Source organism: Bufo bufo, chromosome 9 (assembly GCF_905171765.1).
Source record: "Bufo bufo chromosome 9, aBufBuf1.1, whole genome shotgun sequence".
In the NCBI taxonomy this organism is placed as follows: Eukaryota; Metazoa; Chordata; class Amphibia; order Anura; family Bufonidae; genus Bufo; species Bufo bufo.
The window spans coordinates 18,363,204-18,479,669 of record NC_053397.1 but is presented as its reverse complement, the minus strand read 5'-3'; the positions used below and the strand labels follow the sequence as shown (position 1 = coordinate 18,479,669).

The 116,466-nt window shown below is 45.5% G+C and overlaps 3 protein-coding genes across 6 annotated transcripts; 2 read left to right on the top strand and 1 right to left on the bottom strand.

Moving 5' to 3' along the window:
* Positions 1–1,042: 1,042 nt before the first annotated feature.
* LOC120978813 lies at positions 1,043–12,521 on the bottom strand. Of its 2 annotated transcripts, none has more exons than XM_040407173.1 (6): positions 12,386–12,521; positions 7,249–7,572; positions 6,778–7,163; positions 4,174–4,334; positions 3,289–3,421; positions 1,043–2,020 (listed from the first exon to the last, which is right to left on the bottom strand). In XM_040407173.1, exons 2-6 carry the CDS (start codon positions 7,487–7,489, stop codon positions 1,841–1,843), a joined length of 1,101 nt encoding a protein of 366 aa, XP_040263107.1. In that variant the 5' UTR covers positions 7,490–7,572; positions 12,386–12,521; the 3' UTR covers positions 1,043–1,840. The 2 variants fall into 2 exon arrangements, with proteins under 2 accessions (XP_040263107.1, XP_040263106.1); XM_040407172.1 differs by having other exon boundaries at positions 12,402–12,515.
* Positions 12,522–26,450: 13,929 nt separating this feature from the next.
* LOC120979484 lies at positions 26,451–57,249 on the top strand. Of its 3 annotated transcripts, XM_040408267.1 has the most exons (5): positions 26,451–26,740; positions 41,400–41,483; positions 45,933–46,069; positions 49,837–49,951; positions 56,220–57,249. In XM_040408267.1, the coding sequence occupies exons 3-5, from the start codon at positions 46,016–46,018 to the stop codon at positions 56,792–56,794; spliced, it is 744 nt and encodes a 247-aa protein (XP_040264201.1). In that variant the 5' UTR covers positions 26,451–26,740; positions 41,400–41,483; positions 45,933–46,015; the 3' UTR covers positions 56,795–57,249. The 3 variants fall into 3 exon arrangements, with proteins under 3 accessions (XP_040264201.1, XP_040264199.1, XP_040264200.1); XM_040408265.1 differs by lacking the exon at positions 41,400–41,483 and having other exon boundaries at positions 26,453–26,740; XM_040408266.1 differs by lacking the exons at positions 26,451–26,740; positions 41,400–41,483 and adding an exon at positions 42,001–42,094.
* A 26,362-nt stretch (positions 57,250–83,611) lies between these two features.
* CCDC71 (coiled-coil domain containing 71) lies at positions 83,612–101,425 on the top strand. The gene is made up of 2 exons (XM_040407260.1): positions 83,612–83,753; positions 95,533–101,425. Exon 2 carries the CDS (start codon positions 95,564–95,566, stop codon positions 96,656–96,658), a length of 1,095 nt encoding a protein of 364 aa, XP_040263194.1. The 5' UTR covers positions 83,612–83,753; positions 95,533–95,563; the 3' UTR covers positions 96,659–101,425.
* The last annotated feature ends 15,041 nt before the right edge of the window (positions 101,426–116,466 follow it).

The window sequence follows — 116,466 nt, the reverse complement described above, 5'->3', positions numbered from 1 at the left end:
AAACAGAGGGGCAATGCGAGCTGTCTGTAAGAATGGGGAAGGCTCGGTCGCCTCCTGCGATAACATGTACGAAGATCCATGTACCCTGAGAAAATTGTATAAGTTCTAGTTTAATTTAAATATGTAACAGACTAAATCTATATATCTATACAGTCTGAGCCCTAGGAGAGAGTCCATTAAACCCGGGCATCTATATGACACCCGAATACAGATAAACCAGATGCCCCCAACCACTAAACCCCCCCAGTAAATGACAATTTTTTAAGTCAGGAAAACTATAGGTGAGGTATCCGGACTAAATAATCAAGTAAAAGTCAGACTTTCTGGCGTGTTGGAGGGGTAGCTTAGTGGTACACTTCCAAAATGAGATCTGCGTCTGTCACGAGACCTCTCTATTTATAGGTATTTGGGTACACCTGACCTTACAAATGACCCGTGCTGTGTGCCAATGCAGGCAAGTGAGCCCCGGACACACGTGGGTGCCTGTATTGACATATCAATTGGAAAAATTGGGGAATTATTAAAGGGGTTTTCAGAGTGTTTAATACTAATGACTTATAGGGTACTTTCACACTAGCGTTATTCTTTCCGGCATTGAGTTCCGTCCTAGGAGCTCTATACCGGAAAAAAACTAATCAGTTTTATCCTAATGGATTCTGAATGGAGAGCAATCCGTTCAGGATGCATCAGTTCAGTCCCTCTTAAGTTTTTTGGCCGGAGAAAATACCGCAGCATGCTGCAGTTTTCTCTCCGGCCAAAAATCCTGAACACTTCACGACCCGGCATTCATTTCCATTGAAATGTATTAGTGCCGGATCTGGCATTAAGTGTTCCGGTTTTCTGGTCTGCGTACGAGCAGACCTTTAAAAATGCAAAAAAAATAAATACTGGATCCGTTTTTCCAGATGACACCAGAGAGACGGATCCAGTATTTCAATGCATTTGTCAGACGGATCCGCATTCAGATCCGTCTGACAAATGCCATCCGTTTGCGTCCGGATTGCTGGATCCGGCAGGCAGTTTCGGCGACTGAACTGCCTGCCGGAATACTCTGCCTCAAGTGTGAAAGTACCCTTATCGTCAAGAGTCCAGGCACCCCACCAATCAGCTCCTCACAGCGCTGTCCTTTGGATAGTGGCTGTGCTTGGTATTGCAGCCTTCAAAGGGGCCGGGCTGCCATTAAACCATGTGACGTCACTGACGAGAAAGAGGCTGCAGCGCTCACCGATGTACCATGGTCTCTTCAAACTGCTGATCTGTGGCGGTCCCACCGACCTGATACTGATGACCCATCCCATGAATAGGACATCAGCATTAAAAGGGTTTTTCGAGACTTTTATACCGATGACCTATCCTATTGATAAGTCATCAATATCTGATTGGTGGGTGTTCGACACTGAGGACCCCCACCGATCAGATGTTTGAGAAGGCGCCGACGTTCGCAGCAGCCTCCTCTCAGCTCGCCAAGCACAGCGCCGTACATTGTACAGTGGATGTACTTGGTATCGCAGCTGAGCCCCATTCACTTTAATAGGACTGAGCTGTACCTAGGCCATGTGACCGATGAACGGGACATCACTGGTCTAGGGTAAGCTGTGAGAAGGGCGCGGAGCTACTGCAAGCTCTCAAATAACTGATCAGCGGGGGCCCCGAGTACTGGACCTCTAACAGATCAGATATTGATGACACATCAAGCTCATCAGTATAAAAATCTCGGAAGACTCCTTAAAAAACCCTGATAAACCCAATTTGGGTTGGTGCACCCCATCTCTTACCATCCACAGAAATCTGAAAATAAATAGCCGTACGGCGGCTGATGCTGTAGAAGTAAAACTTCGCTCTATTCCACCTGAAAGTCTCTGAGATATCGTTCATAGTTCTCCTCGCAGAGTCTGACACAGTCTAGAAAATAATCCTTCTCGGCGATGGCCCTGAGGAGATCCGTCTGCACCAAGCAGATGTCGTAAAGCCCCGAGGTGGGAGCCCTTCTGGCCTTCTTGCCCTTGTTCTCCAAAAGCACCTGGTGCAGACAAAAGACAGATATGGGGCATATCAGTGTGTAATAAGGACACGTCAGCGCTACTTCCAATCCTGTGATAACCCAGATGGATGTAACAGGAAGGATACATCACGTTCAGTACTAAGCGGGCTGCTCGGCTTTAAGAGTCACAGTGAAAAATGGAAATCAATATCAATACTCAGCCCCTCATCAGTCAATAGCCTTTCACGGTCTAAGGGGCCTTGCAGAAAAAACTCTTTGGAAGTGAACGCATATTAAGACGCTGTGCATTTAGATGCTGCAAGGAGCAGCCGATTGTTGGAGGCCTTCTTTCCCTACAATCAGCTGCTCATTAACTGGAGGGGAAGCTCTGCATTTACATGCAGCGATCGCCTCCACAGTATGAGGACGAGCGAAGGCTGCTGCGATCGCTCGCCCCCATACAAAAAGACAGCAAGATCTGCTGCCCTGGAAGAAGGATTGAGGGGTCTGCGATCAGTTCACCTGAAGAGTTTTACTCCTTTACTGATGATCTGTGGATAAACATCCGGCCATGTAAATCCAGCTTAAGGGCACTTTCACACTAGCGTTTTTGTTTTCCGGTATTGAGTTCCGTCCTAGCGGCTCTATACCGGAAAAGAACGGATCAGTTTTATCCTAATGCATTCTGAATGGAGAGCAGATTGCCGGATCCAAAAACGGATGCATTTGTGAGACGGATCCGGATCAGTCTCACAAATGCATTGGAATACCGGATCCGTCTTTCCGGTTGTCATCCGGAAAAACGGATCTGGTATTTTTTTTTTTTCACAGACTTAATGGTCCGTTTTGCTGGAACACTTGGGGCCGGATCCGGCATTAATGCATTTCAATGGGAATTAATGGCAGATCCGGCATTCCGGCAAGTGTTCAGGATTTTTGGCAGGAGAGAAAACTGCAGCATGCTGCGGTATTTTCTCCGGCCCAAAAACGTAAGAGGGACTGAACTGATGCATCCTGAACGGATTGCTCTCCATTCAGAATTTATTAGGATAAAACTGATCAGTTTTTTCCAGTATTGAGCCCCAAGGACTGAACTCAATACCGGAAAAGAAAAACGCTAGTGTGAAAGTACCCTTAAAGAGACCTTACATCGTTTTTTTTTAATCTTCGAGCATTCAGGGGCCTTCACTTCGAGCATTCACTCAACGACCCTTTTAACTAACTGTAGTGTGTGCGGATACAGCATCGCCCAGCATGCATTATCCTCCATCTTAAGAACACACACATGACACCTTCTAGAAACATACCCGATAATTAACAATTGTATTGCGTTCGCTTAGCCGGATGTTGTCATCTATGAAGATGTGCTGAGTATTACAGTCAGTCGGGTCGATCCAGAACGGCTTTCCTCCGGAGCCTGAAAAATTATTTCTTGCCCACCTAGAGAAGAATAGATTTAGTGAGGCGCCAATTAATGTTCACGTCATGGATGTAGTCATCAAAGCATCATAAGGGTCCCTCTCTGCTCCGATGAAATGGCTTAAAGGGGTTGTCCCCCATCTGGACATTAATGGCATATTCACAGGGTTCCGTGACCACGTGGAGAGGGGCTCACATGTGCACTACTCTCCCCATTCGCATACTCTTAGAACTCCCACAGTAGTGAATGGCAAGAGCTGCACATGCGCAGTCACCCCTCAGACTAAGGGTTCATGCACACAAACGTATTTTGTTATCATGTCCGTTCCTGTTTTTTTTTTTTGCGGCCCGTATGTGGAACCACTTCAATGGGTCTACAAAAAAAACTAACTTAAATTACTCTGTGGGCATTCTGTTTCTCTATGCGCATTCTGCAAAAAGGATAGAACATGTCCTATTCTTGTCAGCTTTGCAGACAAGGATAGGCATTGTGACAATGGATCCGCCCCAAAAAACGGATGCCAGGCGGACGTCACCAGTATTTTTTGCGGATCCATGTTTTGTGGACAGCAAAATACATAGGGTCGTGTGCATGAGCCCTAACCAAGTACAAGCAGGTAAGGAGAGATTCCCTCACCCTGCATCTCCTCCATGAATGGCTGGATTTACAGGGAGTAGAACCCACCTCTGCGGGATCTTACATTCAGAAATCCCATGTACTTTATACCGTCTGATCCTCTAATACCTCTGCCTTGCTTTTCGTCACCTCTTACCAATCAAAGTGGTCCTGAAAGCCTCCAACCCCAACCAGGCTGCTGAAATACTGGTAGATATTCCTCTCCTTTGTCCTGGTAGATATGCGATCAGACCCACGGGTCAGGACAACGTCTCTCTTGCTGCAGCGTATTCTTCCTGGAGTGAGATCTGTAGCGAGCTGTGAATAGAAGATTACCGTATAATATGGATAATACAGGCGCTCCAGTGGTGCAGGTACTGGAGATCATACCCCAACTGATCACACGTTTATAGCTCATGTATGTGAAATATCTGACCATGGGATCTCTGGACGTGTCAGTCAGACAGGTTAGCAGGTCACTGACTTAGGGTAGTACAGCGTTAGAAAAAGGGGTCTGATGATTTTTACAAGGGATTTTTTTTCTTTTTACTTTCTCATTTGCATCCCACCGTCCCTCCTTAAAGGGGTTGTCGGTGTTCAGAGCTGAACCCGGACATATCCTCATTTTCACCCCGGCAGCCCCCCTGACAGGAGCATTGGAGCAGTTCATGCTCCGATACTCTCCTTTGCCCTGCGCTAAATCGCGCAGGGCAAAGGCATTTTTTGGAGATCCGGTTACGTACCAGGGCTCTCCATGGGGCTGCCAGGAAGCCCGGTGACGTCACCGGCACTGATGGGCGGGATTTAGTGCTGCCCTAGCCAGTAAAACTGCTAGGGCAGCGCTAAAGGCCGCCCATCAGAGCCAGTGACGTCACTGAACACACTGCCGGGCGGAAGGGGTGTGCAGTGAGCTCCCCCTAGTAGTGAATAAATTGTTTCAAATTGGTAAATTAAAAAAAAAAAAAAAGATAAAAAATAGGAAAATAAAAAGTGTGTAATAAAAAGTAACACATTTTAGGCTGGCTATAATGTGCAAGCACGTCCACCGCGGCTGGACTGCGGGGTGGTCTTATACCCTGGAAACGAGCAGTGTATAATGTGATGGAAAAATTAATCCAGCCAGCAAAGGAGGCAATATGGACATTCACAATACATTAGTAAGTGCCTTGTGCTAACTCTGTCTACATGATAAATTACATTTGCTGAAGTGAGAGAACCCCAACCATATTTACAGAAGACATAAAATCACCAAGTACATTTAAAAAAGTCATTTTCAGGACAACTTTTAAAACCTAATGTGACTGTTAGGGCATGTTCAGATGATGAGATGCTGAAAAAACTAAGCTGAAATGTAAAAAATAAAACATTCGATGGGGCTAATCTGCGCGTGGCTACCCCCTGCAGCCTCACCCTGCGGCTACCCTCTGCAGTCTCGCCCTGCGGCTACCCTCTGCAGTCTCGCCCTGCGGCTACCCTCTGCAGTCTCGCCCTGCGGCTACCCTCTGCAGTCTCGCCCTGCGGCTACCCTCTGCAGTCTCGCCCTGCGGCTACCCCCTGCAGTCTCGCCCTGCGGCTACCCTCTGCAGTCTCGCCCTGCGGCTACCCTCTGCAGTCTCGCCCTGCGGCTACCCTCTGCAGTCTCGCCCTGCGGCTACCCTCTGCAGTCTCGCCCTGCGGCTACCCTCTGCAGTCTCGCCCTGCGGCTACCCTCTGCAGTCTCACCCTGCGGCTACCCTCTGCAGTCTCACCCTGCGGCTACCCTCTGCAGTCTCCCCCTGCGGCTACCCTCTGCAGTCTCACCCTGCGGCTACCCTCTGCAGTCTCACCCTGCGGCTACCCTCTGCAGTCTCACCCTGCGGCTACCCTCTGCAGTCTCACCCTGCGGCTACCCTCTGCAGTCTCACCCTGCGGCTACCCTCTGCAGTCTCACCCTGCGGCTACCCTCTGCAGTCTCACCCTGCGGCTACCCTCTGCAGTCTCACCCTGCGGCTACCCTCTGCAGTCTCACCCTGCGGCTACCCTCTGCAGTCTCACCCTGCGGCTACCCTCTGCAGTCTCACCCTGCGGCTACCCTCTGCAGTCTCACCCTGCGGCTACCCTCTGCAGTCTCACCCTGCGGCTACCCTCTGCAGTCTCACCCTGCGGCTACCCTCTGCAGTCTCACCCTGCGGCTACCCTCTGCAGTCTCACCCTGCGGCTACCCTCTGCAGTCTCACCCTGCGGCTACCCTCTGCAGTCTCACCCTGCGGCTACCCTCTGCAGTCTCACCCTGCGGCTACCCTCTGCAGTCTCACCCTGCGGCTACCCTCTGCAGTCTCACCCTGCGGCTACCCTCTGCAGTTTCATCCTGCGGCTACCCTCTGCAGTCTCACCCGGCGGCTACCCTCTGCAGTCTCACCCTGCGGCTACCCTCTGCAGTTTCATCCTGTGGCTACCCTCTGCAGCTTCTGCACACAAAACACACTGGGAAGAGACATGTCACTTTTTTTTGCAATTCAGATGTCAAATCCACAATTTGAAAAATCTGTCCCCGTGCAAACTGCTTAATGGAATTCCCACTGAAATCAATGGCAAGCAGATTGTAGGCACATATCACATGGATTTTGGCACCGAATGAGTGTGAGTTTTGCATCGTGTGAACATGTCCTTAGGGGGTTAATGACTGGGCCCCCATAAGCAAAGCCTCCATACTTCCAAAGCCATTCCAAATTACTACAAGCATCAGACTGGGGGAAAAAAAATATTATAATTCTTAAATTACCGGCACTTGCTGCAGATGAGGGAACTCTGGGTGTTTCCCCTGTAATGCTGCGTGGATGGACTGCAGCACCTGAGGAAGATCGCACCCGAATGTCCGCAGTATGACGCAGAACTCCCTCCCTTGTAGGTGCAGGCTCTCAAGCATGTGGAAGAAGGAGGGAAGGATCCAGTTATAGTCCTTCCCATCCTCACCTTGTTGTGTGAACCTCTCATCAGCTTCCCCCTGCCACTCCAGCAGCCTCAGGTGGTCACTGAAGACCCCTCGAAAGTGGTGTCCGATTTCACGGTCAATGAATTTCACATCGCGGCCAAAGTGGGTGCAGTAGTCGACTGCGTCTTCACATGGCGGTTTCACTGAAGGCTGATCACTGATCAACTGCCACTCACCTGAAATTAAAAACTGGATTAATAGCCCATAGACATTAGAGGCAGGAGATCCGGGGTGCCTCGTTTCACCATAGAAGGTACTCACCAGAGTCACTTAGACGGCCCCAGGCAACGGCGCACAGATGGGAATTTAGCGCAGCTCTGGGACCCTGACCTGTGGTTGCATCTGATACCAGGATGGTGTTATTCAAGTCCACGTGAAGGATTAACTTCCTTTTCTTTAGTAACAGAACTGGAAAACGTGGATGAAGACAGACGTCTCCTGCCCGCTCGTCATCGCCGTCTTCTCCTCCTTTAGTGACCATGTGACAATTCATATCATCCATGTTTATAATATAGTGTTTTGTTTTAAATCAATTTTCTAAAAAAGGTGTTGACCTAACTAATGACTAAAGTTTTATACGCGACCCTAAAATATGCAAAAGAAAATATTTAAATAAAATATATTAAAAAATATACTGTAAGTATTAGATAGAGGTCAAGAATTAGGCATACTATAAAAAAAATCTAAAATATCTATATCTCTTAAATTAAAATTGAAAAACATAAAAAAATTTAAAAAAATAAACAACATTCTAATAAATTAAAATAAAAAATTAAAAAATATTTAAACATTCAAATAAATTACATTAAAACTAAAAAAAATTAATAAAATGTAAATTAAAAAAATGATGAACCTCCTGTCAATAAAAAAAATTATATGAATTAAAGGGGATGTGCCACTAATATAAATGTATCCCAAACAGATATCGCTGTTATATCTCTTTCCTCAAATACCACCATTTATCAGAACGGCCTTATTCTAAAATTTTACGCCTACCGTTACAGCCTGCGGTAAATCTGATTTGATATTCAGTTGCTGTTGGTTACATCCTCCCTGTAATGTAGGAAGTGTCACTGGTAAGAACAAGGGGCGTGGTTAGCGTCACGTGACCAGATCTCACTGCCCTCAGTCACATGACAAACCAGGAAGCAGGTGTCAAGCACGGGGGATAAGAGAAAACTGCAGATGAGGTAAATTGGAAAAATAATAATAATAATAATCCAAGGAGGAAAAGGATCTAGAGCAGGGCTGGCCAACCTGCGACTCTCCAGCTGTTGTAAAACTACAATTCCCACCATGCATTGCTGTAGGCTAATAGCTGTAGGCAGTCTGGGCATGTTGGGAGTTGTAGTTTTGCAACAGCTGGAGAGCCGCAGGTTGGCCATGCCTGATCTAGAGGAATTGATGAAAACAAACTTTAGACTGAAAAATAGTTTAAGGCACAACCCTTTTAAGAGTAACAAAAAAGTGGACTTTCAATGAAAAGCGAATAAAATGAAATAAAAATGCAACATAAAATGTAGACATTAAAGTGAACATTTAAAGAAATAACTCCTAAATCCTAACATGAAGAACGCTTGGGCCCCTTTCACACGAGCGAGTTTTCCAGCGCGGGCGCAATGTGTGACGTGAAATACTCGCACCAAATCCGGACCTATTCATTTCAATGAGCGCTTTTTTTTTTTTTTTAACGCATCAGTTCTGCGTTGCGTGAAAAACACAGCATGTTCTATATTTAGCATTTTTCACGCAGCCCTGGCCCCATAGAAGTGAATGGGGCTTGAGTGAAAAAAAACGCATCACATCCGCAAGCAAGTGCGGATGCGATGCATTTTCACTGATGGTTGCTAAGAGATGTTGTTTGTAAACCTTCCGTTTTTTATCACGCGAGTGAGAAACGCATCAAAACGCATTGCACCCGCGCGAAAAAAAACTGAACAACTGAACGCAATCGCAGACAAAACTTGCTTGCAAAGTGGTGCGAGTTTCACTGAACGCATCTGGAGCCAATCCGTCACGCTCGTGTGAAAGAGTAAGGCCTCTTTCAGACGGGCGTTACGGGAACACCCGCGATTTTTCCGCGCGAGTGCAAAACATTGTAATGCGTTTTGCACTCGCGTGAGAAAAATCGCGCATGTTTGGTACCCAAACCCGAACTTCTTCACAGAAGTTCGGGCTTGGGATCGGTGTTGTGTAGATTGTATTAATTATTATTTTTTTTTTTTAACCCCTCTAATACTATGCATTCTGTATTCAGAATGCTATTATTTTCCCTTATAACCATGTTATAGGGGAAAATAATAGCATTCTGAATACAGAATGCATAGCGCTGAAGGGGTTAAAAAAAAATAATAATAATTTTACTCACCTTAATCCACTTGCTGGCGCTGCCGGCATCTTGTCTGTCTCCTTCTTTGCTGAACAGGACCTGTGGTGACGTCACTCCGGTCATCACATGATCCATCACATGACCCATCACCATGGTAAAAGATCATGTGATGGATCGTGCAATGACCGGAGTGACGTCACCACAGGTCCTGTTCAGCAAAGAAGGAGACGAGATGCCGGCAGCGCCAGCAAGTGGATTAAGGTGAGTTAAATTTTTATTTTTTTAACCCCTCCAGCGCTAGTTTACTATGCAGTCTGTATTCAGAATGCTATTATTTTCCCTTATAACCATGTTATAAGGGGAAATAATAATGATCGGGTCTCCATCCCGATCGTCTCCTAGCAACCGTGCGTGAAAATAGCACCGCATCCGCACTTGCTTGCGGATGCTTGTGATTTTCACGCAACCCCATTCACTTCTATGGGGCCTGCGTTGCGTGAAAAACGCAGAATATAGAGCATGCTGCGATTTTCACGCAACGCACAAGTGATGCGTGAAAATCACCGCTCGTGTGCAGAGCCCCATAGAAATGAATGGGTCGGTATTCAGTGCGGGTGCAATGCGTTCAACTCACGCATCGCATCCGCGTGGTATACTCGCCCGTGTGAAAGGGGCCTAAGGCTGAGTTCACACGACCGTGGCGGATCGGCTCCGGATGCGCTCAGTGAAATTCGCACCATTTTGCAAGCAAGTTCAGTCAGTTTTGTCTGTCAGGTTTGAGAAGGGGAAATCCTTCCAAAGCACGGATCTCCTGCAGAGGACATGATCCGGCCGAGCGTTCATTAGTGCGGTAGGGGATCTGGCCGCCAGCCACCGATACTATGACGACGCTGTGTTTGCTCTGCGCACCGCATGGGTGATTTTCTTCCTAATTCTCGGAGCCTTTGCTTTGGCCGGCGGCGTTCCTTGCTTACGCAAACACGCGGGGTGCGGATTAAACTGCTTAAAGGAACTTTATTTCCTCGTTCAGCGAGAGGCGATCGGAGCTCTGAGGTGACTTTTATTATTTCCTTGAAATGAGCTAAGAGTGGTAATAATCCAGTAACAAGGTATGCCCCATCTACTGGGGGTCTGGCTGTCCGCATCCGTTGCACCGTTCCGTGGCCCCGCCAAAAAAAATATAGCATGTCCTATTCTTGTCCGTTTTGCAGACAAGAATAGGCATTTCTACAATGGGCCGGCCATTCCGTTCCACAAATTGCGGAAGGCACACGGGCGGCTTCTGGTTTTTGCGGATCCGCGGTTTGCGGACCGCAAAAAACGGCACGGTCGTGTGCATGTAGCCTTAGGCTGGGTTCAGACGTCAGTGTTCGCTCAGTGATTTTGAAGCAAAACCAGATGCGGCTCTAAACACAGAACAGGTGCAGATCTTTCCCTTCTACCTTCTCCCTGGTTTTGGCTCACAATCACTGACCGAACACTGACGTGTGAATGAGGCCTTAGCCCTTATCCAGTACATAGGGGACAACTTGTCGTAATTGGACTTCAGGTCTAGAAAGGAAATCTTAGGGTCCATTCACACGTCCGCAAATGGGTTCGCATCCGTTCCGCAATAACGGAAGCAGGTGCGGACCCATTCATTCTCAATGGGGCAGGGATGGATGCGGAGAGCACACTATGTGCTCTCCCCATCCGCATTTCCGGAGCGCGGCCCCAAACTTCCGGGCTTCAGCCCCGAACTTCCGGGCCGCAGCTCCGCAAAAAAAATAGAACATGTCTTATTCTTGTCCGCAATTGCGGACAAGAATAGGCGGTTCTATGGGGGTGCCGGCCGGGTGTATTGCAGATCCGGACGTGTGAATGGACCCTTAAACGGGTTTTCCGAGTCTTTAGTATCGATGACTAGTATGGAAAAATTTGATTCGGCTGCTTCGCCAAATTCTACAAAAAAATTAGCTTTGTGACTAAGTGATTTCTCACGAAGCGCATTTCTTTGTAAATGGTAGTGGAATGATAAGGAGCGGCAACTGCGACGCCCCCCGTCATTGTCCCCCTCAGATGTCGCGTTCGTAGCTGATCGCGGCATCGGACAGCAATTTAGCAATAACACAGTGTCAAATAAAAAATTAAAAAATGTATAAATTCATACTTACCTCATCCGTTTGAGAGCAAACAGCCGGCCGCCGCCGCCATCTTGATTGAGGATCTAGTACGAAATCTTGCGTGACGTCATTGAGCGATTTCGCGCGAGATCTTCAATCAAGATGGCAGCGGCCGGCTGTTTGCTCTCAAACGGATGAGGTAGGTATGATTTATTTTTAATTTTTTTCCGCCATTCAGGAAAAATTGATTCGCTACCACAAAGCACGAAGAAATTAAGCTTTGCGGCAAATCGCATTTTCCCCGAAATTCTGATTGAATTCCACTTTGTGGCGTTCAATTCGCTCAACACTATTGATGACCTACGCTCAGGAAAGTTTATCAATATCTGATCGGGAGGGGGGGGGGGGTCTGACTCCCGGGACCCCCGCCAGTCAGCTGTTTAACGTGGCAGTGGCGCCGTGGTGAGCACTGCGCAGCGCCGCCCATTGTATAGTGGTTGTGCTTGGTATTGCAGCTCAACCCTCAGAAAACCCCTTTAACAAAATGAACTTCTTTTCCTAGCCCCCACACATCCAGTCATGTACATCCTATATACTGCTGCAGCCGACCACTGGCCTCAGAGGTCTCACGCTGTACACCACCGGTTATTGGCTGCAGCGTGCTAACACTACAACCCGGGGAGGAGGAGGACTGAACGGGGGCGGCTGGGAAGGCATCTATTAAACATTGCTAGAATAAAAAAATTAAAAATAAAGAACTTGTGAAAGCCCTTTAAGGTAGATTCCCATGTGGCAGCCTTGCTGTAAGGATGTGTGCGCCCTCCCACAGAGGAGCACTGCTCCCCAGAGATTGTAATTACAAGTGCGCAGGAAAGGTCTGAGCTTTAGGGGTACTGTCCCTTTAAGGGCTAATGACTATAAATAGAAGAAGAAAGCAGCTCTGGGCGGCAGTGAGAGGGTTAGTTACTTGGTTGCCTTGTTGCCTGCAGCCCTGTACACACACGACGCAGCGGCGGCCTCTGGTCTAGTCGCACAAGACGCGAGGTGGATCGACCCGACCCCCGAGTGACTGACAAGAGCCGGCTCCCCACTTCCGGTCTGTACTTCCACAAACTAGTGCGATGACAGGAAGTGCTGGGGCAAGGCTTGATATTTTTTTTTTCTCAACAAACTTTAATAAACCGTGACAGGAGAAAATTGAAAGACAGAGCCGGTATACCAATGGAATTTATGTGGCCGTGTGCCTCAGTCAGTGATGCTGATGGATTGTGATGTAGATTATGTCTTCTCCACTAAAAATGTGTACCATCAGCTAGAGTGCCATCAGTGCCAGCCATAGTGCCCCTATATCAGTGTCAGCCATAGTGCCCCCATATCAGTGTCAGCCATAGGGCCCTCCATATCAGTGCCAGACATAGTGCCCCCATATCAGTGTCAGCCATAGTGCCCCTATATCAGTGCCACCCATAGTGCCCCCATATCAGTGTCAGCTATAGTGCCCCATATCAGTGCCAGCCACAGTGCTCATATATCAGTGCCATCCAAAGGGCCCTCCATATCAGTGCCAGACATAGTGCCCCCATATAGTGCCAGCCATAGTGCCCCTATATCAGTGTCAGCCATAGTGCCCCTATATCAGTGTCAGCCATAGTGCCCCCATATCAGTGTCAGCCATAGTGCCCCCATATCAGTGTCAGCCATAGTGCCCCTATATCAGTGTCAGCCATAGTGCCCCCATATCAGTGTCAGCCATAGGGCCCTCCATATCAGTGCCAGACATAGTGCCCCCATATCAGTGTCAGCCATAGTGCCCCTATATCAGTGCCACCCATAGTGCCCCCATATCAGTGTCAGCTATAGTGCCCCATATCAGTGCCAGCCACAGTGCTCATATATCAGTGCCAGCCATAGGGCCCTCCATATCAGTGCCAGACATAGTGCCCCCATATAGTGCCCCTATATCAGTGTCAGCCATAGTGCCCTTATATCAGTGTCAGCCATAGTGCCCCTATATCAGTGTCAGCCATAGTGCCCCTATATCAGTGTCAGCCATAGTGCCCCCATATCAGTGTCAGCCATAGTGCCCCTATATCAGTGCCAGCCATAGTGCCCCTATATCCAGACATCCCAACCTACAAAAACTTATTTCAGGGAGGTTTTCTTTTTTTTTTTTCTTTCACAAACTCTTTATTACATTTTCAAGACATATGCAGTATCTGCACACTTTGCTCTATGGTGTGGAGGACGGGGCTCATCACCCTGCCCCAAATTATCATATTTATGTATATGATTAAAGGGATTCTGTCACCACCTATAAGCCCTGTGAGCTAAACATCTGCTCATGTCCAGGGCAGCATTCTGATTTCTAAGGTGGCCTTATAAAAGCTATTTGTGGTTTTATTCTGCGGAAAAACAGGTTTTACTAACCTGTCAATCATTGAATTAAGGTGCCCAAGCAGGGGAGGTCTGTGGATGCATGGTGCCCGGCCGCACGATCGCCGTTCGTGCCCAGCGCCGCCTTCTACTGCTCAGTGCCGCCTCTCCCTCTCCCTCTCTCCTCCCGCTTTGAGATCCCGCGCGTGCGCACAGGCTCAGCCTGATGCGCCGTTGCGGACTGCTGGCATCGGCTTCTTCTTGCACTGTGCGCACGCGCAGAGAAGGGGACACTGCTACAGGTTGCCGGAAAGGTTTACTGCGAGTAAACCTTTCCGGGATATATTGTTTCACATGCGGGCGTCAGGGAGCCGCTATCTAATAGCGGGAGACTCCCTGAACGTCCAGGAGACTTGAGATCCCTGCTATATCAGTGCCAGCCATAGTGCCCCTATATCAGTGTCAGCCATAGTGCCCCCATATCAGTGTCAGCTATAGTGCCCCCATATCAGTGTCAGCTATAGTGCCCCATATCAGTGCCAGCCACAGTGCCCCCATATCAGTGCCAGCCACAGTGCTCATATATCAGTACCAGCTATAGTGCCCCCATATCAGTGCCAGCCATAGTGCCTCCATATCAGTGCCAGACGTAGTGCCCCATATAGTGTCAGCCATAGTGCCCCATATCAGTGCCAGCTCTAGTGCCCCCATATCAGTGCCAGCTATAGTGCCCCATATCAGTGTCAGCCATAGTGCCCCTATATCAGTGCCACCCATAGTGCCCCATATCAGTGCCAGCTATAGTGCCCCCATATCAGTGCCAGTCACGGTGCCCCCATATCAGTGCCAGATATAGTGCTTATATATCAGTGCCAGCTATAGTGCTCATATATCAGTGCCAGCTATAGTGCTCATATATCAGTGCCAGTCAAGGTGCCTCCATGTCAATGCCAGACACAGTGCCGCCATATCAATGCCAGCCACGATGCCCCCATATCAGTGCCAGATATAGTGCTCATATATCAGTGCCAGACACAGTGTCTCCATATCAGTGCCATCTGCAGTGCCCAGTCCAGCCACCTATTACACGGTCATCCATACTGTATATATCAGCTGATCACTGGAATCAATATTCACAATCCGTAAACGATAGTTATGTCCATGGCGTTAAACTGGTTAGTGCCGACCAATGGAAATCTGTTACTGGACAGACCCCGTCATGACCAATAAACATTCAGAGCATTTCATCAGGATTAAAAATAACATAAAAGTAATCTATCCAGTAGTCGCCTCCTTGGTTATGTGCCCTCCCCTTTAAGGACCAGAGTCCCATGTGATCACCTACAGATTGCCATACCCCTTTAAGGTAATTGGCTCTACACTGTTGGGGTGCGGTCACACAGTCAGGTTTTCTGGTGCAGTTTTTGAAGCCAAAACCAGAAGTGGATTAAAAAAAAAGAGCAGATATCGTATCTGTCCTTTACACATTCTCTTCTTTTATGATCCACTCCTGATTTTGGCTTCAAAAACTGCATCAAAATACCTGACTGTGTGACCGGATCCTTACTTCCATCCTGTCCTTCCTGAGTCCCTAAAGAGCGGCTGGATTGGGATTGTCTGGACTTCCAATATTTAAAGTGGTGGTCCGGGAATTAAATATTGATGACTTATCCGTAGGATAGGTAATTAATATCTAACTGTGGGGGTCCTACACCTGGGACCCCCGCCGATCAGCTGTCCTATTCATGGTATACCAAGCTCAGCGCCATCCATTGTATAGTGGCTGTGCTTGGTATTGCAGCATTCACTTAAATAGAACTGAGCTGCAGAAAAGCCATGTGAGCAGAGGTATAATGATCGCTGTCGAGGGGTTGCTGTGCTCACATGTAACAGGACCCGGCACTGTCACTGTACTTCATGCTGGGCCCCATCAGAGTGCTCAACTCACCTGCATCATATGCGCTCCAGCATCAGGCCCCAGCGCTGCACTACTAGAATTAGTCACAAATTAAGCAGGTGGGCGGAGCTGGGCCCCGTTACAGGTGAGTAAAGACTGGGGGCAGTGGGGGACATTACTGAGGGCAGTGGGGGACACTACTTGGGACACTACTGGGGCAGTGGGGGACACGACTGGGGGCAGGGGGGACACCCCTGGGGACATTACTAGGGGGAGAGGGGGACACTACTGGGGGCAGTGGGGGCCATTACTAGGAGCAGCAGTGGGGACACTACTTGAGGCAATGGAGAACACTACTGGGGGCAGGGGGGACACCACTGGGGACATTTCTAAGGGCAGAGAGGGACACTACTGGGGTCAATGGGGAACACTACTGGGGGCAGGGGGGACACCACTGGGGACATTACTAAGGGCAGAGAGGGACACTACTGCGGGCAATGGGGGACACTACAGGGGACAATGGGGAACACTACTGGGGGCAGGGGGGACACCACTGGAGACATTACTAAGAGTAGGGAGGGACACTACTGGGGGCAATGGGGAACACTACTGGGGGCAGTGGGGGACACCACTGGGGACATTACTAGGGGTAGTGGGGGACACTACAGGGGGCAGTGGGGGGCACTACTGTGGGCACTACTGGGGACATTAGTGGGGGGCACTACTGGGGACATTACTAGGGCAGTGGGGGACACTACTGGGGACATTTCTAGGGCAGTGGGGGGACACTACCCCTTTAAATCTATGGAAAGGCTGATCCTAGCGAAGAATACATGTTATCATCATAAGCAAATATCATAAGTTGACTTGTATTTGGGTACACGGCTCCACACGCTTACCGGTGACGTCGGAGAGATTACTGCGAGCTGATAACCAGGAGATACCAGGAATAGCGGGTATGAAATCCAAGGCTTCCTTACATATATAGGTGAGAAGCCTTGTAAGAAACTAACCCATTCCCTGCTGGAAATACACATAATGGAGCAACTGAACTTGGATTCTAGTTATTCTGAAAGGGTTAATATAGTTACAGTCTACTGTTTATGGGGCTGGCAGACCCACCATAAGAATTATGAGTATAGCTCTGGAGTACAATACAGGATGTAACGCAGGATAAGTAATGTATGTACACAGTGACTCCACCAGCAGAATAGTGAGTGCAGCTCTGGAGTATAATACAGGATGTAACTCAGGATCAGTACAGGATAAGTAATGTAATGTATGTACACAATGACTGCACCAGCAGAATAGTGAGTGCAGCTCTGGAGTATAATACAGGATGTAACTCAGGATCAGTACAGGATAAGTAATGTATGTACACAGGGACTCCACCAGCAGAATAGTGAGTGCAGCTCTGGAGTATAATACAGGATGTAACTCGGGGTCAGTACAGGATAAGTAATGTAATGTGTGTACACTGTGACTGCACCAGCAGAATAGTGAGTGCAGCTCTGGAGTATAATACAGGATGTAACTCAGGATGAGTACAGGATAAGTAATGTAATGTATGTACACAGTGACTCCACCAGCAGAATAGTGAGTACAGCTCTGGAGTATAATACAGGATGTAACTCAGGATGAGTACAGGATAAGTAATGTAATGTATGTACACAGTGACTCCACCAGCAGAATAGTGAGTGCAGCTCTGGAGTATAATACAGGATGTAACTCAGGATGAGTACAGGATAAGTAATGTATGTACACAGTGACTCCACCAGCAGAATAGTGAGTGCAGCTCTGGAGTATAATACAGGATGTAACTCAGGATGAGTACAGGATAAGTAATGTAATGTATGTACAGAGTGACTCCACCAGCAGAATAGTGAGTGCAGCTCTGGAGTAAAATACAGGTGTAACTTGGGACAAGATTTACAATGTATCTACTCCTTGGAAATCATTAAATCCCTGTGCCATGCTTCCCTGTCTGGTCTTGCATTCGCCGCTGTACAGTATGTCTCTTTTGCTCAAAGTGTTCCTTTAATTCTATATATATATATGTATATACTGTAGAATGGTGTTTAGAGGTGGACCACTTTAAGGACTGATCACAGTTGGTTTACTTTACTTTTTGGATCGTACAGGATGTCCTGAAACATTTGCTAAACACATTGACATTGCTGTCCCCATGTGCTTGCAGTATCAGACTGACTGGTTTATTTTTGCCCTGGGAATGGACGGCGCGGAGAAGCTGGATACAGAAGTATTCGAGCAGGAAGCACAGCAACGCTTTGTGTAATCTACGGCAATAAGACGGATATATCCGTGCTTTATTGCATCAATAGGGAACTGAAAATCAAAGTCACAGCCACGACTATAGAACAGAGATAGTGGCAGGCAGTCACATATTACAAGTCCTTAAAGGGAATGTATGTTTAAAATATAAAAAAAATATATTTTTATGTCATTTTTAATTTTCCATGTCACTATTTATCTTTAAACAAAAACTATAAAATCCTGCAGTTTTCGCACTGGCCACTAAGCCTAATAATAGGCGCCACTTCTTGGTCTGTACAGATCACTTTACTGCAGTTATCTGCTTATCTGTCATTGTAATCCTGCCTGTCATGATATCACCTCTGCGTATAGATAAGACAGGATCCACCATTCACAATAGGCGATTGTCAGAGCTTATCTATTCTATCCTTGTACAGTGACCTCTGCGCAGGTCACAGAGCATGCCCACAAAACTCTCCCATGGAAGTCATGGAGGTCCCCTCCTGACCGTGTTGTGTCTATGGCCCATGGGGCGGCCGTAAAGCAATGTTTTAATGCTTTGTAAATGCTGGTAAGAACAGCTCAGGCAAGATGGCCGCCACCATAATCATGTTCAGGAAATGGAATAAAAAAAAATCTGCAATCTGAAAATAAAAACAGATTAGATAAAAAAGAGATGTGTCACTATCTTGCAGATAAAATGTTGGTGACACATTTCCTTTAGTTTCAAAAGTGTTTTATTTTTTCAAAGGAATAAAAAAATCATAGATATAAAGCGGCATGTACAGAGTACACAAACAGCAGACTTTATAAAAAGCAGTTTGTAGATTTGGCAGTGATATCACCATATTCAAAAGCAACAAAACAAAAAGAAAGAAGAAAAATGTACAAAGATATCTATCAAAAGGAGATCCCGTAGAGAAGACATGGTTGGCGATCTAGGTGTTTTCGGTGCTTCTCATGCACTAGACGAGGGCCCGTAGTTCCATGCATTTAAGTAAGGTCTCATAAGGTCCCTGGCGCCTACAATGTCATACAGAGATGAAGATTCACCGAGTAGGAGGAGGACATCCAAGGTTCCCAGAGCCTTTCAAAAGACTCATATGTGTCCTGGCGAATAGCCGTAAGTCTCTCATAGAGCAATATTTTGTTGATTCTATCAATCACTGCCTGAAAGCTAAGTTCTGCCGATCTCCACTTATAGGCAATATGGATCCTGGCAGCTAATAGCATGTGTTGAGATAATTTAAATTTAGAGAATGTTAGCCACGAAGGTTTGTCTCCAAGAAGACAGAGGGTAGGTGACAGCGGGTAGGCACAGTCCAGCACAGAGGAGATCAGATTACAAATTCTGCTCCAGAATTGATGTACCACTGGACATGACCACCAGATGTGATAGACCATACCGTCCACCCCACATCCCCTGAAGCATAAGGGAGAGACTTCTGGGTAAATACGATGTAATCTATAGGGTGCTAAGTATGCCCTGTGAAGAAGCTTAATTGAGGTCTCCGCCAAAGTAATTTGCCACGAGGTCTTAGTCAAGGTCTGGGAAAATTGATGCCATCTAGTTATAGAGAGGTCCTCTTGAATGTCCCCCTCCCACTCCGACATGTATGGCAGCTTGACCCCATCCGGTGTGGTGTTAAGTATCCCATAAATTCTGGACAGTAACCCCCGTTTATACAACGAAAAAGTAGAGAATCTCTCAAAGGGAGTAAAATCCAAGGTCAAATTACTAATCTTCGGGGAGTGGAGGCAAGAGAAGATTTGATTAGCGTTATAAGACTCATTATCCGGGAGGGTATATTTTTCTTTAAAGTCAGATAGTGATATAAGTTTGCCCCTGATCAGGAATCTATGAAGAGAAGTAAACTTGTTGGAGATCCACCAATGAAATGCCCCAGTGTGGAGTCCCGGTGTCACCGCCAGCTCTGTGAGGAGATCTGGCAGACGTTCTTCTCTACCTGTTGTATGATGTTCTTTGTTTTCACTTTCTCATGTCCTTTCCTTCTCCCAGCTGTCACCTATTTGCACTGATTGTCTCCCTTTATATTTCCTCCCATACTGCCTCACTTTGCAGTTTATACTTCTTCCTGGATTGTGTTCACTGCTGGATGCTGCTTCTCCTGATTCCTCAGATAAGTCTGTTTCCTTTATTTGTGTTTCTTGCTGGCTTGATTGTAGGTGACCCTGACTCCCTCCGTATTAAGTGCAGGGAGCCGGTGGTCGTGTCCCCTCACTATTATAGGGTTTTCAGGTGTCACATAGTATAAGGTACGAGGACATGCAATCGTCTACAACAAAGACCTTTGCATGGGCATAGCAGTCCGGGAGAGCTCTAGGGGTTTTATAGGGCTCACCCATATGCTCCTTAGTTTGGGATCAAGCCAGTCGGATGTTTATTTATAAGTTCCAGCTTTCTGCAACACCATCCGTGACACCCGGTGGAAAAGCCGGGTTGCCAAACAGGTGGAAAAGCGGTGTATGTTTAGATTGAAGACCTGCTTTGAACCTAACAGACCGCCACAGTAACAATGAGTGATGAGACAATGGTGAATTGGAGCGAATGGCCAGTGGCAGGGGAATGGAATTCCAAAGCAAGGCTCTCCAAGTCCAGGGCGCAAAGAGGGATTGTTCCAGAGACACCCACAAGGGGTGAGCCTCTGGTTTCAAGTGGGTCAAAAATAATTGAGCCAAGCTTGCCGCCTTATAGTACTTAAAGGGAATCTGTCACTAGCAATTTACCCAATTTTTTTTTTCATGAATCCATGTTTAACAGAGTACCTTTTTTCCATCTGTCTTGTTCTTCTGATTGTGAGTCTTGTCATTTCTTCAAAAAATCGATTCTTATGATATGTAAATGACGCTTTAAGGAGCCCAGAGGGGCATTCTTCTTTCTCCACGGTGCCCAGGAACGCCCCTCTGAAGTGCCGTGCCCGCCTAAATTTGAAAACTAATAACGCCTCCAAGTTCATCTAAATCGCCTCCCAGAGGCGCGGCTAAGTGCTCAACACCCCCCCCCCCTCCTCAGCGCCGCGCTCTGCGGCAAACACCCCGATCCTCCTCTCGCCGGCATCCCAAATCCCGCGCAGGCACAGTGCCGTCACTCATCTCATCATAGCGCAGGCAATCGCCGGCACTGCGCCTGCGCGGGATTTGGGATGCCGGCGCTGAGGAGGAGGGGGGTGTTGAGCACTAAGCCGCGCCTCTGGGAGGCGATTTAGATTAACTTGGAGGCGTTATTAGTTTTCAAATTTAGGCGGGCACGGCACTTCAGAGGGCGTTCCTGGGCACCGTGGAGAAAGAATAACGCCCCTCTGGGCTCCTTACAGCGTCATTTACATATCATAAGAATCGATTTTTTGAAGAAATGACAAGACTGACAATCAAAAGAACAAGACAGATGGAAAAAAGGTACTCTGTTAAACATGGATTCATGAAAATAATTTTTGGGGAAAATTGCTAGTGACAGATTCCCTTTAATAAAATCAGGAACTGAAAGGCCTCCCTGAGTTTTGTGTCTGCACATCGTGGATTTGGAGATTCTAGCACGTTTACCACCCCAGATAAATTTCATCGTGTCAGCTTGTAGGCTTCGGAGATCACTGCTAGGAATGTGAACCGGAAGGGTTCGGAATAAATACAGTAGTCGAGGTAAAACTACCATTCTAACTATATGTATTCGCCCAATCCATGATACCGGCAGAGAACTTCAGGTTCTATAATCCTCTCTAATTCTGCGATATAGTGGGAGGTAATTAAGTTTGTATGTCATATTCCGTTTGGAGGGTATTAGAGTACCTAGGTACTGGATATGTGTGGATAATTGAGAGGAAGGAAAGTTTTGTGAGAGGAGAGATTGGAGTGAGGGAGGGGTGTTACATAATAGAAGTTCAGACTTCTTTTGGTTAATTTTGATCCCAGATGCTGCGGGGAAGGTTTTCAGCAGTTTCAGCATATTTGGGATCGAGATAAGAAGATTGGAAATGAATAGTAGGAGGTCGTCAGCAAATAAGCTAAGCTTATATTCAGTGCTTCCCACCCTAAGGCCCGTGATATTAGGATCATTCCTGATGGAGATAGCAAGGGGTTCCATGGCCAGGGCAAATATAGCAGGGGAGAGGGGGCATCCCTGACGAGTACCTCTGAGAATTTGGATAGGAGTGGGATGTGTTGACGGGAGTTTAAGATAAGCAACAGGAGCTGAATATATAGCATAAAAAAGGGCCATTGATACCCATATTAAGCAAAACTTTATACAAGTAATCCCAGTTAATTGTATCAAAGGCCTTTTCTATATCCAGGGCTAGAATGGCTAGAGGAGTGTTCCTTTTGTTAGCCACCTGAATTACATTAAAAACTTTTCTGATGTTGTCTGGGGCTTCTCTGTTGGGAATGAATCCCACCTGGTCTCTATGTATGAGGCCAGGAAGAACATTATTAAGGCGCCTTGCCAGAATTGACGTAAAAATGTTGGTGTCCAAATTTAATAAGGATATCGGTCTATAGTTTGTAGGTGACAAGGGGTCCTTTTTAGGCTTGGGGAGCACTGTAATATTAGCGAAAAGGAAGTCAGGGTTAGGAGTGTTGCCGTTCAGCAAGTGATTGATATGCGGAATCAGTAAAGAAGCAAATTTTTTGTAATACAAGGCTGATAGGCCGTCTGGCCCAGGTGATTTTCCTAGCTTTAAAGAATTGATCGAGAAGACTACCTCCTCAGAGCTAATGGGTTTGCCTAGCTCATGCAGCGCATCAGAAGTCACCTGAGGGAGAGAAATTGAAGACAGGAAGCTGTCCTTGGCTAACTCCTGTCCAGTTCCCGAACTTGCGTAAAGCTGTTGATAAAAAGCGTGAAATGTATCATAAATGGTGTTCGGATTAGAAGATATGTGGCCGGAGCGTGAGCGGATTTGAAACACTTGGTTGATTTTTTTGTTTAGCTTTCAGTTGACGTGCTAACATTTTGTCAGGTTTGTTCACGTACTTATAATAATAATACGAAGCTGTCCACCGTAGGGCTTTTTCCGTATCATTTGACATAATCAAATTTATTTGCATTTTAGTGTCTTTGACTGCTTTAAGCAAATATAGGGAGGGTGACCTCTGATGCGCCTGCACTAACCTGCCAAGCTTAGATTCCAAAGCTAGAAGAGTTGCCTGCCTTTCTTTCTTTAGATGGGACGCCTCTCTGATCAGCCTGCCCCGCATAAAAGCCTTATGTGTAAGCCATATTATTAAAGGGTCCACATCTGGGTTTACGTTCTCCGCAAAAAAAGCTCTTCATGTCCTCCTGAAGCCGATCACGGATGGCTGGCCGTGTCAGAAGTGATTCATTAAGTCTCCATGTAAAAAGTCGACTTGTGGGTGCGGTTGGTGCAACATCTATCATGACCATGTCGTGGTCGGACCAGGAGGACACGATATGTCTGCTATAGGACAAAGAGGGGAGAAGAGAGGCGGAAAGCAAGATGAGGTCAATACGTGTATATAAATGATGTGCCGGAGAATAATAGGTATAGCCCCTCTGTGAGCCATTGTGCTCCCTCCAAGAGTCTGCTACAGAGAGAGACTCCATAACCTTCTTAAAGGGAGTCTGTCACCAGCATTTCACTTTTTTAACCCTTACCATAGCTCCCTAGCATGCTTACAGTTAATAAAAACGTTACCTCTGGCATCAATCCTGGACTTATAGAACCCTCAAAAACGATCTTTATAAGATATGCAAATGAGGGCTCGCAAGTGCCCAGGGGCGGCGTTACTCTCTTAGGTGCCCTGCTTGCTCAGCCTTCTCATTGCGTCCCCCCGCCCCTTCCTACCCTCTGCCCGCCCATCCCTTCCCTCTGACCGCCTTTGTACTAACTTGTTATTCTGCCGATATCCCGCGCCTGCGCACTCATTCCTTTGGCCGGCGCATGCGCACTGCGATGCCCATTCCTTGTACGGCATCACAGTAACTATTGTGCATGCGCCGGCTAACAACGCGAAAACACAACAAAGGAGGTGGTCCATCGGCGTCGTTAGCCGGCCTTCTGCAGTGCCTCGATCCCCTCTGCCGGGGTGCGGATTGTGTGGGCACGAGTATTCAGCTGGAAGGAGAGGGCCAAAGGGAACCCCCAGCGGTATTTCACTTGAGCTTGCTGTAGAGCTTGGGTCACAGGCCTCATCTCCCTGCGTTTCCGTAGCGTGGACGGCGCCAGGTCTGCATATAGATGTACTGAAGAAGGGAGACCAGGCAAGCTGGGTAGGTTCCGTGCTGCAGCCAGAATCTTATCCCTCATTTCTGGGTGGTGGAATCTGAGCACGACGTCCCTTGGTATATCCGGGACTCTCGGTTTCCCCAGGGATCTGTGGACTCTGTCCATCTTTAATTGGTCGGGTTGTGCGTCCGGCAGCAATTCCGCAAACAAAGAGCCCATCGTTGCGGGAAGATCCAGAAAAAACTCGGGTACGCCCCGAACTCTGAGGTTGCCTCTTCTAGACCTATTTTCCAGGTCTTCGATTTTGAGCTCAAGCTCCTGTAGTTGGGCTGTTTGAGAATCAATGTCCGCCCTGTCGGCCCCAAGGGCGTCTGCGAGCTCATCAGCTCTGGTTTCCAGGTCAGAGACTCTATTGCCCAAGTCGTGGATTTGCCGAGAAAATTCCGCAACCGCCTGTGAGAGTTCGGTGCGAAAGAGGGCTGCAATATTATTGTAGAGATCTGTCTGACCTGTGGAAACCTCTTCAGGAGCTGGCCGGTGACCACTATCAGTGGAGGAAGTTGGGCTCGTCGGAGATGCGGCCTGGTCCGCCATGATGGATTGGCGCGTGCTCCTGAAAATCTCCGGTATTGTCTGAGATGGTGTGGGCGTAGCGGGTGTTTTAGATTTCCCCTTGCCACGGAGCGTTTTCTGTGTCCTCTGCATGTGTGCACGAGGTTAGTGGAGCCGAGATAGGGGCGCTTATAGCGGGAATAGGTCAGCGGTCGGTTCGGAGCTCACACAGGCATGTTCTCCCTGTAAGCCGCGCGCATGCGCCCCCCGACACATTTCCTTTAAAGGGGACCTCCACTTTAAAGGTTCATGCATTGCTGTGTGCACAAACCTTGTATGGTGGCACGTGGAGTTCCTGTGGGTCCAAGTCTGTGCCGCCAATAGGGGGTACAGAGCGTTCAAAATCAGTAGAGTATGCCATGGAAAATGCTAGTTTATTTTTCTAGATTCGACCTGCCCCCATGGGAAGTAGATGGGGGAACCATGTGGGCCCTCATCAGGCTCTGTAAAAACGTCGGATTTGGTGCGAGAGTTTCTGATGCTTTTTTGTGCATCCGAATTGGGCTTGCAGAAATCCATGTGCTCACCCCAAAATAGCCCCATTCTCTGAAATCTGCCACGTGTGAATATTCTGTTAAAGGCAGGGAATTGTATTTTGAGCAATTTCCAACCCTCTATTGCCCCTATTGCTCCCTCTATAGAAAGGATGGAGTGGAGCCGTAGCACAGTAATTCTCCTCAGACTGTCAGCAGATTACATACCCTAATAAGTGCCAATCCGTCAGTTAAATTCTCTGGACACCTTCAAGGCAATTTTTTATGATTGCATTTTACTCATTTTGGGCAAAAAATATATTTTTTCTATTGGTCTTCATTAAAAGTTTTCAGCCGTTTGGGAGATACAGGGGTTCAAAATCAGTCTGTTTGCAAAGTTTTACTTCTCAGTCCCATCATTATAGCTAAAATCCTATTAAACTGATAAGAATATGGCTTAAATTAGTGATTTATGAGGTCAGGAAATCGGAGATAAAGCTTTACATAAGCAGTCAGCTGACGGGACTAAGAAGAGGTCCTCTACAAACAGACAGATTTTTAACCCCTGTACTCAAAACCAGCTAAACAGTTTTAATAAAGAACAATTGAAAAAAAAAATGATTTTAGCAAACAATGAGTCAAATGCAATGATAAAAAATATTGGCCCTGGCGGTGACCATAATCTTTAGGGTAGTTTTTAGGTTCAACCTATCTTGCTAATTCATTTTCTTAATATACCTTTGTAGCGTTTTTCTAATGCAGAGCTCCAGATCCCCTGTGCAGGCTATGATAATATTGTGTCTACCTGCAGCCACCACTAGAGGGAGCTCAATGCATGCAAAAAAAAAAAAAAAAAAACACAGTTTGCAGTGAGCTCCCTCTAGTGGTCGCTGCAGGCAGACAGAACATTACCATGTAAGGATAGTCTGTGCAGGGGATTTGGAGCTCTGTATCAGAAAAACGGAGCTCTGACTGCTATAAAGATGTATTAATAATTTATTCTGCACGGAATTTGGTACTTGAAAAAAATCACATTCACCTTTACTCCGTTATTTTATTCTGCCGGAAGCTCAGCAAAGACAGATATAGCGTTACTACATTCCTTCCTCCTTGTAAGGCGAGCTGCACAATATCTTGTATTCACCTGTGTATTCCGAGGCATGCAGAGCAGCGCTCTTTGTGCCGGGAACGCCTCTGTTTGCATAGTTTATCCTCGTCTTCTGCTCTGTTTGCACAAAAGTTACTCTACAAATTGTAAAGCAGCAGGTTGGACGCACTTAAGGGCGATGACTTTGCCTTAGTAGGACCCCTCCCCTGGTTGGAGATACAGTCGCTGTGTTGTTTTCTCCTTCGATCCGGAAACAAAAGGCTCCGTCGGCGGTGGACGTCCATCCCCGGAGGCTGGAAACAGAGGAGAGCTGGAAGGTGACGGCGCAAGGAAAGCTGGAAGACTGCAGAATGCTGGAGGTGTATGAGGAAGAAGGTCACTGAAGGTGGGTGCTGAGGACTAACCAGGGTCTGGGTGCTTCCTTACATATGCAGAGTCAAGGAACAACTTTCTATTAAAGGGGTATTCTGGTTACAACAACCTTTAGTGTGACCGGTCATGAGAACGGGGGTCCCGTGTCCCTTGTTTGAATGAAGTGATATTGGAGCATGCGCACCATTCATCTCTATGGGACTTCGGACATAGACAAACACTGTACTCTCCAGCAATCCCATGGAGATTAACAGTGTGCATGCTCGACCAGTTTATGGGGGCATAGGAGCCTCATTCTTGATTGGTGGAGGTCCCAGCCTTCAAAACCCCCTCTGATCCTGTACATATGGGATAACTTATTCTAACCAGAGTGCCCCTTTAAGATAGAAACAGAAACCCAGACTGTCTTCCTTACCCCATCTTCTGATTATGATGTATCTCCCCCCCCCCCCCCCCCCCCACCAAATAATTTAGGTGGTACCACTGAATCTGGCTCTTGTGTAGGCATCTGGATCTGACCCTGATACTGGTTCTGGGTTCTAACTTTAGACCTGAAGAACTTCGCTTGTACGCGATGCAAAGAGTCGTCTATCAGTCCTGTAGAGGTCTGACTCTCTGGACCAGGGCAGGGCTCATTGTCCAGGAGTCACACTCATGACTGGGTTGGGTTTTAATTCCTCCTAGACCCTCAGCAGATTACAAGTATGACCTACAGGTACCAAGGGAAAGTCTTCGGGCCATATGGATGAATGGGGCAATTACAGTACTGCTATCAGCCACGCTTATATATACTGTATATACTTATCAGCTTCCTGATAGGGACAATGTACATCAGGTATAACCTGTATATAATTATATATGTACAGCTGGTATAAGTTATACATCTTCTTGTATATAGTGATATGGAGCATGCTGGTATAACCTGGGCATCTCCTGTATATAATTATATATGTACAGCTGGTATAAGTTATACATCTTCTTGTATATAGTGATATGGACCATGCTGGTATAACCTGGGCATCTCCTGTATATAATTATATATGTACAGCTGGTATAACCTGGGTATCTCCTGTATATAATTATATATGTACAGCTGGGATAAGTTATACATCTTCTTGTATATAGTGATATGGACCATGCTGGTATAACCTGGGCATCTCCTGTATATAATTATATACGTACAGCCGGTATAAGTTATACATCTTCTTGTATATAGTGATATGGACCATGCTGGTATAACCTGGGCATCTCCTGTATATAATTATATACGTACAGCCGGTATAAGTTATACATCTTCTTGTATATAGTGATATGGACCATGCTGGTATAACCTGGGCATCTCCTGTATATAATTATATATGAACAGCCGGTATAAATTATACATCTTCTTGTATATAGTGATATGGAGCATGCTGGTATAACCTGGGCATCTCCTGTATATAATTATATATGTACAGCTGGTATAACCTGGGCATCTCCTGTATATACAGGGAGTGCAGAATTATTAGGCAAGTTGTATTTTTGAGGATTAATTTTTAATTTTGAACAACAACCATGTTCTCAATGAACCCAAAAAATTCATTAATATCAAAGCTGAATATTTTTGGAAGTAGTTTTTAGTTTGTTTTTAGTTTTAGCTATTTTAGGGGGATATCTGTGTGTGCAGGTGACTATTACTGTGCATAATTATTAGGCAACTTAACAAAAAACAAATATATACCCATTTCAATTATTTATTTTTACCAGTGAAACCAATATAACATATCAACATTCACAAATATACATTTCTGACATTCAAAAACAAAACAAAAACAAATCAGTGACCAATATAGCCACCTTTCTTTGCAAGGACACTCAAAAGCCTGCCATCCATGAATTCTGTCAGTGTTTTGATCTGTTCACCATCAACATTGCGTGCAGCAGCAACCACAGCCTCCCAGACACTGTTCAGAGAGGTGTACTGTTTTCCCTCCTTGTAAATCTCACATTTGATGATGGACCACAGGTTCTCAATGGGGTTCAGATCAGGTGAACAAGGAGGCCATGTCATTAGATTTTCTTCTTTTATACCCTTTCTTGCCAGCCACGCTGTGGAGTACTTGGACGCGTGTGATGGAGCATTGTCCTGCATAAAAATCATGTTTTTCTTGAAGGATGCAGACTTCTTCCTGTACCACTGCTTGAAGAAGGTGTCTTCCAGAAACTGGCAGTAGGACTGGGAGTTGAGCTTGACTCCATCCTTAACCCGAAAAGGCCCCACAAGCTCATCTTTGATGATACCAGCCCAAACCAGTACTCCACCTCCACCTTGCTGGCGTCTGAGTCGGACTGGAGCTCTCTGCCCTTTACCAATCCAGCCACGGGCCCATCCATCTAGCCCATCAAGACTCACTCTCATTTCATCAGTCCATAAAACCTTAGAAAAATCAGTCTTGAGATATTTCTTGGCCCAGTCTTGACGTTTCAGCTTGTGTGTCTTGTTCAGTGGTGGTCGTCTTTCAGCCTTTCTTACCTTGGCCATGTCTCTGAGTATTGCACACCTTGTGCTTTTGGGCACTCCAGTGATGTTGCAGCTCTGAAATATGGCCAAACTGGTGGCAAGTGGCATCTTGGCAGCTGCACGCTTGACTTTTCTCAGTTCATGGGCAGTTATTTTGCGCCTTGGTTTTTCCACACGCTTCTTGCGACCCTGTTGACTATTTTGAATGAAACGCTTGATTGTTCGATGATCACGCTTCAGAAGCTTTGCAATTTTAAGAGTGCTGCATCCCTCTGCAAGATATCTCACTATTTTTGACTTTTCTGAGCATGTCAAGTCCTTCTTTTGACCCATTTTGCCAAAGGAAAGGAAGTTGCCTAATAATTATGCACACCTAATATAGTGTGTTGATGTCATTAGACCACACCCCTTCTCATTACAGAGATGCACATCACCTAATATGCTTAATTGGTAGTAGGCTTTCGAGCCTATACAGCTTGGAGTAAGACAACATGCATAAAGAGCATGATGTGGTCAAAATACTCATTTGCCTAATAATTCTGCACGCAGTGTAATTATATATGTACAGCTGGTATAAGTTATACATCTTCTTGTATATAGAGATATGGACCATGCTGGTATAACCTGGGCATCTCCTGTATATAATTATATATGTACAGCTGGTATAACCTGGGCATCTCCTGTATATAATTATATATGTACAGCTGGTATAAGTTATACATCTTCCTGTATATAGTGATATGGATCATGCTGGTATAACTTGGGTATCTCCTGTATATAATTATATATGTACAGCCGGTATAAGTTATACATCTTATTGTATATAGTGATATGGACCATGCTGGTATAACCTGGGCAATGTATTGAAAACATTATATATGTTTTGCTGAAATGAATTGACCATCTTCAATAATCTGGGAATATATTACTAGAATACATGGCCGTCTACCTCTGAGTTGCTCTGATGTCGCTGCCACTGAATTCAGTGTCACTGTAATACATACTGTATGTATACAGACTTTCTTATATACTGTGATTAGGGCACTGTTGGTATAACAGTTCAGTTGCCAATAGTCTTTCTTGTGGTATATGGCAATACATACTGTTCGTACTCATAGTTATAGCTATATGTAACCAGGTGCAAGAATACTATAGTATTTAGCTATTATTCCTGCCAAAGCAACAGGTGATCGTCAAGGTCACTGGCGTAACCTTATAATCTAACCTTATCTTAATTTAAAGTGATTCTCCGCCTTTTATTATGGTGTCATTTCTAAGTGCAAATTTCTGTGCTGATTAATTTCTTACTATATCTTGATAGCGGTGGAAGCTCCAGTTTTCTGATATACAGCTCCAAATCCCCTGAATAGCCATAGAGTTAAATGATAGAATTCTGACTGCCTGGAGCCACCACTAGAGGGAGCTGAATGCACACAGAGCGGGGATGAGCGAATTGATCCTAACAAATTGATTTGTCTCATTAGCTAGAGTTATTCACCAGTGAGGGTCTGTCTCCAAAGGTGAAGAAGTGCCCGCCTGGCTGTTGATTGACAGATCCGGACATCTCATCCGCCCTGACAATTTGGGCCCTGCTCCACTGCTCTGAGTCGCAGCGTAGACGCCGAAGCTCAAGTTCACTGCACATGCACGGCTATCCGGAAAATGAGATGTCCGGCCCTGTCAATCAACAAGCGGGTGGGCGCGTCTTCTCCTGTGGGGCTCCTTAAAGGTGAAGAACTCTTACTAATGAGAGGAATCGATTCAATAGAAGGAGAATGGAGATATTATTGAGTTCTTTGTAGAAACAGTGTCACGGTGGACAGGATACAAGATACACAGAATACCACCATACAAGTGTCTAGTCAAGAAGCTGGGGATAAAGGTCACCTCCTGACAAATCCCTACCAGCTCTCTCTAGACTTCTATGCCCACGTTCAGACCCTGAAGGTGGGAATAAACGTGTCCCCGTGCCTGGGCTGAATATTCCCTAAAATCCCTAAGATGGTGAAAGGGGGAAAGAGGCAGCCTGCTCCCTCAGGACCTGGAGGGGGCAGGCGTCTCTCAAACAGCCTAGACAGACAACCACAAGAAAGCAAAACCAACTTATCTTGTTACTGAGCAGGAACAGAAAATCCTTCCTCTGAGCTAGACAGAAGCTATAACCCGCACAGGACACTGGGAGTGGGCGTAATTTAAACTCAAACCAACGACCCCACCCAGTGCACCTGAAGGGAGGCGGATACAGCTCAACTCAAAACAAAAACAAAAGGCTACACACGTGCTGCTAACCTGGCAGACTTCCGCACATAACCTGAGCAGGGCATGACAGTATTCCCCCCCCCCCTTCTAGGGGTGACCTCCGGATACCCCGGCCCAACTTTATCCGGGTGAGATCTGTGAAAGCCCTCACCAGTCGGCTGGCACTAACATCCACAGCCGGAACCCACATCCTCTCCTCAGGGCCGTATCCCCTCCAGTGTACCAGGTACTGAAGGGAACCCCGAAGAACTCTTCCGTTGAGAACCCTAGAGATCTCGAACTCTAAATTTCCATCAACCAGAACAGGGGGAGGAGGCAATGGTTCCACCGGTTTCACCTATTTCTTCAGTAAAGACCTGTGGAACACATCATGGATCCTCCAAGTCTGCGGAAGATCCAGACGAAACGCTACTGGATTGACCACCGCAGATATTTTGTAAGGTCCAATAAATCTTGGACCCAGTTTCCAAGATGGTACTCTCAGTTTAATATTTTTAGTAGATAACCACACCAGATCACCCACACACAGGTCCGGACCAGTCATACGTCTCTTGTCAGCCATTCGCTTATACCTCTCACCCATCTCCTCCAAATTCACTTGGATCCTCCGCCAGATAGAAGACAAGGCAGAAGAAAATCTCTCCTCCTCTGGCATCCCAGAGGAACTAGTCCCAGAAAAGGTACCAAACTGAGGATGAAAACCGTATGCGTCAAAAAATGGCGACTTACCCGTGGACTCCTGCCTACGGTTATTCAAAGCAAATTTTTCTAGGGATAAGAATGAGGACCAGTCCTCCTGATTCTCAGCCACAAAGCACCTCAAGTAGATCTCCAGGTTCTGATTAGTACGCTCTGTCTGCCCATTCGACTGCGGATGAAAAGCCGAAGAGAACGAAAGTTGAATGCCAAGCCGAGAGCAGAACGCCCTCCAAAACCTGGAGACAAACTGCGTGCCCCTATCAGAAACCACATCCGAGGGAATGCCATGTAATTTCACAATATTATCAACAAAAATCTGAGCAAGAGTCTTGGCATAGGGCAGACTAGTCAACGATATAAAGTGAGCCATTTTACTAAAATGGTCAACAACCACCAAAATTACTGTTTTCCCGGAGGAACTCGGCAGATCCGTAATAAAGTCCATAGACAAGTGTGTCCAAGGACGAGATGGAATAGACAAAGGAAGAAGTGAACCAGAAGGTCGAGTGTGAGCAACCTTTGACCGTGAACAGGTTTCACAAGCTGCTACGTAATCCTCAACACTCTTACGTAACCCGGGCCACCAGAACCTCCGAGACAAGATAAAAGGTGGATTTACCACCAGGATGTCCAGCAAGGACAGTATCGTGATGTTCCTTGAATACCTTGTATCGCAGTCTATCAGGAACAAACAAACTCACTGGGGGACAAGAACCAGGAGCCCCCTCCTGGGCTCCCAACACCTCCATCTCCAATTCGGGGTACAGAGCGGAGACCACCACCCCATCAGCCAAAATCGGAGCAGGATCCTCTGAATCTCATCCCCCAGGAAAACTGCGAGACAACGCATCTGCCTTGATGTTTTTAACCCCCTGGCGAAAAGTAACAACAAAACTGAACCTGGTAAAGAACAGTAACCATCTAGCCTGTCTAGGATTCAGACGCTTGGCAGATTGCAGGTAAGCCAAATTCTTATGATCAGTATATACCGTAACGGGATGAGACGCCCCCTCCAACCAGTGACGCCATTCCTCAAAGGCCAATTTGATGGCCAGCAATTTTCTATCTCCTACATCATAATTCCTCTCGGCGACCGAGAGCTTCTTGGGAAAAAAAGCACACGGAACCCATTTGCCAGGAGATGAACCCTGCGACAGAACTGCTCCAACCCCCACTTCTGATGCATCAACCTCCACCACGAATGGCTGAGACACGTCTGGCTGCACCAGAATGGGAGCAGACGCGAAACATTCCTTAATAGTCGAAAAGGCCTGCAATGCCTCATCCGACCAGACAGAGACGTCGGCGCCCTTTTTAGTCATATCGGTCAGAGGTTTAACAATGGTAGAGTAGTTCAAGATAAATTTTCTATAATAATTAGTAAACCCCAAAAACCGCATCAAAGCTTTCTGATTCTCCGGTCGGTCCCATTCCAGAACCGCCCGGACCTTTTCGGGGTCCATACGAAAACCAGAGAAAGCAGATATCCCAGAAACGGAAGCTCCTGCACAGAAAACACACATTTCTCCAATTTGGCATATAATTTATTTTCCCGAAGGATCGACAAAACCTGTCTCACGTGATCCTGATGGGTCTTCAGATCAGGAGAGTAAATTAGAATGTCATCCAAGTAAACTACCACGAACCTCCCCACAAAATGATGGAAAATGCAATTGACGAATCGCTGAAATACCGCTGGCACGTTAGATGACCCAAAAGGCATAACCAGATTCTCGAAATGACCCTTGTGTGTGTTGAAGGCCGTTTTCCACTCATCCCCTTCCTTGATTCTGATCAGATTGTAGGCCCCTCTTAAATCCAACTTGGAGAACACCTTGGCTCCAACAATTTGATCAAAAAGATCGGAGATCAAAGGAAGGGGATATGGATCACGGACCGTAATATGGTTCAATTCCCGGAAATCCAAAGAAGGTCTCTCTCAGCGATCCATCCTTTTTCTTTACAAAGAATAAACCAACTGCCACTGGCGACTTAGATGGCCTAATATGACCTTTTGCCAAACTCTCGGCAATATACTTCCGCATGACCTCTCTTTCAGGTTGAGAAAGATTGTAAAGCCGAGACTTTGGCAACTTAGCCCCTGGGATGAGATTAACTGGACAATCATAGTCACGATGAGGAGGCAATTCCTGAGCTCCACCCTCCGAAAAGACATCCGCAAAATCTGAGAGATACTGAGGTAAAGCCGTAGTAGACACACCACAGATAGATGCACCAAGACAATTGTCCGACCAAAATTCATTCCAACCAATGATCTGTCTTGCTTGCCAATCTATAAGTGGGTTATGTTTTGTCAACCACGGTAAACCTGACTATAGGAGCGGGCAAGTCCTTCATGACAAAACAAGACATGATCTCAACATGTGAATCACCCACCCTTAACTGAATACGATGATCAATATGAGTGAGACTCCTTTGAGAAAGAGGGGAAGAATCAATTGCAAAAAACGGAATCTCTCTTTCTAAAGTGCAAGTACTTAGGCCCAGATTTTGAAGAAAAAGAAAATCAATAAGGTTTACCCCAGCACCACAGTCAATGAATACTTCAACAAAAAATGTTCTCGAGTCTAGCGCCACCATAGCTGGAAGGAGAAAACGAGTATTACAGGGAGCTTGCATACTTGCTTGCTCCACCACTGCATTCACACTACCAAGAGTCAGGGATGTTTTTTTTTTTTCTTTAAGTAAACCTCTTCGTGATTCTTTCTCATCAACATGCGGTTTAACAAAAGGACAAGCAAAAATAAAATGACCACTTTTTCCACAGTAATAACATAGTTTATGCAACCTCCTAAAGTTCCTACTACCAGAACGGATAGATACCTGACCCAGCTGCATGGGTTCCTCCCCTACCTCAGAGTTACATGTCATATCACCCTGGGGAGCAGGTGAGACGAAACCACTAACAGAAGGGATCCCTTGCGCGGAGGGAACCTTACACCTCTCTCTAATACGTCTATCTAACCGTACTGCCAAAGACATAGCATTCACCAATGTATCCGGGTACTCATGAAAAGCAAGGGCATCTTTCAATCTCTCAGATAACCCCTGACAAAACTGACTACATAACGCCGGGTCATTCCACTCTGACTCAGTAGCCCATCTCCTAAACTCAACGCAGTAAGCCTCTGCAGTATGTTCACCTTGCAATAAATTACGCAATTTTGATTCCGCCATCGAGACCCGATCTGGATCATCATAAATTAATCCCAAGGCTTTGAAAAAATTCTTCCACCAACCGGAGGGCCAGAGAACCGGGCGGCAGAGAAAAGGCCCAGGATTGTGCGTCCCCTTTAAGCAGGGATATGATTATCCCTACCCTCTGACTCTCATCACCAGACGAAGATGGACGCAGCCGAAAATACAGTTTGCATGACTCTTTAAAGCGGATAAAGTCATCCACACCCCCTGCAAATCTATCAGGGAGAGCGACTTTAGGCTCTCCATAAATTTGACTTCCTCCTATTGCACCTGATGCCAGAGCATTCTGACACCGTGCGACAGAATTACGCAGATCAGCAACCTCTGGGGATAATCCCTGCATGCGATCAACTAGCACCTCAATTGACTCCATCTCAAAACAGCTGAGAAATGGCAGTCAAAGTATTGGCGGGTTATAATGTCACGGTGGACAGGATACAAGATACACAGAATACCACCATACAAGTGTCTAGGCAAGAAGCTGGGGATAAAGGTCACCTCCTGACAAATCCCTACCAGCTCTCCCTAGACTTCTATGCCCACTTTCAGACCCTGAAGGTGGGAATAAACGTGTCCCCGTGCCTGGGCTGAATATTCCCTAAAATCCCTAAGATGGTGAAAGGGGGAAAGAGGCAGCCTGCTCCCTCAGGACCTGGAGGGGGCAGGCGTCTCTCAAACAGCCTAGACAGACAACCACAAGAAAGCAAAACCAACTTATCTTGTTACTGAGCAGGAACAGCAAATCCTTCCTCTGAGCCAGACAGAAGCTATAACCTGCACAAAACACTGGGAGTGGGCGTAATTTAAACTCAAACCAACGACGCCACCCAGTGCACCTGAAGGGAGGCGGATACAGCTCAACTCAAAACAAAAACAAAAGGCTACACACGTGCTGCTAACCTGGCAGACCTCCGCACATAACCTGAGCATGGCATGACAAACAATCTGCACCAAGCTCCTGAGCGCCCTCTAGTGGTGACTGCAGGCATGTTTTATAGGTAGTTTAGAGCACTTTCTTCTCTCTGCATTTTGCAGATGATATCAAGTAGCCTTTGGGCATCTGTCAAGCTCTGCCCTTCCACCTTTTGGCACGGATGAAAATAAATATGTTGCACAATGAAAAAGCTGCTGTTTCCCGATTCCTTTCCTCTTGCCTTGGCACAAACGTTTATACATTGGCAAGGTGTCAAAGGTTTCTTTCACCTGCCGGTTACCTTCATACCTGTTCTGTATTTCATCCTGGTATGTAGACCTGGTGGATCCTAGAATATATACAGAAAGGTTTCCTATGACTAAGGGCTCATTCACACGTCCGTGCCCATATAGCGGGCCGCTATTTACACCGGCCGTGTGAATCCCATATCACGGATGCAGACCCATTGACTTGAATGGGTCCACAATCCGCAAGATACGATGTGATGTGGAGCGGAGGCACAGAGCAGAAACGCTTCCGTGGACTTTTTGGTCCGTGCCTCCACACCGCAAAAGATAGGACATGTCCTGTCTTTTGCCATATATTGTGGACCCATTCAAGTCAGTGGGTCTGCGCCGCAATACAGGTTTCAACCGGTGCCCATACAATGCGATCGCAATTTGCGGTCCGCAGAACAGGCACGGACAGCTTACGTTTGTGTGAATGGACCCTTAAAGAGTAACTAAACGATTGTTACAATTTTTAATATGTTGTCCCTAATGCCCTAATAAGGGTGCTTTCACACTAGCGTTGCTGGATTCCGGCAATCTGTATGCAAACGGATACCATTTGTAGACGGTTGCGGATCCGTCTCACAAATGTATTGCAATACCGAATCCGTCTCTCCGGTTGTCATCCAGAAAAACGGTTACGGTATTCATCTTTTTCACATTTTTAAAGGTCTGCGCACGCGCAGACCGCAAAACCGGATCAGTTTTTCCAGAACACTTAGGGCCGGATCCGGCATTAATGCATTTCAATGTAAAATAATGCCGGATTCAGCATTCCGGCAAGTGTTCCGGAATTTTGGACAGAGAAAATACAGCAGCATGCTGCAGTATTTTTTCCGTCCAGAAATCGTACAGTGACTGAACTAAAGACATCCTGATGCATCCTGAACGGATTGCTAGAATGCATTAGGATAAAACTGATCAGTTTTTATCCGGTATTGGGCCCCTAGGACGGAACTCAATACCGGAAAAGAAAAACGCAGGTGTACTGATGTACTTTATTAATCGATTTTCTATTTTTATGACACTTTTACTTCTCTAAAGCACACCATTCCCTGGGGGGCTCCTGCTTCGGCCTGCTCCGCTAAGCTAAGTGCTGACATGCAGTTCTCTCGCTTAGCGGAGCAGGCAGAAGCAGGAGCCCCCTCCGCTCAGCTAATCTGGGCATAGTACATGGGTACAGGGTACCCATGTGCTATGCCAGGAGTTAGCAATCCTCCAGGGAGCACGAGCAGGAGCAGCAATATACGCTCCTGCCCGTACTCACAGCGCTGCTGCAGCCCCATTAATAAAATGTGTACTCCGTTGTCACGGACGTTCCCGTGACAGGTGGCAGGAGATCTGTGAGACTGGCAACACGTGGTTTGATCTGACAGGTTTTCCTTGTAGATCAATAGGTGTCTGTGTTGTTTCTGGTAATGGCCACAACCCATTGCCTCAGGTGTTGCTAATGTGGTCATTTAACCTTCCTTATTTATTGTTTCTTCTCCCACAATGCTGTGCGGTTTATAGCTTCAGTTTCAGTTGTGGAAAGCTGGTGTGTGGATCTCGGCGGAGTTGCTGGTGCTTCCATTGCTCCTTTGAAGTTAAGTCTTTCCTTTCCCTTTGTGTATTTTGTTTGGGTTCTGTGTGTTGCATTTCCCTATTGTTTGTATTAGGCCTGAAGGAGACTCCTGTTCGTCCTTCCTTTTGGAGGAACAGGTAGTCGTGTCCCTGCCATTAGTACCAGGGTCCTATAGGGCTAGATAGGACTAAGTACTCCTGTGTATGAACTCACCTACCTCTGGGGTCTGTTCATACTGGTAGTCAGTCAGGATTTTGGTTAGGGTTTTACTAGGAGTTGTCCATCTTTCTTCCCTAGTTGTTCTCAGGCCTGATTCCCTGTTCCCCCCTTCCTTCTTATGCTCGGTGTGGTGTTTCCCTCCCACACTGAAGTGTGACATCCGTACGCTGATGAGTTGTCACCGGTGTACAGAGAACTGAGTTTTAAGTGCACAGGGAATGGTGCACTTTAGGGAAGTAAAAGTGTCATAAAAATAGAAAATTGATTAATAAAGTATATTACAAATAGTTTTATTAGTGCATTAGGGACAACATATAAAAAATTGTAACAAACGTTTTAGTTATTCTTTAAAGGGTTTCTGTCACCCCACAAAACTCTTTTTTTTTTTTTTGGATAGTTAGATTCCTTATAGCGCGATATAGGAGAATATAATAGTCTTACTTACTTTCATGCGGCCGATTCTTTAGAAAACGAACTTTTATAATATGTAAATGAGGGCTCTACCAGCAAGTAGGGCGTCTACTTGCTGGTAGCTGCTGCAGAAATCCGCCCCCTCGCCGTGTTGATTGACAGGGCCAGCCGTGATCTCCTCCTCCGGCCGGCCCTGTCAGTATTTCAAAAATCGTGCGCCTCTGTTCATTCGGCGCAGGCGCTCTGAGATGAGGAGGCTCGTCTCCTCAGCACTCCCTCAGTGCGCCTGCGCCGATGACATCACCGAAAGAGAAGATGTCATCGGCGTAGGCGCACTGAGGGAGTGCTGAGGAGACGAGCCTCCTCATCTCAGAGCGCCTGCGCCGAATGACCAGAGACGCGCGATTTTTGAAATACTGACAGGGCCGGCCGGAGGAGGAGATCACGGCTGGCCCTGTCAATCAACACGGCGAGGGGGCGGTTTTCTGCAGCAGCTACCAGCAAGTAGACGCCCTACTTGCTGGTAGAGCCCTGATTTACATATTATAAAACTTCGTTTTCTAAAGAATCGGCCGCATGAAAGTAAGTAAGACTATTATATTCTCCTATATCGCCCTATAAGGAATCTAACTATCCAAAAAAAAAAAAAAAAGAGTTTTGTGGGGTGACAGAAACCCTTTAAGCAGTACATGTGTGCGATTTTGGAGCCCATACAGTCACCCTGTAGTGTCCCTAAACAGGTTACCTCTCTAGAGTCATAAAATATGAAAGCAGTGAACTGTGTGCACCCAGGGCGTCTCCTGTTCCCTGTAAATAGTCGCTCCAGGAAAATATGTCATCATAAAATGAAAAGTTCTGCAATGTCTATTAAATCTTTTTATGATGATCCCTGCTTGTTGTCAGTGAACAGGAACATTCTTGCTTATATCCAGAGCCTGAAAAACTTGTACACAATGAAAATTCTCAAAGTTGAGGGTTTGCTACAATTGTATCCATCCAGTCTACACAATCCTCACCTCACTCTCCAGGCTGATACAATGTATCAATGAGGATAAAATGTAACAGTCTATCAGGTCACATAATACATGTGTGACAGTAAGGCCTCATGCACACGGCAGTGATTTGGCTTCAGTGGTCCGTGTCCGATTTTGCTTCAGTTGTGTTTCCTTGTGTCTTCCTTTTTTTTTGTCTGACAGGGGGAAAAAAAGGTTAATGAAAAGTGTAATTTTATTGCACCAAGGTCTTATAGAAAAAAACGGACGCAGACGTGGGTGACATACCAGTTTTGCATCTGCTTTTTTTGACGGACCCATTGACTTGAATGGGTCCGTCCTCCGTTTTCCACTGACAAGAATAGGACAGGTTATATTTTTTTGACGGACTGGAATCACGGATCACGGACGCGGAGAAAAAATGGAGGACTATCAGTTTTTTTTTCACAGTTCCATAGAAATGAATGGGACCTCCGCTAAACGGTAACAAATGACAAAACGGACGCAGATGCACACAACGGTCGTGTGCATGAGGACTTAGGGTGAGTTCACACAGGCGTTAGGGATTCCGTTATGGCTTTCCGTCATAACATGGTTAGGCTCCATTCACACGTCCGCAATTCTGTTCCGCATTCTGCGGACCCATTAATTTCTATGTGCGGCCCGGATCCAGAAATGCGGACCTGCACTTCCGGGTCTGCAATTCCGATCCCCAAAAAATTGCGATTGCGGACAAGAATAGGCATTTTCTATTAAGTGCTGGCGATGTGCGGTCCGCAAAATGCGGAACACACATTGCCGGTGTCCGTGTTTTGCGGATCTGTGGATCCACAAAAACACACACGGATGTGTGAATGGACCTTTATAACGGAATGCTCAGACAGAATGCAAAACGGAAGCCTTTAAAAGGCATTCCGTTTGCTTTCCGTCCTAATAGAAGTCTACGGGAAAGCATAACGGATCCGTCTGGTTTCCTCTCAACAGGACTTTGTTTTCCGTCTTGCATAACGGGACCCAGACGGATCCGTTTTGATTCCCATAGACTTCTATTAGGACGGAGAACAAACGGAATGCCTTTTTAAAGGTTTCCGTTTTGCATTCTGTCATAATACAAGCCTATGGGCAGAAGAACAGATCCGTCCTTCCGTCTTATGGATTGCGCTATTTTCCGTTATAACCATGCTATAACGGAAAGCCATAACGGAATCCCTAACGCTAGTGTGAACCCACCCTAATGGATTATCTAGACCGGGGAGAAGTATTAGGGCTAGACAGGTTTTCAGCCCCTAAATATAGATGGGTGCAGAGATATTGAAAATAGTACAGAAATGAAATTTTGTGATGTTCCATTTTTCACGTTTTTTATTTTTATTTTTCTGAGCGTCTTGCTCCGTGTTTGGACTGTGTCCTTTGCCTCATGGTGGACCGCCGGTAGCTGCAGCGTTGGAAAGTGGGGTCTTTTAAAAGGTGGGGGTTTTATTTTGTTTTTTTAACACTCTGCTGCCTGCCCCTGTAATTTGAATAAAAAAAAAATCCATTTGCTGCAAATTCCATGACGAATCCAAGGTAAAATCTGCATATTTTCACATGGATTTTGTTGTAGATTTGCCGACGTATTGCAAAGGGGGAAATCAGCACAAAGAATTGACTTCCTACAGATTTCCTACAGTGTAATTTTTTTTAAAAGGTGGGTGATTTTTTTATTTATTAATTTTTTTCTAACACACTGACTGCTGCCCCTGGAATTTCAATGATCCCAGACAACCCCTACATTCGCTGCAAATTCCATGGCAAATCCGAGGTAAAACCTGCATGTGTCACTTCCAGTTTTTGGGGCTGATTTGATGCAGTTTTGCCGCAGATCTCCGCCTTGCATTGAAAACAATTGACATGCTGCGGATTTTGAAAATCTGCAAGGTAGGTCCATTTCTGCACGGAATGAAAAAGCAAAGTGTACGTGAGATTTGTGCAGGTACTGGATTACGCGGCGTGTTTGCCGCACGAGAATGCGCGCAGAACAAAATGTGCGTAATCCGTATTGAGCGGAGGTGGCCTAATAGCTTTTGAGACTCGGTGCTCTGGTTTAGCTGGTGGCGGCACAGAAGCTCGACAGTCTAGGAGCTGACTATAGCTATGCAAATTTTTTGGCAGTGGATCAGATGCAGGGCATAGAACTTTAGACATTGTACACCGCCTCAGTTCCTTAGGTGAGCTACTCAAGACCAGGAATGATCATTGTCCTCTCTGGGAGGTACGAGGCATGAGATCCCTGAGAAGTCCATTAACCGCTCCATAAAGGTAAGCCAACAGTACAGAGCGGAGACTGACGTCTAAATAACCCAGGTCCTGGGAAATGACTGCTCATCTTTTATTATGTGCCTCCTGTTATTATAAGCTACTGCGGAGAAGTCACCTGCCAGCGATCTGCTGCCCACGTCTCCAATGTCGTCCTCCAGCGGGAACACTGCAGCCATTGTGCCTCGGCCTAACTGTGTTGATCTAGTAGGTGTAGACAACGGTTGGGACTCGTCTCAAAGGACTCAATACAGAGCAGACGAGGTTCCTCTCATCCAGCCTTAGGGCTCATGCACACAAACGTATTTTCTTTCTGTGTCCGCTCTGTTTTTTTTTTAGGACCGTATGTGGAATCATTCATTTCAATGGGTCCGCAAAAAAAACGGAAGTTACTCCATGTGCATTCTGTTTCCGTATGTCCGTATTTACGTTCCACAAAAAAATAGAACATGTCCTATTATTGTCCGCATTACGGACAAGGATAGGACTGTTCTATTAGGGGCCGGCTGTTCCGTTCCGCAAAATACAGAATGCACGCGGACGTCATCCGTATTTTTTGCGGATCCGTTTTATGCGGACCGCAAAATACATACGGTTGTGTACATGAGGCCTTAAAGGGGGTGTCCATAATTGGAGAAACATGGCTGCTTTCATGCAGCCACACCTGCCTATGGGTTGTGTGTGGCATTGCAGCTTATGGCCTCCTGCACACGAACTTGTGCGCCCCGTGGTCGTGCTGCGGTCCGCAAAATGCGGGCCGCAATGCATGATCACCGTCCATGGGGCAGCCGCAGCGGATCGCGGACCCATTTACTTTAATGGGTCCGCGATCCGGCCGTTCCGCAAAAAGATAGGACATGTTCTATCTTTTTGCGGAACGGAAGTACGGGACGAAACCCCACGGAAGCACTCCGTAGTGCTTCCATAGGATCCCGCTCCGTGCTTCCGTTCCGCACCATTCCGCGTCTCCGGATTTGCGGACCGATTGAAGTGAATGGGTCCGCATCCGTGATGCGAAATGCCCACGGAACGGCACTCGTGTATTGCGGATCCGCAAATGCGGTCCGCAATACAGCAACGGGGTGCACATGTTCGTGTGCAAGAGGCCTAACTCTACTGAGGTCAGTGGGTGTGAACTGCAATACCACATACAACCTGTGGATGGGTGGGGCAATGTTTTTTGGGAGAATTCAGCCATATTTTTCTCAGTATTCTTGTTTCAATCAAAAAGTTTTGGTCTTTTGAAACTCTGGTTCTGTGCAGGAATAGTTATGGATTAGAAGATTTTCTGGACTATTGGATTCCAGAGGTTATCTCATCATGACAGAGTTTTATCTATTGAGGTCGGCCTGGTGAAACCTCATGATAACGGCTCAGGTTGGTTATGGGTGGATTACATGGCAGCCATTCAAATAAATGGTGGTCTGTGTGATGAGGGTGGTCTCTGTTCTGGCTAGTAGAGTATGTCTCCAGCAAGAGGACCCCTCTTTATAACCTCCATGTGCCCTAACAGGACTCTGGTCTGGGGTCTGTATAGATAGGGGTCTGGTCTGTGGACTGTAAATATGGGGGATCTAGTCTAGTGTCTATATAGATGGAGGATCTGGTCTGGGGTGTGGTCTGAGATCTGTATGAATAGGGGTCTAGTCTGGGGTCTTTATAGATGAAGGGTCTGGTCTGAGGTCTCTGTTGATAGAGGTCTAGTCTGGGGTCTGTATAGAAAGGGGTCTGGTCTGAGGTCTGTATGAATGGGGGGTCTGTTCTGGGGTCTTTATAGATGGAGGGTCTGGTCTGAGGTCTTTGTTGTTAGGGGTCTAGTCTGAGGTCTTTATTGATAGGGGTCTAGTCTGAAGTCTGTAAAGATAGGGGTGCAGACTGTAGGCTGTATACATATAGGGCTCTGGTCTGCGTTCTATACAGAGACGGGGATCTGGTCTGGGGTCTGTATACATTGGGGACTGGTTTGAGGTCTGTATGAATGGGGGTCTGGAGTCTGTGTAGATGGAGTCCAGGTCTGAGATCTCTATTGATAGGGGTCTGGTCTGAGGTCTGTATGAATGGGGGGTCTGGTCTGGGGTCTTTATAGATTGAGGGTCTGGTCTGAGGTTTTTAGTGATAGGGGTCTAGTGTGGGGTCTGTATAGACAGGGGTCTGGTCTGAGGTCTGTATGAATGGTGGGTCTGGTCTGGGGTCTTTATAGATGGAGTCCTGGTCTGAGATCTCTATTGATAGGAGTCTGGTCTGGGGTCTGGTCTGGGGTCTTTATAGATAGAGGGTCTGGTCTGAGGTCTCTGTTGATAGGGGTCTAGTTTGTGTGGTCTGTATAGACAGGGGTCTGGTCTGAGGTCTGTATGAATGGGGGCTCTGGTCTGGGGTCTTTATAGATGGAGGGTCTGGTCTGAGGTTTTTAGTGATAGGGGTCTAGTCTGAGGTCTGTGAAGATAGGGGTCTGGTCTGTAGGCTGTATACATGGAGGGCTCTGGTCTGAGATCTCTATTGCTAGGAGTCTGGTCTGGGGTCTGTATAGATGGGGGGTCTTTATAGATGGAGGGTCTGGTCTGGGGTCTCTGTTGATAGGGGTCTAGTTTGTGTGGTCTGTATAGACAGGGCTCTGGTCTGAGGTCTGTATGAATGAGGGCTCTGGTCTGGGGTCTTTATAGATGGAAGGTCTGGTCTGAGGTTTTTAGTGATAGGGGTCTAGTCTGAGGTCTGTGAAGATAGGGGTCTGGTCTGTAGGCTGTATACATGGAGGGCTCTGGTCTGAGATCTCTATTGCTAGGGGTCTGGTCTGGAGTCTGTATAGATGGGGGGTCTTTATAGATGGAGGGTCTGGTCTGAGTCTCTGTTGATAGGGGTCTAGTGTGGGATCTGTATAGACGGGGGTCTGGTCTGAGGTCTGTATGAATGGGGGCTCTCTGCTCTGGGGTCTTTATAGATGGAAGGTCTGGTCTGAGGTTTTTAGTGATAGGGGTCTAGTCTGAGGTCTGTAAAGATAGGGGTCTGGTCTGTAGGCTGTATACATGGAGGGCTCTGGTCTGAGATCTCTATTGCTAGGGGTCTGGTCTGGGGTCTTGATAAATGAGTCTAGTCTGAGGTCTATATACATGAGGGGTCTGGTATGAGGTGTGAATAGGTTTTTATAGATGGGGGGTCTCATTTGAGGTCTGTATAAATGGAGTTGGTATAGATGGGGGGGTCTGAGATCGCTATTGATAGGGGTCTGGTCTGGGCTCTGTATAAATGAGGGTCTAATCTGAGGTCTATATAGATGAAAGGTCTGATTTGTGGTCTGTTTAGACTGGGGTCTGGTCTGATTTTAAACCAATAGGATCTATCAAATCTTTCATGGATCCTGTAAGTATTAAACTGATGATACCAGTGTGAACAGAGCCGTATAGCAGCTGTACATACTGTATATCATTATATACCCAGGCTATATCAGCTCCATTGGTCCTGATCAGTAACCAAAGATCTCTAGCCAACAAGCTGCCGGGAGGGATGTCCAGATGGGAATCTGTGTACCCCGAGGAGTATAGGATATACCTGCCGTCTGATCCATCACAATGGTGCATCATTTGTACTTTGTCCTCTCTCCCTTTTGTACACCGCAGAGCAGAATGAGACGTAGCGCACCCAGGGGACCTGACAGGGTTACAGCATCATGTGTGTACAGAGCAACACGTGACAAGGCCACTGTAAACACAACTACTCTCATCATACAAAACAGCAAGAACCCTGAAAGTGTCATTGTCCTCTGCTCCGCCATACAGTCCAGGCAACGGGCGGAATAAAGCCCGACATGTGTCATGCGTCTACATAGAGTGCTTTGTGCTTCCTGCAGGTGTTCCCGGGAGCTCGTAGACAGAGAGGACAAGAGAGCGTTCCCACCAGTAAGGTCTCCGCAGATTGACAGACCCCAGCAAGATGGAGGCCCCAGATGAGAAGACGGACACTTTGGATGATGAGAGTAATCTAGAGGTGAGTGGAGCCATGACGGTAGCGGTAATGACCAATGATGGCTCTGTTCACACTAGCCTCACAGCGTTTTATGCGGTTATCGCCTCACCTCATTGGGTTTTAGCCTCTAAATGTAAACAAGAATGTGTTCAGCAAACAGAGATCTTGAATATGGTGAGAGATTGAAGAGGCCATCGATAATTGACAAAAATTGCCTAAGGGTTCATTCACACGAACGTGTGCTGCCCGTTGCCATATTGCGGATTCCATTTGCGGATCCGCAATACACGGGCACCGTTCCATGTGCATTCCGCCTCACGGATGCGGGCCCATTCACTTTAGTGGGTCCGCAAATCCGGAGGTGCGGAATGGAACACTACAGAGTGCTTTCTGGGGTTCCGTTCCGTGCCTCCGCACCGCAAAAAGATAGATCAAGTTCTATCTTTTTGCGGAACGGACGGATCGCGGACCCATTCAAGTGAATGGGTCTGCGATCTCCACGCGGCTGCCCCACGGACCGTCCCCGTGCATTGCGGACCGCAATTTGCGGTCCACAGCATGGGCTTCACACGGTATTGTAAACAATCCCTAAGGCTGACCATCTAATGTGTATGGGGGGGGGGGAATTCTTGATCCTCCTCATCCGGGAAAAGAAGGATGGGACATGTGGGTTTTCAACATGTTTGATCCTTTTGTTCTCATTGAGATACACTCCCAGCAGAGCGGTGTTTGGCACCGGCTTTCTTCTCTCTCTCCCATACACAACATATCTATGCTTGGCTGAGCTGAGCATGCACGTCTACGGAAGGATCGGGAGAGACAGCTGTGTATGGCCGGCCTGAGGCTCTGTTCACACTGGCATCATAGCTAGTGTGAGGGATACAGTTTGGGGTTCATAGGGGATCTAGTTTTTAGCCTCTAGATGTGAACAAGAATGATGCCATTTACTGACATCAAGCAGAGATCTTGAACATGGGGAGGAATTAAAACACGTCAGCTTGACCAAAGGCTATGTTTATAAGGGCTCATACGCACAAACATATTTTTTGTCCTTTACGTTTTTTTTGTGCAGCCTGTATGCGGAAATGTTCACTTCAATGGGGCTGCAAAAAAACGGAAATGACTCTGTGTGCATTCTGTGTCCTTATGTCCGCATGTCCGTTCCGCAAACAATTAGAACATGTCCTATTATTGTCCGCATTACGGACAAGGATAGGACTGTTCTATTAGGGGCTGGCTGTTTCATTCCGCAAAATGCGGACGGCACATGGCTGGTATCCGTGTTGTGTGGATCCGCAATTTGCGGACCATAAAACAACAACGGTCGTGTGCATGAGCACTAAAGGAAACCATGATTGGCTCTGAATGTGATTTCTGTCAAAATCCTAGTCATTTTGATGGCAAAAATATATCTGTCACCCTCATGGTGGCTTCATCCCCAAAACATTCCTCAGAAGTGCCTTCTATGGAGCAAAATCCGGAAGACTATAGACACACCCAATGTCAGTAAATGCTCTTAGCTGGTCAAGTGAGAAGCACCAGTATTCACATGAACGCACTTCCTAATTTTTTAATAATGTCAGAATCTAGGGGTGTCGGCACTTCTGATTGATAAGGTGGCTATGACATAGAAGGACAATTCTGCCTGCAGCCTCCATTAGGGGGAGCTAAGGACCTTACTGCATACAGATATATATAGCCACCACTAGGGGGAGCTCAGGCGCTTACTACATACAGATATATACAACCACCACGAGAAGGAGCTACGGCACCTACTGCATACAGATATATACAGCCACCACTAGAGGGAGCTCAGGCGCTTACTACATACAGATATATACAGCCACCACTAGGGGGAGCTCAGGTGCTTACTACATACAGATATATACAGCCACCACTAGAGGGAGCTCAGGCGCTTACTACATACAGATATATACAGCCACCACTAGAGGGAGCTCAGGCGCTTACTACATACAGATATATACAGCCACCACTAGGGGGAGCTCAGGCGCTTACTACATACAGATATATACAGCCACCACCAGAGGGAGCTCAGGCACCTACTGCATACAGATATATACAACCACCACTAAGAGTAGCTCAGGCACTTACTACATACAGATATATACAGCCACCACAAGAGGGAGCTCAGGAGATTACTTCATACCGATATACAGTACAGACCAAAAGTTTGGACACACCTTCTCATTCAAAGAGTTTTCTTTATTTTCATGACTATGAAGGCATCAAAACTATGAATTAACACATGTGGAATTATATACATAACAAACAAGTGTGAAACAACTGAAAATATGTCATATTCTAGGTTCTTCAAAGTAGCCACCTTTTGCTTTGATTACTGCTTTGCACACTCTTGGCATTCTCTTGATGAGCTTCAAGAGGTAGTCCCCTGAAATGGTCTTCCAAAAGTCTTGAAGGAGTTCCCAGAGATGCTTAGCACTTGTTGGCCCTTTTGCCTTCACTCTGTGGTCCAGCTCACCCCAAACCATCTCGATTGGGTTCAGGTCCGGTGACTGTGGAGACCAGGTCATCTGGCGCAGCACCCCATCACTCTCCTTCATGGTCAAATAGCCCTTACTTTCAAAGTTTTCCCAATTTTTCGGCTGACTGACTGACCTTCATTTCTTAAAGTAATGATGGCCACTCGTTTTTCTTTACTTAGCTGCTTTTTTCTTGCCATAATACAAATTCTAACAGTCTATTCAGTAGGACTATCAGCTGTGTATCCACCTGACTTCTCCTCAACGCAACTGATGGTCCCAACCCCATTTATAAGGCAAGAAATCCCACTTATTAAACCTGACAGGGCACACCTGTGAAGTGAAAACCATTTCAGGGGACTACCTCTTGAAGCTCATCAAGAGAATGCCAAGAGTGTGCAAAGCAGTAATCAAAGCAAAAGGTGGCTACTTCGAAGAACCTAGAATATGACATATTTTCAGTTGTTTCACACTTGTTTGTTATGTATATAATTCCACATGTGTTAATTCATAGTTTTGATGCCTTCATAGTCATGAAAATAAAGAAAACTCTTTGAATGAGAAGGTGTGTCCAAACTTTTGGTTTGTACTGTATATACAGCCACCACTAGAGGGAGATCAGGAGCTTACTGCGCCCATCTCTAGTCCAATGTATAATCTGCATGCAGTCCGCTCCTGAGTTCAGGATTTCGGCCATACTCTACATGTTTTCAACCACAGAACACAGAATTTTCCTGCATTTACATTTTCTATGTTATTTTTGTGCCTGGCAGTAATTTGACTGCCTCATTTACCTAGGATGAGTCTATAAATAGGGAGTCATTTTAGACAAGGGATATTAGGCAGTGGAGATTCTTACACGCAAAGAGACACAATGAAGAAAACAAGTGGGAAGTCAAAAATACCCAATACAATACTCCCAAATCACTTGTATTGTGGGGTTAACCCTTTCACCCCAATGGCTGACTTACAAAGCAGATTTGCCATTCAGGGCTCTTAGAAAGCAGGTGACAACCTCTCTGGTCACGTAAGGTTTCACCCAACTTTACCAGAAACAGATAGAAATAAGAGTTGAATAGAACTCCTACAGGGCACCAGTTTGAGAATTCCTGTGTCACGCTCCGCCCCCTCAGGCCCCGCACTATGTATTGCATAATATCAGTTTTGAGCTTTTAAGTCTTTCTTTTCTGTGAAGTTGTCAGTAATTCTATTCAGTTGATTCTTGTTTTTCTGTTTCTGGGAAAGCTGGGTGATTACAGTTAGTCCAATAAAGTTCTGATCTTTTAGGGTGAAGATTTCTTCAGTCGGCTCACAGATGAAGAGAAGGAGTGTCTGCAATATCTGCTGGAGACCATTGATTCATTAGACCAGGACGAGGACGAAAACGCAAATAACGACCCAGGTAATAGATAGGTAACAACCATTAGGCCACCCCCCGAATTGTACGGATACAGCAATCGGGTTATTGCTCCAGGCCTGCCATCTTAGTGCTCCCATTACACCCTGGCAGAGACAGGGTGTAATAGGATGACATCACATGTATAACACACGGTACAGAAGTACTGCATTGTATTGTGCAAGTGATCTCAGGTTCAAGTCTCCTAGGGGGACAATAAACAGTTTTTAAAAATATTTTAAAAAAAACAACACAAAATTTTAAACACGGTTTTCCCAAATTCTAACAGTATAATCCATGGGTGGCATGTGACCCAGTGAGTATTTATCCCTTAGGGCCCTTGCACACGACCATATGCCCTCCGAGACATACGGTAGGTGAGCGGGCCATATGTCCCGGAGCGGCATTGATCGTGCGCACGGGAGCGCACAGCATCATAGATTACAGTACGTCGGCCGTCCGCAGGGCTATATAAGATCATATGAGTGCGGGACAATAGCCCCGCGGACGGCCCGACGTGAACAGCATCATTGTAATCTATGATGCTGTGCGCTCCCGTGCGCACGATCAATGCCGCTCCGGGACATATGGCCCGCTCTCAAACCGTATGTCTCGGAGGGCATACGGTCGTGTGCAAGGGCCCTTATGGTGAATGGCATGAAGAAAAAAAACCCTAATGGCTGAATTGCTGACTTTTCCAAAAGAGAATTGCATAAAAAGTGATGAAAAACTCATACACCCTCCAAAATGTTATTAATAAAAACTATAGATCCTCCCCTCAAAAAAATGATCCCTCACACAGCTCGGCTGACATAAACCTAAATAAAAGTTCTGGATGTGAAAATATTTGTCAAAAGTATTAAAACATAAGAAAAACTATAAAAAAGGTGGTATCTCTGTAATCGTACTGACCCACAGTTTTACGGCATAGGGAACGCAATAAAAATGGAAGACATAAAATAATGGCGGGATTGCATTTTTTTTTCCAATTCCACCCTATTTAGATTTTTTCTTACAGCTTACCACTGCATCATATGGAATATTAAATGGTGCTATTACAAAGTACAATTCATCCAGCAAAAAAAAACTAAAAAAACTAAAAAAACAAGCCCTGATATGGGAACGGAAAAAAAAAAACAAAAAAAAACTGAAAGTGGCTGTGTCAGGAAGAGGTTAAAAAATACAACTTGGCCTACCAAAAACAAGCCCTCATACCAGTTTGTAAAAAAAAAAAAGAGACCGGGAGGAAAAAAAAATGAATACAAAAATAACAACTGGCTATGTTAGGAAGGGGTTGATGAAAAGACCCTGAGGCCGGGTTCACATGTAGCGGTAGCCAAACTGCACGTGTGTCACCACGAACTGCAAAAGCTGTGGCAATTAACGGTATAACATGGGCGGTTTTGCAGCATAGCCATTGGCCACGAGACATACTACCACCACATGTGAATGCAGCCTTAAATCAACACCCTAGGGGCAATTTTTTTTTAACGGTTGCATTTTACTCATTTTGGGCTAAACATCATCTTTATTAAAAATGTTCAGCCATTTCTGAGATACAAGAGTTAAAAATCAGTTTGTTTGCAGGCTGTCACGGTGTGTTTCATTGAATACATGGGTTAAAAATCAGTCTGTAAGCTGTCATAGTCTGTTTTCTTTAAAATCCTGTCATCTGATGGCTCATGTGTAGCTCTTACCTCTGATCTTCTGACCTCGAAAACCTTCATTATAGCTCAGTTCTCATCAAACTGATAAAAATAAGGCTTAAATGAAGTGTTTATGGTGTCAATCGATCAGAGATAATAGCTACACATGAGCCATCAAATGACAGGATTTTAAAGAAAACAGACTATGACAGCTTACAGACTGATTTTTAACCCATGTATCTCAGAAACAGATGAACATTTTTAATAAAGACCATTTGAAAAAAATTATTTTTAGCCCAAAATGAGTAAAAAAATTGCCTTGAAGCCTCTAACGCATGCAAACAACCATTTTATTGGCAAAACTGTGCGGTCATTGACAATCTGAAGCTACGTTTGCCCCGCCAGTCGCAGCAATGAAAGTCACAACATTTAGAGCGTATGTCCGACAAAAGATGAGATCTGCCATTGTGCTTGGAGACATTGACAAGTCCCAGGCATTGTTCACATTCACGGCACCAGCTCTTCCGCCAGCCTCCATTGTCCAGGCCTCCATTAGCCTCCGATCCTGTGTATGTATTTTTTTTTTCCAGCCGCCGCTCAGGTTTTTTCTCCAGGTAACACGAGCATCTCCAGGCAGCAGATGTTACGGGTATTATCTGACAATTTGAATGCTTCTGTGGAATATTTTTAGGGCGGGGGCTAATTAACCCTACACTCTCAATGCTTTCGTGTTTTCATCTTTTCTATTTGAGAGGCAGCTGTGTAACGTATGCTGCATATACACATCCGCTGCCCCGGCCATGACCGAGGAGCGATGTAATCTCCTAAATGTATAAAGATCGTCAGTCACATAAGTAAAACGGATTGTAATCTAGAGATAACACATATTCTATATCACTGATGGCGAACCTTTTAGAGACCGAGTGCCAAAACTACAACCCAAAACCCACTTATTTATCGCAAAGTGCCAACACGGCAAGTTTAACCTGAATACCAGTATAGTCTATCTTCCATGTACTTTATCATTTAGCTATAATAGCCTGCCTGCATTCAGTGCGCTGCCTGTGCTGTTCATAGTGCGCCCTGCGCTGATGAATGGCAGGAAAAGTCTAAGGCCCCTTTCACACGGGCGAGTATTCCGCGCGGATGCGATGCGTGAGGTGAACGCATTGCACCCGCACTGAATCCGGACCCATTCATTTTTATGGGGCTGTGCACATGACCGGTGATTTTCATGCATCACTTGTGCGTTGCGTGGAAATCGCAGCATGCTCTATATTGTGCGTTTTTCACGCAACGCAGGATCCATAGAAGTGAATGGGGCTGCGTGAAAATCGCAAGCATCCACAAGCAAGTGCGGATGCGGTGCGATTTTCACGCATGGTTGCTAGGTGACGATCGGGATGGGGACCCGATCTTTATTATTTCCCCTTATAACATGGTTATAAGGGAAAATAATAGCATTCTGAATACAGAATGCTAAGTAAATTAGAGATGGAGGGGTTAAAAAATAAAAAATAAATAAACTCACCTCATCCACTTGTTCGCGCTGCACGGCCCGTCTTCTTTCTTCTTCTTTGATGACCTGGGAGGAAAAGGACCTTTGGTGACGTCACTGCGCTCATCACATGCGCTAAACCTGCATATCCCCTGAGGACGCCGAAGTTCGGCGAAACATGTAGGGAAGCGGGAGTTGTTACATTTTAGTATCAGATTGAGCAAGTGAGAGGCTCTACATTTGAGACATACAGGCAACAAAATACAGGTTGCTGAGAAAAATTTAGGGATCTAGGTAAGCCCTGAGAGCCTTATCAGGAGCTAATTCACCTAGCGGGATATACCGAGAACAGGTATATTAACCTATGTATAATCTCACTGCTCACTCTGAGGACTTTTAATCCAGAATTAGAGTGTTTATGTTTTAAATAAAAATAATAAAGATAGAAGTTTTATATTAAAATACAATTCAGTCAGTAGGTGATTCAAGTCACGCTTCGGTCGCATGACCCTTGAAAATTCCCATCACATGGTCCATCACATGGTCTGTCGCATGGTCCATCACCATGGTGATGGACCATGTGATGAGCGCAGTGATGTCACCAAAGGTCCTTTTCCTCCCAGGTCATCAAAGAAGAAGAAAGAAGACGAGCCGTGCAGCGCGAACAAGTGGATGAGGTGAGTTAAATTTTATTTTATTTTTTTTAACCCCTCAATCCCTAATTTACTGTATTAAGAATGCTGCTATTTTCCCTTATAACCATGTCATAAAGGAAAATAATAAAACCTACATAACACCGATCCCAAACCCAAACTTCTGTGAAGAAGTCCGGGTTCGGGTCTGGGTACCAAACATGCCGATTTTTCTCACGCTCGTGCAAAACGCATTAAAACGCTTTGCACTCCCGCAACGCTTTGCACTTCCCACGACGCACCTGCATCCTATCCAGCCCTCACATGCGACGCCCGTGTGAAAGAGGCCTAAGACATATTGGTACACCATAGTCTTTTTCCAGGGTGCGGGTGCCCATAGAGAGGGCTCTGAGTGCCACCTCTGCCATAGGTTCGTCACCACTGTTCTATATCATCAGTGGTTCATATATTCTGTAGGTTTTTGTTGAGATTTTGCTGCCACCAGTGGTGAAAAGCAGTACTGCATGTGACAGACGTGAACATTTGGAGCTTTCTTCTGTTTTTTTTTTGGTTTTTTTTTTTACTCCCTGTGTCCTCTGTCTTTTCTTCCCTTCCTTAACTTGTAGCTCTTGGGCCACAATGCAAAATCATCAACAGAGCCCCCACCTACCATTTATAATACTGGTGTCTTCTTATGTGCCACAGGGGCCTTGGGGCCCCCTAAAGCACTAGAGTCTGGTGTGACTGCTGTCTTTGCACCCACTATCATTACACCCTTTCCTTTTATCCACTGCCTTCCCTTCTTCTCCTGTGCATTTCTTTACACCCCCCACTAAATACCCCTTACGGTTCCAACTGTACCAAGTTTTCAGGACTTTCACCTAAAGCAGACCCCAAAAGTGAAGGGATCTAAGCAGAGTTGCCTTGAAAAAGAGGCATTTTATGGGGGTGGGATAGGTGGGACTGCAATTAGGTGCTGATGAGAGGGTATGCTAAACGACAGGGTGCTAATTGACAGGGATGCTAATCGTCAGGGTTGCTGATGAATGGGGGGTGCTGTTTAACAAGGGTGCTAATTGGTGGGGCGCTAATCAGCAGGGTTGCTAATCAGAGGGTAAGCTGATCGTCAGGGTGCTGATTGATAGGGATGCTAATCAGTGGGTGTGCTGATCAACAGGGGGCGCTAATTGGCAGGGATGCTGATCGGCGATGGTGCTGATAGGCGGGGATGATGATTGACACCGTTGCTGATAGGCGTGGGTGCTGATGTTAATCGGCATTGATGACCAATCCTAAGGAGAGGCCATAAATAATACATTCCTGAAACTCCCTTTAAGACTGGCTCATCTGACCTGCCGTGCCCTTTAGTTGCTCCCCTTGTGTACCCAGCAGTACACAGTATACACGATCATGTAAGTTCAACATCACACTACAAATATAGAACTTAAAATACATTACGATTACTTTATGTTTACTACTCTGCAATTTTCAGACAGATTCACGCGCCCCCGCCCCCACCCCGACCCCCACCCCTTAGTAGCAGAACCTGCCCTTTAATCTCGTGCTAAGAGGAATTGCACGTAGAATACAATAAAAGCTTTTAAAGCCAGGTTACAGCTGTATTTACCTGCAACGATTTCCGTCATTACTGTATGGGTGTTGACGTAGTGTCCTCACCCTGAACCGGGTGACAGGCTGAAAATAGAACCAGCCTGAAAGTTATAGGGTGTCGAAAATGCATCCAAGGTGTGCCAGGAGTTTATGGAGCTGGTTCAGACTCTGAACCGGCAACCGGTATGACTGTTCGAGCATATACACCAAACATATCCGTAGGGGTCCATTCACCCAATGGCAGCCAAAATATTCAGGGTCATTGAAAATCTGACTATAAAGACCACAAGTCTCAATGTCTAGCCTTATTCTCCATACTATCTAATTAGAGTCCACCTTTCATAATGCAGTTTGCCCCAAATATCTTGCAGTAAGGTGTATTCCCATAGTCACCTTCGGGTGCAATCGGTGAATGCTTCAATGGTTTTCATCCATACAGTATTACTGGGCAACCAAGGCCAACCATGATGCCCAATTTTCATACTATTGAAATTCACAGATTTTATTGGGTCTGTCCAGGCAGCAGATGTTACGGGTATTATCTGACAATTTGAATGCTCCTGTGGAATATTTTTAGGGCGGAGGCTAATTAACCCTACATTCTCGATGCTTTCGTGTTTTCATCTTTTCATTTTGAGAGACAGATGACTGCTGGTGTCGGTCTTATAGATCTATGCTTAAAGTCATCTTCTGGTCACCAAATGTTTCCTAGGGGTACACAACATTCGAAGCCAAGGAGCCTTTTGCCATGTTGACGTGACTTTAATCATCAAAATTTGGTGGCCATTGCGACCTTGGTCAAGCCATGATAAAACCGGCTTAATGTCTTATATCTGACCTCGAAATCTGATCCTAAAATCTAATCATTGATCTTAATTTCTCCTCAGATGAGCAGTTGAGGGATTCAACAGGACTTCAAGATGTCGATAGAAGTCGGAAAGGTTTGACAGAAGGTGTAAAGCAATTGGACAAAAAGGAGCATGAACCAAAGTTGTCTAAGATGAAGATTGTCAAATCCTTCTCCGAGGACGGTCCAGGGTTATCCATCACCGTCACTCCGGACACAGGACAGAAGACCACCGGCTCTCATCCAAGCCATCTGAGGAAGTTTGACACCATCATGAGGTCAGGTGTCAATGTCCAGCAGCTAAGAGCTCGATTCATTCATCAACAAAGCAACTGTTCTTCCGAAGATGCTTCCAAGGGAACAGAACTTTCTTTGGCTTCTAAACAACTTCCCCAGGTCACACATAACCAGATGTCTCCTAGACAAGAAGCTTTACAAAAATTGGGTTTGCTGAAAATTAATCAAAGCGACACAAACACCCCTGAAGAGCTTCATGGTATGGATCAGGGCACAGCTGTAAAGAACTATGAGATAAACCACTCAAGAGTAGGGTCCAACGAACCTCTGTCTTTTGAAAGGAAACCAGGGGCTTTTGAAAAAGTTTGGCCGCCCTAGTCCTTGTTGGTATCTACTTTTTTAATGAAGACTTGCCATAGGTTGTACAGTATATTCACCAGTATGGAGATTACAGATGAATTTTATATCAGTTTTAATGATGTTTTGGAAGAAATACTGGTACAGAAATGTTGGTTACCTGGAGTCACCTTCACTTTTGCATGACCATTACAGTCTAGGTTGTGGCAGCCGCATAATGACAGTTAATTTGCATTTGGGCTAGCAGAGCACTCCCAATGACCCACAAGCACTTATGGGGTCATTTATTAAGACTGGGTTTTAGATGCCAGTCTTAATACCCTTTTATCTGGCGATGAATGGAGAGCACTCCGCACATGCACGATGTGCTCTCCTTCACTTTTTTGGGCCCCGTTCTGGAGATAGGAGCAGATCCCAGGGGTGAGACCAATGCCACCAACAGATAGGAGCAGATCCCAGGGGTGAGACCAATGCCACCAACAGATAGGAGCAGATCCCAGGGGTGAGACCAATGCCACCAACAGATAGGAGCAGATCCCAGGGGTGAGACCAATGCCACCAACATGTGAGATAAGCCAACCCGCTTTAGCCCTTCACCACTTGCAGGCGCTCTAAGTGCTGGATTATTGTTACAGAATAGATTTCTGACAACCTTTCCATAATGATTAATTATTTGCAATACAAATCAGGCCAATGAAGAAACGAATGAAGTGATCTGATGACACATGAATGATAATGATTATAATTGAATCATTAATAAAAACAATGTAAACAATGATTTATTTTCAATCATTTTTGCTTTTTTTTTATGTTTAGTTTTTGATGACCTTTGGTTGGTTGGGATTAAAGAGAGAAAATAAAAAAATGAGTGACGCACCCATAACACAATGTCAATAAAAGTGGCATATCATAAAAAGTAAAGGCTGGGTTAAAGATCAGCCACTGAGTGCTGTTAATCGGGAGGAGATCACCCGTTTAACCCCTTCAGTTGCCAGTGTGAGATCAGGAGCTTCCAAGCCTTGTGTTGATGAATGACTGGCCGTCTTGTAAGTCCAAGTAGAACTCAAGGGTGGACAATGTACTGTAGATTTTAGTAGTCATTTAGTTTAGACCACTACAGGAGCCAATTAGTTTTTTTAGGTTCCCAGACAATGATCACATCCATAAAGATCAATAGAAAACAACCCAAAAAGTTAGGCACATGTAAGAGTCATTTTTTAGTGTGTGATCCTTGCCCCTGGCATGGTACCCCACTTGAGGATGGCGCAGTAATGGAGGCAGACAGAAGTACAGTTCAACAGGACAGAACTCTTTCTGACTAGTGCAAAAGTATCATGGTTATAAACAGTGGCTTGGCGGTTCCAGTCACAACTGGGCACACAGCTTTGGTGGCTATAGTCTCTAATGGACACACGACTTGGTGGTTATAGTCTGTAATGGACACACAACTTGGTGGTTATAGTCGCTAGTTGACACATGACTTGATGGTTATAGTCTCTAATGGACAAACAACTTGTTGGTTATAGGCTTTACTGGACAAACAACTTGTTGGTTATAGGTTTTACTGGACACACAACTTGGGGGTTATAGTCTCTAATAGACACACGACTTGGCGGTTATATTCTTTAATGGACACACGACTTGGTGGTTATATTCCATAATGGACACACGACTTGGGGGTTATAGTCTCTAATGGACACACGACTTGGCAGTTATATTCTCTAATGGACACACGACTTGGGGGTTATAGTCTCTAATGGACACACGACTTGGGGGTTATAGTCTCTAATGGACACACGACTTGGCGGTTATATTCTCTAATGGACACATGACTTGGTGGTTATAGTCTCTAATGGACACATGACTTGATGGTTATTAAACAAGGAAACGTATTGGGTTGCTCTACCGAGAGTATAGATGGATAGGTGCTACTGCTAAATACTCAACCAGTCTAAAATTATAAACAAACAAGTAGTAGCAGGCACACTTACATATGGAGTACGTATTTAATGTCTAAAATCAAACAACAATTACACTTGTGAATACATAAAATTAGGGTATAAGTGCAGGAATAAATGCTAGCAGCATATATGAACCAAGGTTGGTATCCACTGAGGTAATAAAATGTCCATATAACAGCAACAATAATAGTAGGTCTTCCGATTTCAAAAAAGATACTTTGAGCTCTAATTTAAGTTAATGTCCTGGAACAATTGTATGGATACAAAGTTGATGTAAAAATATATCAAAAATATATCCAAGTTCAGGGCAATCAATTGAAGTATGGTCGAAATAATAAAATAGAATGACTACCAGAATCAGCGCTTGTAAAATATAACAGATTCAATTCACCACATATTAAAGCCTCAGCAACAAATGGTTAATGAAGGACCTTCAAGCGAGGGTAAATAGGTTTCAGGCCGGTGTACCTCAGCGCGGCGTCCCGCGTGTTCTTCGATATCTACCCGGCGCTTACCTTTCCAGAAGTCTTCTTTCCCCCTCCGCAGTCTCGTAGGTTCCGTTTGTTGTATGTGTCTGTGTGCAGGCTTTTCGGCGTTCCACGTGGAGACTTGATGGTTATAGTCTCTAATGGACAAACGACTTGGTGGTTATAGGCTTTAATGGACACACGACTTGGTGGTTATAGTCTGTAATGGACACGCGACTTGGTGGTTAGTCTGTAATGGACACACGACTTGGTGATTATAGTCTCTAATGGACACACGACTTGGTGGTTATAGTCTGTAATGGACACACGACTTGGTGGTTATAGTCTGTAATGGACACACGACTTGGTGGTTATAGTCTGTAATGGACACAGGGCTTGGCAGTTATAGTCGTTAATGGACACAAGACTTGGTTGTTACAGTTTCTAAAGGGCACACAGCTTAACAGTTGCAGATATTGGCACATGGTGGTACATGCTCTTCTGAGCAGGCACAGGCACTGCTCCACTTACCCTCCTTCTCCAGTGGCCTGCACCCACTGGTTTTCCTCTGATTATTTGCAGCGGGCTCAGCCACCAAAGCCATCAACCAGTTCTTCCAGCAGGCTGCAGCCTGCCTATTGCCTGCAAAACCACCCTTGCCCGTCAGGGCATGTGCAAGCTCCCCCAGCACTTAATGGGCCAGCACACGCGCACACTAATTCACTGGGTACTTAAAGGGGTTTTCCCATCTCAGACAATGGGGGCATATCGCTAGGATATGCCCCCATTGTCTGATAGGTGCTGGGACCCGCACCTACAATGAGAACGGAGACGGGAAATGAACGGAGGGCGATATGCCCCCATTGTCTGTGATGGGAATAACCCTTTAAAGGGGTTGTCTAACTTTAGCAAATGACAGTTATCGTGTAGACAAAGTTAATACAAGGCACTTACTAATGTATTGTGATTGTCTATATTGCCTCCTTTGCTGGCTTGAGATTATACAATACTCATTTCCAGGGGTTACAATCACCCAGCAATCCAGCAGCGGTGGCCATGCTTGCACACTTTAGGAAAAAGCACAAACCTATGTGTGCTCCCGTGGTCCCGACCAACCCATCTGGCTGTACTAAAACATCCAAAAATACTTATGCATCATGGCACGTACACATATATAACAAGACCGCAACGTGAACCTGCAGAGACTGGCAAAACCTGACATTAATTGACATTTCAAAGGAAATAAAGGTGATAATTATGGCAGAGAAACAACTGGGAAAACAACAGCTTGGGATGGCCCAAAGCCAGGAAATTATACGACAGTCCCTGGCACTGCTTATTAGTAATTTCCTCTTCGAGCACCCCTGGGAACTCTCCAAGACGATTAACCCTCTTCTTTCAAGGTGAAAGAACTAACGCGCTTACAGATGTGCAATCATTTCTAGCCCAGGCGCAATCCTAACCACAGAATGTCAACATCCAGGGATTAAAGCGCGTACACGACCCTCGGCAGGCGGGTTTTGCCGATGGATCACTAGAGGACAAGTGAAGCCTGATTAAACAGTAAAAGCTATTTTTTGGCAGATATTCAGAGGAAGCATCTCACACAGCTCGGTCGCAGCCTTGGCCTCGTCTACGTGAACTGTTCTTACCGGTAGGAGGTCCCATTGGTGCTTCACTAGAGAACAAATCTTGATTTTGGTCGGTTACATTTTATTGTCGAAGTTGTCAGAAGGTGGATATGAATAAGAGCTATTATTCGTAATCGTCTGTTGCTTTCTTGGAAATGTTTGTGTTCCCTTCAATAGTGATCATGAATGGCTGATAGTGGTGTCATCCATAGGATTCATTCAGATGCCATCTGTCATTTGAAGCCTACTAAAGTGGCTCCTGAACATCCACCTGGTTATTGGTAACAAACCTCCCATTTGGTCATTTAGGTCTGAGAACTGGGCGATGTCTTAGTGATCATTACCAACTCTTTAGGGATGGCATGGAGACATGTGTGAAGGAGAAGAGGAAGCTAGGAACTACCAAGGATTTGGAATCTAGCATCATTATGGGTTCGGAAGCTAGAACCATCATTGATTGAGTAGCCACGACCACCATGGGTTTAAGAGCTAGGACCACCATAGGTTCAGGAGCTAGTACCACCATGGTCTCAGATGCAAGGACTGTCATGGCTTCAAGAGTCAGACCCATCATGGGTTTGGGAGCTAGGATCATTATGCATATTAGACCCAGGACCATCATGAGTTCAGGAGCTGAGACCACCATGGGTTTGGGAGCTAAGACCACCATGGGTTTGGGAGCTAAGACAACCATGGGTTTGGGAGCTAGAACCATCATGGGTTTGGGAGCTAGAACCATCATGGGTTCAGGAGCTAGGACCACCATGGTCAGCAGTAACCCTTCCTGACCAGTGGCCACTCACCTGGACAAGAGCACTCCCTTCATGACTGGCTATCCCCAAGGCACCTTAAAGAGGACCTGTAACCTTTCCCCATCATGTTTATTTTAGTAACTACATGCATTCCCCGTGTAATAACAATTCTAGAGCATCTATTCTTCTCACTGAATGTCGTACCATTCCTTTATATTTAAAGTTCAGCTGGGTGTTACCAGTTGGGGGGGCGTCCCTGGAAAGTCTGAAATTATGCAATCAGTGCTGCCAGTGTCTGACTGTGCAGGGTCACACCCCCAACTGGTAACACCCAGCTGGACCTTCATTGCAAACTCCCTACATTGTCATATATTGTATATGAATGGGGCTGAGCGAGCTGTAATACCTGACACAACCTGTAGACATGGGTGGCGCTGTTTGATCTCCAACTACCACTTGGTGGAGAATAGATTTTTGTAGCAGCGATGAGTGTGATTTATCCATCACCACCAGATTATGGTAATTATTTTCTATGCTAGAAGTCAGTGGGAGTCCAGCACGTGTCATGGTTATCTGTCATTCTCCTTTTCAGTCTGAATCTTTACGATCTGGCTGCTACAGCCATGTGTGCCATCCTTAGCTCTATCGATGGGTAGACGGTGGGCACATCACCAGGGCGATCACCACAATAGTCACATGTCTAGCTCCAGGCTCATTAGCATCCTGATTACAGCGTCTCTCCACGAGCAGCGTCACGCTCCCCGGAGATCCGTTTTACATGTTTGCCGTCTCCCAGTTTGCCGTTTAATACCTTCTGTCTTCCTGATTAAGACTTAAATCAATTGCTACGAACTACTAATCCAAGCTGTTATCAAGACGCGCAGAACGGCTCCGTCCGCAGGACGATGAGAGGCCAATTAATTACATACATCTACTGTATAATGACTGCGGGATCACTAAAAGACGCCGCCGGGACTCAAAGGTCGCCAGAAATGTTAACTATTGCCGTATCTTCTGGACAAGGCCTCGACTGTATCTTAGACCCACTTTGTACTTTTAAATATCCCCTGACATCTCGAGAGGCAAAAATGGTTTATTTCCAACCAATTTCTAGACCAAAGCGACCATAGCACTCGGTAGAATGTCCAAAAAACTAATAGAAGTCAATGGGGTTATTCAGATGGCTATTGAATAGCGGGTATCATAAAATAGGGCATGTCCTATTTTTGGAGGTTATAACGGCCCGACGGATCCCAATGTCCGTTTAGATAGGAGTGCACCCGTCTCACAGCCGCTAAAAACCGGTAAAAGTGACCTTCAGGCGTTAAAATAAAAAAAATAAAAAAATTACCTCATCCACTTGAACGCGAGGGGACTGCTTACTTTGCATTGGAGGGAGCAGGACCTGATGCTCCCAGCGTCGTGACATCACAAATCTGGGAGTGGCAGGTCCTGCTCCCTCCAGTGCGGGGTGTTTGCTCGCATTCAAGTGGATTTTTATTATTATTTTCGGCCCCAGGAAAATGGAGGGTAATATTTATACTGGAGGGTAGTATTGGGGGGCATTTTATATACAGGGGGCACTGTGGGGTTGTTTTTTATATACTGGGGCTACTATAGGGGCATTATAGACATTGGGTGCAATACAGGGGAGCTATTACAGATACTGGGGGAAATATGGTGACTATTATTTATACTGGAGGCACTGTAGGGGTGTATAATATATACTAAGGGCACTGCAGAGGTTGGGATGTTACCAAAAAAAACTATTACATTTCTCAGTTTTTCATCGCCATTTTTAAAGGCCATGAAAAACGGATGCAAACCGGCCATTAAAAATGGACAAATGGACAGAAAATGTACGCAGAATGGCCATGAAAATGTTGTGTGAATGTAGCCAAATTCAATGGGTTGTGTTCAACGTGCCAAGTTCCTTAAAGGGAACCTGACACCTGGATTTTGTGTATAGAGCTGAGGACATGGGTTGCTAGATGGCCGCTAGCACATCCGCAATACCCAATCCCCATAGCTCTGTGTGCTTTTATTGTGTAAAAAAAACAATTTGATACATATGCAAATTAAACTGAGATGAGTCCTGTCCCTGACTCATCTCACGTACAGGACTCATCTCAGGTTAATTTGCATATGTATCAAATAGTTTTTTTGACACAATAAAAGCACACAGAGCTATGGGGACTGGGTATTGCGGATGTGCTAGCGGCCATCTAGCAACCCATATCCTCAGCTCTATACACAAAATCCTGGTGACAGGTTCCCTTTAAGGATCCAATACTATAAACTGTCCCCCTATATGCCCGACCCCTCACAGGGAGTTTACTTACCCTGCTCCCCGCACCACTCCTGGTCCGCCACTGCAGCTTCTCCCTGTGCGCGGATGAAAACATCCGGTGTCAGGGAGGAGCAGCCAATGGCAGGCGGGGATGGGGACGAGCCTGCCTAGCGTCAACTTCGATGCTAGGGAAACTCGTCCCTGTCCCCGCCTGTCCTGTGTCAAAAATGGGTGGGGCTTAACCAAGCCCCACCCATACATGGCCGGTTCATCGTTTGTTTGGAAGCATTCCCAGGCAGGGCTTACATGCCGAGAATTTACCAGCAACAATGTGGGTAACTATGAAAATAATATGCATGGGGATACAGTCTGACAATCTAATCAGTGCTGCCAGTGTCAAACTGTGCAGAGACACCCCCTCGACTGGTAACACCCAGCTGGACCTTCATTGCAAACTGCTGGAAATTAATTCACAACTTCTAGAAGGAGTACTAGAGGAACGGCACGACATAGCGTTACAAGAAGATACACTCCAGGATTGTTATTACATGGGGAATGTCTGTAATTAATAAACAGACAAGTGGAGAGACGCAACTGCACGCTGGGCGGGTGGGATGCCAAAGTAACCACCCACTGCCCAGAAATATTTTAATTAATGGGACCTGTAAACGATACTCAATGGGTGTCGGACGGTTGATTTTTGTTACAGTGTATTAGGATAGGCCATCTTGTAGATATAGCTTCTCTCCCCTGTAATGGACTGTTATCTACACGGATATATTGTAATTTTTCAGCCTCTGGATATGCACAGCAAGCAGAGATACTGAAAACTGAAAGACAAAGTATGGGTCCATTCACACATCCGTGTGTGTTTTGCGGATCCACAGATCCGCAAAACATGGACAGCGGCAATGTGCGTTCCGCATTTTGCCGGCACTAATAGAATATGCCTATTCTTGTCTGCAATTGCGGACAAGAATAGGACATGTCCTATTTTTTTCGGGAACGGAATTGCTGCCCCATAGAAATTGATGGGTCCCCAATTTTGCGTGACGAAATTGCGGACGTGTGAATGGACCCTATATTAGAAATTTGCAGAACTTTTCATGACATATAAAGGCCTGGATGACCTGTTTAACCCCTTAGTGACCGCCAATAAGTCTTTTTACAGCAGTCACTAAGAGGGCCTTAGGCTAGGCCGCTACCTTTTTACTGTGGCAGAAGCGCCAGTCCTGGGCGCTTAACCCCTTAGATGCAGTGATTCATAGCAAACGCTACATCTAAGTGGTTTCACAGGGAGAAGGCTCCTTCTGTCAGCCATTGGCACTGTTGTGTATGAGATTCAAGGGTGCTAATGTCCTACATGGCAGATGGAGGTTCAATGAATGTCGTTTACTACTGACAGCATAGTACACTGTACTACATAAGTTGGACGGTGAATTATTACGTGAGTGATCAAAAGGATGGCATGTCAAATGTCAAGTGTAAAATAAACAATTAAACAAAGTTTTTTTTTTTAAATCTCCAAGTTAAAAAATAACACATCTCTTTTTCAAATGAAAACATGCTTTCAGTGGAAAACAAATTGAAAAAGAATAACCCCTTCACATATTTGGTATTGCTGCATATATAATAACTTAAAACTGTACAATTATCCAGTCATTTATCCCCCATGACAAATGGTGTAAAAAAAGCACTGCCAAAATTAGATTTTTTTTTGCTTATCCGCCACAAAAAAAAAGGAATTAAAAGTGATCAAAATGTTGTATGTACCCCAAAATGATACCAATGAAAACTACAAGCCATCCCGCACACAGAGCTGTAGAAAGAAAAATAAAGTTATGAGTCTTGGGATGCAGCGCTGCAAAAACATTTTTTTTCTGTTTAAAAAAGGGGGTTTTATTCTACAAAGGTATTAAAACTTTAAAAAACTATATATGTATTTGGTGCCGCTGTAGTCGTACTGACCCAGAGAATAAAGTCATCATGTTAATTACGCCACAACACAAAGAGAACAAAAGCGAACATTCAAAAATTTACACCGTAAAAAGACAGAATTGACTATATTGCTGTTTTTTACCACTTCCCCCAGAAAGAGTTAATAAGGGGAAGTTCACATCAGCGTTTAGAAATTTGGCAGGCTGTCCCGCCAGAGGAACAGCTTGCCAGAGGTCACGGTATCCGGCATAGGCGGATAATGCGGGGAACCGCTGGATCCCTCTTGACTAGAATGGTATCCGACGGGGATCCGGCCGCTTTCCTGCAGCGCCAGATCCCAGTCAGATCCCATTCTAGTCCGGTATTTTCCAGCTATTCCAGATCCGGTGAACTTCCAGCAGATTGTTCCTCTGGATTTTAAAACACTGATGTGAACGTAGCATAAAAGTTAATCAATGAGTTACGTGTACCCCAACATGGTGGCATTAAAAACAAGCTGACATCGTCGAAAAAAAAAAATATATATATATAAAAAAAAAAAACTTGGTCACTAAGGGGTTAAAGGAGCTCAAACTAACGATGGCAATGGTATCGCATTACATTGGAGTTACACATTGAGATCAAATTGGGGGGGAAAGGTGTTGCCGAAATTGCAGGAAATGCGGCAGTTTTTTGCAAAAATGTGCACGTTTTCCATGACTCATAACTATGGCAGTTAAACATGCATTGAAGGCAACATAAGGGCTTATTCATACGTCAGCGATTCATGTCCTTGTTCTCCATGGACGGCACGCGGATTCATTGATTTTAATGCTCCGCGGACCGTGGGTCAGGGGAATAAAAACAGAAGCATGCACTACTTGGGTGCATGTAGTGGGCCAAACAGACCAAGTCAAGTCTATGGGGCACATTTACTAAGGGACTTGCGACACTTTTAGATGTAAAAAGTGTCGCAAGTCCCCTTTTCTGTCCGGCTGTGCGACACACGGTTTTGCGATGTGCACACCAATTGGGGGACCGTGCCGGGACTGGGACTCCAGCCACGGCAAATTTACTTACATTTGTTAGCTAAATACTACACCAGCCATGGGTTGGTGTCGTTTTTTTACTCCAGGCGCACACGGACTGCCACAGGTGCCCCTAATTTATGACGAGGCACACGTCCTCGTCATAATTTAGATGGATCTTACGGCAGCTCAGTGGGGAAAACTAAGACCGGAGTAAAAAGCCGGTCTATGTCAATATGCCCCTATAGGTCCTTCAAATCGAAGGACAGAACATGGACGGCATCTGTCCACGGATCATTGCTACGAGACACTCTGAAAATCCCGTCGAGGGAAAAAAAAAAAAAACGGACACACGGACCAAAAACTGATGCTGTCGCAGATGAAAAACTGATGAGAAACGGTTGTGTGAATAAGGCCTTAGAGCAGCAGCTAATATTTCAACCACACATATGGTCTGTGAACGTCCCCAGAACTGGAGAAAGTAGCGATCATGGGGGTCAGGGACATTCCTGGACTTGCTAATCGGTCATCCCACTAAAGTCGTCCCCTTTTCAGCCTGACATGACTGATAACAGAGAACAAAAGACTGCACAGCTAAAGAAGAAAGGGACAACGGTTTAGATATTGCATCTGTCTTTTTCTACGATTTTTATGAAAACTCCCTGCCACCATCCATGATGGCCCCTCCTGTCCCTGATCTGATTTATGGTGGTCACATCCCTTTAATAATCCACCACCTCCCTGCCTTGCTCCTTCATCCATTACCGAAATTGAATCAAGCTTTATTGCAAGGCCATGAGGCCTGGTCTAAGCACCGCTTTGTCTTGAGCTACTTATGGTAATCACCATGCACAATCTGAAATGAAGGGGGGCGGTAATAAACTGGGGGGCACTGTGGCACATGGGGGTATGGCGGTGCAATTGTTGACTTTTTGTACACCTATACTGCAGATGTTTTTCTAATCTGCCTCTCTACCAGCCACATCCAAAAAGGAAAAACCCTCTAGGTTCTTTGAAGATCCTGGAGGATGTTTTATTGTTCTTGCTGTTTTTGATATTTTTTGCTTTTTTTTCCCCCCTTCCCAAATGAAATGAAAGAGTGTGATGAAAGGAAAGATCCAACCACCAATCCACAGCACATAATGCAAAGCCTGCTCCAGGCGGTGGAGACACAGCTCACTGCGTGTGGGGGAGGAGGAGGAAAACTGCAGTATGCAGTGGGGGAGGGGAAGAAGTATTAGCCGTGTGCACTGGAAACCCCGTGGCTGTGCCTTTGATACATTCCCTAACTGACAGCACATTTGCATTCAGCAATTGTGCCCTTCGCCCTGCCGGAAAGAAGAAGAGGTATGATTGAGAATTTCACATATCCCAGGGGTGTCAATGGGTTTTTTGCATTTGGAGCATCTGCCATGCCTAAACCAAAAAAAGGACATCCTCTAAGGCTGGGGAAGGAGGGAGCAGAATATTTTTGGCCTACACCTTATTCATTCAAGGTTGCACCAGTCTCAGTGCAACCATTTGTCTGGGTATTGAGAGAAGAATGGCTGACAGGTAGCAGGGAATTAGGTAGATGGAGAAGGCCAAGTAGTCATGGCTTCCTGGAATTCATGTGTAGGTGTTGCCCGGGGTAGTCATCTCAAGTGCATGCAATCCAAAAAATATTACACAGGCCAGTGAGTGCCTGCTGGATTCATTAGCCTTAGAGGGTCCACGAATGGCCAGTGTGAATCTGGCCTACTGGAAGGAGACCTCCAACAAGAGAGTGTCCACCAGTAATCCGGCCTGGCCAAAAATAATCATCTTGGCTGATCCAATTTTAACCAGATGTTATTATTGGGGTTCTTGGACAACCCTTTCACGTTAGAAAGACCCCCAAAAATAAGATGATCACTGCTGCAACACTGGGTTATTCTGGAAGCAAGTGTGCAATATTTCTGCAGCGCCTCCACAGGAGAAGTGAAGCATTACACAATTCTCATTGAAATCAATGAGCTGCCTTTGTAATGTACAGATGCGTTGGGTCCTCCAGAGTGGGGCACGCTCTTTGTAACTTTCTTCAGAGGGCCTCTTAAAAATCTCATTTGCTCATTGGCCAAAAACCGTCAACATTCGTCGACTGCCTATCGGGTTCTTAAAGGAAAAGTCCCATCCCCCTTAATTACTCTTTTCGTGGCGACATCATTGAGCTTTCATAGTGTTGAACCCTTATAGATTCACAAAGGTCAAGATTTTTGCTTAATCCATTTGGCGGGGTGGGGGTGGGTGCCTCAGTGAAGGACCCCATTACTTTCTCTACAGCGTGTCCGACGATATTTGTGTAAGGTGTAATTCCCCTTTAATACTACTAATTTTGTAGAGTGGGGTTTGATATTCTGAAGTAGGTAGACCGTTGTGGCGAAGTAGGTAGATCAGCAGAAGTTTTTGCTCCAGAGCTGTACTTCATGATGTAAACGGGGGGCAAAAAGTTGCAACCAAACAAAGGGGCTAGTCAAAGAAGCTACATGCAAGTATTCGGATACTTCCTTGCTTGCTTCCCCTCCCCCCTCCATGACTCATAGCATGGTGCCTAGCTGCAGAAGTTTCCATGGAGAGAACATTCCTGCTCTGAGGTATGAACGCCCACATGAATTCTGAGAGCGGACAATGCAAACTCCTCCTATTTGGGTTTCTATGCATATCCATGGGAGGACATAGCCAAAAGGGAATATAAAAACACAAAATTTAAGATTAACCAGTTCAAGACTGGACAATTTATCCGCCCCCAGATGTATTTTCTGTCTTTGAAAGCAGTTACTTTTTTTTCCGTTCAGTTATGTAAGTAATTTTTGCGCCCTTTTTCAGGTGACGCATGGTGCTTTATTTTTATGTCATTTTTATTTTAGTATTTTTTATATTTTTTTATATTTTATTCCAGTGTGCAACTAAAATATTTATGTTCCCTTTCCATAACTCTCGTTTTGACATATGGGATGTATGGGCTATGGTAGCTGGTAGTGGAACTAGAAGTCGAGGTGTAGCATGTGGTGGCCTTTTTATATATATATATTTTTTTATTTAGTGTTTAAATTAATTTTTTTTATTTTTTACACTGTATACTTTTTTAGTAATTTTTTTTTTTAGTAATTTCATGGCACAAAATATATTTGCAATTACTAAAAAATGCAATTACTAAAAAAAATATAAAATGATATTTCTGCTATATATGAATACATAATATATCTATTACTTATTAACATTGAGCTCTATAGCTCAGTGGTTAAGGTTTTTGCCTTTAATGTAAATGGTGATAAGTTCGCGACTGGGCAGAAACACTTCAAAAATAGAGGTTAAATGGCATCTGTCAGCAAATTTGTACCTGCCTGACCTGTTACATGTGCGCTTGGCAGCTAAAGGCATCTGTGTTGGTCTCATGTTCATATGTGCCCGCATTGCTAGGAGCAACAGGGGCGTCACCATTACTCCTAGAGGCTCTGCTCTCTCTGCAACTGCTGCTCCCTCTGCACTTTGATTGACAGGATCAGGAAGACGTCATTACACCTGGTCCTGTCAATCAAAATGCAGAGGGCGCATCAGTTGCAGAGAGAGCAGAGCCTCTAGGTGTAACGGCAACGCCCCCATTAAAACATCCTTTTTCTCAGCAATGCGGGCACATATGAACATGGGACCAACACAGATGCCTTCAGCTTCCAGGCGCACATGTAACAGGTCAGCCGGTGTCATAGGTACAAAACTGCTGACAGATGCCCTTTAACCCCTTCCCGACATATAACATACTAGTAAGTCATAGCGGGAAGTGATCCCCGATCAGTGCAGGGGCCCGGCAGTCACTGATAGCCGGGCCCCTGCTGTGTCCGCCGGCATCGGCTGACTGCGGCATAGAAGGTTTTTGCGGTCGGTCAGGGTTTTGATCGGATCCCCGCGCTGTGGTGATGGGGACCCGATGAGTGAGAAGGCAGCCCAATGCCTTGCAGGGGCATTGGGGCTTGCCACCTACGGAAGCCTAGGAGATCCAGCCCCTGGCTGGGTCTCCTAGGCAACTGTCAGTGTATGACAGAAAATGCATTACAACCCAGATGGGGAACAGACCCCAAAAGACAAAAATAAATAGTGGAACAAAAATAAATAGTAAAAAAAGTAAAAATGTGTTTTTTAGAATAAAAAAAAACTAAATGCCCCTCTCCCCTAAAGTTGTAAAAAAAGACATATTAGGTTTTGTTGCGTCCGATATTTTCCTAATAAAATATCACATAATCTACCCCGTCAGATAAACGCTGTAAAAAAACATTAAATAAAAACTGTGCAAAAAAAGCCATTTTTTTGTCACCTTCCATCACATAAAATGTTAGACCAATCAATCAAAAAGTCACATATACCCCAAAATACCACCAATCAAACCGTCAACTCATCCCACAAAAAATGAGCCCCTACATAAGACAATCGCCCAAAAAGTATGGCTTTCAGAAAATGGAAACACTAAAACATAATTTTATTTTTGCATAAATACTTTTAATGTGTAAAACTGAAATAAATTTGAAAAAAGGAGATATATTAGGTATCATCACATCCATTATGGATGTGGTGATACCTAATATATCTCCTTTTTTCAAATTTATTTCAGTTTTCATTTTTTTTTTTTTATGCCGTTCACCTTAGGGGATAGATCATGTGATATTTTTATAGCACAGGTCATTATGACCTGTGCTATAAAAATATCACATGATCTATCCCCTAAGGTGAACGGCATAAAAAAAAAAAAAAAAAAAAAAAAACTGTGCCAAATTGTTTGGTCACCTTGTCCCATAAAGTGTAATATTGAATGATCAGAAAATCATATGTACCCAAAAATGGTATTTCCCGCAAAAAAATAGCCCCTACACAAGATGATTGGCAGGAAAAAAAAAATGGGGCTTTCAGAATATAGGGACACAAAAACATGCTTTATTATGTAAAACTGAAACAAAAACAAAAAAAGTAGACATATTTGATATCGTCACGCCCATAACAACTTGCTCTATGAAAATAGCGCATGATCTAACCTGTCAAATTAACATTGTAAAAAAATAAAAATAAACAAAAATCATATGTACCCCAAAATAGTAAACTGTCACCTTATCCCATAGTTTCCAAAATGGGGTCACTTTTTGGGAGTTTCTACGGTAGGGTGCATCAGGGGGGCTTCAAATGGGACATGGTGTGTATAAACCAGTCCAGTAAAATCTGCCTTCCAAAAACCATACGGCGTTCCTTTCCTTTTGCGCCCTGCCGCATGCCCATACAGCAGTTTACACATCACATGTGGGGTGTTTTTTTAAACTGCAGAATCAGGGTAATAAATATTGAGTTTTGTTTGGCTGTTAACTCTTGCTGTGTTACAGGAAAAATGGATTAAAATGGAAAATCTGCCAAAAAAGTGAAATTTTGAAATTTTATCTCTATTTTCCTTTAATTCTTGTGGAACACCTAAAGGGTTAACAAAGTTTGTAAAAATCTGTTTTGAATAACTCAAGGGGTGTAGTTTCTAATTTATGGACGGCTTCTATTATGTAAGCCCCACAAAGTGACTTCATAACTGAACTGGTCCTTAAAAAAAGGTTTTGGAAATTTTCTTTTAAATATTTAGAATTGCTTTTAAAATTGTGTCCCAAAAAAATTCTATGACATTTACAAAATGATGCCAAGATAAAGTAGACACCTGGGGAATGTTAAGTAATAAATATTTTATGAGGTATCACTCACTATCTGTTTTAAAAGCCGAAAAATAGAAATTTTGAAAATGGCAAATTTTTCCAAATGTTTGGTAATTCATTTTTATTTTTTTTTATAAAAAAAAAAAGGTAAAATATATTGTCTCACATTTACCGCTGTCATGAACTACAATGTGTCACGAGAAAACAGTCTCAGAATGGCTTGGATAACCCTAAGTTCACACTTGTGCGTTTTACAGCGCGTTCGAACGCGCTGTAAAACGCATAACCGATGCAAACCAATGCTTCCCTATGGGACTGGTTCACATTTTCGCGTTTTACAGCGCGTTCGAACGCGCTGAAAAACGCCCGACGCATAAACAAGTTCTTGAGCTTCTTTGGGGCGTTTTGTCGCGCGTTTGCGGCCATAGGACACTGCTGTCAATCACACAAACGGGCGTAATACGTGCGTTGACTATGGACAAAAACGCGCGTTAAACGCGCATATCAAATACGCTCAGGTCTGAACCCAGTGTAAGTAAAAGCGTTCCAAAGTCACTACCACATAAAGTCACACGTGTCAGGTTTGCAAAATATGGCTTGAGCAGGAGGGTAAAAACTGACCCGGGGTAGAAGGGGTTAAATAAAACTTAAATACGCTGTGGTATCCCCAACAGTGAAAAGTTAGTTTTTTTGAAAGAAAGAAAAAAAAAAAAAGGTGCAAAACCTAAAATACACGCCCCAAACCACACCCTCTGTTATCCAATGTAAAGTTGGCCGGTATTTTTTCTTGGGAAGGGTGGCAACCCTAAATCTTATCCGTTGCTATGGGCAACTAAGCCAGTTTTCCTTTGCTTTGAGCAAATTGCTAAATCTTCGGTTTTACCATGCCTGCGGTTTGATACTGGCAGAGTAAATTGGGGAATAGGTCATAAAAATATTGACAGGGCCGATATCAATCAGCGTGTCTTGTAGACCCAAGGTGCGGTTACCCGGGGACCTGATAAGATTACTTCAGACTGGGAACAGGGAAGTAAACACCATCAGGCCCAAAGTTTTGTTGTTTTTGCCCTGATTTCATGGCCCTCCATGGGGAACAAGTCTCTGGCGGGTGGACACCTCTGGCGGCAGCTTATCTCCCCTGAGAAAAAAAAAAGGATAGGGCATGTTGAAATCCATCGGTCCACACCCTATTTCCATGTACATTGTGGGAGATTTATTAAAACTGGTATAAAGGAAAAACTGGCTTGGATGCCCATAGCAACCAATCAGATTCCACCTTTCATTTTTCACAGCTCCTTTGGAAAATGAAAAGTGGAATCTGATTGGTTGCTATGGGCATCAAAGCCAGTTTTCCTTCACACTAATTTTGATATATCTCTCCCCATTATTTTTCCCGGAATGTACGGTAATTTGCTTCCCAGCTACCAAAGCAAGCCCTGGGGCCGACACCGAACAAGCATGGGCTGTTGGGAGATTTGAGGTCAGTGGCAATATGCCATCAATGTCTTGAAGAAATTCTGGGAAATCGGGTGCAGATTTATCAAAATGGAAAGAAAAACTGCCTTTGTTGCCCATAGCAACCAATCACAGTGCAGTTTACACTTTACCACAGCAGTTTAAAGGGGTTTTCTGGGAATACTTGACTGCTAAAGGGGTTTTCTGAGACTTTGGCCTCATGCACACGACCGTTGTTGTGTTCCGTTCCGCAAAATGGGGTTCCGTTGTTCCGTGATCCGTTTCCGTTTTTGTTTCCGTGTATCACCAGACATGAAGGAAAGCAAAAAAAAGTCTAAGTCAAGTTTGCCATGCCAATGATAGGAAAAAGACGAACGCGGACGCGGATGACAAACTTGTGTGCCTCCGTGTTTTTTCACAGACCCATTGACTTGAATGGGTCCGCGAACCGTTGTCCGTGAAAAAAATAGGACAGGTCTTATTTTTTTGACGGACTGGAAACACGGATCACAGACGCGGATGACAAACGGTGCATTAGCCGAGTTTTCAACGGACCCATTGAAAGTCACGGAACACAACAACGGTCGTGTGCATGAGGCCTTTCTCTATGGATCAGTATCCATGGATCATCAGTATCTGATCAGTGGGGGTCCGACACTTGGGACCACCGCCGATCAGCTGTTTGGCAAGGCAATGGCGCTCACAATATCCCCGTGGCCTTCTCTCAGCTTTTCCTAGACAAGTGACGTCACTTTCATTGGTCACGTGGCCTAGGAGCAGCTCGGCCCCATAGAAGTGAATGGGGCTGAGCTGCGATACCAAGCATGGCCGCTATACAATGGACGGCGCTGTGCTTGGTTAGCAGGGAGAAGGCTGTGGACTGCGGTGCTCTCAAACAGTTGAACGGAGGGGGTCCCCGCTGATCAGATAGTGATCGAGTTGTAAAGTCTTGGAAAACCCTTTTAACTGAAGGCCCCTAGCCTGATTACTGTCGCTCCATTCCTGGTCCCCGGCTCCCGTTCCTCCACTCCTGGCCGAGTATGGACAGGGTCACCTGCGCCGCTGCAGCCTATCATTGTGTGACACGTCAGCGCCGAATCCAGTCATTGGCTGCAGCATGAGACCGTGTCTATACCCGTCCAGAAGAAAACCGCGTGCAGTTTCTAGATGCGGTTCTCAACCCCTTTAAGACCACATTTAGTAGAAAACTATGAAAAAAATCCAGATTTTACCGTTAATTCGCAGCAAATCCTCAGTGAACTGCTATCAAATTTCAACCCTTTGCAGGCCCTAAATTGTGAAGCACTGCAATTGTTGTGTTGTCGAATCTGCACCAACAATCCGCCATGTCTGAACATGGCCTAAGAGAGTCTGATCCCGCGATCTGAACCAGAGAGGATTTTCACCTCACGTACATTATTTCCTCTGCGTCTTGTTTCATACATAGCGCTGATTAATCCTGACATGTAAAGCCGCCGCCAACCCCGGCCTGTAACATTACAGCCGGCGCCTCAGCCCTGAGAAACGTATGGTATATCCTGCAGCCATTATCCGTACAATATAATCATCATTATATACATCAGGATATATAATACCGTCCACGGGAGGAATTCATCATGGCTGGTGATTCTTACCTCAGTCTTAAAGGGGTTTTCTGGGACACAGCGGGTCCCGCAGAGGCTATGTTACTTACTCAAAGTCTGTAGTATACTTACTGTCCTGAAGTTCTGTGGATTGGCCTCCCCTATGGTAGTATTAAGTGTGCTGGGGAGGGAGGGGCTACTTTCCTGCTTCCTAGGATCCCCTTTTCTCGTTCTCGATTCGCCAAACATGCGAACATATGGCGATATTCGCACTCGCCATATTTGTTTGCATAGCGCCGAACTTTGACCCATGATACATCCATCAGGTGGGACAGGACAGCCAATTGAGACGTTTCAGCACATGGACCCCCAAACCTATAACAGAACCTAATCTGGCCGCCATTTTACATTCTGTGTTTTGCCAGTGTAGGGAGAGGTTGCTGTGTGGAGCAGGGACAGACTGTTAGGGACACCAAACGCTAGCTAATAGGGCCACAAAAGTCCTTTTAAGGACTGGTATAGGTGTGCTATCGATAGGTGTGATATAGAGGGGTGTGATATACTTATAATATACAGTACTTTCTAACATAGAAATTATATTATAGTGTATTTGTATTGTGCAGCAGTTGTGTGCGGTTCTGCTGCAATACTGCAGGTATATAGAGGGACAAACGCCATTGGAGTAACTAATTGCAACAAGTGTAATATACCTGTTGCCCCAAAAGAAACTGCTTGAGGGCTGCTATACCTTCTTCCACAAAATCCTGATTGAGGGGTTCTATATACCTTCTTCCACCAAATACTGATTGAGGGGTGCTATATACCTTCTTCCACCAAATACTGATTGAGGGCTGCGATACACCTGCTTCCACAAAATACTGATTGAGGGGTGCCATATACCTGTTTCTGACAAATACTGATTGAAGGGTGCCATATATTGATGGGGACGAACATCTGCCGGGACGGTTCGCGAACGCGATCAAATGTTAGCGAACCGCATGTTCGCGGCTGGTCCCATTCATTTTAATGGCAGGCGAACCTGAAAAACCTTCAGCTCATATTTGCAGCCAAGAAATAATAACTAGAAGTGCACAAATAGTCCCACAACATGGACAGTGATATACCAGATGGATTATTCGAATTTGCGATCTCCATTCATTATTTTTTTCAATGCGAAATATCGGCAATATAATTTTCGCGTACGCGCAAGCGCAAATGCACTGTACAGTACCCAAATGCACTATAAAGAAAGTATATTGGTATATAACCCCCCGCTTCAATCAGTTTTTTGGGGGGGCGACTGGTATATCACACCAGTAGAAATTATTTGTTCCAATAACGCTTGTCCCTCTATATACCTGCAGTATCGCAGCAGAACCGCACACAACTGCCGCACAATACAAATGCACTATAATATACCGTCTAACATAGAAAGTATATTATAACATTGTACACGGAAGGCAATCCATTAGAATATACATAAAGATAAAACGTAACCTTTAATAATGTTACTATGAGGGTCCATTCACACGTCCCTAAGTGTTTTGCGGACCGCACATCGCCGGCACTATAATAGAAAATGCCTAATCTTGTCTGCAATTGCGGACAAGAATAGGACGTTTTTTTTTTGGGCGGAAACGGAAGCACGGATGCGGAAGTGCGGATCCGCAAATGCGGACAGGACATTCCGGCCCCATTGAAAATGAATGGTTCTGCACCCGTTTCGCAAAATTGCGGAACGGATGCGGACCCATTTTGCGGACGTGTGAGTGGAAAAGATATCCCTCAAAATTAAAATAAATTAAATTATTAAAGTTAAGCAAAAAGCATAGATGTGGTCGGCAATAACAAGTGCTCGGCGGCACTAAATCAGAACCCATATGTCCTACCACAATCCGGGGGGGGGTTCCAGTGCACATCCATGAATCCGGGAGGGAAAGCAAACACCATCTATCCCTGGGCTAGATGATGATGTGGTATTGAAGGACAGGGTGGGCAAAGAACTGTCCCTGATATTGCCCTACAAGGGGGGTGCTATTCTGGCCCTGATAAGAGCGACCCCGTCCGGAACATTACCCTATAAATAAAATGGCCCTAGTAAGCCCCTAGGCCCCCTGACATCCAGGTGATCACTATATAAATCTATGTATTTTTGACTCATTATAAAAGTATAAGTATATCACACCTCTCTATATCACACCTATCGATAGCACACCTATACCAGTCCTTAAAATGACTTTTGTGGCCCTAGCTAGCGTGTCCCTAACAGTCTGTCCCTGCTCCACACAGCAACCTCTACCTACACTGGCAAAACACTGAATGTAAAATGGCGGCCAGATCGGGTTTATTTATAAGGTAGGGGGTATGTCCATGTGCAGAAAAGTCTCAATTGGCTGTCCTGTACCACCTGATGGATGTGTCATGGCTCAAAGTTCTTCACAATGTAAAAGAATATGGCGGGCGCGAATATCTCCATATGTTCGCATGTTCGGTGAATCGCGAACACGCAAAGTTCGCCGCGAAACGACCGCCAGGCGAACCGCAAGGCCATCTCTAGTGCTATATACCTGTTTCCGCCAAATACTGATTGAGGGGTGCTATAAACCTGTTTCTGCCAAATACTGATTAAGGGGTGCTATTGCTATATACCTTTTTCCACCAAATACTGATTGAGGGCTGCGATATACCTTCTTTCACAAATACTGCTCTTCTCTAGGGACTTAGGCAGAGGGTCATTTAGAAATTGACAGGCAGAGAAAGAGGCCGTTCCGCAGGGGTGGTAGGGGTCGGGCAGGTGCACCAGGCCGGAGCCTAAGTGGGAAGTTGGAGAAGGTGCGTGCGATAACTTCAAAGAACGCACCAGAGTTGGTTGAGTGGCTCACTCATCCTTCCGCACCCTTCTCATCCTCTGTATCTGCACCCTCCTCACTCTCTGCTGTGTGCACCCCCAAAGACACCACCACCATAGCCCCTCCACTCGAGTCAGAGGAATTTTTTTCCCATCCATTCCCAGACCTTACCGATGCGCAGCCATTCTTGGCATCGAATGAGGAAGAGGAGGTAGCAATGGCCGCCACCCAGCAGTCTGACGTATGCATTTTTTGAATGGACTCTGCAGGATACAAAAACGTGGAGTGCTGCACATTTGTATACATCAAACCGATAGGAAATAACATTTTTCTAGGCTCCAGCAGGGCACATTTTTGAGAGTTTCCCTTCAAGATGCATAAAAATTGCCCCTGATTAAAATACATATTTTTTGTGGGAATTTTTGCCAATGATCCCCCTCTGGTATGTCACTGTCCATGTTGTGGGACTATGTGTGCACTTCTAGTAAGGCCTCCTGCACACGGCCGTTTTTTTTTCCCCGTTTACTGGCCGTTTTTTGCGTTCCGTATACGGTCCGTATACGAAACCATTCATTTCAATGGTTCCGCAAAAAAAACGGAATGTACTCCGTATGCATTCCGTTTCCGTATTTCCGTTCCGTTTTAACATAGAACATGTCCTATTATTGCCCGCAAATCACGTTCCGTGGCTCCATTCAAGTCAATGGGTCCACAAAAAAACGGAACACATACGGAAATGCATCCGTATGTCTTCCGTTTCCGTTCCGTTTTTTGCTGAACCATCTATTGAAAATGTTATGCCCAGCCCAATTTTATCTATGTAATTACTGTATACTGTATATGCCATACGGAAAAACGGAACGGAAAAACGGAACAAAAACGGAAACACAACGGAAACAAAAAACGGAACAACGGATCTGTGAAAAACGGACCGCAAAACACTGAAAAAGCCATACGGTCGTGTGCAATAAGCCTAAGTGTTTGCTGGCTGCAAATATGACCTGAAGGTTTTTCAGGTTCGCCTGCCATTAAAGTGAAGGGGGCCCGCTGCGAACTTGCCGATGTTCGGCCATCACTAACTGGAGGGTCGTCAAGATGGCGCTTGTTTGTGTAGGCAAAGATTAATGCAAAACCAACAAATAAATGCCTGTCTGAGGACAACACATCCCCTCGGTACTAGTATAAGGGGTTGGTCAAGATTAGAAAAACATGGCTGCTTTCTCTAAATAATAGCGCCACCCCTGCCCACAGGTTGTATCTGGTATTGCACTGAAATGAAGCAGACTGGGCTGTAATACCAGGCACATCCTGTGGACCGCTGTAGTGCTGTTTTTGGAAGAAAGCAGCCATACTTTTCTAAAATGATATACAAGTCACTGAAAATATAAGGCCCAAAAAAGGTATGGGCTCCATCCCCGTATTGTGGACTGTAAACTACAGGTCCACAATACACAGGCACCGTAATTTGCAGTCCACAGCACGGGCACGGCCCCTTACGTTCGTGGGCATGAGCCTTAAGGGGAGATTTATGAAACTAAATTGACCCAAAACGGAGTGTGTGCCAATGTATTATAGGGCAGGTTTATCTACCGCCTCACAGAATAACTGTCTCTGTTTCCCTTAGCAACCAATCGCAGCGCAGCTTTCATTTTCCAAAACCACAGTAAGAAATGAAAGCAGCGCTGTGATTGGTTGCTAGGGGCAACTAAAGTCTACTTTTCTCCTAGGCAGTTTCATAAACATCCCAATTCAGCAACGGTTTTCAAAAAGGGGTGTGGCCAAGTGGAATTGTAAAATGATCCAAACGTATAAAAACTGCGCGTCATTTTTTGGTCCGTGTCTGCACCTGAGGTAACGTGAAAGAATTTCGGTTCTCGTACGTAATGGTTTTGCGGCAAATATGTCATGCTACGTGTCCTATTCGGTATACTTAGTGCGGGGGCAGCACACCCCTATATGATGCGACCGAGCAGCATTGCTCTGCGTCCGCTGATGTACGAGATTATTCCGAGGCATCTGTGTGGATCGCCTCCCTCTGCGGGGGGCGACCATAAAAAAGCAGACTTGCCACCTGTTCTCTCCACAGTAATCCTCCTGTAGCCATTTTGTTTTGTTTTTATAAAAAATGGCTAATTCTGTGAGAAGGAACCTCCTTTACAGTATCTGCTTCCTGGTGTAATCCACGCGCCATCTCGCTGACGTTTCATAGTGGGAATATCATTTGCGCAGTCAGATGGCGGTCATCCTATTTATCATCGACCGCAGGGGAGCACAGTAATAAACGAATGATCGTTACTGCATCAATTTTCTGAGGTAATTTATGGGCAGCGCAATTCAGCTGGGCTTAAAAAGAAAATTTCCAGTCCAAAAAATGGCCGGAGATTGGTAAATCCACGTCTCGAACCGCTGCCCAGGTTTGGTTGTTATGTTTTATCTAATTACAAAGATAGAGGCATTTTGTTGTTTTTTTGCTGCGGCGGCCATTTCGCAAAGAAGACAACATAAAGTGCGGCCATATTGGTTGTCAGCTTGGAATTAGCTTCTCATAGTTGTCATTCTGTCCCTGTGTACCGTCCATAACAAAAGTGACACTTTTACCATCAGCTCCTAAGTCGCTAATTCAGAAGAAAACCAATATGGCCCAAAGGGTATGTAGCTGTGGGGGCGTGGCTTAACACAGGGTGTAACGTTGCTGTCATACTGTGGATCCCAGTAATAGTAACGCCCCCATTAGTGCCGCCCAGTATTAATAATGCCCCCATTAACGCACCCCAGAATAAATAGTGCCTTCATTAGTGCTCCCAATAATAGTATTGCCTCCATTAGTGCCCCCCAGAATTAATAGTGCCCCCAGTAATAGTAATGCCCCCATTAGTGCCCCCTAGTAATAGTAATGCCTCCATTAGTGCCCCCCAGAATTATTAGTGCCCCCAGTAATAGTAATGCCCCCATTAGTGCGCCCCATAATTAATAATGCCCCCATTAGTGCCCCCCAAATTTAATAATGCCCCCATTAGTAGTAATGTCCCTATGAGTGCCGCCCAGTATTAATAATGCCCCCATTAACGCCCCCCCAGAATTAATAGTACCTTCATTAGTGCCCCCAGTAATAGTAATGCCCCCATTAGTGCACCCCAGTAACAGTAATTCTCCCATTAGTGTGCCCCAGAATTAATAATGCCCCCATTAGTGCCCCCCCCAATAAGAGTAATGCCCCCATTAGTGCACCCCAGAATTAATAATGCCCCCCATTAGTAGTAATGCCTCTATGAGTTTCCCCAGTAATAGTAATGCCCCTATTAGTGCCGCCCAGTATTAATAATGCCCCCATTAACGCCCCCAGAATTAAAAGTGCCTTCATTAGTGCCCCCAATAATAGTAATGCCCCATTAGTGCCCCCAGTAATAATAATGCCCCCCAGTAAGAGTAATGCCCCCATTAGTGCCCCCCAGTAAGAGTAATGCCCCCATTGGTGCCCCCCAGTAAGAGTAATGCCCCCATTAGTGCACCCAGAATTAATAATGTCCCCATTAGTGCCCCCCAGAATTAATAATGCCCCCCAGTAAGAGTAATGCACCCATTAGTGCGCCCCAGAATTAATATTGCCCCCCATTAGTGTCCCCCAATAAGAGTATTTCCCCCATTAGTGCGCCCCAGAATTAATAATGCCCCCATTAGTGCACCCCAGAATTAATAATGCCCCCATTAGTGCCCCACAGTGAGAGTAATGCCACCATTAGTGCGCCCCAGAATTAATAATGCCCCCCATTAGTGCCCCCAGTAAGTGTAAAGCCCCCATTAGTGCACCCGAAATTAATAATGCCCCCCCCCCAGTAGTGCCCCCCAGTAAGAATAATGCCCCCATTAGTGCACTCCAGCATTAAAAATGCCCCCCATTAGTGCGCCCCAGAATTAATAATTCGCCCCATTAGTGCCCCCCAGTAAGGGCTCATTGAGACGGCTGTATGCTGTCCGCAAAAATGTGGATCCGTTTTTTTGCGGACACTTCAGGAGTTAAAGGCTGTACTAATGAGCGCTCTACAATGGAAGTGCTCATTAGTAACGGTCCATATAGGAAAATACCGGCAATTAATATTGGCGGTACAAAAAAATTACCAGTACCGGCAAGGGCACCAAAATACCATCCGGGTGGCAACCCTCCTCGTACTCCATGTATTGGGTCCAAGTAGTTGCATCTGAGTGGTCAGTTTGTGGGGGCATTGGTCTTTGCTGTCACTATTATGGGGACACTGAATTAGGGGCGCAGTTATTAAGCCTGTGTTGTACAGTGGGGGCACTGTAGCGGTCACCGTTTTGAGCCGTTATGGGAGCACCGTGGCTAGTACTGCAATCGGGACACTGATATAGGGGTACAGTTATGGGGGCACTGTAGCCAGTACTACAATGGGGACACCGTAGTGGGGGCACAGTAGCTGACAATGTGAAGGGAGCACTGTGGGGGCCCCTAAAATGGGGGAGCGTGGTTTGTGCAGTTGTAACAGACGGCACAATGCTGGCCGTCACCCTGACGGGTGCGCACGGAGCCCCTGACTGGAGCTGGCACTGTTATGGGGGCACCGCGGCTGCGTAGATCCAGTCTATGAATACAATGGAGATATCTGCAGGATGCCACCACAACGTGGGCGATATGTGCCGTGTATGGGGTATATCATGGGCGTTGGCACATACGGCGGTAGCGCAACACCCGGTGGGTGACCGGGGATTTGACAGCGAAGCTTACAGTCCAGGAAACCATTGTGGCATCCATGGACCACACACAGGCTCCCCTCCCCCACCCACTGCAGTGGTGACAACTGTCAGGGTTAGAGTCCCCCCTGGGACTGGTAAAATCATGAGGACCTCCTTTAAGAAGCTTAACCCTAACCATGCCAAGCAGGAATTCACTGCAATACCCAATGGGCACCCCATCTCTAAAACATTAAAATCCATTATCATGGCTGCTTCCCAGGTCTGTTCTTCTTCTCACCCACCCTCGAAGGGTACTACAACTCCAATCCTCTCCATCCTCCCTCAGGCAGAGCTCCCAGTGTCACGGGGGAGGGGCGCTATTCCTGGCTAGGACGTGCGCCGCGTCGTCCAGCAGGTGGCGCTCGCTCGTCTGCCCTCCCTCCACGGGGACGCGATAGAGGCGCTATTACCCGCCATGAACGTTGGGGGGCGACCTAGGCTCGGGCGGAAGCGAAACGGCATTTCCGGTGCTCAGCGGGGCGGCCATTTTTTTTTGTGTAGAGCGGCGGAGGCCGTGCTGGGGTGTCACCAGGGGGAAGTAAGGAGACGGTCCCTGAGCGGCGGAGGCGGAGACGAGAGCAGCGGCGGCGGCGGCACAGCCTGAGCAGGTACGAGAGGGACTGAGGCGGCTGGGCGGAGGATGAGTGACCGGGGAGGAGGCGTCCCATCCCCCTCCCCATACCGGATCATCAGGAGCCGCCTCCCTCCTTTCCAGACAGCGGCCGCCTATGTGTATGCAGGGCAGTGCCCCCTGTCATGTCTGCCCCATGTACCCACCACCACTGTGGGCATATTATACTACCTCTAGGCATAGATTCCCTCAGCTTAAAGGGATACTCCACCCCTGGACAATACAATGGCAGCTCCTTAAAGGGCAACTCCAGCAAATTACTGAAGCTTCTAGATATTGCGAATGGGATGTTTGCGATGACTTATCGGCCATTGGTTTCATAGACTGGCCTTCGTAGCACCGTTTTTCTTTGGTGGCCATCTTGAACGGTACTCAACTGCCCGTAGACCTCAATAGAAAACGACCCGGGGGGGATGGGTGCAGATTGGAGTCCAGTAATTTGGGGGAATTTTTGCCCCTGTTCCGTTGGTTGTCCTTGGAGCGATAGGACGGGGGTCACTACTCCATTGGTCAGTCCAAAGATGGGAGAAGTCAGGTTGGTGCAATTTCCCCGCCATTGATGATGACCCGTAGAGAGTATTTCTTAAAGGGGTTCTCCACATTGGACACCCGTACTTGTTAGAAGGGGGGGGGGGGGTCTGTTGACTGTAAGCTGATGAAAAAGTGTATCCCTGATGGGGTCAGCTGTGATCTATGGATGAACCCTGCAGCGCCACCACAGGGGAAACGGAGTATTACACGGTCTCCGGGTTGGGTTGTTTGTGGTCATGTAGGACAGGACGGGTCCTTCAGAACAAGAGACGGTTTTTATAGCCGACCTCTACTCCGGTTGAGAGATGAAGGTCCTGAGTAGACAACCCCTTTAAGAAAAAAAAAAAAAGCCCTCGAGGGATCAGGTAGCCATTATAAACCATATGAGAGATTTTGACGGCGTCATGTAAGGCTTGGGCTGAGGAGCTCATGACATGTCGGGTGTGTGTCAGCGCCGATCCTGGCGGTTTAACCCCTCAGGTGCCGTGGTCAATGGCAGAATCTAAGTGGATAGACCAGGGGGAAGGTTATGGCAGCCTGTATCCCGCCTGTCCGATATAGGCTGCCTTAAAAGTCACAATAAGGTCTCGTGCACGCGCCCGTTCCGTGCATTGGCGGCCGAAATGTGTGATCCCCAGTGCACGGGTGGCGGCCGGGATGGATCGAGACCCATTCAACTTGAATGGGTCCGTGACCCGTAAGCACCGTAAAAAAAATGTTCTATTTTTAATTTTTTTTCGGTGCGGAGGCACTGACAGAAACACCACGGAAGCAGCTCCGGATTGCGGACCCATCCGTGATGCGGCGTCCCCACATATTGCAGACCCGCTGTTTGCGGGCCGCGATACGGCAACGGCCGTGTGTATGAGGCTTAATTCACAGATTTTGGGGAATTGCTCTACGTGCATTTTCCTTACTGCACAAACTATTTAAAGGGCTTTTCCAATCTCGGACAATGGGGGCATTTCTATGGGGATTCCGAAAATAGCCGAGCACACTGCCAGTAGGAGCGATTGGTGGTGGCTGTACTTGGCACTGTTCTCGTTTTAGAGAGAACGCCTATCGGACAAGCCCCCATTGTCTGAGATGGGAAATACCCCTTTAACCCAAAGTGGTTCGCAGAGTGCTGAGCTGTTTGTCATCACACTCGGGGGAGGGGCCCAGAGGTAGACCCCTCTCACCCCCATCTGCCATCTTAGTACTCCTATTACACACACAGACAGGGCGGTTATTGCACAAGCGCTCACAGGTTAAAGCTCCCTAAGGGGGGCTTTAAAAAATAAAATATTTAAAAAAAAAATCCATTTATATCTAAAAATTCTAAACAGTAAAAAATAAGCCTGATTGGTGTCTCAGCATCTAAAAATTCCCCAAAAAAGGGGCATAAGAAATGAGCAAAAAAAAATGAATATTAACCCCAAAATGGTATGAAAATCTACAGCTCGTCCCGTGAAAAATAAGTCATAGGGGTGAGGATGTGGTGACCAAGCAAAATTTTAGTTTAGTTGAATTATTATTTTTTTTTTAAGTAGTAAAAGCATTAAAAAAAATATAAATTTGGTATCCCGATTAATATCGAGCGTCATTTTCACAGTGAACACCATAAGAAGCGAAATCCCAATATAATGGCGGAATTGCATATTTTTTATTTTTTTTTATCATTCCGCCCCACATAAAAAATTTCAACTTTTTTTTCAGTGCGTTATATGGCGCCATAAAATTTTTTAATCTGTCCTGCATGAAAAATACAAGGCGGCGGCGTAGCCTTAGTGACTGGTGTATAAGGGCGTATTGGTGGTCACTAAGGGGTTAAGTCATTAAGACTACAGCTCCCAGCATTCAACTGTTAGGGCAGGATGGGGGCTGTAGTTCCCCAGGAGCTGAAGAACCGTTGTCCTATCTTAAAGAAGATATTTCCAAGCTGCGGGAGTGGCTCTGACAACCTTTCAGTGTAGCAGGGTTGTCGGCGCGCTCTCTCTCTCCTCTACTTTTGGTTGTTATAATGGAGGGTTGTGTGAACGCTCTCCTATTTCCATTATCTCATTCTCTGAGGTTCGTCATCCCTGATAATTGTCCAAATTGTGGTAGAGCGGCAGTGGGCGGGGCAGGAAGTGGGAGGGGGCGGGGGCCATGAGGACTCAATGGTTTGGCGCTGGAAGTCATCACATCATTATCCGGTTAATGACGGGGGCGGACATGACCGTCCTGAGCAGGGAGGCGGTTGTTGCCATTAGTCAGGTACGTTCCACGGCAGCGCAGTCAGCCTGATGACTGTCTCCACCGACTCCTCGGGTAAGATGAGGGCAAAGCTATCCACACAGGACCACTCTTGGCTACGCCGCCATCTTCCCTCAAATTTTCGTGGTATGTGATAAGTGGCTGCAAGACAGGACATAATCCAAAAATAGAGGAAGGACGTCACCACTTACTACAAATTCTTTGTGAGTCCAAATTTAAGCAGTGGCGCTCGCGATGTCGGGCCCCGGCCTGAAGGGCCCCTTAAATGCCAGGAAAGACTTCAGAAAAATGGCAGCACTCCCAATCTTGCATCAAATCCTTCTCTGTATTAGCACCGAAAAAAGCAACGTTTCGACACAACAGGTCTTTAGCTTGAAAAAGACCTGTTGTCGAAACGTTGCGTTTTTCGGTGCTAATAAAGAGAAGGATTTGATGCAAGATTGGGAGTGCTGCCATTTTTCGGAAGTCTTTCCTGCAAGACAGGGCAGGCACTGCTTATCACAGGGTCAAGACGGATGCAAATCCAACCATGCCCTCGCAGGGCTATGGAAGGCCTCCGCGTGCCAATTACTGTGGGGGTAAAGCTTCGGTGGGAAGGTGACACTAGACTAGGAGGATGTAGCCTGTGGACGATCCTATATAAACTCCTCTCGCCTCTTGGAGGGCAGCCATGAGTGTTTATAGGATTAGGGTATTTTAATGAAAAGTTAATGGAGATGAAGAACCGGACTCCAACATCCAGAGATCACATCGCCGAGTCTCCTTGTGGGACCACATGAAAGTTTAAGGGGAATGTGTCATCAGAAGATGACCTTTTGTTTAAATCATATTTTTATGTTAAAGGGGTTCTACAGTTTGTTTTAACTGATGATCTATCCTCCCGGGTGTCGGACCCTGTTTGAGAAGGAAGCGGCTCTCCAGCAGCGCCGCCGCGGCCTTCTCACTGTTTACAGCTGACCCAGTGATGTCAGAGCTTAGCCCTTCCCAGGCCAGTTGATACTAGTCGTGACGTCACTGGGCCAGCGGTAAACAGTGAGAAGGCCGCGCTTCCTTCTCAAACAGCTGATCAGCGAGGGTCCCGGGTGTCGGACCCCCGCCGATTTAGATGCCGATGACCTATCCAGAGGATGGATCATCAGTTAAAACAAACTACAGAACCCCTTTAATTATAAATGTCTTAATTTTTTGTTTTATTTTTTTCTATGTCACGGTCTATATTTAAATCATCAGTCAGCATGGTCAACCCTATAAAACCATGGATATATAACCTCTTGAGTATTTATAGAGTTAGGTTATTTTTAGGGTAATGTACAAGTTCAATTTTAAAGTAGTAATGGAGTCAGTCCTCCAGATGACGGTCCATAGGAGGCTTCTGGAAGACCAGAGATTGCACGGACAAGTCTTCTGGTGGGAATAAAATAAATACATTTTAAAAAAAAAGTTTAAAGGGAATGTGTCATCAGAAAATCATATTTTTATGTTAATGAGAGATTTCTTTAGTATTTTTTTTTTTTTTTGGGGATTATTTTTTTTGGTCTATTTCGAGCACCAGGTGGCTGGCCTTAGCACTAGGAGCACTGCTAGAGCAATGCCCCCTATGTACTTCCCCTTTGAGTGACGAGGCTAGACGAGCTAGGGAAGTAGCAGAAGATCCATTGCGGAAGCTCTGGGTCGGCTCGGTGACTCTGCGCAGTGGAGCTGATGAGCTCGGAAAGCAGCATTTGATCCACTGCACAAGCGCTCATTCACTGGGGAGACTGTGTGAGAACACAGGACTAGATGAGATGTTTAGCCCTGTCTCTCCGAGGGGAAGGGGGGAGCACTGGGGGCATTGTGCTAGTGGTACTCCTAGCACTGTGGCCAGCCCCCATGGTGATTGAAATGGGTCATAAATATAAAAAAGTTACATATCTCAGCAACCATTCACCCTAAAGAATAAATATATCATTTTAGTCATCAGGAACAACCCTATCAAGCAATATGCCTGATTTAATAGGATTGATCATGCTGACAGCCTGAGGTTTTCACTCCAGCCACTGGGACTAGAATATGTTAAGACTTCTGTTTTTTTCAGTGCAGCCACGTGGACACAGTGGTCCGGTGCTGAACCTATTGACTTCCATGGGAGAGTTTTGTGGGCATGCTCTGTGACCTATGCTGAGGGCATTGTACAAGGATAGAATAGATAAGCTCTGACAATCGCCTATTGTGGATGGTGGATCCAGTCTTATCTATACACAGAGGTGATATCTGTCATTCTAATCCTGCCTGTAATGATAAGCAGATAACTGCAGTAAAGTGACCTGTACAGACCAAGAAGTGGCGCCTATTATTAGGCTTCGTGGCCAGTGCGAAAACTGCAGGATTTTATGGGGTTTTGTTTAAATATAGATATTGGAAGCTCTTTCTTTCTGTGGTAGGTAGAGTGAACCTCTTAAAAATGGTTATGATGCCCCAGCTTCTCTATGTATTGAACAATGCTCCTGTATGGATCCCCCTGGATAGATTTAAGAAAATTCACTCTATATTTAGGGATCTTATTTGGAAATATGGTCAGGCTAGGATTAAACTGGAGACATTGCAGTACCCTAAGTCGGAAGGGGGCTTGGCTGTTCCTAATGCATGGATTTATTTTTTGGCTTCCCAATGTCAGCATTTCAAGGGGTGGATTGGTCTCCAAGGGCCGGATATGACTGGACAGATATTGCAGCATTGGTTGGGCAGTCGTGATCTCATGGGAATTCTGGAAGGGTCAGGTATGCATGCTGGGAGGGAAAAACTCCCTCTTATTGAACTTATGAAAAAGGTTTGGGCAAAGGTGAAGCAGCTAAGAGGTGTAGGTGGAATCGGTGAACTTTCCCCTATTAGAAATAATCACCTGTTGCCTGAATTTTTTGCCATGTCAGGACTTCGGAACTGGGAAACTTATGGAGTGACGAGAATTGGCCAATTAATGGAGGGTAAGATATGTAAGTCATTTCAGAACCTGCAGCAGGAATTCAATATCCCTAGGGGATGGTTCTATAAATATCTTCAAATAAGGCATGCCCTTGAGGTCACACTGCGGAAAGGATGTGTGATAGCCCAAATGGAGGTGGTTCATAAGCTTGTTCTCCCGACAGGGGGGGGGGGGGGGGGGGGGGGTGTACGCTCTTCTACTTGATAAATTCCTGGAGGGGTTTCCGCTCCCAAGAATGAAGAAATGGGAGGCTGACTTGGGGGAAATGTCTAAGGATAAGTGGGATGAAATATTGGAAGGAGTCCCCAAGGTGTCCTTGAGTGAACAGGGCAAACTGTCCCAACTATTTATCATACATAGAGTGTACAAAACACCGGTGTTCCTAAAAAAGGTTGGAGTGAGAAGTGATGACAAGTGTCCAAAGTGTATGTGTCACTACCAGAGCTTTGGGACGTTCTCACAGCTCTGTTTCTCCACCCCTGTGATGATGTCACTACTAGAGCTGGGAGGAGTTTTCTGTTTCCTTCCTCCCAGCTGCGTTTGATTTCCCTGCCTTTATATTCCCCCTCCTCCTATTGTAGGTGTGGATTATATTTCTCATTTGGGTTGTAGCTCTTGCTTGAGTATTTTCCCTTGCATGCTATCCTTTCACTGGACCTGTGTTCTGCTGCAGCAAGTACTCCGGATATTGCCAGCCTGTCTTTGGATCCGTCTTCACTTCGGCTGCAGCCCCTTCAGCTAAGTGTGCAGACATTGTTGTGTATCTGTGTGTTTTCTGACTGCATCCGAGGCGACCACGGTTCCCTCCATATACTGAGCAGGGCACCGGTGGCCGTGCCCCTTCCACTATTGTAGGGGTTACAGTGCTCATCAGTCTTAGGTACGCGGGCATGCCTCCTTCCACCATTTGGATCCGGGCATGGGCTTAGCAGCATAGGGAGAGCTTTCGAGGGTCTGACAGGGGTAACCTTTATCCTCCCTAGTTTGGGTCCGGTCAGTAGCTCTATTTTCTGTGCATGCTCTGGTTGCTCACATACAGCCGTGACAGTATGGAAGATGGTGCGGATCTGTTACATATGCTGTGGTCTTGTCCAGTAATTGGTAATTATTGGGAGGATGTAAGGAATATGATTAATAGTAAAATGACGTTGAAAATTCAAAAAGATCCCAAGGTGTGTGTATTGGGATATGTGGCGGAGATTGGAGGGACTGAATCGGTTAAGGTTGCTGTGGGGAGGTTGTTGTATGTGGCCAGGAAGCTGGTGGCTATGAGGTGGATCCAGGGAAGTCCGCCAACACTGGGTGAGTTTGAACGGAAGGTGCATGACATGCTGATATTGGAAAAAGGGGTGTATGTGAAGAGAGGGTTTGACAAAATGTAGAGTGATTGGTTATCTCATACTCATGTGGTTATATAGGCTCGGGTAGGTTCAAGACTAGTTTACAGGGTGGGGAGGTGGTAGGGAAGGGTGGGGGGGGGGGAGGGGATCTGAGATTGTTAGGTCTTATGCAATTTTTTGCCTCAATATTTGTTTTTACAAGTGTACTTGTTATGTTTGGATACATGATATAACTGTATGTTGATATTTCTACGGATATTGCTGTACACTGATTCCACATGGTGGATAAAGTAAGAAAAGACAAGGTATTGTTTTTGTAATATCCTGCATTTATTGATTTAATAAAAACGATTTGATTAAAAAAAAATATATAGATATTGGAAATTTAAAATAACATAAATTTTTTTTTTAAATGTTAAAATAAAAAAAAGTGATCTAAACAATAGGTCATTTTCCGATGACACATTCCCTTTGAATAAAATGGTAAAAAAAAAAAAAGTTAAAAAAAATTGTTGCTGCAACTGTGACAACTCTTGAGTTCTCCCTCATGGTGGACTAAGAATTAAATGGCAGAATCGCTGTTTTTGTTCATTCTTCCTCCCAATAAAAACCACAGCTTGTCCCAGAGTCCTACAACTCCATCAACTGGAAAAATAAAAACAATTGCGGCAACATGTAATTTTTTTCTTTTATTTTTTTAAGTTTTATCAGACAAAGTTTATCAGCTATAGATGTACACTGATAACCCGCAGAAGAGAGACGTTATCTCTACCATGTGATGAATGCTGTACAACGGAAACCCAGAACAGAATGGTGGAATTACTGTTCTATTCCCCCACCCCCTCCCAAAATCAGCATTTTTATTTGTACGTTGCATGTACCCCAAAATATTAATATAGAAATATAAGCCTTCGTGACTGTTCACATTGCGTTTTTAGCTCTCTGCTGAACTTTCCACCAAGAAGGGAGGGAGAGGAGTCTGAATACGTGAGAGCAGTATCCATTCCGCCTCTATGCCTTTAACTGACTGTCCAGACCAGGAATACAACATGGCGCTCAGACTGACGGGGGACATTGCCCCAAATTTGATAAAAAAACTTTAAAAAAAATGGGAGTGTTACACGTCACCGGACTGTGGACGGAGACTTGAGTAGTAAACGCCAGTCCAAGTGCCCATACACCTTCCATAGCTGGTTGGCAGAATAGTTCTGTCCCGACTCCCCCTCACATATCCACTCGGTTCGGCCGAGCTCACGTGTGTTTGTAAATGGGAAGAGAGGAGGAAGCCATTGCCAGACATTTTTGGCGAGAACATATCTCCTGGGTTACCGAAAGGACCGCGTTGTAAAATTCACAGAGACCAATTCTTCTCCGACATCATCCGGTTAAAGTAGGTCGCCATACACATTCTGTCGGCCGACAATAGACTGTATGGATGGAGGCCTTTAGTACATCTACCCCACCCATTAATGTTGGTAGGGTTCAGATGAAGGTCATATGTGGAGTGTGGGACAAGAGGTCATCTAACCTTTTGTATTTACTTTGTGGAGTCCATGATGGAGTTTACTATTGCCTTGACTCTTTCTTCATTAACACATGAAAAGTCCCCAAGGGTTTTGTCCTGTTGACTCTGGTGGGCTTTCAACATCAAGAAGGTTTTTAAACGGCGTTGGTGTCTTCCAGTCCAGACAAGGCTCTTGCCTTGCTCCTTTGAAGGTATTTGAGATGAGGCTCTACCAGAAGGCTCCTTTCCAGCAACTCATAAACTGGGGGGACAAGTCAGTGAGCCACATTAGGGCCACCTCTCCACGTGCACGAGCCAGAAACTACTCATTGATCATTAACGTGTCGCCCTAGAGCGGTCGAATGGAAAGAGGAACGGTCGTCAGTCTGACCAGTAAGGATAGGTACCTCAACATCGCCATATTTTGTGAAAATGAGACAGATCAAAAACTGTCTTTATCATGTCACAATATTCAATATTGGATTGAGTCTGCCCAGATATTAGGTCAATGTTGGTGGGATCGAGTGGGTATCAGATGTCTATGGAGGCCTCCTCCAATGGCAGATGACTAGCAACGAGGCTTGGGCTGGTGTGATTTTTACTTACCTTGCTTGATCCAGGAGATAAGGAGCTATTAGAAGTGTCTTGAAGTGCCTAATCCCCCTCCCTCTAGATATAACCATGCATTTTCTGGGCGTTCACAGGAGTTTTCACATTATAGACTTGTTTACGGGTCACAGTCATGTGATTGCAGACAGATCCCGTTAGATTACATTTCTTAAGTTTCACCCCACATAGCCCTTCTAACTGTAATTGTCCATTTTGATTACTTATGGCCTCCTTGAGATCTGATGTGAATTTCCTTATTCGTGTGATCACGTGTGAACTTGTTGATTTTGGTTGACTGTGACATTTGCCTGAGGTAAGGAAATACCGTGGCCACCATTTTTGGAACCGCAGCCAGCAAACCCAGAAACTGCTACCAGTCTTCCTTGATCTCTCCAGTTGGTAGGAAGCTAAGGCTACTCCTAGCTTTTCCACCAGGTCCCTCTACATGACAGGATGGGCGGCTGTTAGAAACGGGTTAGTCTGTGGCGTAAGATGGAAGAAAATTAATGCGAGCTTGCTAGAAGCTGACCTACCTGAATGACCGGGGTGAAAAGTAGGGTTGAGCGATGCGCGCTTTACATTATAGGTCCGAAGCCTCTTCGTTCAAAACTTAATTTTAATGGTGAATGGAGACCCGAAGTTCTTCACTGAAGTCTCATGAGACTTCGGACTTAACAAATTTCACCTTGGCGCTCCCCATGCATTTGAATGCTGGTCTCCGTACAGCATTCAAACAAAGCGACGTTCGATCTATGATGCGAAGTGCACTTTGCTCAACCCTAGTGAAAAGACTGGTAGACCTAAAGGTCCAAACAGCAGACGAGAAGTTATTCCAGAAACTAGCCGCAGTCAAAATACCAGGAGAATCGGACAAAGCGATTTTCTACGCATGAGGGGGCCAATTCAGAAAACAAGCCATGGTCAGTACACATAGAATTAACCAGCAGACCTAGAGCTAAGGTACAAAACACAGAGGTGCAAACTGAGATCGGACACAGTCAATCACCAGGAGCTGCCGAGACGGAGTAGGAGATGTAAATACCCGCCGAGATCAGGGATTGGGCACTGAGCCAGGACCCTGATTGGCTCGGCTTCCAGTCTCACTGATAGGTTGACCAGCCGGTTTCCATGCCAACTCTCCCACACAACCTTGTACAAAATTTTGGCTGGGTAAACTCCCGACACCCTCCTGCAACTTTTACCACAAATATATAGTTTTTGTTTAGAGCTCCTACTTTTTTTATTTTTTTATTTTTTTTAGGCATCTATTATTTGAACACTTTTGACGTGTCAGATCTATTGGTGGGGTCTGGGTGCCGAGACCCCTACCAGTCGCAGAATGAAGTGGTGTACAGGTTCATAGACTATGATCTGTACAGAAGATTGTTTAAAATCATAGGTACCCTTTATATTTGCTTTGTAACCCTTACAGGTAAAGAAGTTAAACAAAATCTCTGTTTTCAGCATTTTATTTAATTTATTTGCTAAAGGGAATGCAGAACTAAAGTAGATGAGTAGAGGGTTGTGAATTATTTTTAAAGGCTATGAAAACCTTTGGAGGCAATTATTATTTTTTATTGCTTTTTTTTTTTTTTTTTGGTTAATCATTTTTTCAAATTGGTCCTTATTTTTTTAAAAAAAACTGTCAGCAGTGTTTGTGATACAGGGTTAAATTTCAGCCTAGCTGAGTCCTGTAAGGCTATGTATAGACATTATTTCCATGTTCTTGTTGGTTTGATTAGAATTTAGATATAAAGAGTGTTTATGAGCTGTCGGGAATTCAGCGATGAGGTCTAAACTGAAACTAACATACTAATCTGCAGCTAGGCTGAAATGTAAACCTGTAGGACAAAACCTGCTGAGATTTATTTTTTTTTTTTTTAATAAAGACCAATTGCAATCGCTAAAAAGGAAATGAGTTTTTGCATGCATACCTATAATTGTTCTATACACGCTAACATGGCAGCCATAAAAATCTACAAGCCCATATTGTACCCCTCTATGAAATATAAGGCAAACAGTAGTTCCCACTATGAAGAATAATTGTAGCATGTCTCCTTAAAAGGGTTTTCCGGGAGTTTTACCCTGATGACCTCTGGGTAGGTCATCAGTATCTAATCGTGGGGTCCGACACTCGGGACCCCCACCGATCAGCTGTTTCAGAAGGCACTGGCGCTCTTGTGAGCACCACAGCCTTCTCACCAAGCACGGCGCCGTCCATTGTATAGTGGCCGTGCTTGGTATCGCGCTCAGCCCCAATCACTTCTAGGGGGCTCTGCTGCTCCTAGGCCACGTGAACGATGACTATATTGTCACTTAGCCTAGGAAAAGCTGAGAGAAGGCTGGTGACTTCTCAAACAGCTGATCGGCTGGGGTCCTCGGTATTTGACCCCCACCAATCAGATACTGACGACCTATTCAGATGATAGGTCATCAGTTATAAAGTCTCAGAAAACCCCTTTAAGACGGAACTATTCACTATGCAGCGGTCTAGTAATAAAATCTGATATACTCGTCCTTTTTATTATTCAGTCATGCTAAAGTACTAATTTTACGTATCTCGTTTCAGTCCAAGTCAAAGCCAAAGGACTCTTCAACCTAATGCTATGAATGTTAAGAAGAGTCAAATGGAAGAGAAGGCTGTTCATTCGTGGTCACGGCTCTCCTCCGCTGGGAAGAGCGCCTTCGAGGAAGCTTTGAGAGTCTTTAATCCAATGTCAAAAGATCTGACGGACACAGAGACGCAGCTGGTGACTTTTCTCCAAGGCCTGCGAGAAGATGGATATCAGCCTACTATTCTGAGCAGCAAAGATGTTTACGGATACAATTCCACCACAGCAGACACGCCCCCGCCACCACCGGTTGGACTAAAGTGTCCTCCAAAAAATGCCTCGACCGTTTCCTCCTCCAAATCTCATTCGAAAAACCAGACTGGCAAACCGACCAACCCAAGAGTCGACCTTTCTGTCAGCACTGCTAAAATTTCTAACAGGCACCCAACAAGAAACTCTACGAACTTACTGTTGAGGTCGCTAAAGCGTTCGGACTCCGAGAAGACAAAAGGCTCATGTGTTCAGTTTCCTTCCAACATGTATCCCGGAGTGTTTCCCGACATGAGATTATCTGTGGTTTTAGAGGCATTGGTGCCCTTTAAATCAACCGCCTCCTCTCTGGCGAGCCTTAAGGAACAGCCTCTTGTCATTGCATCGAAGCAAAACGGTAAGGGAAAGAACGGCAAAGCCTACCAGTCCTTAATGAAAGAGACCTCCCTTTTGAACGGGATAAACGGCAAAATTTTGAAGGAGAACGATGCCTGCAAGGCCTTTGAGATTTTGAACGGGCGAATCCTTGTAAATTCTCGCCCACTCTACAACGGCATGGCCCAAGCGAAACGCAACTCGAAAGCGCAGGCGGCCATTAGCAACAGAGGGACAAAGCCGCAGCTGGGGGACAGGGACAAAAAACGGAAACTCAGCGAGGTCTCCGACGAGGCACCCTTCAGCAAGAGGATAAGGATAACTCTTCCCTTGGTGAAGAGGTCACCGTTTGATAAGGACAAATATAACCTGCTCAAGTCCGCAGTCATTAAAATAGACAAAAGGTCTTCGGATGATGAGTTACGGAGGAAAGCGCAGCGGATCCTACGGTTGAACCTTTCCCCAGTTCTCCGAATCCAGCCTTTGTTTGTCATCCTCCAATAAATTGGGCCTCGGCCTCTTCTCTGAAGTAACTCCTTCCTATTCTTCTCCACACTTCCATATGTTGGGAGCTGAGCAGATGTATTACGATTTCCACACATGAAAGCTGCTGATAGTTTGAAGTCCTTTTCCTCCTTTGTTTCCGTGGCCATTTTTGTCACTTTATTTTTGCAGTATACTTGCGCGCAATGCTACAGAACAGCCAGCCATGTCTTCTCAGAAATGTTTCGGGAGGGGGTGATCGAACGCCGGACATGGACTCTCCGTCTCTTTTTTCGATACATGGCAATATGTATATTTTGTGCAATAGTTAAGACCTATTTCCTAAGGTATAATATGCACTGTGATTTTGCTTCTCTGTATCGTTTTGATCAATTTGGCGAGGGACTGTTGTACAGTTTTTATGAGACAGACTTTTACGGTTTTGGCGATTTTTGTCAGAGCCACTTGAGTTTCAGAAGGAGTTCTTGGAATATCTGGAGTCATAGCCTTATGAGTTCCGATCTTTTTTTTTTTTTTTTTATTGTAATGTTTAGCTCGGTCTGTGTAGGCTACAGAAGAGAATTCGTTGAGCCATCTCCTGACATATACTCCAGAAAGAAGAACCACCATGGAGCCTGGTATATCTCTGACATAAAGGGACACGGTTTCTTAGGATATACTCGGTGTCTTGGTGGCTCTTGGTTTTTCAACCGCAACCTGGTTCCGAACTTCATGTGAAGTTTATCTTGGGTATCAATATTGGTTTAGAGCTGAAATCTCACCAGGAGGGTCTCAGCTTGGACCCCCCACTGATTTCTAGAGGGGCTCGGCGATTCGATAAAACTGCCCATCCCCCTTTTAGTCACAGATTTCCATAACTCTGTTGTAACTTAAATGTAGGGTTCCAATGTCGAAATCGATATCGTATTCCCATTGAGCATCAGAGCACACTGACAGACCAGACGTTGAATGTTGACTTGTTTTCCGAAATGTTTGTGACTCCGTTTTGTTAATGAGTGTGAGAACCTTTTGAGCGGAGATGGTACGAACCCCTGGACTAATTCTGGTGGTCACAGCACGTGTAGCTATATACTTTACAACCTTATGCTTCAGGGCCTGCCGACTTGGGAACACAGTGGGTTTTGCCCAATATTTTATATTCCCCGTTCACTCTGCCGTTATTCAGTGTCTGCCTTGTACGATGCCTTTTGGCTCCTGTCACTTTGCAATGAAGAGTTCGGAGTCCGATACGTAAGGTTGACTTGCGCATGAGATGTATGTAGGTGAACTTGACAATTTTGAGAGGACTGGCCGGCCATTTAGGGTACAATCAGACGATCGTATGCGTTTGCGGATACCGGCCGTACACATGATAGAAATGCCTATTCTTGCCCACAATGGCGGACAAGTATAGGACCTGCTCCTATCATTTTTGCGGAACGGTAGTACACAGTGTGCTGTCTGCATCTTTGGCGGCCCATTGAAATGAATGGTTCCACATCCATTCCGCAATATTGCAAAACGGACGCGGACCCATAAATACAGTCGTGTGAATGTACCTTTAAATGTGTATTGGGGGGCCTCTCTCCCCGGACAGCGGATCTCTGGATATATGCTGGCAGCAGCTTCCTCCACTCTCTTTGGTAAAGTCTCACATCTCCGTCTGTCCTCTCTGGCAGGCTGCTCCACCAGTTTTTGTCCGGACGATTTCTGGCATTCTTTGCCGGAACAACCTGCCGCAGAGGACAGGCGGAGATCTGAAAAAAAGCCTTACTGAAAACATGTTCACGCTCTGTATATGTATTGGGGGAGTGATGACTGTCACCCTGACGTGCAGGTCCAGCCTAAACCTTCTGTCCTAAAGGTGGCCATACAGCTTAGACATCTGTCTGTAAATTTGGCTATACATATGCGCGCTCATCTCGGGTAAGGGGAATAAGCGAATAATCGTATTGCCTACGAAAACATGCCCCATCCTTCTTTCCACCTACAGATGCCGCCATGAGAGAGATGTTGGATCCCCCCCTTCACCCCTTAGACACATTAGATGTTTGTCCAGTCCCACCAAAATCGTTGGCTTCGCCCGGCATTCATCTGTTGTCTAGGAGATCTTTTGCCAGTAGGTTGGCCTCACGGTGACTCCCATGATTTTGCTGGGGTGTCCTCCCTCAATGGGGTTCGGAATAATGGCCGCGTATGACCTGTCTTATACGTAGACTGTATGGGAAGGAGTCTACCTGACGCAGAGCCGAAAACCCCTGAGATTTTATGAATTCTTTTATAGTGTACCTTCCGTTGCTACAGATCTGTACAATATATATTTTTCTATTGTTTCCATGCAGTGTTTTTTTTTTTTTTTTCGTTGAGTGTTGTCGTCGCAGGCACATACAACAGACGCTATGTTGTGGTGTGAACCTTTTACCGTGGAGAATGTCGAGTGATTGCGCTCCCCTGAGTCGACCCACAAACCTCCACCGCTGTGAGCAGGAGGCCGTCTTTACTTTTTGGTGATTGTACATCAGGGGCGACAGGTTCATCCTGTTATGTTTTACCATCTTCCTGCCAAAAGTCGGTCTGGTTGGAAAATTTGGAGATCGGAAATTCAAGTTCCCTCTCACTCGTCACTTTACACATTGAAGTTATTGCCTTTTAGTTTAGGGTTGGACAAGATACAGGAGCTTTTGTGAGACGCCACAATCGGGAGCCAGTTTAACAGCCCAGAAAGTTTGGGTTTTATTCTCGGATCCTGATACCTAGAAGCTGAGATCTAGGGTGCTGTTGAGGTCCTTGCATTATAAAGCTGCAGGGTCAAAAAATTCTTTGGACCCTGCAGGAAATCTATCTTATTACGGTGGGGAGTAAATATACACTAAAGCTGGTCATGCAGGTCAGTCAACATCTAGTCCTCGACTTGTCCCCCCCCCATATACCTGCATGCTCTGCCGTGTGGTGAAAACCCAAGAAAAAAAAAAAGGGTCAGGCATGTTAAAATCCAAGATGCTTGATCCTTGTTTTCCCTGACCTTGGTCAGGACACCTCCATCTAAGTTCTATGTCGGCCAAACCTGCCCATTCAGTGGGGATTGGGCAACCGTGTTCCTACTGTGTATGGCCAGCTTAATAATCAGTGTTCCCTTTTGTTCCCTTTGTATCCACAGGGACAGATGGAGCAGCTCTACAGTGTGAGGACCCCAACAAACAGCTCCTCAAATGTCTGCTGGGGAAAGAGAGAGATAAGTTAGGGGATTACAGGTTATTTGATTGATGGCGTATCCTTCGGAGTGGGTCGGATCCTGGGACCTAAATCGATCAGCAGAACGAATGGCCCCAGCTCGTACTGGAGCACTGTGTGGGTCCCTTTATTGGTTAAACGTTGGTCCGCCTGGTACTCCAGTGCTTTTTTTATTCATTTCAAATCGAACTGCAATGCTACAGCCCCCCCCCCCCCCCTTCCCATCGTTCGGCTGATCATTGAGTTGCTGGGGTCGAACCACATCAGTGATATATTGTTGGCCATGAATTGAAAATCCCCTTGGCCTGCAGCCAACTGTGAATAGAGTGAGTTTTCCTATAATGCCCGGGCCCCTCATACTGGTCATACCTTGCCCGCTCCCCGGCACCGGCGTCCCTTCTCATGCCTCCACGGCCGCTACTGCATCTCCCTGTCACGCAGATCAAAACATACTGGGAGGGTGCAGCCAGTAGCAAGTTGCGGCGGGCACGAGCCTCCCTAGCATCGCCTGCTATTGGCTGCCGCCCAGTCGCAGGATGTTTTGATGGGGCGATGCAGAGGCAGCTGTGCCGGCATCAGGAGCGAAGCAGGTGCTGGGGAGCGGGGTAAGAATGACCAGTATGAGAGGCGCGGGCATTTTGGGGGACATTTTAGTGGTTGGATAACCCCTTAAACTTCCTGGTCCCATAATGAGCACTCGTCGCCGTCATATTGCCTTTTTTTTATTTTTTATTATTTTTTTTACGAGATCATTGGAAAACAAGTTATGCTGTAATTCCATGAAAATCACTGGAATCCGTAAACCAATATCCTTCACGATCTTAATTGCTTTGTGTAAATTAGCGCTTAGAAGATAAGTTAGAGGGGTTGGCCCTTCTCAGACATTGATGGCATATCGCTAGGATATGCCGTCAGTATCAGGTAGGCGCGGGTCCCACCGCTGGGCTGATGGAGAACACGGCATGCATGTGCTCAGCTGTTTTCAGAAGTCCCATAACTGTGAATGGAGGGCGCACATGCATGGCCGGCCACCTCTCCCTTCACCGCTATGGTAGGGCTCAGCTGTTTTCTCCCATAGCGGTGAACAGAGCGGATGGTGGCTGTGCTCTCATGGTGCGTACTCCATTTCGTGGGAGGCATTCTGGAGATAGATGCAGTTCTCACCTTTTGGGACTCGCTCCAATCTGACATTGATGGATGTGTGAGATGGGCCAACCCCTTTAAAAGATGACCGATCACAAGAGTCTCCATCTTCATCCATCCGTTTTTTTTTTTTTTTTGCCCAACTGTTAAATTTTACAGATTTTGTAGAAAATGATCCCGAGTCAATGTGCCATATACTCCCCGATGATGGCGTCAACTCTTCTACCAACTGCCATTGTTTCTAAGGAAGGAGTGACGTCACTGAACCTGCAGCCGAGGAGTCTGCGCCTCAGTGGGGTCTAATCCTTGTACATGGGGGAATTTTTCAGCTGCCTCTTTAAAAGATAAAAAAATACAATAATTTGTCCATGTCTTGGTAAGCAAACAGCATTACATGCCTTATGTTCTATTACTGCAAAGTTAGAGTTACTGTTCAGGGTAGGAAAGCTGGGTAACCCTGCAGATAGGAGGGGTAACATTGGTGGCCATGTCGGCTGAGTGGGTGAGAATTTTAACTTTGATAGTCACACTTCGCAAAAGTGCATTATGCTTGGTGCTGGGCCCGAGCATGACACATAGTAGTTCCTTTCGTGCCCCGCCCCCCTGTAGTCCTGCGCAAGGTATGACACTGTATGATTTCAGCCTGGAGTGTCCCTTTAAGGCCCGCAGAGCGTCAGTGTTGGTTTAGTCAAGGTCAGTCCACCCTTGTTTTCTATCTGATGCTCCCGCCGACCAGAGTATTTATTTTACCCTCCACCTCTTACTGCTGTCCACTCCCCGGACTCGCGGCGTCATTCCGTTCAAACAGTATACTGCGACATTTCAGACAAATCCGATTTATTTTATTTTTTTCTGTATTAAGTTATTAAGCTGCAGCCCAAATATTGTGGAGTGTGATTTTATGTAAATGACTTTTAGATTTCTATTTTATGTTTCTGTTAATATATGTATTTTTACTTATTGAAAAAAAAATAATACACTTAATGCATTGTGTAAGAAAAAAAAAAAAAAAAAATAAAGGCTATAGTCTGTGTTCAGCCAATCAATTTCCATAATTTTTTTTAAATTTTCTGTGTTCATATCAATAAAAGAAAAGGAATCCCAAAAGCCCGCCGTTTTCACATGGGTCACTAAGCACTCACCATAGGCATCTTTTGCGGCCCCATTGAAGCGAATGGTCGTGTGCATGAGGCCTAAGGCACAGGGCAAGATCTGCTGCTAGGGACAGTGCCGGCCCACAGCTTTAACAGTAAGAACTACAGGGACTGTCCCATCAAGAAGGCCCTTGTCCGTGTGCTCAGGACCCTGCTGTATGGCGGGAGAGTTGGTGTAACCAGTTGGGGCAGCGTGAATGAGGAAGAGAATCTGCTCTGTGGGGGTTGTAGTCCTGTCGTCCTGTGCAGCCGCAGATCCGCCAGAGCCTCTCCTCATGTCTCCCTGCCTCAAAACTGCCCACATCTCCACCGCTAGGTGTGACTACTATTATCGGGTCCAGGCACAGAGCAGTGTTTAACTCCACTGAACACTGCGGTAAATCCGTAACTGATGGGATTTGGTTTCCAGGGGGTTATTAATAGAAATCCCATTATCCGTGCTCCACGTCTTGTTGCAAAACTTACTGGTTCAAGTTGTAGGGGAAGGCGAGTAAAAGTGGCTTTACATGGTGAAAATGTGACAGTGCTGTAATACTAGTCATCGCACCCTGGCTGTAGTCATCGGCTCCACCGCCGCCATGTTTTCGGGTTCCTTGGGCAGCACGCCCCATTCTCCTTGCTGTAGCAACTCCTGGGAGTCGGCCCCCTCCTGCTTCCAGCTCCCGCCGGCTTCCCCTGCTGCAGGGGTGATGTATAGCTCCAGCGCCCACCCAAACCAACCAATAGCAAAGCTCCATGCTGTAAAGAGCTTCGCTATTGGTTTTCACAGGCAGCATCGCTGCGCTGCCTGCGCCATTCACAGAGCGCCCTGCGCTGATGAAAAGCAGGGAAAAGTCTGGCGTATTGGTACGCCTTAAGACTTTTTCCATGGAGTAAAGTGGCCTGAACAGGCGTCGATCACGCTTGTACAGGCGTTATTGCGACCTCTGCACAACCGTATGTATTTTGCAGTCCGCAAAAAATACATATGACATTAGTATTGCATCAGTTGTTTTTTTTTGTGGATTGTAACCTTGCCTTAGTCCACAAAATGGGCACGAATAGGACATGTTCTAGTTTTTTTGGGGCGGAACATCCATGCGGACATGCACAGAGTCACTTCAGTTTTTTTTTTTTTTTTTGCTGACCCATTGAAGTGAATAGTTCTGCATATGGGCCACAAAAAAAAAAACGGAACGGACACGGAAAACAAATACGTTTGTGTGCATGAGCCCTAACAGTGAGGGTCAGCTGTCATCTTATTATCATCAGCGTGGGCTTATTTTATTTTTATTTTATTTTTTAAATTTAACATCTTTATTGCTTATACAAAACAGTACACAAAATGCAATTGTAAATTAGTATACATTTTCAACCCTTTTTTTTCTTTTACCCCCCCCCCCCCCCGCATATGATGCGTGCGCCCCCGCCTCTCCCCCAACCCCCCTTAAAGAGAATAAGGAAAAGGGAGGAGAGAAGAGGGGGCAAAAAAAAAGCCCATTTCTCAATTCCGCCCCTCTGCTTTTAGAGAATCCGTTCGTAGTTTTTCACCTTATTAACCAGATTTATCCATTTATTTACTTCTGGGGCCTGACGTGCAAACCAGCGCCGACTAATCCGGACCCTGGCCAATAGTAATATTCTCCCTAGTAGAATCTTTTGGGGTTTATGACCAGTTAGTATCGAGAGATCATTCAGTAAAAACAATTGTGGCTCAAGAGGAATCCGTGTTTTTAATTTATAAATAGGGAACTTATTGATACCCCTCCAATATGCCCCGAGTTCTGGGCATGCCCAGATGATATGTATGTAATCCGCGCCGGCAGTACCACATCGAGGACAGTTGGAGGAATCTCTTATTCCACACCTAATAAGCCAAGTAGGGGTAACATATAATCTATGATAAATATTGAACTGTATTAGGACGTGGTTGAAGTTGTGCGAAAGTACATCTGGGTTAGTAAAAATACTCCCCCACCCTACACTTTGTATATTTGGGCAATCCCTCTCCCAGACCATTTGCCCTGGTGATTGTGTCTCAAAAAACCGTGAGTTAATTAATAATTTATATATATTTGAAATCTTCATTCTTACTGGTGCCTTCCCAAACCGCTCATTTAACAGGGAGGAATTATCTATTTCTAAAAGTGATTTATCAACCAAACTAAAAAGTGCCGAACGAAGCTGAAAATACCTAAACCATAACAAATTCTCTACATTACGTGATAGTTCCACAAACGACTTAATTTCTCCATTTTTAACAACCTGTGCCAGGGAAAGAATCCCATTCTTTTGCCAGAATTGATCCTTTGCTATACCATCTAGTACCTGTAAGTGAGTGTTGTACCAAAGAGGCGTGAATGTGAGCGATCCCTTTACCCCCAACCATTCTCTAGTAACAGCCCATATTTTCATTAATAGTTTTATAGTCCCTCTATGCCCCCGGTCCCTATTAGTCAACAACCCAGATTCCAAAAGTGTAAATATATTATCGTGTGGGGAGCTTCTTACTAGGCTTCTTAAAAAAGTACTATTTGGCCATTCGCTGCACGTCCATAACTGGGCGGCAATGAAGTAGCCTTTAAAGAATGGAGGGTTTAGACCCCCATGGTCCAAAGGCTTATAAAGGTATTCCAATTTGAGTCTCGCTCGTTTTCTTCCCCAGATCAAATGATTAATTATTCTTTCCATTAATTTGAAATATTTATCCTCTATCCAGATAGGTAAGTTCCTAAGAACATAGAGAAATTGGGGTAGAATTACCATTTTAACGAGTGAAACCCGGTCCGCTCTCTAGATAGGGGAAGTCTCAGCCAAATCCCTATTTTCGCTCTCGTTTTTGTTATCAATGGGATCAGGTTGAGATGTACCGAGTCTTCCACCTTGGGAGATATCATCATACACAAGTATTGAAAGGTATCAACAAGATCTAACTGGGTTATCAAAGATTCCTCTTGAGACACTGAGTCTATTGGCATCAAAATGGTCTTTGACCAGTTTATATCCAGGCCTGATACCTCTCCAAATTGTTTAACAGTATGAATAATTCTTGGGACCGTTATCTACAAAAAAAAAGAACGTCATCCGCGTATAAAGAAATACGATCTTCCTCTCCTAGTATTCCAAAACCTTTGATTTGAGGATCTTGCCTAACAGCCAAGGCCAGGGGCTCAATATAGATATATCGAACAGAAGTGGAGATAGTGGGCAACCCTGACGGGTACCTCTATTTAGATCAATGCTTGAAGTAAGACTCCCATTGAGACTCAGCCTGGCTGTAGGGGGATCTGTAAAGTGTCTTGATCATGTTTATAAATCTTTTCCCAAAACCCTCCACAGAAACCGCCACTCCACCCTGTCAAAGGCCTTAGAGGCATCTAGAGACGGGATGGAGCGAGCAGACCCACCAGGGGCCTGTATGTTAGCGAAAAGCCGGTGAAGGTTATGATGTGTACCTTTATTTTGAATAAAACCGTTCTGGTCCGGGTGGACAACGGAGGCGATTACCTCGGAAAGTCTTGTGGAGGAGCTTTACATCAGCGTTCAACAGCAAAATTGGTCTATAGGATCCCATATCTATGGGGTCCTTACCTTTTTTTGGAATTAATATTATTACCGCTTCCATCATTGAACCCGGCAGGTTCCCCTCCCCGACCGACGCAGCAAGGCCCTCCAACAATCTAGGAAAAACATCCTCCTTATATCTAACATAGAATTCGTATGGGAGTCCGTCCGAGCCGGGGGTGGCGTTACCCGCACATAGCCTAATTGCACCTTCCAGCTCCTGAATAGAGAGATTGGCCTCAAGTACCTTCCTTTGCGCCAAAGTGATAGTAAGGAAAACTATACCATCAAGGTAGGAATCCATCAATTCATCCGTAATCTTACAATCGGATCTATAGAGGTCTGAAAAGTAATCTAAGAAGGCCCTCTCTATGAATTCGTGTCCCCTAACCACCCTCCCATGGGGCAGTCGTATATTATCTATATTTTTTTGGGATTCCTGGCTAGAGATCACCCTGGATAACAATTTCCCTGGGCGGCCTGATTCAGTAAAGTATTTTTGCCCTTTAAAGAATGGGCTCTGTTGTGCCTTTTCCAGCAGGAAGTCGGAGTATGCTTTTGCTGTCTTCTGCATATTTTCCCTATTTTCCTCAGTCGTATTTATATAAAAAGATTGTGTAGCCGAGGACGCTTGTTCTTTTAAATATTTCTCATTTTTCCCGTACTCCTTTCTCAAATTTGCAATATGACTGACCATTATACCCCTCATATAGGCCTTAAAAGTGTCCCATACCACTTGAATTTTGGCTGACCCATAATTAGCTAGCCAAAATTGGTTTATTGCCTTTTGTATTATTTCATGATCCTTTATTACTGATGGCCAATAGGGATTTAATCTAAAGGGAGACCTCCCTATTTGTTTATCCTGGGCCAGGCAGAATTCAAGGAGTATCGGTAGATGATCCGAGAGTGACCTAGTCTCGTACTTCATTCGTGTTACATGTCGTACATATTTTTTTTTATCAGCGTGGGCTTATAATAACAGGTAACACCTCCATAATAAAGGTGGATGCCGAAAACACAAGACTATAAGCAATGTACACCGCTCCACTGCTCCCCCTCCCTGCACAAAGCATGACCACTACACTCTTCCATAGAAGGCAGTGGGATTTTCTGTCATTTAAAAAAAAATAATAGTTGCAGTTTGCCTGCAACGTTTGATGGAAGCGGAAAAATGAGGAAGCGTAACTATTTGACTCACTTTGGACCAAACGTAGTCTACTGAATAACAATTGGTGACAGGGTCATGGATGGCCAAGGTGTGTGGGGAGTACAGAGTAGCCTGCCTGGTCCAAACCCACAAAAAGTTAGTGTGGAACAAATTGGTGCAGAAGTTCCTGCTGTCTATGAAGGAGAAGTATGGGCAGACGCAGGATATCGCAGCTTGCTGTGCAGCCATTATGGTAAGAGTGGTCATTGCTGACCCTTGTCCACCTCCAATGGGCACGGGAACATCCAAACTTGGACCACAGAGTAATGGAAGAAGACAACCTGGTCTGATGAATCAGATTACATCAGGTGGATGGCCTGGTCTGATGAATCACGTTACATCCTATGGCACAAGGTGGGCTATGGGAAGAAGACATGCCGGCAGTGTGATGCCCCGGGCAATGCTCTGCTGGAAACCTTGGGTCATGGCATCATGTGGGTGTGACACGTACCACCTACCTAGTCATTGTCCAGACAAGTGGCCGCAATAACCACCTAATGGCCTTGCGTTGGCTGCACTGCAATAAGGAGGAACGTGAAAAGTTCAGGGTGATGACTCGTCTCCAAATTCCCAGATCCCGATCCAATTGTCCTCTGTGCTGGAAGAACAAGTCTGATACGCGGAGAACGCCCTTCGCAACTCACAGCGTTTAAAGGGTCTTCTTCACCTTCAGAGGTCTTGTGGGGTCTATGCCTCGATGGGTCAGAGCTGTTTTGGTAGCACGAGAGGAACGTCCTCCATTTTGGGGGCAATTAACATCACCTATACACAGGGGCGCGAGTGACCATCGTTCCATTTTCTTCTATGGGACGGCCACTATATGGCTGGGATGTGACCACCTTGAGGGCTGCGTGGATTACAAAGCTAATGGGCCTGCAGTTTGACCCAGTATAGTGCCTTGGGAAAAATAATGTCGTAATATGGTACCATATCATGTATGACCCCATACTGACTTACCTTCACCTGTCTACTGACCTATACCATAGGCCCTTACCTGCCCCAGCATAGCGCAATGGCCAAATGAAAGGTCTTCTATGTTGGCCATGATAAGTAGCTTCAAGATGCAACTTTAAAGACAAGCGGCCCTTGGTCTACGATGTCCAGTCCTGTGGTCCAGCAGGGTTTATGCCTTCTGATTTCATTACATAAATGTAGGAGGAATGTCTGAACTGTCCTGAAGATCTATTTCATGTGGATTAAATATATATAACACGGTACATGTCCTTGTATTAGGTTTTTAATATTTTTTTTTTTTCAATTTTAACACATTATAGGGGAAGATATATCTGATACAGGCCGCTCCACCGAAATGTGAAAAGCGGAAATTGGGAAAACAATTTTCCGGATGTATCTGTCTCTATCCCTGTTCTTAATCTGCAAGAATTTGTGGAACAAGGATGTAGACAGTATGCATTACTATTCGGTCCTTAATTTCCATATGATTACTTTTTTAACCTAAGCGACAATTGTTAAGAAGTACGCGCTGAATACATGTAACTGCCCGTTGAATTCGTCAACATAGAAAAGTTCAATCTTTGCTGAATACAAAAGTTCACGCTGGATACATACAGCTGCCCGCTGGGTGCACCAATATGGAACGTTCAATCTGAAAAACTCAATCTCTGCTGGATATAGAAGTGCACGCCGAATACGTACAGTCAGGTCCATAAATATTGGGACATGGACACAAGTCTAACATTTTTGGCTCTATACACCACCACAATGGATTTGAAATGAAACTAACAAGATGTGCTTTACCTGCAGACTGTCAGCTTTAATTTGAGGGTATTTACATCCAAATCAGGTGAACGGTGCAGGAATTACAGCAGTTTGTATATGTGCCTCCCGCTTGTTAAGGGACCAAAAGTAATGGGACAATTGTATTCTCAGCTGTTCCATGGCCAGGTGTGTGTTATTCCCTCATTATCCCAATTACAATGAGCAGATAAAAGGTCCAGAGGTCATTTCCAGTCTGCTATTTGCATTTGGAATCTGTTGCTGTCAACTCTCAAGATGAGATCCAAAGAGCTGTCACCATCAGCGAAGCAAGCCATCATTAGGCTGAAAAAACACAACAAACCCATCAGAGAGATAGCAAAAACATTAGGCGCGGCCAAAACAACTGTTTGGAACATTCTTAAAAAGAAGGAACGCATCGGTGAGCTCAGCAACACCAAAAGACCCAGAAGACCACGGAAAACAACTGTGGTGGATGACAGAATAATTCTTTCCCTGGTGAAGAAAACACCCTTCAGAACAGTTGGCCAGATCAAGTACACTCTCCAGGAGGTAGGTGTATGTGTGTCAAAGTCAACAATCAAGAGAAGACTTCACCAGAGTGAATACAGAGGGTTCACCACAAGATGTAAACCATTGGTGAGCCTCAAAAACAGAAAGGCCAGATTAGAGTTTGCCAAACGACATCTAAGAAAGCCTTCAACGTTCTGGAACAACATCCTATGGACAGATGAGACCAAGATCAACTTGTACCAGAGTGATGAGAAGAGAAGAGTATGGAGAAGGAAAGGAGCTGCTCATGATCCTAAGCATACCACCTCATCAGTGAAGCATGGTGGTGGTAGTGTCATGGCGTGGGCATGTATGGCTGCCAATGGACCTGATTCTCTTGTATTTATTGATGATGTGACTGCTGACAGAAGCAGCAGGATGAATTCCGAAGTGTTTCGGGCAATATTATCTGCTCATATTCAGCCAAATGCTTCAGAACTCATTGGACGGCGCTTCACAGTGCAGATGGACAATGACCCAAAGCATACTGCAAAAGCAACCAAAGAGTTTAAGGGAAAGAAGTGGAATGTTCTGCAATGGCCAAGTCAATCACCGGACCTGAATCCGATTGAGCATGCATTTCACTTGCTGGAGACAAAACTGAAGGGAAAATGCCCCAAGAACAAGCAGGAACTGAAGGCAGTTGCAGTAGAGGCCTGGCAGAGCGTCACCACGGATGAAACCCAGCGTCTGGTGATGTCTATGCGTTCCAGACTTCAGGCTGTAATTGACTGCAAAGGATTTGCAACCAAGTATTAAAAAGTGACAGTTTGATTTATGATTATTATTCTGTCCCATTACTTTTGGTCCCTTAACAAGTGGGAGGCACAGATGCAAACTGCTGTAATTCCTGCACCGTTCACCTGATTTGGATGTAAATACCCTCAGATTACAGCTGACAGTCTGCGGGTAAAGCATATCTTGTTCGTTTCATTTCAAATCCATTGTGGTGGTGTATAGCGCCAAACATGTCAGAATTGTGTCGATGTCCCAATATTTATGGACCTGACTGTATGGCTGTCTGCTGAATACATGAAATACAGAGGGGGGTTTATATCCACCTATGTTCTAATGGTTAGATGTTATCAGCCAGCTGTATTACAATTGACAACAACTGTTACAGATATTCTTTATGATGCATAGGTAGCGTTCAGCAGTATCCTCTGGTATGATTCATATAGGAAATTCTGTATTAGGCCCATTCTATATCCAGCAGAGGTTGAGTTTTTCAGATTGAACGCTCCATATTGATGCACCCAGCGGGCAGCTGTATGTATCCAGCGTGAACTTTTGTATTCAGCAAAGACTGAACTTTTCTTTGCTGACGTATTCAACGGGCAGTTATATGTATTCAGCGTGAATTTTTATACTCCTCTATTCAGCAGACAGCTACGTGTATTCAGCGTGTACTTCTATACTCAGCATAGATTGTTTTTAGATTTCCGCAAAGATTGGATGTATTCAGCGTGTACTTGTGTATTCAGCAACAATCTGATGTACTCAGCCATTAATACATAGAATAACGAAGCAATTTAGAATTAGCGGAACATTCTGATCTTATAATATCATGTTCATATCTTTATTCCTATGTACATAGCATTTGTTTCATGTACCCAGCAGGATACTCTATGTTTGTATATGCAATAGTAATGAATGCATACTGTCTACATCCTTGTTCCACAGATTCTTGCAGATTAAGAACAAGGATAGAGACAGATACATCCGGAAAATTGTTTTCCCAATTTCCGCTTTTCACATTTAATAATATCTTTTTAAATTTGAATAAATTGATGTTTTACTTGATAAAACACCAGACATAAGAGTGCCTTCCTTTTTATAATAACCCCTTTTCTGTAGGGGGAAGATAATGTGCGGTCTTCTTTTGACAGCATTTACCACTGTAGGCCACTAGATGGTGCTGCAACCCAACAATGCTCCACTAAGTCCCATCATTGCAATCAGTATAAACTACTAAAAAAAAGTATATTCTTATTTATATATTTTTTTTAAAATGAAGGAGGGAGCTCAAAAAATGTTTCTGTTCCCTTTTGTCAACTGTCATAAATGTTTGACTTTTATAGGAAAGCCACAGGTATTTGATGATGACCTGAAAGGCGGACAAGAGCGATTAGTCGTGTAATGGTCACACTGGTGTGCGGCTTGTCACAGTACAGTTTTAGAGAGTTACATGACAAGGAAACCATTGATGTACCCATTCAGTGACTGCAAGCAGAGCTCGTGACAACTGAGGAATAAAGGCGTAAATTAGCATAAAAAGGAATAAGGTTTTATTTGCTGAAACTGGAAGTCCCCTCTAAGGGGGTGTTGATATTTTGGGGTCAACTAGTAGACTAGCTGTCTCTGGTTTAGAAGGTGCGACCAGGGTACTTGAAGCTTGGCCTAACACATACTTGCTAAGTCTCTGAAATTAGGGGAGATCTCCCACACTACAGGAAAATGGTGCTGACAGCCGCCGGCAGAAGGTGCTATACAGCTATATAAATATACGTAGTGAGCTCCCCCTGGTGGCAGCTGCAGGCAGACAGGATTTATCATTGTATTATATTACGCTCAGCTGACAGTATAGTTTAAAGGGGGTGCTTTTCCTGGGGGGGGGGGGGGGGGGGGGCATGGGGATAATTTAATGGTAATCAACTACTAAAGAGAATGGTCTTTCTGATGCAAGCAGCAGTGGGTCCCCCAACAGTCATGTGATATATTTGGGGCCATTTTAATTGGTCACTTGTAGTGATGGACGAACATCGGCCGAGACGATTCGCAAACGCGATCAAATGTTCGCAAACTGCAAGTTTGCGGCGGGCCCCATTCACTTTAATGCAGTGCTTCTCAAATAGTGGGGCGTGCCCCCCAGGGGGGGCGCCAGGCTCCGTAAAGGGGGGCTCGTTCAGGGCCGGCCTTTGGGGTGTGCGGGCTGTGCGGCCGCACAGGGCGCCATAGCAACAGGGGCGCCGGGCGGCCGACAGCTCGCAGTGTAATATGCGGCAGGGAGATGAGCGCTTCCATTGTGGAAGCGCTCATCTCCCGTCTGATCAGAGGCCGACGCAGGCGCTGGACGCGATGTACGGAGCGGGGGCCGGGGGAGGGACTGGGAGGAGGAGCTAGGGGCCGGCAATAGCAGTGGGGCGGTGCGGTCACTGTACTATAGCCCCGCCCCACCGCTCCGGTATACTAATATAAAATGTATTATTGAATTAAAAGTTATTAAACATGCCCCCCTCACTCCTAATAGTACCGTATATCCGAATTTCTTCTGTATAATGCCGGCAGGCTGGCCGGCGCGTCCCTCAGTGATGTCACGTGCCTGCGCCGCCTGCTTTATGAATGAAGCAGGCGGCGCAGACAAGTGACGTCACTGAGGGACGCGCCGCCCGGCCAGCCTGCCGGCATTATACAGAAGAAATTCGGATATACGGTACTATTAGGAGTGAGGGGGGCATGTTTAATAACTTTAAACGGCGGCGGCGGGCACACGGAATCTGTGAATGGCACAGTTAAGGGGTGGGGGTCTGTGGATGGCACTGTTATGGGCTGGGGGGGGCACTGTGGATGGCACTGTTATGGGGTGGGGGGGTCTGTGGATGGCACATATATAACAGTGCCAGCCACAGATCCCCCTGTAACAGTGCCAGCCACAGATCCCCCCCATAAGTGTCCGTCATCCACAGATCCCCCCATAAGTGTCCGTCATCCACAGATCCCCCCATAAGTGTCCGTCATCCACAGATCCCCCCATAAGTGTCCGTCATCCACAGATCCCCCCATAAGTGTCCGTCATCCACAGATCCCCCCATAAGTGTCCGTCATCCACAGATCCCCCCCATAAGTGTCCGTCATCCACAGATCCCCCCATAAGTGTCCGTCATCCACAGATCCCCCCATAAGTGTGTGTCCGTCATCCACAGATCCCCCCATAAGTGTTCGTCATCCACAGATCCCCCCATAAGTGTCCGTCATCCACAGATCCCCCCATAAGTGTGTGTCCGTCATCCACAGATCCCCCCATAAGTGTGTGTCCGTCATCCACAGATCCCCCCATAAGTGTCCGTCATCCACAGATCCCCCCATAAGTGTGTGTCCGATCCACATTTCTTTCTTTTTTTATTCTCTTATACGTTAATAAGGATACAGTGTTATGCAGAGGTGTACTTATAACAATTTTATAGACAAATGATACTATTTACAGTCGCGCGGGGGGCGCGAAATGTTTTCTTCTTCCTAGGGGGGGCATGACAGAAAATAATTGAGAAGCACTGCTTTAATGGCAGGCGAACCTGAAAAACCTTTAGCTCATATTTGCAGCCACCAAATACTTTGTAGAAGTGTACAAATAGTCCCACAACATGGACAGTGACATACTAGAGGGGGATCAATGACAAAAATTCCAACAAAAAATATGTATCTTAATTGGGGGACATTTTTATGCGTCTTAAAGGGAAATTCTCTGAAATGTGCCCTGTTGGAGCCTAGAAAATTTTTATTTTAGGGCACAGGAGTACAGGCCTTAAAAATTAGGCATTCACCTGACATAAAAGAAATTCTGATTATGTGGCTCGAGGTACATTATGCGGTCAATGGATAAAAATTTTACTGTAGGACACTGGACTACAGGCCCCAAACATTAGGCATTCACCGGACACAAAAGATCAAGTGATTATGTGGCCGGAGGTATATTACACGGTCAATGGATATCAATTTTACTGCAGGCCAGTACAAATACAGGTCAAATACATATGTTTAAAAGATCTAAAAATATAAAATTGGATTAAAAACATGGCTAACAAAATCCCCCCTCTTGAAAAAACCCCAAATAATAATAGTTGAAATTCAATGATAACACGTGGTCGTCACTGGTGTTGAATTCCTCCGAGGCTGCAACAATTATTCATTCAGCCTACATAAAAGAACAAGTAAGTATGTGGCTGGAGGTAGATTACACGGTCATTGGATATCAATTTTCCAGCAGGCCAGTGTACTAGAGGCCCCAAAAATTATGCATTCAGCGTACATAAAACAACAAGTAAGTAAGTGGCTGGAGGTAGACTACACGGTCATTGGATATCAATTTTCCAGCAGGCCAGTGTATTACAGGCCCCAAAAATTATGCATTTTTTCCCCGTCTAGTTTGTTAATAGAGAAGTGACGAGGGAAGGAATCACACTCTATCTATCCACTTCTAATTAGCAGGGAAGATCTGTATTCAGCCAGATTGAAGTAAGGCCTGCTTGCACCCTGTTATCCTAGAAGTTTTCTTTGATTGTGCAGGTTCCATGCATACGAAGTTGTGTTATACACACATTCCCTCACAATAATATTTGGTTCATGTAATCTTTGTTTTGTATTTTACTAGCATCTTGTTGTATTATGCTATATATACAATGGCTTTATGTAACAAAATCATTAAAAGTAAATTTATACAAAAAATTATGCATTCAGCGTACATAAAAGAACAAGTAAGTATGTGGCTGAAGGTAGATTACACGGTCATTGGATATCAGTTTTCCAGCAGGCAAGTGTACTACAGGCCCCCAAAATTATGCATTCAGGGTACATAAAAGAACAAGTAAATGTGTGGCTGGAGGTCTATTAGATGGTCAATGGATATCAATTATACTGAAGGCCAGTTCAAACACAGCTCAAATACATATGTTTAAAATAACTAGAAATATAAAATTGGATTAAAAACATGGCTAACGAAACCCCCCCTCTTGAAAAAAACCCTAATGATAATAGTTGAAACACATGGTCGTCACAGGTGTTGAATTCTTCTGAAGCCCAAAACATTAGGCATTCAACGGACAGAAAAGGCCTTTTATGCCGCTGTATTTACCTAAGACAGGGACAAATATTTGTTCTGGGTGGTGGCAGATATTTGTGGGCTGGCATGAGGAAATTCAATTAAACGTGGTCGTCACGGGTGTTGAATTCCTCCGAGATCCATGCCTCATTCATTTTTAGAAATGTGAGGTAGTCCACACTGTTGTGAGCTAGACGAGTGCGCTTATCGGTCACAATCCCCCCTGCTGCGCTGAACGTCCTTTCGAATAGGACACTGGACGAAGGGCAAGCCAACAGTTTCATGGCAAATTGTGCCAGCTCTGGCCACAGGTCAAGCCTGCACACCCAGTAGTCCAGGGGTTCATCGCTTCTCAGGGCGTCCACATCGGCTGTTAACCCAATGTAGTCGGACACCTGTCGGTCTAGGCGTTCCGTGAGATCTGTATGGGCGGCTGTCGATGGGTTGTCTGCAAGAATGATCTCATATTAGAAGTGACCAACACATCTTCAAACTGCCTTTTTCTTGCAGGTGCGGTAGGATTCGTACCCACACCTGTTTTACTGTGGGTGGAAATTCCTCTGACAGCGCCCACAACAGTAGAATGCAGCTGTCACGGGGTTCCGAAGGTGCACTCGGTCCCCCATCGCCCGCAGACCTGTTGCTTAGCTTTGGGAATGAGGATCTGTGTTTGACCTCATTCCCAGGGCAGCTTTACTAGCTGGGTGGCTCCCTGCTCCTAAGTCTGCCTTGAGCGCCGAGCTGATCACTCGGTGCTGGACTGGTTGGTCTGACGGTCATGTGACGCTGGCCACGTCACATGACCCTCACTCCCCACTATAAATACAGGCAGCCTGCTGGCTACAGGTTGCCTGTTAATTTCTAGGTTCCTGGCTATTTGTTGGACTGCTGAATACTTACCTGATCCTGTTCCCTGACCATCCTTTTGCCTGCTCCTTCTGTACTGCGCATCCGTCCTGGTATTGTGACCTCGGCTCCCACCTGACTACTCTCTTAGGACTCCTCTTGTACGTCTCTGCTCTCCTGGTATTTGACCCCGGCTTCTCCTGACAATTCTTTGCTTAATCCTTTGTACTGCGTAGCTCTCTTGGTATTGACTCGGTCCGTTCACGTTCTGTTGTTTGTCTGTCTGTCATCCCTGCACTTATTCCAAGTTAGGGATTGCCGTCCAGTTGTCCCCTGTCATTAGGACTCGCGAGGCAAGTAGGCAGGGCCAGGGGTAAGGGTGGAGCGCAGTGGTCACTTCCCTTCCCCCTGTGTGTGTGTGTACGCGACCGTTACAGCAGCATTTCTCGAAGCAAGGTCTGGAAATGCTCCATTCTGACAGCCCTCTGTGATGGTGGTAACATGTCCTCCATTTTGCGTTTTGTACCGGGTGTCTAAGTACGTTGCCATCCAGTACTGGTCCTCGCCCTTTATGCTTTTTATACGTGGGTCCCTCTTC

What these genes read in the sequence shown, in the direction of transcription:
- CCDC71 (XM_040407260.1), top strand. Translation starts at nt 95,564, where the DNA reads ATGAATGTTAAGAAGAGTCAAATGGAAGAGAAGGCTGTTCATTCGTGG.
- LOC120979484 (XM_040408267.1), top strand. Translation starts at nt 46,016, where the DNA reads ATGGAGGCCCCAGATGAGAAGACGGACACTTTGGATGATGAGAGTAAT. An exon ending in ATGATGAGAGTAATCTAGAG is followed by an intron (nt 46,070 to 49,836) that starts GTGAGTGGAGCC and finishes CTGATCTTTTAG; the next exon opens with GGTGAAGATTTCTTCAGTCG. An exon ending in AAACGCAAATAACGACCCAG is followed by an intron (nt 49,952 to 56,219) that starts GTAATAGATAGG and finishes ATTTCTCCTCAG; the next exon opens with ATGAGCAGTTGAGGGATTCA.
- LOC120978813 (XM_040407173.1), bottom strand. Translation starts at nt 7,489, where the DNA reads ATGGATGATATGAATTGTCACATGGTCACTAAAGGAGGAGAAGACGGC. An exon ending in GGGCCGTCTAAGTGACTCTG is followed by an intron (nt 7,164 to 7,248) that starts GTGAGTACCTTC and finishes TTTTAATTTCAG; the next exon opens with GTGAGTGGCAGTTGATCAGT. An exon ending in CTCATCTGCAGCAAGTGCCG is followed by an intron (nt 4,335 to 6,777) that starts GTAATTTAAGAA and finishes TTCTATTCACAG; the next exon opens with CTCGCTACAGATCTCACTCC.